The sequence below is a fragment of the Sebastes fasciatus genome, chromosome 11 (assembly GCF_043250625.1).
Source record: "Sebastes fasciatus isolate fSebFas1 chromosome 11, fSebFas1.pri, whole genome shotgun sequence".
Taxonomy (NCBI): domain Eukaryota; kingdom Metazoa; phylum Chordata; class Actinopteri; order Perciformes; family Sebastidae; genus Sebastes; species Sebastes fasciatus.
In genome coordinates, this window is record NC_133805.1 from 28,438,598 (window position 1) to 28,563,866 (window position 125,269).

Sequence of the window (125,269 nt, forward strand, 5' to 3'; positions counted from 1 at the left end):
CTGATTCAGTTATGCTGGCTCCGCTATCGAGATTCAGCTTTGTGAGATTTACTCAGAATGTAAAGTAGAAGACGGACAGACTTTTTATAGGAGAGAAAGGGGAAAAACTGGTGATCATGCTCATCAAGTCAAATCTGATGTGAGGAATCCTGTCTTCATACTTTTTTTTATCTTTAAGTTCCCTGTGAATATAGCAGGAGAACTTTGTGTCATTGTGTGTAAAAACTTGTCCGGTTTGTGCAAAGTTTAGAGCGTATTCTTCAATGACACTTATGAGAAACATAGCAAATTAAATTAAAATGCAATAAAGTTATACGTTGAAATGTTTTCAACTTCCTAAGGGGAGTATGACAGTAAAAGGTTGGGGACTGCTCGGATAATTCATGCTGAAGTCGAGCTTTCAGCAACTAGTAACACTCGACGTATATTTGGGCATGTTAATGTTAATGTGGCTATATTGCATGCACTGAGGTAGAAAACGTCAGAGCCTATTCTGTAGTCGTGAGTGATAACAGGTAATAGTGTTAACTGTTCCAGGTTCACTGCAGTTCACTGCTTCTTGCTGAAAAGACAATTTATCAAAGGTTTTGGGTTTTAGCTTTACAGGAAAGAATAAAGACACTGTGTGTAGACATGTTACGGGATTATGACCTCTTCCTAATTGGTGTGAATCCTGGAAGTAACTTTTCAACTCTTTTGATTTGTACTCAATTCAAAAGAAAAATTATTAAATAGTTCACATATTTCATACATTATTGGCATTATTCAACTTTTAAATCCAGCTATGCAGTGTAGCTTGTAATTAAACCCATTCCCTTTTTTCTAACATTTCCTTCTACTTCATCTCCTTCTTACACATTTAAAGGACCAGTGTGTAACAATTAGGGGGATCTATTGGCAGAAATGGAATATGATATTAATAAGTATGTTTTCTTTAGTGTATAATCACCTGATAATAAGAGTCGTCGTGTTTTCGTTACCTTAGAATGAGCCGTTTATATCTTCATAGGGAGCGGGTCCTCTCTCTACGGAGTCCGCCATGTTGCACCGCCATATTTCTACAGTAGCCCAGAACGGACGAACCAAACTCTGTTCATTTTTCCTTCTTGGGCCGGAGTCGATAACGTTACTCGCTCCCATCGCTGCAGCTCTCTCTCTCTCTCTTGCTTCACCACTCACTTCCCACGTACACACACAGTCTACACACTGGCTGTGCTCCAAATGGCTCTAGAGAGGGCCGTTCACGTTTTTGCGCCGGTAACTGTAGCTCTCCAACATGCTTTGGCACACAGGAGAGGCTTCAGTTGGTTGCAATCTCCTCACCTCACAGCTAGATATCGCCAGATCCTACACACTGGACCTTTAAGCCAGCAATTCAGCTTTTCAGCATCCAGCATTCACACCGCAGTGTCTTCAGAAGGTGCATTCTCTAGATAAAGTTCTGATCTTGTGACGTTTTTGTTTGTTGAAAACAGACAAAAGTTGGAAGGGGGCGATAAGCTGCATTTATCGACTTGTGTAAAAGTCTTTTTGGATACTACCACTAGGAGACAAATCAAACCTTATTTTTTTTACTATTGAAAGCTTTTTGCGACAGCATCTGTAAGAGAAATCTGTAAATCAGATTTCTACAATATCTGACCTGGATGCAAAATTGTGTCAAATACATTGCTAGTGCTTTGACTCCTTTTATTGATGATGTGATAAACATATAAAATATATAAATGTATTTAAAACCTAAACATGTATTTCTACATGGTCTTTGTTATTTTTTGGTGTTTCAGGGTACTCTTTTTTTCCCCCCAGTAAAACTGTTAATGTCCAAATTGTGCCTTTTTTATGTTTGTATTTCACACAAAAAAAAACAATATGAGTGAAGAGAAGAAAAACAGGATTTTTTTCATGCAGTTATATTTTAGGTAGTTCAAAAACTTGCCCTGGGAAATGTATATGGATGATAGATAATTACGGTTTGTGTAATTAAATCCTATATTTTTTTTGTTTTTCTTAAAATCACCTGTTACAGACAATTTTCACTCAATGCACTTTAACCAGGCGTTGCCTTCTTCGTGTCAAGTTTAATGTATTTTATTATTATTTCTTAATGTTTCTGGAATATTGTGTGATGGTTCACTTTGTCTATATTTATCACTGGTGTCTTCTGTTGTCTTATATTTTATATGTTCACTGTATGTATTTTTATATGGGTAACTATTTTATATGGTGCTGGTTTCTTATTGAACAAATAAATTATTAGTTAATGGAATGTGATGCTTTTTTGATTTTGAACAACACTTTATTTTCTACTCTCTTCTGCTCTTCACTCGATCGTACAAAGAAGTTATTTGCCTCTGAAAAAAATATATAAACTCTTGATATTATACATACAAACATAACAAATAACTAAAATAAAACAAAAAAGAAAGGGCTAATTTTCGGAATTTCAAAATACTGTAGCTTTTAAACGCTCCACATGTAATTAAATAATTGCTCTCGTACTTATTAGAAAAGAAAAATGGGGCAACACCTCTGTTTATAGAGAATAGAGGAAACTATTTTTTATTGATCATTGACCAGTCTCAAATCTGAAGAGTAAAAACTGAATTCATTGATCTAAGCTTCCACTCTGCAATACACACACAGACCACGACGTAGTGATGAAGTGAAACATTTATTTACCATAAATCGTGATAATCTAATAAATTAAGTGATGAATATACAATTATTAACACTGGTAATTAATGAATGAATGAAAGGAAAATTCAATGACACAAGCAACTGATTGGAACGTTTAGTGTCGAGGGAATGTCTGATCTCTATTCTCTCTAGAAGCTATAAAAATTGCAATTATTAATTTGAAGATTAAGAGATTTAGAAAATACGTCTGACAAACAACTCTTGATCAAAAGCCATCAGGATACTCTTACTTTGCCGTCGGTTCGAATGGTTCCCTCAAACGTTGTCTGGTAGACATGCACCTTTGGATGGATTTTGAGGAGGTATTTTTGATTCAGCTGGCCCGGGATACCAACGTTGGATTTGGAGTCGATTGGCTGATAGTTCGTCGAAAAATACAGAAGCTTGATGTCTTCTGAAAGTTTTGAGAATGTATCTATTTCACGGATAGAACTTGAAATGCCGGCCTGACATTTATCATTTAAAGGGACTATTTGTGACTTTCAGAAATGCTTATTAACAGCGACACCTGTGGCTGTTAAGTCAACGAAAGTCAGCGTCGGGCTCGCGCTTGCTCGCTCTAAATAGACATGAACGAGCATCGCTCAAAACAGTGAGGCGACACACGTCAACTAAAACCACAATATTTCTCTATATTTCAGCTGCTTGGCAGTAATGTTAGCTGACCAGACGAAGGTCTCTCCATGAATCACTGCTGATCTTAGTGTTGGCTTTTCCTGCCTCAGCTGAAGCAGGAAGAGAAACGTTATCGCCTCCCGACTGCGCCCGGAGGGAGACACCGGAGTTTTGGTCGGAGCTCTAGCAGCGGGGCTCCGCAGCAAGTAATGTTATCGCCTCCCGACCGCAGCCGGAGGGAGCAGGGAAGACACCGGCTCCCGGTCGGAGACAGTAACGTTTCTCGCTGCGGAGCCCCGTCACTTCACAAGACACGGGAAACCTCTGTTGGTCTGGAGGAGCTGCAGCAGTTATTTCTGCACAAAGATCCACTGTACATTCACTAGATATTCTCAGAGCTAAACTAACTATTCTGCAGTGTGTAGTGAGCGCGCGTTCACGTCTAGAGGTGGAGCGAGACAGCGATAACGCGTGCGGTGTATGAGTGAAGGCAAGCAGGCAGAGGAGCAGAGACTTCAGCCACACGCCAGCGCGCATACGCCAGCGCGCATACGCCAGCGCGCATACGCCAGCGCGCATACGCCAGCGCGCATACGCCAGCGCGCATACGCCAGCGCGCATGTGTCCCGACCATGTACATTTATATGCTTAAAGAGTTAAAAACAGTCCCTTTAAATCACGCGAGGTAAACAAAAGATCTTTAAAAATGCGAGGAGAGGATCTCAGAGGATCTCAGAGGATCCCCTACTCCTTTTGGAGCAAACTTTCCAAGCGAACTGCTGAAGCAATCTGTGTGACTCTGTGTCATCTTTTCTTTAACCCTCCTCACGGAGGAAGAGGAGGGAGGGGGTAAAAGCCCTCTCATTCAGCAACTCAATTTCTATTACTGAATAAATCTTACACACGCAAAATCAAAGTTCCCTCCTCACTAATTTTAGAGTTCCTTACTTTGCATGAAACAGACACATATCAAAAAGCTATATAACCACTAATATTCTGATCAAACATTAGTATCAAAATTGTCAAAATGTAATTCTAAGTCAAGTTATTACTCATTCTCAACAACTTTAAACTTAAGAAATCTGTTGATCATCACTGACAAAAACATTAAAAATGTATTACAATACCATTAATGATTATACAACAAAGAAGTCAATACTTAGTCTAACACATGATGACTTTTAAACAAATTAATTATTGGTCAACATACTATGTGCACATTATCACAGATGAAAACTAGGTGTCTATGTTGCTCCTTCGCAGATTCATAGTTGAGAAGGGGGTTCATTTTGTAAATGGGAAAGGGTTACTAATGTTCCTTTGAAGTCAGAAAAGGTTAACAGTTCTTGTTGATTTAAACGGGGAGAGAATTCTCCCAGAGTCATAACATTTTATTATCTTCCCTGGATAATGTCAAAATCGACACTCGATGGTCGATAGCAGAGTTTACGTTGCTTTAAGAAAACAACTTGTTCCTTCTTTCGAACTAAAACATCTGTCAGTGACCAAATCTTCCTGGACACAAAAATGTGTTTTTCTCTTCCCGGTAGATGCAAGACGAAATAAGATGCTTCCCAGAGTAGCACGCACCAATCTCGCTACAATACATATGAGATTCGTTAAAGATTTTCTGTGGTGCTCTGGGTTATAATATCTGATCACCACTGGGGAGCAGCAGAGAGCTGAAGAATGAGTTACAGTCTTGCATCATCATCATCTAGTTACTAGATGTTGTACTAGATTCTAGTACAATGAATCCCAACCAAGGGTACTTGAACACAACAGTTCCTCTGCTGTTGCCAGGGGGTAAATGGAAAGACTTTTGAGTAGCTGATGTAACACCTGAATACTACAAATTGCAATTGAGAGTTTGTGGAAACAATTGAGCAATAAAGCAGAGAAGTCTTAAAGCCGCTGAACAACCACACAGGTGTTTTCATTTAATCTGACTTCTTTTCAGGAATGTCTGGGCGTTAATAGACGTGAGTGTCATCTTCCTGAGTTTCCTGTTTGCGTTGTTTGACCTGTTAGACCGGGACAAGTTACACCTTAATGACGCACTTAATGATAGATTAAGATTTGTTACCTAATAAACTCCCATTAAAGGGACTGTTTGTAACTTCTTACACATATAAATCACCCGGGTTGGTGTCCCATGCGCGCTCGTGTGTGGCCACGCTGTTCAGACAAGACTCCAACACAAACTACACGGAAGCACCAAAACCGCAAAGTTCTATCTAGTGAAGCTCGTCTTTCAAAACAGTGTTGGCCGCGGTCGGGGGACGCGGGGGAGACCGTAGCTTTGGTCTCCAGGGCCGGAGTCTCTGCTGTACTCTGCTCCTCTGCTCCTCTGCGCCTCTGCCTGCCTGCCTTCACTCAGCTTGCTCCACTCTCACATACATGCGTGCACACTACACACTGCAGGAGACTTAGTTTATCTCTGAGAATATCTAGTGAATCTAGTGGACGTTTGTGCAGAAATAACTGCTGCAGCTCCTCCAGAACAACAGAGGTTTTCCGTGTCTTGTGAAGTGACGAACCTCCGCAGTGAGAAACGTTGCTGTCTCTGACCGGGTGCCGGTGTCTCCCTCCGACCGCGGTCGGGAGGCTGAAGCAGGAAAAGCCAACACAAGTATCAGCATCGATTCATGGAGAGACCTCCGTCTGGTCAGCTAACATTAATGCCAAGCAGGTGAAATATAGACTGATATTGTAGTTTTAGCTGACGTGTGTCCGCCTCACTGTGTTGAGCGATGCTCGTTCATGAGTATTTAGAGCGAACACAAGCGTGAGCGCGAGCACGACGCTGACTTTCGTTGACTTAATGGCCACATGTGTCGCTGTGCACAAGCATTTCTAATTCTTACAAACAGTCCCTTTAAAGCTTCAACCTGAGTAGAGGTCTAATCAGCCAGAATAGCTGCAAACACCTGTGTGGGTGTGTAGAGGCTTTAAAGGATGAGTCTATTGGCGGAAATTGATTATATTATTAATAAGTATGTTTTCTTTAGTGTATAATCACCTGATAAGAATCGTTGTGTTTTCGTTACCTTAGAATGAGCCGTTTATATCTACATAGGGAGCGGGTCCTCTTCATGGAGTCCACCATGTTGCTCCGCCATGTTTCTACAGTAGCCCAGAAATGACAAACCAAACACTGTTAACTTTTCCTGCTTGGGCCGGAGTCGATAACGTTACTCGCTCCCATCGATGCAGCTCTCCTCTCTCTCTCTTGCTTCACCACTCACTTCCCACATACACACAAACTCTACCCACACTGGCTCTTCTCCGAATGACCTACGCTACTCTTACAGCAACTGGCTCTAGAGAGGGACATTCGCATTTTCGCGTCGGCCACCGTAGCTCTCCAACACGCTTGACACACGGGAGAGGCTTCAGTTGGTGGCAATCTCCTCACCTCACCACTAGATACCGCCAGATCCTGCACACAGGACACCTTTAACAGTTTAAACTTGATCAAACTGACATAAACATTCGCGACAAAATCATTGTCAATATCCACTTCTATATAATTAATAGTGTTGATTAACCCAGTATAACCCAGTATCACGCCAAAGTGTGTAATAGACCCGCCTGTCCACAGGAGGATAGTGTGTCAGTGTCAAGTTTTGCCACAACGAGGCGTGAATATTACACGTGTGTATGAAGGTGCAGTACCAGCTCGGGGCAACAAAACCACTCGCTTAGGTTTAGGCAACAAAACCACTTAGTTAGGTTTATGAAAAACGTCATGGTTGGTTAAAAAACACGTCAGAAACGTTACTCACGAAACTAAACACCAGTCTCCTGGTTGAAAGTCGTCCTGTGTTTGTTGGACCCATCCACCTCCCTTCCCACCTGCCATAAGCGGTCTTTCTCACTTTTTATTCTATGTCACTAACTCAGAGCGAAGAATATTCCACGGATGGAATTACATTACAGTCAGTAGAGACTACATGGCATACAAAATGACAAGAACGGTGTTCTTATTGCACGCATAACCGTGTCATTCATGCGTCTTTGGAACATGACAGCTGGTCTAGTTTATTGCGTTTGTAACATAACTTAAAGTAATTTTAATATTTTATATAATGATTCATTTTAAGCTCTTTGTTGTTCATCTTTTGTAAATACCAGTGGTGGTATGTAACTAAAGGTCATTTACTCAAGTACTGTACTTAAGCACAATTTTCAGTGCTTTACTTGAGTATTGTATATTTCCTTGCCATACTTTATATACTTTATACATTTATTTCACAGCTTTTTGTATGTTAAGACCTACAAGTATTGACTCAATATCAACTTCAATATGATGCATTGTTATAGATTAAACTATCAAACAGTAAAATAGTTAACAAACTACAATAGCAAATTGCTTCCTACAAATTAATGCATCAGTAATAATAATCCAACATATTAATATACAGTATAATAATATAACCCCTACAGGGGCCATTGAGTGTTTTCGCCTTTGCTACTTTAACATTTTGCTGATAAAACTTCTGTACTTTAAGTATGTTTTTGAATGCAGGACTTTAACTTGTAAAAAGATTATTTTTACATTGAGATATTGCTGTTTACGACAGTAAAGTGAGAATGGTTAAGTACTTTGCAAATATTTTGAAAAGACCTATTTAAATAAAGATTGGTAGAGGGAATTTAAAAAAACATATAGGATGAAATACAAATGAATGAATCCCAAATCATAAGGCTTTAAAAAATAAAATAATGAAGAACTTAAAACTAACAACTGAATAAAAGTAAAGAACAGACATAATCTTGTGTTCATCTGTCTAAATAAGGATTTTCACTTCCTGTACACTCACCCTGCTGTTTCTAGTTATTCTATTTGATTTGTTTGAAGTGCTCAAGGAGAGCCGCTGGGATTTATTGACGTCACCAAAAGAAAACAGGTATAAGCAATCAATCAAACAAAACTCAATCAACAACACCTGTGTTGTCTTACTATGGGTGTGTATGACTTTTACCGTAACGGAAATAACAATATGATTATGCAGTTTGAGAGGCGTGTGCAAGAATTCACATCGAGTTACATAACGTATTCCTCCCCTCCCCCCCAAAAAAAATCCCTGATTCTCGACACTAATCTTCCCAAAACAAGTAAACTTTGAAAACCAAACTAGTCCTGGAGGTCAGAGAAGTCAAGTTGTTGAACAGAAGAATAAAAGAGAACATTTAGTCTATTTAACAAAGGTGTTGGTAATATAATCTTATCTATCTTTTCTTATCTCGAGGTATTTTATTACACAATAGTACGACATACAATGTGACGGACTACACTGAAACAACAGGGAATTATACTCCGCTCACTCTCGGGCTACAGGGTTTTATGACGCACAGAATAATAATAATATACATATATAACAGTGTACTTAAATCACATAGCCTTTTTATGCTTTTTATTGTTTAATTGGGTCACAGTGAAGTGAAGCTCTTACAGTGTTTTTTAAGAGAAAAAATGCCTTAAAAAAAAACATTTCTAACTTTATTTAAAGAGCAAAGTCAAAAATTATTTGACCAACAAAACAGTCAAATTCAAATCAGATAGATTAGGTGATGAGGTTAAATTAGTAGGTCAGATTATGTGAAGAAGGAAATGGGCAACCACCTGGTTACCATCATACAGGATCATAGCTCACATATCCTCAAGTCTCGGGTGACGATAAATGAGGTCACAGAATGAGGAAGAGTCGTTCACACCATTGTGAGACAAACGGAAAGAAATGCTTCTATGACAATGTAGAACAGTCTCTATTGTTTGTCTGTCTGTGCATGTTTGTGTGATTACTGTGTAGCACCTCACGTTGCTCACATGATCTGAAGCTGTTTGTGCTGCGTATAACGTTCATATATTCAAATGACTATTTTCAATGAAGAATGGTATTCATTTGCATAGTTCCTGAGAAATCCATGAACAAAATATTTATAAACACTCTTATTTGCATGTCATCTCACACGTTACAGGTGTCGTGCATTTTTTTTTTTATAGATTTGATGATAAGTGTTGATTAATGCTGACTGTTATACTACTTGAAATGTTGAGTTCTTGCACTTAACTTTACTTTTTTTGCTACTTAATACTTCTACTCCACTACATTTTGGAAGCCAATATTATACTTTTTACTCCACTACATTTATTTGACAACATTAGTTTCTCAGTAGATTCAGATTATTAATACAAAATATAAATCAACTAATAAATTATAATGTATTATTATGGATTAAGCCAGTGGTTCCCAACCTTTCTCCTTAAGAGACCCCTTTTCTATCATTGAATAAACTGACGACCCCTGATTAAGTGACATTTTACGGATATTTCATATTACATTCAATGCATAACAATAACAGTACAGAAAAACTGACAAACTGTATAATTAACCCAAATAGTGCACACAATAACTGCAGGAAGTTTGTGTTATTTTTAGGAACGTTTAATACAAATATGTGTCTGTATTATGTATTTTTTTTATTTTTAACAACTACATACAAATTCAGTGTTTTCTTCTCCCTGACGCTTGGCCATGGTTCTATTAGCTCTTTTGGTGTTTTAAGTGCGTACTTTTCAAAATTGTAAGATTATATCTTAAAGGACCAGTGTGTAACAATTAGGAGGATCTATTGGCAGAAATGGAATATAATATTAATAAGTATGTTTTCTTTAGTGTATAATCACCTGACAATAAGAACGCAGCTGTCAATCACTGCTCACGAAACTACTAACTACTATCAAACAGTCAAACTAGGCAGCGCTGATCAAATATGAATCAATATTCTGTTACTGTAATGCCTATTTCTCACCTCAAATGTTTTCAGAATCATCTTGTAGTGTACAGGAGGACACAGAGGAACATGATTGTTTTCACAGATTATCTGTCTCATCCTGTAAAATAAAAATAACAATAATAATAAATGTAATTTTAATTTCATTAATTTAATAATAAATAAATAAATAAGAAAAGTTACCGACTGCAGCTTTAAGTAAGTAAAGGTCAATAAAAGATCTGAATAATTCTTCCATCACTGATTATCATCATCTTAGTTTAGCGTGTTAGCATGCCAACATTTGCTAATGCGTTGATGGGATTGTCATTAGTGTTAATCATTCTGTGGAGGCCCATTGATTCCCATTATATTTTGTAGCACAGCACATGTATACAGTACAAACTCCATTCAAATTTCAGAATTACACACTGATCAACTGTGAATGAGCTCTTAATGATGACCCAGTTCACTCCCATCACATCTTTAACTCTGCTTCACTGTGTTCGGAACTCACATGCATTTTCTTCAGGAAAATTCTCTTGTTGTATTATTGTTACTTACTGTACTCTGTCTCTCTTTCTTGGTATTTGTTCTGTCTCTCTTTACTTAGCACACGCAGGGCTTACTTCAGGTGTGCATTTTGATTAAACAGTCCAGACCTGCAGAACAAACAGATTGCAGGGTTGTGAAGGTTTGATATCTCCACATCGATCAGCTCTCAGTAATTCTGTTTGATGAACCATCACTGTCCTTGTCCTTTACGTATTTTAGATTCTCCCTAAGGAATAATCTGTCAGTGATGTGGCCACCAGTATTTGGTGGAAGTTTTTCATAAATATTACATCATTATGTTATATATAATATTACAGAGTGTGTTAGGGTTTTATACTGAAACTTAAGCTGAACAGCTGAACTTAAGGGCAGTCGAGGTGAAAGTTAAGGTGAGGTTTAAGGTGAAATCGTAATAAGGGCTAAGTAGGGTGGAGGGTGGAGGCAGGGTGAGGCTCCGATCAAGCAAACATGCATCTGAACATATCTCCTTTTAAGCCATAATGTTTTGGGATAAAATCACAATTCAGGCATACATTAGAAGAAAAGTTTTCATAGAGCTGCTGTCTGGTGGTCATTTGAGGACTCTGAGGTCAAGTCCTCTGTACTTGTTAGAGGATTGAAGGACTTGTGGGGGCCGATTCCAGTATTTTAAGACTCTGGTTCCCTGTTTCTCACCGGATCAATTACAAAATCCTGACCATCAACCAAAAAAAAAGGCCCCAACTGGCACCCCCCTACCTCTCTGTTCTCCTCTCCCCTTACCAACCCTCACGGTCCCTCAGATCCACCTCAGCTGGTCTCCTCTCTACCCCCAAGTCCAACCTTCGCAGCTTTGGGGACAGAGCATTCTCCAGGTAGCTCCCAGGCTTTGGAACTCCCTCTCACAACACATCAGAGACTCTGAATCCCTCTCACTATTTCAGTCCCACCTCAACACCCATCTCTTTTCCTCTGCCTAATCCTAGCTTTTATGCAACCTTCTTGTACTTAATACCGATAACAAAGCGCAATGTGAGCAGCTTTTTCATGTGTAAGAATGTTCTTATCTAAGTACAGAGATTTCTATTTCGATAAACTATTGTACTACTGTAAACAGTTAATCTATTATGGCCTGTTATGTTCTTGCTTTCGAAGTTTTGAAAAACGCATTTCATGGGCTTCTTCAAGGACTATGAAGTCCCAAAAGCTAGTAACTAGACAGTTGAGATCAGATTCTATTGTTGCATGTCATCCCCATTGATCAAATATAAAAGTCTAGTCAGTAAAATCTAACCATAAAGCATGGAATCTCTGTCTGTCTGTCTTTCTGTATGTCCTTCACATACAGTATCTTGAGAACCGCATATCCGATCAACTTCGTGCTTGGCGGGTGTATTGCTCACGAACCAAGGTAGTGCAGTGTTAAATGTGGTGCTCTTTGTCCAGATGGTGGCGCTATAGCAATGAACTTTACGTTTTGGCCTGTAACTTTTTTATCATAAGTCTCAGAACCTGGATTTTGAGGGTCCAGACAAATCTATCCATATAAGCCACGCCCATGTGCATTAAGATTGATTTTCCAACATTTTGAATTGTGTCCAAATCCGATTTTTGTTAATTTTTTCGTATTTTTGATGTTCCATACAGTTTTGCTACAGCAGCCCTCAAAGTTAGCTCAAATGCTATGGGCAGGGCTTATATTGCAAGAAATGTCATATCTCCTGAACGCTTTGTGCTATTGGGACCATATTTGGTGGACATGTGTAGATATGATGTTTGAGTGACCATGGCCAATTTGGTGCCATTAGGCCAATAGGTGGCGCTGTAGCAGCATCATCTAACTATAAAGGAAGGAATCTCTCTGTGTATGACTGCCCTTCGCATATCTCGAGAATTGTTCATCCAATCAACTTCACACTTGGCGGTTGCGACTACGCTGGAAGCAGCACTTCACGGGGGCCAAGCAATCGGCCCTTTTTGGAAGGGCACTGCACTAGTATAAACAAATGTTGTTACCGTCTTTTATTTCAAATAGCTGTTATTCATAATAGTCGTAAAGAGGTTAATTTTGTCATTTACTTGAGTCATTTTTAACACGAGCAGGTAGAAATCTGAACTTCTAGTTGAGACAGACACTTTATAGTACTTCATGTACTCCTCCATACTGCTACACTTTTTTCATGTATACTAGCAGTGATACCAAGTACTTTGTACTGTATTGTAAAGGCGCATATTATACCCTTGCTTGCACTGGTACACTGAACAATACTAGAGAAGCTGTGGACAAGTTGAGTTTCCTCTTTGAGATTTAGTTTCAACATAGGCGAAAACTGGTTCCTTCTCTCCATATTACGTTTATTGTTAAGGGTGCCTATAGAGTAAGTAGACCTATCGGTGCTGGTAAATCAAATGTTGACCTTTTTTAACAATAGCCACAATTATGATAATGGAGGTTTTCCCCCACAGAAAACAGTGTCCCTCTTGTTTGTAAAGGAATATCTTTTGGGGAATAAATTCTTCATTTTCCAGAGTTTTGTCCCATTGTTGAGCAGGGGGTACGCCCTGCTTTAAAGAACGGGTAACGACAAAAGAAATTTGATCAGTCTGGGACACTTAAGAATCCCACAATAGGTTAAATATAGTCTCAGAGGCTTCTCAACTGTGACAGGAGTATAATACAAGGCTAGATACCACATGCTTGTCAGTTTACAGTCTAATCTATTGAATGTTGGCACAATGTACTTCAAAATGAACCTTATCTAACTTTAATCATTAATTAAAGTAACATTGCTTTTATTATTTCATCCCCCTTTCCCACTCAATTGACGGGCATCAACGTTTGTAGATGTGCTGTAGGAGTGATCTCAGACACTGCCCCTTGTTACTGTTGTAGTTGTGGTGTTCTCTTTTATTACTTTGATACAAAGTAATGTATTTGTAATCATATCCAACAACCACAGGAAATGAATCAAAAGTTCCATTACTGGAAACACCACATGTATGTTACTAATCTGACAGGAATGTTGGATCACTATGTTCCTTTCATCAGAATGTCATTTGGCATAATGATACCAAACAGTCGGGTTTCTGTCGTCAGTGATCACAAGAACTGTGACATGTACTCTTTAGTCTGTTGGGCAATGATAGATCACGTTGCAGTAAACAAATTCATGATGATAATAATGTACTATCAGAGAGTTACTCTCTTTCATCATTTTCCACCGGCCTCACTAAAAACCTACTTCATCTTAGTTGAAGGAGAGATATTGTAAAATACTGCACACTATAATTCTCCATTCTCTACTTGACTTTGTATTCAGCATTTTCTGTATATCATTTTTAATTCTGTTGTCACTACTGCATTTTCTGTTTCTTTTTTTGGATTTTGGGGCAACTTATTAGCGGACTATATTTTTGGTCTATTTGTATTCTATTATCTAATTTTCTTTTTCTAATGCATTTATTTGCCTAAATTACAAATACACTTGCCTAACTTTTATGTATACCTAAAAAAGAAAAGCAAAAAGAAAACTAGCTCCTAAAATCACTGATATTGAACATGTGCAGATAATCAAGTGAATTGTTATAAGAAAACAGCTAATGACTTCAGTTATAACCAATAGTGACATATATTGATTTAAAGATATATTTAAACTGTGATTTTAATAACTTTGAAATAGAATCTCTTTATGAGTCTTTATTTGGCAGATTAATAATTTTGGTGCCCCATAAGATGACAGACTACATTATAAGAGGATAATTAATTATGTTAATGTGTAAAGTGGATGAACAATTGAATAGGCTCACAATCTATTAACCAATCTTTGATCTACAATACACTTTTGAATCAATTCTTAACGGAGGTGCTTTGTGGGGTCAAATCTTGCTCAGCAGAACCAGAAATGTATTTCCCCTCAACGATGACTAAGCTTGTTTGCATCCTGGATTACACACCTGTCGGGCAGGTCTAGTAAATGAGGGGAAGGCCACACCCTCTTCAGGATGCTGCAGAAAGTCCCTTCCCCTTCCTGCATCACCACCGTTAAGAGTCAGCGCTGACGTTCACTGATTTAGATCATCATCAGGGATCATACGCACACAGAAGAGCAGAAACTACTGAACAAAGAAAATTCTTGCAACTCAGCATTTGACTTTTACAGCTCAGGTAAGTCTCTCAGGAAAACTTGTGATTGTGAATAGTGATTGCTATTAATATAAATTAAATTAATTAATTAAATTAATATTTTTTTATTATTACTATTATCAGTAGCTACTTTTTACAGTTTAATAACGTTAACTGCAATAATTGTAAGTAATAGCAATGATTTTAAAGAAATAAATCTATTTTGCTGTGTGATTGAAGAGACTGTTGGATTATTCCAAATATGATGATTTAAGAGTCAATTTTCCCTGAAATAGCTCAACAAATAGTTTGAAATAAACTGGCGTTCAAATTACAGATTATAAAAAATTGGAATGGTTGTCTCAAACGAAGGCAAAATGGACTATTAATACTACGTATTATAGTACATACTGTATAGTATAGTAGTAATTTTGGTCAATGATTTTTGATCTGGTCTGACGATCTGATTGTGAAAGTTGTTTGAGTTGGTTTTCTTAATGTTTTTTTTATGATTTTGTAGGTTTTGTTTATAGTTTATATGAAATTGTGGTGAACAGAGCTGTATTCATATTGTAAATTCTAATCTATGAATACTGTTTTTGTATAATTCAGCATCTTTTCACTGAACCAAATGGGATTTCTCAGAATTACAATTGTATACTTTACTATAATTGTGCTTAAATGAATGAATCATACAAATTTTGACTTCAGAAATGTTAATAATGCCATCAGGTATGAATATGATAAGAACTGTTTGAGTTATTAAGATTTCATCAGACATTTTAATATTAACTCTGTGCTTTTTGTTTGTCTACTGCGTTTCCTTGTTAGAAATGGAACGAGGAATGATCCTGTTGATTGCTGCACTGGTGGTTTACGTGGCACCGGATGTCCAAGGAACCGCTCATTTGTCATTTGCCAATAATACTACACAGGTTGGATTTCCTTCACTTTAATCCTCTCGGTGTAAATCACCACAATGCCCGCTTGACCATTGTACTTTAAACCGATAACTATCATAATTGTTGGATTACTTTCAAAATTTGAGTTTTAGAATTGAAAATAAAATGATATGTTGCTTAAAAAGCTGGTATTTAGAGTAAAAAAAAATCCTCACAAGCTATTTTTTATTCTTTATATTTCAAAGGTTTATAGAAATGTCCAAATACATTTTTAAATGTAACAAACCAACACAAGGGTTTATGTCGGGGTCTTTAAAGCTGTTAATGCTGATGATCATTTTTAGATAATATTGCGTTTTCTGTATAGTGATGTATCAAAGATCTGGCACATTTCCTGTGTTTGGACTGGGTCAAGATATTCCGACTTTTAGTCCGTAGTATGGGTCAAGATCCCAAAAATGCTGGATCCTATACGATTCCCATAATGCAACTCAATAGCATCTTATTTAGTTGACATCTCAGATTTTAGAAAGCTTCTCCAGAGCCACAGAAGACATTTTACAACAGGCTGAATAGTACTCCTCATCACATGTAGACTGAAATTCATGTGTAAAATTGGTGGCATACCCCTTTAACTCAGCAAAGTTGTCAAGATACCTGACAATTTACACAATGTCTGCATTTTTACACATCAAAACAAATAAAATGCAGAATCAGCTAGAACTAGTGACTCACTGCTAATGACGTCTCACTGCTCTAGAGGGCAAAAAAGCAGCAGAAAATAACAGTTTTCAGCTTTATTAGCTCTAGTTTTACTGCAACATATTCTCATAACCCGGCTGGAGAACAAGAATTCAATCCAGTCGCAGTGAGGGGAGATGCAGATGATTTAAGCCCTTATTTGTGTTTATGTGTGTGTCTTCCAGGTGAACATCACTCGAGATGGTTGCGGAACCACTAAACTGTGTGTGGAGACCCCAGGAGACTGCGATCCTGCTGCCACAACTGGAGGCTGTCTGTTTGCGTCTGTGGCCGCCGGCACCTCAATGGCTCCCAACGGCACTAAACTGTCCATCGAACTCAGGGGATACTCCATGGGATTCGTCGCATTTGGTCTCACTACGAATGCCACAATGGTAAGGCACAAACAAAGCAATGTAGTGGTGGCCACTTTCAAACATCTTTTTGCTAAATTGGACACATATTTGTGTCTCATGTCCCTTTTAAGCAGGAAGGTTTTCAAAATAATGTGACTTTATACAAACAGTACAGGTATGTGTTTGGAAACGGGAACTTGTTTCCAGAGTCCAAAACATACAGTGTATTATCTCCTCCTCTTCCCCAAACGAGTTTCACAGAGACCAAATGTTATGATGGGTTAGGCAGTCAAAACTTTCCACCAGGAAGTTGTCCTCTAACAGCCAAATACCAGTGGTGACCTGAAACAAGTTTCCTGATACCTGAGTTTACATGTTAATGATAGACATCAGGCAAATGTCATGACACAGAATCCATTTTTATGGAACGCCCTGTTGTTATGTCCTGGCTCCGTGCGAAAGCAAATTGACTTGCTTCTTAATTTATACTTTTATTGATCTAGTTCACCAGTGACTCATGACCACCTGAATCCAAATACCTGTTAAATATGACCATGTGGCATTTATTGACTTGATGCAATATGTATTTAGTTGATAAGGACTGCCTGAATAGTCCATTAAACAACTGGACAGTGTTTCTATTATAAAATACTGAAGGCTGTAAAGAATACATCATTGTGTCTTTCATAATTTGGGCAAAAGAAGGCTTAATTTCTCTCTCTGCCTAAATATGGAGGAAACGTTAAGTCCATTATGATGTATTCTGTATAAGCAAATGGACCCCTGAATTGGGACATAGTATGAAATAATATTTGTCCACCACGTTTGAGGAAGGCAACAGGTGCTATATGGCTGCTATCTCTTCACAGAAAAAGTAATAAACTTGGTCTTATTACCAATGAAATTATATCGGAACATAACATCATCCTTCCATGTTTCACCTGCTGTAGCTCAACATTACCGAGATACCAACTGTAACTTGTCGTACATTAAAACTTAAAAGAAACTTTCCAGAACTATGTGAGACCTTGACATGAACGCACAAAGACACGAGATACATGCAACAGGGAAGCAGACGTAAAAAAAATATTGCACAATGATAATACCCAGTAAGCCTTAGTCATCCCAGGTGAACACAAAGACAAAACTAAACTCTGGATTGTTTCATCACTTTATTGGCTTATTTCCAGCCTTAACAAAGACACTGTTTGACTGTTGGAATTTGTCATTGTCCGCACTTCAAGGAAATCATCTCATCCTTTCACCACAATTTCTTTCCTCAGGGCACCAGCATGCTTTTCATCTGCTCTCAAAACATGTCCAACAATGGGTCGTTCTTCTTCCGGACACGGCAGAGATTCAACGCCAATAACACGCTGATGCCAACTGAGAGGGTGAGGCCACAAATCTACTGTCATAGAGAGAGATGTTTGCATAAGGAAATGCATTTGTAGACAGACGGGTAGGGCATTCAATAATTGTATTCAGGCTGAATGAGCTAATTGGACAGGTTTATTACAGTCCTGCAACAGCCACAGATACCGTCTTTTCTTTTTTTGTTATTTTTTTATTGATTGTCAGGATGTAATGGGAATTTCAACAAATATCACAAAAGAATGTTTTTGAAGATTACCAACTCTAGCTTTAAGTCACGATTATTTATATTGCTTATGATAAGATAATAATAAGCATAAATGCAGTTTAATTAATGCACTTATTGATCAGATACTTAACAAACCTACAGTTTCAGACAAGGATTCAAGAATTCAAGTTAAAATAAACTTGCAGAGATGTGAAATTCTGAGAGTCTGTGGGAAATCGTGCTAAAAACATGTAAACCTACAAAAAAAAAGCTACAAAATGATCCTTTACATCCACAGAGACAGAGCAGTCATAATATTGGACCATAATTCACCAACATTACAAATTTCTCTAATTCAATTGAGGCAAAAAGTGTTATTTAAAATGATTTCTGTGTGTAAATATATTTTATGTTGTATCTTTTAAAATAGTTTTTCCCAATTTGATTTGCTTTTGCTAAAACGTTGCTGTATATTCTTCTTATTTTACCTTATCACATTTACTTTATGTCACATTATCTTTCTAGAGAACGAAAGAAATCGTTGGTTTGGTGAACGGAAATATAATTTCCTGTGAGTTCGATATCCCAAACGCGAACTCCTCCACCACCAGGACCATGATGGATACCAACTACCAGATAATCCTCCTGAATGGGACTTATAATTCAAGTGAGTGGACACATAAATTCACAATGTAATAATGTATGTTGTTCAGTGGTGGAATTAAGTACATTTACTCAAGTACTGTAATTATATACAATTTTGAGGTACTTGTAAGGTACTACTAGTCTTTTCTTTCATGCCACTTTATATTTCTACTCCACTACATTTCAAAGGGAAATATTCCACTTTTACTTCTTACTCCATTATTTTTATTTGACACTTATAGTTAATAGTTACTTACATAAAAAACATATGAAGAGCTTTAAAAAGATGTTTTGTTTTATAATCGGCATTTTTCATGCAAAAACATTTCATGGTTTCAGCTCCGCAAATGTGATGTTTTACTACCTTTATTTTTTAATAATTTTGATATTTGTTAATAATTTCAAGGTTTATACCATTGGTTGTGAAGCATTTCTCACCATTTTCAAAATTTTTACAAACTAAACAATCGATCGATTAATGAAGAAAATGATCAGCAGATTAATCCATCATGAAAATAATAATTATTTAATAGTTCAAAATGAGCTCCACCTCAACCAACTTGTAAAATCCTGCTTTTATATTAATGCCTGAGTAATAATAATAATATGATACAATATATAATAGTATAACAGTCACAGTGGACATTTTTCTACATTGAGTACTTTTAATACTTTAAGTACATTTCCTGATTATACTAATACTTTTACTTAACATTTTCAATGCAGGACTTTAACTGGTAACAGAGTATTTTCACAGTGTGGTATTAGTACTTTTACTTAAGCTACGTATCTGAATACATCCTCTATCACTGATGTAAAGTGCCAATCATGCACATATTTATATTTTTTATATATATAAAATTGTTTATATTGGCATGACATATTACATAAGTTTTAGTTTGTACCACAGTTTCCGTATACTTTAAATAGTATGAATTTAATGTAGAAACAAAAACAGTGGTATGAGGGGACAAATTGACCTTAAATGGAAAATAATCTTTACTGTATGTTTTTTCATGTCAATACACACATATTTGACACCAGATTACTGGTATAAATGCCAAGACTATTAATGTGTGTCTAACCTTCCACTGCTCTGTCCCCCTCATGTAATTGTTCAGGTGGTTTTGGCCCCAGCGTCGTCCGACTGACCACACCTCTTCTGAACATCTCCAACCCGATGGCCAACATCCCCGCCACCACAGCAGCACCCGCCACAACAATGGCCAACAGCGGCGGAGCTGTCCACCCTCATGGTAAACAACACACTGCTGTTATATATTCATATATATACTTCAGATGCTCTGGTCCAGAAGGATTTTGTTTCCTAATAACACATTTGAGGGCAATCCACAACTGCAGTAACTAGATAACGAGGTTTATTTTATGGGTCCTATAGTATCCTAGAAAGAAACTGATATTTAATTGTAAATTCTTAGGAAAGTTCCTGGGAAATTTTTTTTAATTTGCTACTAATTATGGGGAAAAGCTCCAATAATACATGAGTAATGAATGAATATTTACTCTGGTGTAAATGGAGCAGTTCTTTCACACAATTCCTCAGGAAATAAAAAGCAGTTTATAAACTAAACTTAACGTAGTAATGTCAGATAACTCCGTTTTCTCTGTTATTACTAACAAATTACGCATCTTTTTCCAGGAAATTTCAAAAGAGGTTTTAAGAAAATTCGAGACCTGTAAAATAAGTGTTACAGAGAAGGAAAATAAATCTGTTTATTCCTGTTTATTCATTATAAAATGAAGGTGATTAATTAAATGCAATATAGACTGAATAAAAGTTAAATTCAGTTAGTTATAGAATAATCTCTATAAACAGATTCTGCTTTCATATCTGTCGTTCGACCGATAGCTGATTGGTTCCGAGATGTTTTGTTTGGCCAGTGTAGCCACTTCAATTTTAAAAACGCTTGGAATGCTGGTTTATTTATGGTTATGGTTTATATGACCACTGTGGCCTGTGGGCAAAAGCATGTAAATGTTAAAAAAATTACAAATATTCAGAGTACCTGGGTCGACGTTTACGGAAAGAGATGAAGCTGTTGAGCTTTATCAGTGTCATTTTTCAATGTTGTGAGCACCACAAACCAAACTCCATTCCTCCGTCGATGGATATTTCAAAACCTCGGCCAATAAAAACAAAACTATCTGGATGGCTGGATGCCAAAGACTCACCATGTCATTAAAGAATAAACAGAAGAAGAGGAAGAACATTTTGTGATAAACACCCTTTGTCTCTTTTTTTGCCAGCTATTCTGTCCCTGATGAGCGTCCTCACCCTGTTCGTCATGCTGAGAGCTTGAAAGTCCTGTCCGGTTGGATACAATGAAGGGAAAAACTGAGTGTCAAGCTATGGGAACAAATGTAACTGAAAACTCAACTTATTTGGACTTGTTTTAATTATCTTTTGCACTGTTTGTACTTTGAGCTGAAACTCCAGCTAAAAAAAAAAATTATATTCATGTGGCTTTTGCAAGGACTTCTTGTGGTAAATAATTATTTAATTTTCTGCATAGGACTTTATACTTTATATCTATATCTATATTACGGTTTTGCACTTGTGTGAACTTTTGCACCTAAACCCGTCCGTCCGGCGCCACAAGCAATTTCTGCCAATGCTAGTTGACGGACGAGTTTGAGTTGTTTATCGTAACATCTTGGCAGTTAACCTCAAATGACAAACAGCCAACATCCTCAATGAGAAACCCAACCCAAGAGTGTGTTTATTCTATTCTATTCTCTACATGTGAAATGTACTGTGACTGTAAAATAACTTTTAAGGGTACGGCGAAGGAGTTCTAAAATAACAATAAAGAAATTAATGAAATTCTGGTTTATTTGTTTGTTGCGTCACTTTATTCACTCACAAGGTTTTTCTCCACATAGTGAATTACACTTCCTGTCGTGGTAGACATTACATAACCAACCATGACTTTAGGGCTGTGACTAACAATTATCTCAGTTACTGAATAAAATGAAATGATTTTGTGGGAAATGCCCATCACAGTTTTTCTAAATGCTTAAAGCGATGTTACAAAGTGATCGTTTTGCCTGAGCAACCGGTCAACTAACCTAAACACATTCAGATTTCTCTTACATAACACTAAAAGCAGCAGCAAATCCTTACAATTTGCAAGCTGAAATAAGGGATGTTTGCTTTAAAAACAATCAACTAATCGATTCAGTTGTATATGACATCAACAACACATCTGTTTTTGCACTTTACTCCTACAAAATGAGAAATAAATGTTACTAAAAGCTGCTATAATTGTGATTTCACATTGCTGTTGTTCACGAGAGAAAACATGATGAAATCTTTTGGTCATCAATCCAAAACAATGATCTTAAAATCAAACCAAGACATGCTCATCATCGGCAGATGTAAAGGTTTGGGAAATCTGTCCAAATTTAGGAGCAAATTCTCAGTGTGACTGCTGTGACGACCCCCAACTACACACCGACCAATCAGAGTACAGCATAAAATGACAGAATACACCAGATGACGTAACACTGAGGACACATTTTAAATCAAGCTTGTTCTTTTTGTTTTGCTGTATTTTCAATACATGAAACTGGTGCAGATGGATGATGCAAGATGATGATGGTCTTTATTGACATTGTATTGCAATTAGAGCTGTCAATCGATTCAAATAGTTAATCGCAATTAATCGCAAATTAATCACTTTTTTTATCTGTTCAAAATGTCCCTTAAAGAGAGATTTGTCAAGTATTTAATACTCTTATCAACATGGGAGTGGGCAAATATGCTGCTTTATGCAAATGTATTTATATATTTATTATTGGAAAACAATTAACACAAAACAATGACAAATATTGTCCAGAAACCCTCACAGGTACTGCATTTAGCATAAAACAATATGCTCAAATCATAACATGGCAAACTGCAGCCCAACAGGCAACAACAGCTGTCAGTGTGTCAGTGTGCTGACTTGACTATGACTTGCCCCAAACTGCATGTGATTATCATAAAGTGTGCATGTCTGTGAAGGGGAGACTCGTGGGTACCCATAGAACCCATTTACATTCACATATCTGGAGGTCAGAGGTCAAGGGACCCCTCTGAAAATGGCCATGACAGTCTCACCAAAATTTAGCGCAACTTTGGAGTGTTATTTAAGCTACTGGCTATTTAAGATAGTTTAAACTAGTATAACATGGTTGGAACCAATGGATTCCTTAGGTTTTCTAGTTTCATATGAAACCAGTATCTTCATTCTAGCTTTAATACTGAGACCGCTACAACCGCCGAAAGATTGATTGTGTTAAAGAAATTAGTGGCACTGAAACATGTTATCGCGCTGACTGACAGCTCATTGAAGTGGGAAACCGTATGTACACACCTAATGTATAGCAAGTACTGTGGAAGAGTGTCCTCTCCAAATAAATCCAACTAGCCCGGGGGCCCTCGTTACAACATATTAAGGTCATCTGACCGCTTGAGCCCCCTTGATACTTTTTAGTAATATTAGCACATTAAAGGACTAGTGTGTAACAATTAGGAGGATCTATTGGCAGAAATGGAATATAATAAGTATGTTTTCTTTAGTGTATAATCACCTGAAAAGAATCGTGTTTTCGTTACCTTAGAATGAGATGTTTATATCTACGTAGGGAGAGGGGTACCGTCTTCATGAAGTCCGCCATGTTTCTACAGTAGCCCAGAACGGACAAACCAAACTCTTAACTTTTCCTGCTTGGGCCGTAGTCGATAACGTTACTCGCGCCCATCACCGCATTTGTGTTTTTGTGTCGGCCAGCGTAGCTCTACAACACGCTTGGCACACAGGAGAGGCTTCAGTTGGTTGCAATCTCCTCACCTCACTGTTAGATCCTACACACTGTTCCTTTAAGAGATCTTAATTACTTCGGGGATTATAAGGTTCTCATAACTTTTAGAACCGGTGGCCAAAGCTACACTGTTTTTAAAAAGTTGTAATAAACTTTGGTTTTACCTTTGCGTACAATTCCTGTAAGCTCTTTCGCAGAAGGAAGTGCTCTTTTTATTTTTGTTAACTGGAGGATAAATTAATAGTTGTGCATCATTTTAGTCGGTTTCATTGTTACTAGAAAATTCACTTTGTTTCCCCAGAAATCACCGCCGTGCTGTAGTTTGTGGGGAAAAAAGAAAAAACAGAGCACTTTTTCCATTTTAATATTTTATTGCAATTTATTTCTTTACATTTGAACTGAAACTGAATAGTATAAAAAACTGACATTAACATACAGACACACAAGGTCAAACAAACTCACCGATGAAGAAAAAACACACTGAACCTAAAAACCGTTCTATCGTAGCTGAATTTCCGTCCTCTCGTTAAGACATGTCCGTCGAGCTGTCGTCTCTGAGAACATTAACAGTCTTGTGTTAATCCGTCTTCTCCTGAAGGCAAGTAACGACGCCGTAAAAACACAAACCGAAACCTACAGCTAGTTATTCCCGTCACAGCAACAATGGACAACTGGCCAAAATAACAACAAAAAACCAAACAGAAAAAACTATCGGCTTTAGGGACAATGGGACAACAGATAGTGTGAACCATGCTTGTGTGTGTTTGCTCTACAACATGTGTTAAAACAGGAGTCCGAGTTCCTACGGGAAGCTGAGTGTACGCTGCATGCGTCGGTGCGGTCCGTGCCTACGAGTCCTCTTCGCCGTTGACGCTTTCGTCGTCACCTTCCACGTGCTCTCCTTCCTCCTCCTCATCATCCTCTTCCCCTTGGCTCTTCACCTGCAGGTTGAATGAGTGACAGGTGATTTAGTGATGAAATGTAATAAAACTTTAATGCCGTGTAAGAACAGCGGTGGGGCGTAATGTGAACACTTTAAACATGTAAAGGTTTACAACACGTGAGTTTTAAAAAGGGTTTAAAGAAATTACTTTTAGGATTACACAAATATACTGGTGTGCTACTATTGGTGTCAAAGTATCTAGAGCTGCAACTAGTCAATTGACTTAATATAGCCTGACTCATACAAGATATGAGAATATAAAAGTAATCTAAAAAACGAAAACAAACAATCTTGATACCCTTAAATTTTTTTTTTTTTTAAATAATTGTGACCAAGACACATACTGCGTGGGATATTTTACTGCGTGGGATATTTTACAGAGTAAAAATCAACTTGTCGGCTCTCTCTGCTGGACAAACGATGTAATGTGACACCGTTTCTAAACGACGCCACACTTGATCTTCTGTACTGAAATGTCTTGTTACGTTTAGGCCGTCTTACACACAGATACATATACAATATATCTGCAATGAGCCAATAGTGGCCGATATATCAGCCTGGATCATTTTACTGGAGCTCTTGTTATTAATTTTTTGGGGTAAATTGGTTAATCATCTAGCCTATCGCATATAAAAAAATACCCATCATAATTGCCAGAGCCCGAGGTGACATCATTAAAACTACAAATTATATAAAAACAAAGAAAAGCAGCAAATTCTAATATTTCAAAAGCTGGAAATAGCAAATGTTCTGCTTGATATTTGACTTATATGATTAATCAAGCATCAAAAATTGTTAGAAATATATGTCCTGTTGATCCACTCATCATTTCAACACTGATGTCATTGAACTTGTTATCTCTATGTGGGCTGGACCCTGTAATCCACCTCAAGGCCATAGGTCAAACTAAACAGTTTTAAAATAAGATTATTTTAAGGGTTAAGGGCTTTCAGTTAGAATTTTGGTGTATGCACTGAAAACCTGTCTTGGTGCTGGCATGAAAATAGTCATGAAATGTGTCAGTCGCTCTTAATGCTAAGCTAAATAAAAACAGTGGCATTGGCACCTCTTCCTCCTCCAGCAGGTCGCCCTCGTCGTCGTCCTCCTCCTCGTCGGAGTCGTTCATCTCCTGGCACTCCCTCTCTCTCTTTAACCCCTCGTCCTTCTTGCTTGGGTGCAGAGGTGAAGTCACCTCGCCTGGCTCCGTTTTCATACCCTTGCCTCCTGCCGGAAATTCAGAAATCAGAGTCAGAGAAGTTGTGGCTCTGTGCAACCCATCTGGTCAAATACTAGTGCATCCGTTTGTGTATTTTACCAAGAGAAAAATGACTACAGAAGTAAGAGTCAGACACTCTCCACTCCCCTTTAAAAAAATCATACTGCGTCCCTCCCTACCAGATTTCTTGCTGTGGTCCTTCTCCATGCGCTCCAGGCTATCCAGCAGGTCATCCACTTTGCTTTTGATCTGAGTCAACTCCCGCTTGATGGTCTGAAGCTCATCCACTTTCACTGCAGAGTGAGCAACTTGAGTCATATATGATGGAGACAAAAGGCTTGTAAATAGTGATAAGAAATCTTTTCCATCCACAGACAAACATACAACTGTCCAATAAAGATTAACATAAACTGGGCCTGGTTAAAATAGTTCATTTGTGCCAAGGGCTGTGACTTATTACCTATAGTTATTGATACAGAAAATGCTGAAAAATGCAATTTCCCTAGTTTTCAAATTGCATGTTTTTGTCTGACCAATTTATCCGATTTCACACACAGTGCTTGAACCAGAGAATTTGGGCCATTTTGCCTACTGACTAAACAATTACTCAATTATCAAAATAGTTGCTGGTTAATTTTCTGTCGATCAACTAACTGTTTCAGCCCTAAATCTAACAATTACAGCTTACGTTGTCTAAATAATAATTAAAAAGAGCCAAAAGTGTTTGATTAGCAAAGACATGAAAGACACAGAAGCAGGAAATACTTACATTTTAGATACTGAAACATGCTAATGTCTAGTTTTTGTTTGATTAATGGCGATTGATTATCAAAACATTGCGTGTGTCCACCACACCTACTAATTAATTTAATATAAAGTTAGCGTGGTACTTGAAAATCCTGTGCAACCATATGCACATAATCATCTCAGGAAAACTTTAATTTCAGTGGCTTAGTTTATTTTTTGACTGTTGTACCACTTTAATACTCATAACAGCTTAGATGGTGCCACCATTCATTTTTCCTCCCAAGTAAAAAATAATTGAATGTAATAATGATAATCTCACTTGTTCTGGAAGAGGAAGTCTTCTGACCGCTCTTGGAGGAAGAGGAGAAGCCGCTCTTGGTTCGCCGGCTGCTTCCTCCGCTCACGCCGACCCGCGGGCGCTTGGACGGGACCACGGCCCGCGACAAGGGCGGAGGGGGAGCGGGAACACGGGACGGGTACGAGTACATTCTTGGATCAAACACAGGACAATGTTAAAGACAAATTAACAGACTCTAGTCTAGTCTTGAGTGCTCTGTGGTGGAAATTTACAGTTTTATTCAATGAGGTAAAGACTTTATTTGATAAATGTGTCACCTACTCTCACAGACTAAAAGTAAACATTATGCATTACTTTCAGCGTCAACAAAACACTATTGTTACGCATGATTTACAGCATTGTGCAGACACAAGCAGAGTGACGGGAAGAATTCAGGAAATACAGAACGGGTGACAGACAAAAATGTGTCACCGTTTCTGTCAAGTGGAGCGACAAAGGGAGACTCACCTGTCGTAATAATCTCTCTGAAAGTCATAGTCGAGTTCAAATGAGGAACTGCTGTTCAGGAAGAAAAGACAAAAAGAGTCAGTGTGAGGAAATATGCAGACGGTGACACCATCAATTCTTCTCAAGTCAGCTGAGCTTTTATGATACTTTTGCTTTTTTTTTTCGCCACGCTCACTTGAGGTATTCTTCTTGAGAAGTGTGTACAGCTGTGGCGTTGTTAGTATCAGAATCAGTGTCAGAGACTGACCTGTACATGTCTCCGGCCGAGCGTTTGGTGGTTTTTGACCTGTGTGGTTTGGGTTCTCCAGCCAGGTTAATGTCTGAGAAAAAAAACAAAAAACAGATCACAGATCAATGAGTGGTGAGAGGACTTCAGATAAAGTTCCTCTAACTACTAAACTGTTTTGAAAATTGAGCATTATTTTACCTTTAGAATAGATTTTGAAAATTACCATCGAAATAAACTTACTATGAACTGAAGCCAACATGTTGGAAAGATTAACAATGCATTTGGAGTTTTACCAACACTTGAACGTCTTGTTCTCAGCGTCTCATTGTACTCAGAGCTGGACGTTTGTCCAACACAAACTTACTTATTCGAGTTTTATTTATATAGCACATTTCATACAACAGTTGTAGACTCAATGTGCACTTAGAATTGTCACTCAAATTCCCCCTTCACTTAAAAATGTTATGTTGCTTATTATTATTTCTCTTGTGCAGAATGATGTATGTGCAGAGTTTTACACTAAGTGTTTTCACATTCATCTGCTGAAGGAGGAAAGTTTATCTGAGCTCACCTTAAATCTGAATTTAAGATGTGAACGGCACACAAGTATAATAGTTTGGAATACCAATCATAATCCAGTATGCAATTTACGCATGTGTGATGTGGAAACCCTGAAACCTCCATCCCACTAAATGGATGTTTCAGTGAAGTAGGAAACTTCTTGTGTCCAGAAGTGCTTGTGAAAATATTTGCATATGGAGTAGTTTGTGGGAAAATCTTATCGCACATGATTCAACGCAGACTTTTCTTGTCTTAAATATGTTTGGATCTTTAACCTCGCAGGAGGTCACAACAGAAAGCTAAATCTTTTGAGTTAAAAGTGCAGCAGAACTTCACATTTTAAAGCTGCAGCCTTGAGAGATTAACTTGTAGTGTTTCGATTTTTTGTCCATAGCTTTGGCACCATCGTCTCCTACTGCAGAGGTTCCCAACCGAGAGACCAGAAACGCACCACGGATTCACAAGGTAAATCTGCCAGTAGGTTTTTTTCTCTCTCTTCAGATTTCTCTCTTCTCTTTGCTTTTTTTCTTGTGAGGTATTTGTTAATTTTACCTCCTAATGCCTTAATATTATTCAACTCATTCAGATAAAATAACCTTTAATATTACTGTTTACATTATGCAACCTGTGGCGAAGGACCTTAAAGGAACAGTGTGTAACATTTCGAGGGATCTATAGGCAGAAATGGAATACGATATGAATAAGTATGTTTTCTTTAGTGTATAAATCACCTGATAAAAAGAGTGGTGTTTTCGTTACCTGAGAATGAGCCGTTTATATCTACATAGGGAGCGGGTCCTCTTCACACAGCCGGCCGCCATGTTTTCTACAGTAGCTCAGAACGGACAAACCAAACAATGGCTCTAAAGTTTCACGTGGTTGCAATCTGCAACCTCGCCTCCAGATGCTGCCAAAGCCTACGCACCGGACCTTAAAATAGTGTTTTGTTTTATGGGGTCGCAAGCTCTAAAGGTTAGGAACTGCTGTCCTACCGGCTTAAAATACGAGAACAGATTTAGCTTAAAAGTATAGTCATTAAAAAAAAAACTTAAACATTGAATCCTTACCAAGCACTTGCCCGACAATCATTCTCCCGTCCTCGGAGTCCACGGCAGATCGGGCGTTCCTCTCGTTGGCGAACTGAACAAAGGCGAAGCCCTTGTGGACAGAGCAGCCTACGATCTTGCCATATTTGGAGAAGATGGCCTCGACATCCCCCTTGGTGACCAGCAGGGTGTTGAGGTTGCCGATGAAGACCCGGGAGTTGAGGGAGCGTGGGTCGGTCTTGTTGGTGATGTTGCTGGCCATCAGGCTGGCGGCGGTGGGTGAACGACTAAGCAGGAAGACAGACACACACAAGCCCCAGGTTTAGTGGCAGAATGAGTCACGTTCACCCCTCTGAGCTTCTCCTGTGGTGACCGTGAATCAGGACAACAGCGCACATGATCAGCGGGCTGTCCTGGGAAATTAAAACGTTTAAAATCAAAAAAGTGCTGACGACAAAAAGGAGAAAGCCGCAGGAAGTTGGAGGTTGATGAGGCGATTTACCCGTTTTGTTTCAACAGGAGACACATCCAAACCTGTTTTAACTTTGAAATTACTCCTTGCATAAAGTGTAGCTGCATAATATTCTTCCCTTCTATTCAATGACCACTAACTCCCTCGCAGTCTAAAAATAATCCAGTGATGGAAAATGTATCTCTCATTTGTCACCACATGCTCGCAACAAACCAACCAAATGAAGAATAATAACCATCCACATTTGAGGCCTGTAACAAACTCAAAAACATCCACTTACATTTACTAAGAACTAACACTAGAATACAAACCTTTAAATCAGACAGTTGTATTTCCAGGATATGAAGTGTGGTGTTATCAAGTGGCTACAATAGAGTATTCTTTCATACCACATAGTATTATATTGCTACATTCAAAATATAGTAACATTTTGAGATACTTATTCAGCTGTACAGGAGGTTAAACATTAGCCTGATTTATAAATAACTGGTTCCAGTATGCTACTGCACATTATATTCAAGGACTTTTAAGTGAGCTTTAATGCCTTGTATGGTTCAATATGTGCAACACGTAACCGCAGTTAGTCATGTGTTGTGAAGTGATCCTTTATATTATCAACATAAATAACCATCGCCAGTGTTTTCCACATGTTTACCTTCACCTGAGTGACAGAAACAGGTACCTGGTTTTGACATATTAGAGCTTATAACATCATTTGGGGCTCGTCAAATATATTTTCAATGTCACGTAGCGGCAGGTCTAATTTTCCAAAGATGTGAAGAAGGCTTAATCTTTAGAGTTGACGATTTCAGGGTTTAGAGGTGGCTGATTCTCGCAGTATTATTTTTTTTAATTATTCATTAACTGAATTTGTTGGTAGGTCTGTTGGTGCTTTTGTACAGTATTAAATTAGGAATGGGTGATTTTGTTTTTTGGGGATTAATCAGGTGAATATGATGGCAAAGCGGGCACAAACAGTTACTGTTCATTTCACCCAGCAGGAGCAGATACACATGTTCAGAAAACTGTATAATTTAGCTGTGATGCACCACTTGTTTATATCCACTGGAGTTATCCAGGCTTAAAAATGTGTTCTCTTCAGGTACTGCACATCGGACTCTCATTATTCAATAAACAGGGTGTGATACTATTATTCTAATACACACAAGGGAGGATGCGGGTACTCAGTGTAGCCCAGAGACTTGTGTGAATTTGGAGGCGGGAAGTGAGCCCTGATAACATGAAAACAGTAGTAGCGGCATCAACAGTAACCCCCTCCCCCCTGGCTGACAGGGGGTCGAACATTCATCACTCACTCCATAGCGTCTGTGTGCAGGGCTGCTGTCGTCTGTCTGATGTTTGACACTGTGGGCTGGGGGGGATCAGTTTGGGCTGGTGTCGACCTTCGCCCCTCACGATTTATACTGAGGTGACAGAAAACACACCTCAGTCAAGTTGAGCAGGGTTATTTGTACCAAGTCTTACCTGGTTGGAGTGTGTACAGGAGCTTAGTGGTGATGCAAACACTAACACAGCACGTGTCTCTCCATGTAAATCCCTTTACAGCTAGCCACTTTGGGACTACAACCCGACCCTAATGCACGTTTTAGTGCAACATCTAAGCTGCTAGAACTGAGACAATACAGTACACATCCATGTTTAAGAGAAACAAATCAAAACCATTACACTCATATCACTAACTGGACAGAAACGTGTATTGGGTAGGCCCTAGTTGATCTCTTTATGCTTGTTTGTGTAGTAGCCCTTATGAAACATGGTTGTAGTTTGTTCTGTATAAGCAGTGTTGGTGAAGCCCTTTTAGAGAGTTATGTCAGCAGAGGATCTACTTGCGTGAACCGACCTTAAAAACCTTAATGTGACCTCTATATCATATCTGTAACTGAAGTCATGTGAACTTAAAGGCATTTTTATGTTTAGACAAAACATTACTGAGGCGTCATATTTAATAAGCAACTGTGGTGGCTTGAGGTAGGACAATAAGCTACCCAATTAAATGTAATGGGAGTTATGTCAATTCATGATTTATGGTCTAGACATGGGTTGGCCTATTTCCGTCATACTCCTTAATCATGCAGGCATATCAGTTTAATTTTAATAAACCAATTATGTATTACTGACTTATAAATAAAAACTAGGAGGATATGACAAGGTAAACATAAGCACTATTATTATTATCATTAACCCAATTAACGTACTAGAGTTGAGTTTCACCATTTAAATTTAAGAAAAAGGACAGGTAAAGTAGAAGATATTTAGACAGACTTTCAGGGAAAATAAAGATTTCGCTGTTAGCACTCAGTAGTGTGATAAATGCTTAATATTACAGAGGCGTAAAATTTAATAATCAACTGTGGTGACTTAAAGTAGAACAATAGGCGACCTAATTAAATGTAATGGGAGTAATGCAAATTCATGATTTATGGTCTAAACTTGGGTTGGCCCATCTCTGTCATACTCCTTAATCAATTAATTACATTAAACCGAGTAGGTATCACTGACTTATAATAAATCAAAACTAGGAGGATATGACAAGGTAAAAATAAGTATCATTAACCCAGGAAAACATACTAGAGGTGAGTTCCACCATTTCAATTTAAGAAAGAGGGACAGGGGAAGTAGAAGATATTTAAACAGACTTTCAGGGATAATAGAGATTTCACTTTTAGCACTCAGTGATGTGACCAATGCTGGGATGCAGAATAACATTAAGCATGATCTTAAGGGACTACAAACAATTTTGAGAATGTGCATATTTTCCTCTCCTTGATCTTCTGGGACCACCATGTGTTTTGAATGTATTTTCCACTTCATATAGACTAAACACAATGTTATTCCTTGGCTTGTGGGTGTATCTGAGGCCTACTAAGGGGTGAATGTGAAGGCGTGCATTGATTTTAGATACACATAAACAGCCATAATACTCATTCAGATCAATAAACGTTTAATTAATAAAATGTGTATTTGTAACGTTTATGTAACAGCAGAACTGAAGCCATTGGCAGTCCAAAACTTGCAAAATCAGAAGAAAAAAAAAAATCACTCTTCCATCAAGTGAAGGAAAAAAACAGGTGAAAAATCTACTCCACAAAAAACAAACTGACTGAGCCAGAAAAACCAAAATCTGGGGGATCAAAAATCACCTAAAAACCATCCACACAACACACCAGTGTGGACCAGCACAGGACAGCGCCACCACCGGGCTCTTTAGTGTGTAACACCGGCCCTGTTCCCGGCTCTGAGCCCCTAGAAACCACCAATCCAAAAGCATAAAAAAATATACACAGCAATCAGACCAGTTTCCTCTGCTTGCAAAAAACAAAACCTGCTGCAAAATGCTGATAAATGCGTGGTGGGTAATCTGCAAACAATGATGGATCAGGGTGAAGCTGCGACTATGAACCACCAGCAGCCTCTGACGCTGTTAGCCAGCTTAGCTTAGCTTAGCTTAGCCTGAGAAGAGAAGCGTGCCAAAAACAAACCAGTCCCGTCAAGGAAAAATCTTCACAATAAACGCTACAAAAACAAAGCTACACAAACTTGCAGAAAAATGTAGGGAACTGCAGCTAAGATGCATCCAAAGCGTCGCGTTTCTAAAAACTGTTTCTGAGGAGGATGAGCGTGTCCGAGCTAGCTTAGTGAAGCTAACGCAGCTAGCCAGCACACTACGTTCTGTCCAAAATAGGAAAAACATCGTTGAAAAAACATCCAAAAACAAAAGAAAAAGGAAGGAAAAATGAAAAATGTCTGGGGACAAAATACTCACCACGACCTGTACGAGTAAAATGTCTTGCTTTCGGGTAAAATCGGTCAAATGAGTTAGTTTAGGTCGTCCTTTAAGCGAGCGATTCAGAGAGAGCAGAGAGCTAGCCTTCTTCTAACCACACAGCTACTTGCGTCACTGGCGATGGCGCAGTACTCGACAGGGTGTACTGCTTTTGTGTCACAGAGCAGTCCGGAGGGGGCGGTGTGGGTAGTTGAGCCGTCACATTAAGAACACCGGGGTGATTTGGTGTTTAAAACGAGCTCACCTTGTTATCTTTGAAAATCAGTCCCCTCCCAACCAAAAGTCTCCCAAAGATGAATTGGCCTGGATTTGTCTTTAAATTAGCTTTAACTTTGTTTTAATCGACTATATGAGTAACAATTGTAATTTATTTTCAAATTAATAATGCAATAGTGCAATAATCTGACAAAGCTGTAATCTGGCAAAACTGTCATTTAAGGTGAAATAAACATCAGAGATGCTTCGCTACAAGCAGAAACTGCAGGAGCAACTTAGGACATGGTGTTGCACTTCCTCCTCTAAATAACATTCATTGGTGGCAAGGTGGTCAGAGCATTCACATTGATGGGAACCCTTCTGCATCTTCAGCAGGTATCTCAGGGTCATAAGCTACCTGCTGAAGATGCAGAAAATAATTTTATTTATTTATATTATATATATATATATATATATATATATATATATATATATATATATATATATATATATATATAGCTTTTTTTGCCTGCCGAGCGAAGTAAAGCCATGAACAATAAGATTCAAGCCCTTTATTGTCATTGTGTAGTACAACGAAATTAGATTGTGACAATCCCATAGGTGCTAAAAAAGATAATACAATAAAGAAAGAGAGAATGCAATATATATATATATATATATATATTGCATTCTCTCTTTCTTGAATCTTATTGTTTCATGGCTTTACTTCGCTCGGCAGGCAAAAAAAGCAATAATAAGCTATAGCGAATGATAACGAATATTATGACACCTGTATTTCTCGTATACACATTTAGGACCTTTAAATAATTTGTGCTACATAAAATATACTATCACAACCCAACCATTTTTCCCCCCTTTTTTTTAATTGGAAGAACATTGCAAGGCATATAAATCACAGAGCAAATGAGTAGTCTTCTATTTTTTTCATCTATTTTTCCCTCTCAACCCCATCAGTAAGAAAAATAAAAGAAATAACCAATATCACACTAATGGCAACAGTTACAACAAGACTGAAATCAGCAGTGTCACCAAATTTAGTGAAACACTACGCACATGAAATAATAAAACACATACAATATACACATGTACACACAAAATTAAATAAACAAATAAAATAAATAAAAAAAATTACCCAACCATCCTTTTCTTTTTTTGCAGTTTTTGTGATTATGAAAATGCATGCATAAAAGTGATCAGACCTTTTTAAGTTAGCTGACATACCGTGCAACTAATTACCAATCAGCCTAATATGAGACACATATGCAGCTGTGATTCATCATTAACCCCCACCCCACCCTTTTTGTGAGGTGTTTTCACTACACTAATTTCTCCACCACCTAAACAACCTGTATCTTTGCTGAAAGTCTCTTTATTTTAACATAAGTTTAACTCTAGAATATAAAAGATCATAAACTGTGAATTACAAAAATGAAGAAGAAAAAAAACTTCTTACACGTGGGTCAAATCAGTGGGGTAACAGTGATTAATTGGTAAGTTTTTGTCCCATTCATTTTTAAAAACATTTGATCTTTTTATACAATAAATACATTTGCAAGATTTAAACATTGTACTTTAGGAAAGAAGGAACATAACGCAACAGATCACTGGTGTATTACCACAGACAATCAGGAGATGGAGCTGCTGTTATGAAAATAAATGAATGGCGTCACAGGAGATATTTTGATAAACTCCACATTTACCAAACAAGAACTGAACAGTCATATTTCATAAACTGATTAGTGGCCTCCAAGTCAGAATAAAGGATGATGCCCTACTTAGATTATACTCATACTGATTATTCTTGTATGTCCTCAATGCAGTGGGATTTTGGTTTGACTACAGCATGTGGGACAGCAGATGAAACTGAATGTCCTGTCTCAGGTTCCTCATCTAAAGATAGATAGAAGTTTCATAAGAATGAAGTTATCAAGACGTTTAAAAGCCTCCACTCGCTCATGGTACACCCACAGTCGTGTTTTACGGTGGGACAACTACTTACACCTTTATCATTATGGGCCTATTGAGTTTAATGATCTCACATAATCCTAGCAGAGCTGTGTCTCATGTGCAGGAGTGTGCAGGACCTTTGAATATAATGCCAATAATGAGTTGTCATCTTATCTCACACAAACCTGTCTTTGTTTTGACTTGTCAAAATAAACCAATCTTAAAACACACATTCAAAATCGCATACTTTTTCTTTTTACTTTTAGTACGTACTGCAGCTGCCCTTACAAAGTACGTACCGTTGCATGCAGTATGCATACAATTGGGACATAATACTTCATCATAACATTACGCCTTGGCCTTTGACCCTCTTGCTCATATATCCGCCAAACAAAGGATTGTGGGTCAGAATAGCTAGAAAAGCATGCTGGCTTGCATACTGCAAAATGTGACCGGATGCAGTAGGACATCCTGGTATTTTTGGCATACTGCATTTGACATAGTATGTATTGGGACACACTAAATCTTTTTCTGGCATACTAAATAGTATGGTAGTATGGGTATTGGAACGCATAGTAAGTGTCCCAATAAGCCAGCATGCATAACACGAACCAGGGCCCTGGAACCTCATGGCACACCTTACTGTAATACAGTCATTATTTATATATTTATGTTATTAATTACACCTGTGCTGTTCCTGTTAATGTAGTCTCCAACCTTTTTTTTTGGCTTGTGACCCTTTAAGATGAAGCTGCTTATGATCCCTCGTCACAGGTTGCACATCTTTGAGTTGGGAGCATTTCATCAAATAGTGAAAGTTACCTTCTCAGATTATTCTATTTGAATGGCTTTTAAAGGTTTTAGAGGCCTGAAGAATTGTTTTTTTTCTTATTTCACAGCTTGTTAGTTAGGGGTGTACTGATGTATCAAGTATCGCAATATTGACAGTTTGCGATATATGACAGTTTTCCTAACATTAGATTTAAAAAAAACGCAATATATTGTCTTGTTTACAGTTATCACCAGATTCTTACCAATACACAGCCCTATTGATAATCACATTGTGACCCCTCATATTTACACATAGGCTGGGAACCACAGTGAAGTCAAAAGGTCTGCAAATTCATATTAGACAAAACCTTTTTTTTTTTTTTTTTAATTAAAATTAAAAACACTGGATGAAGCCCATGTAAAATGTGGGTCTCAAAATCGTCTCATTTGCATCATCAGCATGTCATTTCTAGTTAAATGTTTAGCGTTAATTTGATGAAATTAGATTTTAACTTTAAAAGTGCTACTGATAACATTCAGCCACTAGATGTTCCATTGCATTTACTTCACAACAAGTCGTTGCCAGGCACTTACCGTCAATCTCAGCCATTTATCTGTTTAGTCTTGTTAGCACTGGGAACCAAACGTCAGATATCTTCCACAGAGTTAAACAAAACATTCATTTTGGATCCAGCAAATTTTTAAAATGATTAATTCACAATCATAACAATTTTTTTCACAGGAAAAGCCATAATTTTTTCACCACCTTTCTAAAGGCTCTGCAGATGTATTATTATTATTTTTTTTTAAATATTCGTCTACATAAAAATGTTATCAATAAAACCTTTAATTAACTTCTGTACTTAATAATGACCCGGGGATGATATTCTCACTGTACCAAAGGCCCTTTTTATAGACATTTTGACAAGTCACAGTAGGAAAAGCTGCAGGTGTAAATAATAAAATGAATGATGGCTGAATTCCATTAACTGCTCCAGTTTCAGGGTCACAGTATTGTATATGCTGGCTCACTGTCACACTGTCGTGGCTTACAGGGACACCTGTATAGAATGGAACCATTGTTAATGTTATTAGCAACACCTGCACTTTTCCTGCTACGAAAAGCACCTGAGGAGGAAGAGAGACAGAAAGAGAAAGGATGTCAAGCAAAATAGACCAAAACCAGCTGTTTTCTGTATCTAGTTAGGAGATGAAACCCCTACAATGCCCCAATTTTTCATGGAGAATATGTTCTTTTGTGAATTGTTTTCGCCCATCTGGTTCTGTTTTGAGTGCCGTCCCAGAGGACTTGTTTACAGCTCTGTGCATCATCACAGGAATCAGAAATACAACTCTGACTTACAGTTTCACTGCGTAATCAGATACACAGATAAAAGCTTTCTGTGTATTTATGTCAGTCTTAACAGTGCGAGGAAGGTCCAGATGTTTGACAGGCTGTCATAAAGTATGTCCAAGTTTTGATGTGATTGGTACACATGTGGGAGGGACGGGGAGTTTACTTCACCTTATGAATGTGATGAGGGTAATATTTAGCATAATATTTTACCACAGTGTACATTAGCTGACAAAGATACCATAGGAAATTCTGCAAGCCAAAAACCAGAATATAAAGCACCACAAACACACTGTGTACAAAATTATAGGGATACCACTGGAAATAATAATTACAATATATTGGTTTGGCAGATGGGTTTGTCTAAAGCGACTTACAATCCCTTTGCATACATTTGGAGAAATTTTAGGTTTAATATCAGCTATCAAAAACATCCAGACGACACCCAAATTTGCTTTGCTCTGTCACCAAGCGACTACAGTCCAATAGGTTCTCTCTGCAAGACAACCGAACAAAAACGGACTAAAAGTAACTGGACTTTCTCCAGCTAAATGTAGACAAAACTAAGACAATAATTGTCTTTGGCACAAAAGAAGGAAGGCTGAAAGTTAGCGCTCTGAAAATCAAAAACCAAGTCAGAAATCTTTAACTGCCACGTCAAATCAATTACAAAGTCTGCATTCTACCATCTTAGAGACATATCAAGAATCAGAGGATTCGTATCCAGGCAGGACTTTGAGAAACTAATCCATGCTTTCATTTCCAGCAGGTTAGATTACTGTAACGGCCTTTTCTCAGGTCTTCGAACAAAGACCAGTTCTCAGGTCTCTTCCAGCGTGTCAGAGAATAGAGCTTAACGTGCTGCTTGTCTATAAATCTCTTTCTGCTTTTGACTAAAATACATCTCTGACTGTCTTTTACCATATGAACCCTCTCGGCCTCTCAGGTCTTCAGGTGAAGGGCTGCTAACTGTGCCCAACCAGACATGGAGAAGCAACAAACTTCCAGAGATTAGACTTTCATAAACTTTAGGGCTGCAACTAACGCTTATTTTCATTGTTGATTAATCTGTTGATTGTTTTCTCGATCAGTCGTTTAGTTGTTTGATCTATAAAATGTCAGAAAACGGTGAAAAATGTTGATCAGTGTTTCCCAAAGCCCAAATGACGTCCTCAAATGTCTTGTTTTGTCCACAACTCAAAGATATTCAGTTTACTGTCATAGAGGAGAAAAGAAACCAGAAAATATTCACATTTAATAAGCTGGAATCAGACAATTTAGACTTTTCTTTTCTTAAAAAAAATTCTCAAACCGATTAATCGATTATCAAAATAGATGGCGAATAATTTTATAGTTGACAACTAATCGATTAATCGTTGCAGCTCTAATAAACTTTGAAGAGCGTTAAATCCAGGTTAAAAACGTTTGTGTTATGCGCTTTTTTTTTAACTTGTCCATTTTCTAATAAGGCATCAAATTTGCAGTTATGAAGTTAGTAAGTTATTAGTAAAAGGTAATAAACCATTAAATGTTCGATTATAAATGTAATTTAGGGTAAAGAGGGCAAAATGCAAATAAGCCAACAGTAAAAAATAGCAAGTCTTCTATGATATTGAATATTGATTCATTAATAAAAGGTTCAATAATCATAATCTGTGGTTGTTAATATGTTAATAATGAGATTTTGATCCAGATGCCCTGCAGTTTCTTTCCAGAAGGTCAGAGGTCAAACGGTCAATTGGAGGAGTACATGAGGAACTAACGGAGGATGAACACCAGCCACAATCTGGCAACCCAGGACATAAAGTAAGAACCTCAAAACTTAAGTATGGTATTCAAGTAAAGTACAAGCACCTCAAAACTTAAGTAGCTATTGTACTTAAGTTTTGAGGTACTTGTAGTACTTTACTTGAGTATTTGTATTTTCTGCTACTTTATGCTTCTTCTCCACTGCATTTATTTGATTACTTTAGTTACCTTGCAGGATCAGATTAATAATACAAAATAGAATAAACAAATAAATTATGATGTAATATTATAGATTAAGATAAAACTTTAGATGGATGGAAGTAATTGTTGGGAAGTAATTGTGTTACAGCCGCAGGTTATCCAGGCAATGCACCGGAACAGTAAATGAAAAGTACATATCAACACTAGATAAATATCTATAGTATACACAATATAAAGAATATTGGAATACACTATAAATATACCAAACTACTACAACGAGCATAAAAATAATCTAAATTACAAACATAGAAAGCCTATTATATACATTAGCAAAGTGGGCAATAACATATGATATTTATTTATTTATTTATTTATTGATCCCCAGGGGGGAATTAACATAGTAGATAAGGTATAAGTACTTGAATTTACCAGCTGCAATATCAAAGTAATGTATAATTTATACATTACTGCATTAATGCATCAATAATTATAATCTGATAATAAAATATATATTATTCTGCATAATGAGTATAGCCTACTTTATGTACATTTTGATAGCAATAGTGTACTTTGGCTTAAGTGAGTGTTTGTATTCAGTATTTTTACTTGTAACAGAGTATTTCTTAAGTTAAAGATCTGAGTACTTCTTACACCTCTTATAACTGATATATACAGCATTAGTATATTATTAAGTGTTATAGTAAAAGGTTGACAAATCATTAAAATGGATAAAAGCTTATATGGCTGAATGTGGTTATAACTTTAAAAACCCTTTATAAAAGGTGACTTATTGGAAAGTGGTATTTTAAAAATCTTATTGGAATATTATTAGAAAATATCACAGCAAAGTAGGAATTATTGAACCATGACGTCATTATTACTTTCAGTAAGTGGATGTAATTAGCTGCATCTCATCCTCTAAAAAAATTGTTCCCTGTGCGTGCGTATGCGCGCGCGCAGCAAAGCAGATGCAGCCCGTGAGCTCGCGGTACAGAGAGCGCGCTGCTGTGACAGTGGGAAGCACAATCCGCGTGCAGCCAGCGCGAGGCAAAGACCTACTAACAAGCTGTGAACTATGACTGGACGCAACACGGTAAGAACAGCCGTCACAATGTCACCTATATATGCTCTATAACACTGTGTTTAAATGTGTATATAATGTTGTAGAAACTGTGTTGTCATGGAGACTTAAAGTGATGATTCATGTTTTAGATATATAGCAGTGAGGAATGCAGATTCAGCTTTTTAACTGTTCAGATAGATTAACTCAAAATCAGCTTTTTCTCTTTTGACAATGAGCATGATGGATAAAAATAAGAAAAGTATACATCACTATAAATGTTGGCAGCTGTCTGTCTGTAAACATGCAAAGTCACTCCAGCTGGCACATAAAACCATTGTTTGGTGGATTTGCAACAGATTTACAACCACTAACATGTCAAGAGTTTATGATAAATGATGAGACTTCCCTAAATAGAGGAAAATAGTTCCACGCTGTTGGTAAGAAATGTTATTATCTGGTCTAATTGCACCTTTGTGGATTACACAACAACTTGTTTTGATTGTGCAACAACCATTTGAGAAAGGCAATTAATAGATACGCTGCTCTATACTGTAGTGAACTATTACCCAAATGTGGTATTTTTTCCCTCTCATTACTTATGGGACTCTTCCTTTCCACTCCTCTGCAGTGCACTGATTTATGTAATGTTGCTGGAATGAAAAGTGCTGCGCAGGGGGTGGAAATCTGGCTTTCTGGAAGCCAAACAGATGAGGAGGCTTGTTTTAATCATTAGTCTCATGGTATCACTGACATGGAGCTTGTGCTGGGGAATCATGGTTTATACTCCCAGGCCTCTGCCAGCGCTCCCATTGCACAGAGGTGTGTGCAGTGAGTGCTGAGTCACAGTTAATGTCATCATTTACCTCATTTAATCTTATATATGTGGCAATTAAAAGGGTAATAAACAAGATTTGTACTGTTCCGTAAATTGCCTTAATGTGCCTTTGGGGGGGCTGGTCATCGTTGATCAATACTCTAATTATTTCACCAGATGCTCAGATTGTTTGTTCAAGTGCTCAGATGGAGCATGGGTGCTATGAGCGAGCCAAGATTTGTTTCGCCCCCAAAAATATTTGTTTGCCCTGGCAGTGTATGTTCGGCTCGATTTCACACCAGGGGAAGAAAATAACAAAAGCATTTCAATTTTAGTGGATGCTAACTTTTCATAATGTAAACGGTTTCAAGATATTTCATCAGATGAAGTAAAGTATATGAACCCCTAAAACAAAATCCATTGATTCCACAAGAGAAGTTACTTGTCATTCATTTAGTCATCCATTTGCCGCTACACCTATATATGTGGCAAAAAAACAAAATAAAAGGTGAGATGAGGACACATTGCCAAGTAAAGCACAGTTTTTTAAGGTACACACATTTTCATGCAACACTTTCGTCGAGTTCATTGTTGACCTTGGAAACTGTGTGATACAGTCAAATGCTCCCAAACAAGCGAGTATAAGTGGACCTTGAGTTAAAACTGATGCATGATATTTCATGAATGTTACTGACCTCGGAAATAGGAAAAAATAATCTTAACTCAAGGTCCGCTTACAAGCTTTTTCTTGAGCTTTCAACCCCACAATCTTCATCAGCAAATGAATTGAGACAACTAACAAAAACTGTAAGTGCACCTTTTGCCAAGCGACCAGTACTGTATTTAGAATCCTGATTTATTGCCTCTCCCCTCAGTGTCTGTGTTGGACCTGTAATTGGATCATGGTTTTCATCACCTGCTTTTATGCACATTTTGAATTTGCACCTTAGAAATCTTTGCTGTAACACAAGAAATTCACCTAATTATTAGAACAAAAGTGTTTTCATACTAGTCTGAGGTGAAAAAGTTGGCATATCAACAACAAAAATGCAAAAGCTTGATGGAAATACCGCTCTCATGTCTATTCCAGTAAATATGAAGCTATAGCCAGCGGACTGTTAGCTTAGCTTAGCATAAAGACTGGAAACAGAGGGAAACAGCTAGCCTGGCTCCGTCTGAAGCACCTCTAAAGCTCTCTAATCAACCCATATCTTGTTTGTTTAATCTGCACACAAGTACACATACGTAACTCCCTGTAAACATACAAATTGTAGTTTTTATTCTATTTCCAGTGATGGAAGGTAACTAAGTACTCAAGTACAGTTTTGAGGTACTTTACTTGAGTATTTCTATTTTATGTTACTTTATACTTCTACTACATTTCAGAAGGAAATACTGTACTTTTTACTCCACTACATTTATGACTTTTTTTTTTTTTTTTTTTACATAAAAAACACGTAATGCTGTTATGATATGATGCAGTACTATACTACTAATCTACCCAGTAGTATACAAAGTATGAAAATACTCTTACATGGATTTGTTAGTGATGAAAACAGAATAATGTCATATTTTGAAAGGTGCCATTCTGCATAATAAGTACTTTTACTTTTGATACTTTAAGTACATTTAGCTGATAATACTTTTGTACTTTACTTAAGTAATATTTTGAATTCAGGACTTTTACTTGTAATGGAGTATATCTGAATACTTCTTCCACCACAGTCTATTTAACAAAGAAGATACAAATGTTAATAAATAAGCTTTAAAGGTTATGGTAGGCATATTTTTTAAACTATGGACATAGCCACGCTTGCTAACAGTTTCCCTTTGTTTCCAGTCTTTATGCTAAGCTAAGCTAATCATTTTGTGACTCTAGCTCATGCATATGAGAGTGGTGTCGATCTTCTCATCTAACTCATTGCAAGAAAGTTAACTATTCCCAAAAAAGTCTCATTATTCCTTTAATCAGCAAACCGCCAAACTAAAAAACACAAATGGCAGTAAATTAAAAACATCACATGTAGAAGAAACAAATTAAGTTCTTAGGAAAAAGTTGGAGTTACTGGACCTCTTTTGATTATGTAATCTTGTTACACCCTCTTCTTACTTCTTGCATAAAACCAGCAGATGGAAACACCTGTTGAGACAAATCTTTTGTTGACCTTTAGTAAATTTGATTAAAATTTAAGCAACATTTGGATGGACACAACTCATTATTGCAATTCCCTCTGGTGACCAATAGAGGTCATTTAAAGTCACAGCGTACTTACTAATACCCCTTTAATGCTCATGTTTACCAAGATGACCTAATGTATTTAATTTACGGGTTCAAAGTCACTGAGAGTCTCCGATCATATGGGACTTATTAGTGTTAGGCAAGAAACAAATTTGCTCTCTCTTACATAAATATTTGTTACTATGAAAAAGCCTGGAGTCTGTATTTGTCACATCCGATCTCATGCTAGTTTGAACTGCTGTTTTATGACAGCGGTGCCTGTGTTCATAGCATGCTGATGAAATGGTTCGTCACTTGTTTTTCTCCGCTGCCCGGTCCCTGCATACCTTTCACGGACATTAACAGTGATTGCCCTACAAGCAGAACTCATTTCGGTTTGGTTCAGAAATATTATTCCTGGCTTAGAGGTGCGTGCTCTTTTGCAACACCCAAGGGTGACACAGCTGGGTAATATGACCCGCTGCGAGTATCAGAGGTAACTGTTTCAACATTGTTTCTGGTGTGTATTAACTGCAGGCCAATGTCTTTCAAAGTCGTGTTTAATTTGGTAAATTATTTCAAGTCCCCGAACTTTTTCTTCTTAGCACAGTCCAGTGAATTAGTGGGATTATAAAGTTTCCAGTTAATACATGGATGTAGTTTATCTCTACATGATGATGATAAACTCCAGATTCTCGCTTGGGGGTTATTCTCACAATACTTGAATAGAAAACAAATGTATTAAAGAGATGTGCATGTGTGTATCCAGCCTCTTTGGTTTAGACTTGATTCCATATTTAGTTGCAGGCAAACCCTTCTTCTTCCTGGCTGGATGATTTGTTGGACAGTGGTGTATTCAGATCCTTTAATTAAAGCAGCAATACCACAATGTAAAATGATTACATTACAAGTTAAAACCCTGCATTTAAAAGTTCAAGTATTAGCAGCAAATTGTTAGTATGAAATGTAAGCGTACCCATACGTTCAGCAAAAGTTACATAGTGTCACTTTAATCACAAATTAACCCATAAAACAGCCGTCACTTAAATGTTATTTAGAAAGAAAATGACAATATTTGAATGTGTTTGTATACCGTATATAGGCCTACATATAGCCTAAATTGAGATGCTACTGGAAATTCGGGGCAAGTGGGGAAAAGCACTATCTGCTGACAGCAGAAAGAAGTGTGATTTTAGTAGTACTGAGCTCAAAGAGCTATAGAAACAAAGGGGCGAAACTCTGGTGCTTTTTTGACAACGGCCACTAGTTGGTGCTGTGGGAGCGCTGCTGCCATTTTGGACTGAAAACGCCAATAAGTCCATTGCAATGAATGTATAAAGAGACGTTTGTAAATCAGAGGATCATTTTTTTTCGAGGTAAATCAATTTCCCAGTACAAACACTTAAATAGCCCTCATTTAAATCATGATGTCCTAAAAGTTGTAAAATTCACTAACAGCTGAATCCAGAGTTATTTTCCTCGGCATAATGAAAGTGCATCAGACCCACAGGACTGGACCGCCCTGCACGCTTATATGACATATTTGATTCTGCCAGCTTCCTGCTAGCTGTATGCGGCTGTAATAATGGATATATTGGCTGTAATTCATCACTTTTATGATATTATAATGGACTGTGTGCTGTAAGCCTGTACCGTGGTGGTTGTATTAACTTCTCTGATCCCAAACAACCGGCCAGTAGCTAGTAGTGCTAGTAGCATGACATAAACACAATTTAATGTTGTGGGGCTATTTACTAACATGCAGGGCAAAAGCACAGGACACAACCTCTGATACTATCTCTGGTGTTGCAATAGAACGTATAATTGACTTTCACCTCTTAGCAATAGACATTCTTTGCTGAGCTATTTAGAAATTAACATAATTCTGGATTAATGCATAACATAAAAAAATCATTGGCTACTGCTCTTATTCATCTATTCATCTATTCTACAATTTCAGTGGCTGATATAATAGTTTTAAATGGTCTTTTAAAGTGCTTGGCTGGAGTGAGAGCTAGTTGCTAATGGCCACACAACATCAAGTGCAGTGAATGTGGGGGAAAACAACAATGCCCATGCCCAAAGCTGATTGGCTGTTGCCCCGCTGCGATTTGATTGGCTGTTTCCCAAGTAGGTGTCCTGTTGTCGTCATTAGCTCGTAGTTAGCAGCCGCAGATGTTAGCATAAGACAATAGCGGCGCGGTCGCTGTGAACGACGTGAATTATCGTCTACAGCACAAGTTTCAAAGTCTGCCTTTTGAAGAAAAACTAGAGGTTAAACACCTCGGTGCCCACCAGCCGCGGGGTATTGTTATGACCAAACCTCTGGTGAAAATGATCACAGGTCTCCAGGACAACAGGGCTAACTGCTAGCTGGTCAGAGAAGATGTTTTTTTTTGCTTACCTGTGTGTATTTATTATTCAGAGGGGACAATACCTGGTCAAGAACAGGCTTTCAGGGCCTCAAGCATCTTTCTGAGAGGATTACCAAACATGACACGGTAAAATTGGACAAACATAGCTACCCAAACTGACGGCAGTTTAACAGCACGTCGAGGAGAACACGTATGTGCTCAGTCGGAATATCAGTTCTGGGAAATGTGAAATATAGCACAATGTGCCAAATTGTACAATTGCGTAATTTTCTTGTTTTGCATCTGTGCAAAGTAGTTGTTTTCGTTTTTAGGTCATAGGTAATTCATTCAAATATAACTTTACTGACTTTCACTTTGTGATTCAAAGAGCTGTGTAATGTACTGTGAATCCTACTGCTGCAAAAGCAGTGTAGCTACAGTCTGAGATTTTTACTTAAATTTAAAGCATCTTTGGGCTGCTTGTGGACAGCGGAACAAGCAGAAAACGCAATACCTGACATAGTATCACCTTATTAATTAGTTGATATGGTGAATTTGGTTGCAAGCATTTGTATATTTACACATCCAGCAGATATGGAGTTACATAGTGGTGTTTCTGGCTACCAGATGAATGTCCAATACTCACTCTCCTTTTAGCTCTACTTTTGTTTCACCAACTCCTGAGGGAAATACAGTATCTGGCTCTTTAGCTGCTAAGTGCTCCTCTGTTCACCAGCTAGTCTCTACCTGTGTCTGTCTGGTGCTGAACAGGTAGTGTACACTGGGTTTATCAGAACTTTTTTTTTTTTTGTGCTGAGAACAGCTGCTGAAAACTGGGTTGATGAGAGTAGTGAGAGTGAACCAAAATAGTTAAGTTGTGGGCCACACAACCACAACAATTCACCTTGTCATTTACATTTGAATATAACAAACAGCTTTAAGAAAGAGATGCACCTCTGCAGGCTGAGACAGTTTGACAACCTCTTCATCCTTCTTTATGAAGAAGTGTTGTTTTTGGTTCTCGAAAAAGTTTACAGTTTGGAGATGAAGACACAGTGTTTATAAAGGATAACACAATAAAGCTAATGAGTTTATATCCCATGAGGTCTTCAGTGGGAGGTCAGGGTTGCAGCAGCACAGAGCCGAGATTTTGATTAAATCAGTGCAGCAGCAAACTAGATTACAGCATACATATTGGTAAATAAACTCAGTAACAAAGAGGAATAGTATTAGAAAATGAGAACATTATGTCAAATGATATGTCTTACAGAGCATGTAGTCACAGCCAGTAGCAGCGTAATATACTGTTTTTGCATGAGTTAGTGTTGGGACGTGTACTCTAAAAAGAGGACCATAGAGGGATTTGTTGCAATAAAGTTTAAATATTATTACAGGGTGCCACCTAAAACTAACACACAAGCATAACAAATAGAGCAGTTAAATTAAAGAGATCTGTCAAGATTAATGACGCCTCGCAGAATCTGCGAAGCAGACGCACACATTGCTTTCCTCGTTTCATCTGCTCCCAGAGGAAATATGAATTTACATTTCAAAGGTTTTGTACAAAAAAAATCAAAGAGGAATGTTTGAAAGGATTCATAGGCCCTGCTGGAAACACGGAGAAATGTTTAACTAAAATGTGAGTTTTCTGTGATGCTCAGGGAGAAAATTGTTGTTTTGGCAGCAATACATGTTGTAAAGTTTACAATCTTAACCTGGAACAAGTGTATGTTTACAGTATTAATTCATTTTTTTAGTAATTTGATTGGCTTTTTTCCTACTTACCGCGTCTCTCAGCTTCATTCCCTCCACTCTAATCCCAAATGTATTTGCAACATGACTCCACAACTTTCCCTGTCCTTTTTTAGAAGGCTATTGTTATCTGCTAGCAGTGGTCTAGCACAAAAATCAGGGCCTCATACATATATATATATATATGTTCAGCCTCAGTGGGCCCTGTTTCACTTTTAATACATCCATTGTTTCGCCTGTACAAATAACTAAATCGGCAAGGAAACACATGCATTTGTAGGATTTATTAGGTTAATCAGTAGTGTTTGTAACGCAATGTAAGAACGTTTTCTTCTCAACATACTGTACTAATGTTTTCAGTCACAGTCTTTTAGGTATCCATTATACCTTGACCATAAGACGCTGCCAGTATGCTTCTTGAGAACGGCTCATCGGGTGGTCGAATAGCTTCGGAAATCTCCTTACAGTGTAAACGGCTCGAAATGACTTTTAGTAGCCACTTAATGAGCTCACCTTGTCTGACATCCTCCGTAACGTGAACAGATGGTGATAATAGATCTGCAGCTGATTCATTCTCTGTGGCTTTTCCAAAGTGAAGGCAATGCTGCGTCATTTATCAGCAAGCTAACAGTGATAATAGTTGCAACAGCTGCTTTTCCTCTGATTATTTTCAGTCTTACTCCTCTTTTTTCTTGTCTCTTTTGATAGCTTGATTTTAACTTAATTTTCTACTACTTTTTTTTAGTGACACGATTGCTTTAAAGGTCACCTGAAGTCTCACCTTTCAGAGGAGGGAGGGCCCTGAGAGGTTCTAATAGTATTTTTAGATACATGAAATAGTCTGTCAAACTATATTTATTCATCCAACAGCAAAAGTTTCCTTATCACGCTAATAATGTAAATTTCAAAATTACGGATGACAACAAACATTGATTCCAGTCTTTTAAGGCTGGCCCATACTAAAAGATTTTTCAAATCTTATAAGATCTTGAAAATGTGAGAGACCCCACACATAACAACACGTTATGTTAAATTTAACAGTTTTGTTCCTATAGTGTGTGGTGAGCAACGATTTGGCCAAAACAGCAAACCACACACAAACAGATTCCATTCATGAACAACAAGAGTATCAACGATGAAGTCACGGAGACATGTCAACAAATCAACAAGTTGGTCCTCCATTTCTGAGGGCCATTTTACTACTTCTTTATGCTTTGCATTTAGCATTAGCTCATGCATTATAGGTGCGGCCGCCATGACCGCGGTTGTTGTCCTTTCTTCCTCAGTCAGCTTGGTTCTCAATTGGCTATCGTCCTGTCCTGTGACTGCATCATCGGCTGTCCTCGAGGTTCCCCACACACACACACAACAGGATATCCGATCATGAATATTGAACATGTTTAATAATATTTGCGATTTAAAATGTCCAGGATGGACTTCCGAGTAGATTGGGGGATGTAAAAACACTGTTAACATACTTCACACCACAGGAATATCTGGAAAGATAATAGCTTATAGCTATTACTATTCCCCTCGATACTGCACTCCTGTCTGCTAGTTGTGTAAAATGAATTCTCCCATGACATCATATGGAGGAGTGCTGCATGAAGCGCTGGAAAGTATTGCCTGATATAGTCCTGCCTGATCTATTGGCAGAAATACTGATATTTCACAAAACGTAGAAAAACCGCTAGATGCAAAACATAATCTATTTTCACAAGGTCTCACAGACCAAATACCACCCAAACATTTGTTTTGAAAGACACAGAGTCAGTCAGTACCCACTCAGTCCATCGCAGAAGAGTTTTAACAGACGTCTTGTGAAGCTGCTCCTATTTCAAGACGCTGGCAGGCCGGGGAGTCCAAGTGGAGTCCATAGGCTCTCCTGCCGCTGCCGGTCCCGCTGTATCTGGTTCAAGGGCTCTGCTCACACTGTCTTGTGGTTTGGACCGAGCCACTGTCATTTCGCTGGAATTTCCTGCCATCTGCGCTCAGTCAGAGTTTCTCACAGATCCACACCTGCTTGTAAATGTTTAGGTCTGCCAAGGAGGAGAGCACGGAGGGATAGGTGAGCGCTGATGGAGGGAGGGGGAGCGATCCACACTCGCTTTTTGGCTCCAGTTTCGAAATAATGAAACTAAAACTCACTTGTTTGTAAAGGAAATGTGATTTTAGTTGAGGATGGCACTTTTGCTGATGCTGAGGCAGAACGATGAGAGAGCTTATGTTAACACCAACCTAAGAAAATAACTGAAACATATTCACATTTCCAGCACTCATAAGTTATTTCCTGCACTTTGACTCTCATGGTTATATTTACAACGTGCTAGTGGTGTGTGGTATGTCTTACTTCAAAGAAAAATTCAACATTTTGGAAACATTTATTCGTTTTCTTGAAGAGAAGTAGATGATAGGATTGATACCACGCTCATGTCGACATTGTGAATATGAAACTACAGCCGGAAACGGTAACAAAATCCACTTACCGGCATGATATAGTATTATGTTGTTGCCTATAATGTACATACAGTAACTGGCTGCTGCAGAGGCTGATTCTGACAGACTGTAGCTGTGATTATAACTACAGCCATAGGATGAAATAGCTTTGGCTGTCGATGTGATTGTGGCTGTAGTCGTGCTTTGGTCGTTATGATTTATGACTGTGACACAATATTTTATGATGGGCGTAACACTAACTACATGCATGGCTTGTGTGTCTGCAGTGAACTGACATGGTTGTGCCGGCTGTACTGAAGCTGCTGTATTCCTGAGCTCCTGCGGTGTATGTGTGCCACATCTGTCATATCTGATAAAAACGCCACATGTTCAAATCCTGCGTGGCTTTCTTGGCTGATGTTGGCAGTAAAGAGTAGTCACAATACAGCTACTGTAGCCATATCCATACCACCATAGATACAACCACAACTGCAGCCACAGTCCGTGCAATAACTGCATCCCTACAGCTTCGACCAGCACAGCCAGGCAGAGCAGCTGCAGCTGTGCTCACAGCCAGTGGACTTAGCCTATATTGATGGAGCTCGGCCTTTTGAAAGCAGTAATGAGCGATAAATGTATAATTATTATACATAATAATAAATATCTCTCCTTTCATTAGTATCTGCGGGGCATTTCCTATGAGCTGGCAGTGTATTAACTGGACTGGACCAACACACTAACTGTTCCTGGATCAGCAAAATGTATAGCGAGGGAACGCAAAATTTCCATCGTGACTCCGTAGTACTTAAAATATTAAAAGTAAAAGTAAACATTTTAAAATAAAAGCACTCATTACAAAGAAAATGTCTCCTATAACTATACATTTTGTAAAAAAAAAATTATATTGTTGTAAAAAAAATAGCCTATTATTGGATTATTATTTCTGATGCATTAATGTGTACGCAGCATTTTACTGTTGTTGTCATTTATAGCAATGCATCATATTTTATAAGATCATCGCATGTTTTTATTAGGGCTGTCAAAGTTAATGTGATAATAAGGTGTTAACGCAAATTTTAACGCCACTAATTTCTTTAATGCAAAAAAACTTAGATTTTTAGGTTGTAGCAGGCTTTCAGACTGGCATCATATGAAACTAGAAAACTTAAGGAATCCATTGTAGTACCTTGTTGAGAAGGAGGCTAAATAACGCTCCAAACTTACGCTACATTTTGGCAAGAAAAAACTGACATGGCTATTTTCAAAGGGGTCCCTTGACCTCTGACCTCCAGATATGTGAATGAAAATGGGTTCTATGGGTACCCACAAGTCTCCCCTTTACAGACATGCCCACTTTATAATAATCTCATGCAATCTGGGGGCAAGTCATAGTCAAGTCAGCACACTGACACACTGACAGCTGTTGTTGCCTGTTGGGCTGCAGTTTGTCATGTTATGATTTGAGCATATTTTGTTATGCTAAATGCAGTACCTGTGAGGGTTTCTGGACAATATTTGTCATTCTTTTGTGTTGTTAATTTATTTCCAATAATAAATATATACATACATTTACATGAAGCAAACATATTTGCCCACTCCCATGTTGATAAGAGTATTAAATACTTGACAAATCTCCCTTTTAAGGTAAATTTTTGAACAGATAAAAAATGTGTGATTAATTGCAATTAACTATGGACAATCATGCGATTAATTGCAATTAAATATTTTAATCGATTGTCAGCCCTAGTTTTTATGTTAAGTGTTAATTAGGAACATATCTAGTAACTATAGCTGTCAAATAAATGAAATGCACAATATTTCCCTCTGAAATGCACAGTAGTGTAATAGAAGTATAAAGTAGCATAAAAATGGAAATACTCAAGTAAAGTACCTCAAAATTGTACTCAAGTACAGTGTCTGAGTAAATGTACCTTCTCTCTCTCCGTTTGTGTGTGTTTACATGCCCGCCACACTTAAACAGTGAAAATACAGATATGTGAAAAATTGAAGAAAGAACATCCAGTAAAAATAAACAAAGAGAAAAATCTCTGCTGTTAGCTCAGAGAGATTTTGTATTTTCTAAAAGCACCATAGAAGAAGAGCCCCGGGAGAGTCACTGTGTTTAAAGTTAACAGCAATTCAAGCCTCTTGCTAAGATGACATGCATGAATTGTGATCCAATAACACATTCTTATTTTGTGCAACATGAGAATGTTTTATTCACCTGCTCCCACTGAGTTTACTTTGACCCAAACTGCCTCTCAAAATCTGGGAAGTGCCAAAGAACTTTTTTCTGGCTAAAATCGAACAAAACAAAGTAGCCTGCAGTATTATGGAACTAGGAGTGTTCACACATCAATGATACCAATGATGACATTTATCAAAATAACCGAGGAGATTTTTTACCAGGGCAGACACTGTGCGAGTTTTACAAAGTCTTCGGCACAGTGTGGCCACACTGACTACGTTTACATGCACACTAATATTCCACTATTATTACGTATATGACTATACTCCATCGTATTCTGTTTGGATATTCTAAATTAGGCAACGCCTTGCGCATTATCGTGGCATTTATACGCCTTTTCGTGCAAACGAGCTGTTTCGGTTTGTGACACACGGCCTCTTGCCTGTTTGCGGCCAGCTCTGTGCATTGTACACAAACCAACTAGCCGACAGTTTGCAGAGATGCATGCAAGCCTAAAGAAAATCCCACATTTCTGGTCAGAAGGAGAAACACACCTACTTCTAAACATTATGAAAGACGTGGATATCAACAGGTTTTTGAATATGCGCAAATAGCACAACGCCGACCTTTTCAAGAAGGTGGTTGAAGGAATAAAAGAGGGAGGCTGTGTCCGCCACGGTTACGTTACGTTACGTTCGGAGTATGCACGGCTGCATGTAAATGGAAATATTAATTTTCATTAGCCATGTAAACAGCTTAGTAGGAATATTGTCTTTTTCAAAATAAGGGCAAAAGCCGGAATATTTTGTGCATGTAAACGTAGTAATTGATTACGTACATGACTTGATGTCAAATAGGTCAAAACACTAATAGGAAGTGTGCATGCTCCCAGGACATTATTAATGCATTGGGGTGGGTGATACCATAAAATATACCAAATAATGCAAGACGCAAAATCAAAGATACCGATATACCAATACTTTATTTTTTAAAAAGTGGCTTATGTACTATCATGTAGGTTGGCGAAACCTTTGGTGAACTCTAAGATAATCCAGGATAACTATTGTTTCCAGAGGGCCAAGATTTGTGGATGTGAAACTTGTGACACACTCTTCTATTTAGGTTTAATTTGAATAATTGTTGTATTTTCTCAATATGAACTTGTCTCCTTGTTCTCCTGGTAAACGTAAAGTTTTGTTTTTGCCATGTCCCTCCGTTGGATTTTGATATGTGGCTTATTGTTCAGAGGGAATTAAAATACCTTTTGCCTTTCCCTCCGGCATCATGTCTGGCTCATCCAGCTGGAGTATCGATATGTAACCAGGGATGGAAGAGTAATCACCTCCTCTGTTGGGGTCTTGTGGTGGTTTTACATTCCTCACTTCATTTGCACGCTGTGTTTCCACAGTCCTCAGTGGTTTTGTCACCTGAGCAAAGCCTCAACATTTAGACATGACTTAGCCGCATTGGCATCAGTAGTGAATTTTGTCACGGTGTTGCCGCAGCTTCTGATCACTCACTTGGATGATGCAGGGATTTCTTGTAATTTCTGGAAAATTTGTCATCAGCACCTTTTTTCTGTAGACTTGGCTGAAGGAATCAGACTGGCACACCGAGCCGTCGTGTTCAGAAAAGGCAACCTGCAGCCATGTGTCGACGTTAATGTCTTTAGACTCCTGGTACACCTGGACATTGGCATGACCTTACTATCCCAAGGTGTTTGACTTCCTGTTTACACTCGAAGCTTTCTTGTTCGCAGTAGACCTTTTTTGTGAAAGTGTTCATGCTAAATGTTTCCAGTTGTGGTCAGATTTGTACGGGGCGCAGCTGAAATGTGTGAGTGGTGCCTCAGTTACATGACAGCAAGTCCTCCGAATTAAATGACAATTGTTTCTAACTGCCCTTCAGAGCGACACATAGAAGCGTTTTTTGATGTGACGCCTCTATCGGCGGGATCATTTCATTTGTCTGTGCCTTCCAAAACTATTACAAATCACTGTTGAAAACAAAATCTTTTTTATGATGTGACAACGCTGTGGTTAATGTTTGGGAACGTCCGTGGTCGCGGACAGTTGACTCCCGTGTCAAGTTCTCCAATTTTAGGTGCTATCTGTGTTTTAGTTTCAAATACATGACTGTTCTTTTAAAGACGTGCTTTGAGGTATTAAAATCTTCCTAAGAGTGGACAAATGTCGGTACAATCAACTTATGATAAAAATTTAGAATTTGTAACATACTGTTTAGCCTCTTGTGCACCCTAGACACTGAGTGTTTTATTATACATGTTATTATTAGGGCTGTCATTGATTCAAATATTCAATTGTGATTAATCGCACATTTTTTATCTGTTCAAAATGTACTTAAAGGGAGATTTTTCAAGTATTTAATACTCTTTATCAGCATGGGAATGGATAAATATGCTTGCTTTATGCTAATGTATGTAAATATTTATTATTAGAAATCAATAAACAACACAAGACAATGACAAATATTGTCCAGAAACCCTCACAGGTACTGCATTTAGCATAAAAAATCTGCTCAAATCATAACATGGCAAACTGCAGCCCAACAGGCAACATCAGCTGTCAGTGTGTCAGTACGCTGACTTGACTATCACTTGCCCCAACCTGCACTGATTATCATAAAGTGGGCATGTCTGTAAAGGGGAGACTCGTGGGTACCCATAGAACCCATTTTCATTCACATATCTGGAGGTCAGAGGTCAAGGGACCCCTCTGAAAATGGCAATTGCAGTTTTTCCTCGCCAAAATTTAGCGTTAGTATGGAGGGATATTTAGCGTTATTATGTTATGTTATTTAGTTATTTTCTCGACAAGCTTGTATGACATGGTCGGTACCAATAGATTCCTTAGGTTTTTTAGTTTCATATGATGCCAGTATTTTCACTCTTGCTTTAAAACTGATTCTGCTACAACCTAAAAATTGCAAGTTGCGTTAATGAGTTAAAGAAATGAATGGCGTTAAAATGAATTTGCGTTAACGTGTTGTTATCGCGTTAACTTTGACAGCCCTAGATATTATTACAGTAGTGTGATTGATACACACATCATATTAATGTGTCATTTCTTGGTATACTATTGACAACAGCTTGAAAGACTAAATTCATTTCTCAGCATTATTCACATGAATTATTACAGGTTTTTTTGAGGGGGAAAAGGTGTCGTTCACCTTTAATCAACAGTCTGCGTCTTTGTGCAGCTCTGCAGCTTTCAGTGTCCGGTCAGCGGCCTCAGGTTGGGCCTCAGTATAAATAAATGTTTCAGGAGGCTCCACCTCATGATCTTCTTGTTTAGGTTTCTCAGCTGAAGCTGTTTGACAGCTCGTATTGCTGTGACATTTTTATAGTGGTGAAAGACAAAACAAAAACAGAAAATTTTGCTCAGGTGTAATACATATTACATAGAAAGTACAGCCAGCTTTTGAAAGGACAAACTCCTCTGCGTATCCTATAATAGTTGGACCTAAATTGATCTCCAAGTTTGAACAGAAAATCCAGCTGTTCATCCAACAGCAGGTAGGATTTTTCTCCCAACTCAGCAATGTGTTTGATCTGAAGAGATGACATCTATCTTTGTTTCTGCATTACTTCCTTGACCGTGAAACTTTTCCTTTTGAGTCAGGAGATAAGTTGAACTAAACTGGTCGGTGATCGAAATGTGCAGTGATTTCCTGTTGCTATAAAAAAAGCTGCTCCTGTAGTGGTGGATGAGTAAAAACTATTAAAGCCATTTGATGTGGGTTACTGTCTCATGAGGAGATGGAGAAAATCATCGCCTTTTAGGGCCTAAAATGAATTAGGTGTTGAATACTGTCTGGGACACAGCTACAGGTACAATAAAGTCACTGTCACTATGAGTGATGGGTGTAGATGATCGTATTTTGGCATTACAATACATTTTTTGTTTTGTTCAGAGCAACAATAAGTGCAGCCTATGTGAAAACAAGACGCTAGATGTCATGAAAAAATATAAGTAAGATAGGGAAGGGAGGCTTGAGCCTTTGAAAAACATCACCACAGACTTGTGAGGCCAAATCCCAGAGTTAAAAAAAGAGGTCGTGGGCGCCCCGGTAGCTCACCTGGTAGAGCTGGTGTCCAACTAAGGCTGAGTCTTTACCGCAGCGGCCCGGGTTTGAATCCGACCTGTGGCTCTTTGCTGCATGTCACCCCCTCTCTCTCTCCCCCTTTCATGTCTATACTATCACTATCAAATAAAGGCAAAAGGCAAAAAATGTCATCTTTGAAATAAAAACTGATCGTAATATATTAGCCGGTGATAAATCTGGTTATTTAAAATGGTGATCAAGACAATTTAAAAAAATAAACTTGTCAGTGCTCTTAGGTGTACAAACTAAGTCCAGGTAACAACATTTTTCTTACTATTTTTGGCATTTCTTGTTACTAAATGGCCAACATGTCCTTACCCTGCAATCACAATAACACCAATCACATATCACAAAAATCCATCTTGTCAGGCTTCAAGTAATGTGTTTGTGTCCGGCAAGCCAGATCACGGACCAATCGGCATCCTGTGAGAAGTTACTCTAGCTACGGTTGTAGCTTAGGTGTGCGTGAGGCGACACAGAGAGGCGACTGTTCATTCTAAAACAACTATGGCTGCTCCTACAGAGGTTAGTGTAGATGCTGCAATAGAATCAGTTATATCAGAACTGGAGAGAATTTCTTCATTTAAAGAAGAGGAAAGAACGGCACTGAAGGCTTTTCTTGATGGAAAATATGTTTTCGCTCTTCTCCCGACTGGCTTCAGCAAGAATTTGATTGACAGATGGTACATCCAATCACCTGCCAAGTATTTTGTGAAAGTGCCTGCCCTTTTCCAAACAGTTTCCAATTACGGCTTCTCAGATGGCTCTGTGTAACAAACCATCTGGTGGGTCAGATTAAACATAGTATAGCTGTAATAAAATTAAATTGGCAGATTATATTTGCCAGAATGAAAGTTTATTTCTGGATTAAAATTAGTTATTCTCAGGGAATTAGTATAGCAAGTGAAGTGCTGCTGCCTGATGTTTGAGGATATTGAGAGCTTTTCTAAAGAGTTTGGAGGTTACAGGGGAAACAGCGATTGCTTAAAAGTTGTATGTATCTACAAGGTTAATTTTTTATTTTTCTGAAAGGTTTGAAAAATGTGTTTACAGGTAGCAAACTGTAGCCTTTCTGTAGGTTTCCAAGGTGTGAATGTGTTTAAGTGTAAGAATGTAAAGCACGCGGCTGTGCTCACTCAATTTCCTCTGGATAAATAAAGGTTAATGACCAGAAAGTGGAGTAAATTATGATTTATTAGCACACTCATAGCCCACAAAATTGGTTTCACGGGATTAACCTAGTTTGAAAATGGACGCCCCGAGGCTCAATTTATTTAGAGAAGTGTAAACTCTCACCCTCTGTCCAACTTTCTCTGTTACTGGGATACCAGTCTCTCATGTCGTTTATAAAAACACAAGCGACAGTTGTGAAACTAGTTACGTAATTTACATGTTTTCTTTAATGGTCAGCCAGCCACATTTATGAGAGTTTGTTCTCTTGCAAACATATTGTCCTAACCTGAAATATACAGCACCTGTGGGTATTTCTACCCACAAAATTTGTCGCCATGTATTTTTTTAAATCCAGGAACTCAGATTTACAACACTTTTTTACCCTTCTCAAACACATAAAATCTGATATGATTTATATAGAAATATCATAAAAAGCGATGTCAGGATTGTAAATCAGTATCTGGAAACACATGATGCTCATTCCATATGTCTCAGTGATCCTGTTATTGGTAGTGATATGATAGCAACTCCCTGCTCATAAGAAATGACCGAACAAACTGTATATGCACTCATGCATGAATACAAAGACATATCTGATTACATACTGTACATATAGTAAAGGCCGAGGGACGAATTCACAAAGAATAGATTGCGGCCTTTGTGTCAAGAACACAGTAGGCAGAAAGAAAATAGTACATTTTCAGACCGCGAGCTGCAGGTCCTGACCGACGAGGCACAGAGGCATTCCTCAAAACTTCAGGCAAGGGGTTTAAATGTGACAGAGAGAAACTGTATTTGGCATTTAATATGCCATGATCACTGGAAAGTCTGGGCGTGACACCCCTTAAAAATGTGCTTCACTTACCACCAACTCTCTGAAAACGCTAATAATTTCACTGTAACTGTGTGTGGCTATCAGTGCTGATCCTTGTGAGGCACAGAAAGGAGACAATTTTGTGTCAAATGTGTGCATATCATCTAATTTAAATACGTGCAAATAGCATGGGAGCCCCGAGACACTATTTGCTTGGCAGAGCAGTTAGGGTTGCATTTCACCTTTTTTTGCGGGTGCTTTGAGAATTACACGGTTCCTATTTGTCTTATTTGTGCAGGTTTAGCAGCTGCAAAAGCCGCGCAATCCTTTTGTGAATTCGCCCCAGAGTGTATACCACCAACAACCTGGCATACAGCATTTATATAGCCTCAGCTAATTTCTCAATCCCCCTCGCTAGATTTGAAATACAAAATACATAAAACTCAACTGTTTGCATGCTAAATGTTCCTGAACTCCTTGAAAAATTCTTCATTAAAAAATTTGAAAAATGTTTTTTACTCGTGCCAACTCCAAAGGTACCTAGCATTAAAGCTACATTAGATTGTTGTTGTTGTTGTTGTTTTTTTGGCCACTTGGGGGCAGCGGAACAAGCTGTAAACACACAACACGGATGTATTATCACCTATTATAGTACATTTTATCCATTGTTATTGTTATTGTTAAAATATTGATTAGTGGAGCTTCAAAACCAGGAGGTAGCAGGAGTGACCGGCTGTTCTGTCATCAAACTGACAATCAATATTATTGCGTTAACTTTGACAGTTATAATATAAATACATAGTAATATCCGCCAGTATTGATGGAAGTTCAGCTACAGGACTCAGTGTTAACTCATGAGTCTGTAACTGTGTGTCCACTCTGAGGCCTCTGTAACACCATCAAGGATTATTTAGGAAGACTAGAATCAGGAAACTGGATTTAGTTTACTCTGTGTGTTCACATCTCTCACTTCAATAAGGATCTTTTTCCCATGTTTCACTTGAACCAAAAAGCACCAAAAAAAGTTTGTAATTCAAGAACCAAAGTGCTTATTGTTGAGACAAGTACACATTTGCTTGTCCTAAAATGCCACAGCTGTGTTTAGCTAACCTCAGCAAGTGAGTCTTTAAAAGACACCACATGAGATGTGCCTGCTATTTTATAAAGTTTGCTGGCTCAGTTGAGGCTTTGTGGGACACTTTTCTTAGTTTTACTGTTCGACTCTTCTTTCTGGATTAGCAACAACGTGGTTTGTGAATAGACACTGCTAAAATAAAATCCCCTTTTTGCTATATTTGCTGCTGGATTTCACTCTGTTGGATTTATGGCGGAGTGAATGTTTACATGTGTCCTGATTTGATTGTGAAAAAAAGCACCAGTTAGAGATTATTTATCAGATGTATTGTCTGATTGTTGTGAATCTAATGTTTTGTTTGTATCTGAAATCCCACAGTTTGCCCTCAAAACTCTCTATATTGGTTTTAGCTCTCAAAGCCAACAGGTATTAGATTGCAATTATCCTGTTCCAAACATACCAAACCACTTCTGCTACGCAAGAATCATTAATCCTGTTCGACTTGTTGACACACAGACACATCGCAACCTCTCTAATTAACATCCAACCACAGTTCCCATGACTGCTCTGCTACATGACTCTGGCGGGGGGGGGGGAACTCCAGCGATTTACGGGAAGAGTCATAAAACTGTAAACCAGACTATACCAGGAAACTTTGGGCATGAACCTACACTTAGTGACTCCTTCGTCAGCTAATATAACTACAGAAGTGAACTTACTCATCATCTTAGCTGTGTCGGTTTTTGGCTCGTAAAATAACCTTCCCATTGATTCTTTCCGATGACTAATTACACGTGGCAGAGATCCTGTTGTAAATTAGATCATCGATATCTGGCAGATGGCAGAAATCAAGTCTTTTCTAATAAGCACTCAAGGACGATTGCACAGTAGAGCTACTGTATGTGTGACAGGGGTGGGGGAACTTCTGTTTGACCCACTATTTTCCAGCCTCCCTGTCCTGCAGGACTAGCTAGCAGAGAGATGTGGTCCATTACTCGTCCTCTGTTAACAAGCATCTGGACCAGGTTCCAGGCAATCGGCTGCCACACAACGACTGGCTGTTTGCTACAAGGGTGGCCTTAATGCCTGCAGTAATGAATCAGCCCCGACTGTTACAGCAGCTCAAAGGAAACCAAATATACACTCGCTGCAGCGTCGCACTCAGAGCTGTTTGACTGAAGCCTGATGACAAGACGGTCGGACACGCTGTTTGTTTTGGTTTTACTTCATCTGTGACCTTCTCTGCTGGTCACCTCGGTCCATTTGTTGTTCATGATTGAATGCAGAGTTGCCAATGGCTGGAAATGAGGGAATAACTTTCAGAGTGTGACACATTTTGGGTTTTATGTTTCAACTCTTCAAATGGCATGGCAAATTGTCACAGCAGCAGCTGAGTCATAGCTTTACAACATCGCAATAAAAAGGAATCCCGAGTGACAGTGGTGGAATGTATTATGTACATTTGCTCAAGCTCTGCACTCAAAGGGGAATTTTACTCATCAAACTGTTTACAGCTGTTGGGGAGCTACTACTGGATATGTGAAAAACAAGTTGTAAAGCCTTTTGTGGCTCCAGAGGCAAGGCTGGAAGAAGTATTCAGATCCTTTACTTAAAGGTCCCATATCATGCTCATTTTCAGGTCCATTCTTGTATTTTGTGTTTCTACTATAACATGTTTACATGCTTTAATGTTAAAAAAAACATGAATTTATCTGAATATACCTACGTTTACCCTCTATCTGAAATGCTTTGTTTTGGCTCATTTCAACGGAATTACGTTGCTAGGCAACAGCTTGGGTCCATGTTTACTTCCTGTCAGCTGATGTCATTCACATACACTGCAACTGGAAATAAACTGGGACATGTTTACAATGTTAAAACTGTGTAATGGTCTAAATATTGTATATTTGTGACATCACAAAATTACAGAAATCCTAACAGCTCGTTTAAAGGCACTATTTCTGAATACAGGCTGTGTGTATTTTTCCATGGACTGAGCGTTTTGATACTTTCACAGTATTTATACAGCCTTTAAACCTGCTTTATAAAAAAAAGACAAAAAAATCTCACTTTTTGCAATATAGGACCTTTAAGTAAAAATAGGAATACTAGACTGTGAAAATACTCCATTAAAGGTTCTGCAATGAAAATATTTCTTAGGTACATGTACGCAAGTATTATCAGCAAAATGTACTTAAAGTATCAAAAGTAAAAGTACTCATTATGTAGAAAAATTATCCCAGTGAGTGTTTTGTATGTATGTAATGTATTATTGTATTATTATTACTGAGGAAGTTATTTTAAGTATTTTATATACCTTTGGGTAGTTTAACATATTTTACTAACAAAACATATGATGAACTTTTAAAACATGATGCATTATTATCATGTTTTGTAACTTCATATGTTTTCTTGCCTGGTTTAATTTAAATCACTGTTCGTATTATATTCCCCCCAAAAAGCAAAGATAAGAGAAAAGTCCTGAAAATTAATACAGATTTGTGTTAATCATCACAAAACCCCTCAGGTTGGGAGCCACTGGACTGAACTACCAAACTGTATAAACTAGTTAAAATTAGCTCCACCATGACCAGCTACAGCCACAGGAGCCTTTTTTTACTCCTACTTTTGATAATTTAAGTACACTTTTCTAATAATATTTAGGGGCTTTCACTGAAGTAAGATTTACTAGTTTTATTTTTTGTATTGGTACATTTACTCACTAAAAGATCTAGTTACTTCTTCACCCGCTGGTTCTCAAAGCTGTTAATGTGTTGTGTTTCAGAAAGTGTGCTGTATTATTCGTATTGTTTGTCTTTTTAATATGACTCATCTGGGTTTGGTTTCTGTCTCCCACAGTGCAGCACGAGAGATGACGACTGACCACGCAGCAGTTTGGAACAAATGACAGAAGATTACGCATGCTGAATGAGAAGATGCCAACCGCTGAAAATGGCGCTAATTTGATTACAATTGAGAACTGAAAGATGCTGTAGATGGTTTTATCTAATCGATCAGAATCAACGTTTTTACTGAAAGGATCTCTTGGTGGAAGTCAGCCAGCGGGGGGCCAGGATGTGGCCCCCTGACCTCGGGCCTCCAGACGTCCAGCTGACTCTTCCTGGTTTTGGAAGTGTGTTTGAGGATGCCGAGGACCCCCAGGCGCCGCTGTCTTCTGGTGGCTTCTGTCAGTCCTCGATACATTCAGGTGGTCTGGGTGTGTGCTGTCTTCCAAGGACTTCCCTGTCCCTGTCCTCATTGGGCCGGGATCTCACCTCCCTGCTCAGCTGTAAGACAGCTGGATCCCACATAGAAAAGACTATGGAGGACTTTGCCACCACAGCGCACACAGATCCTAAAAACAACACCCAGAGGTTCAGTTGTTACCCCCAGCCCTCCCTCCCGTTATCCTATATGCTCACCAGCTGTACCACATCGCCTCCTTTTGGCTCTCCACCTTCCTCTCTTTCCTCCTCCTCCTCCTCCTCATCTCTATTTTTTGCATCTTCCTTGCCTCTTTCTGATTCACCTGGTGGCAACAAGACTCCTCAGCTACAAAGAAAGATACAGGAAGAGTATCACTCAATAAAACAAGAGCCTGTAGATGATTTCTCGCCATGTAAGAGGGAACCGTTTCAAGTTAACAACCAGCAGGGGGAGCTGTTCCATGTGGGCCAGCCGCTTCAAGGTCAGGAGGTCAGCAACCCACTTCATTTCCAGAGGCTTAATGGACCTGTTGGCCAGGACCCCACAGCGGACCAACAGGACCTGTCGTGCCACTGGATCGACTGCAGTGCCACTTACAACAGCCAGGAGGAGCTGGTGAGGCACATCGAGAAGGTGCACATCGACCAGCGCAAAGGGGAAGAGTTTTCCTGTTTCTGGGCCGGCTGCGTGCGACGCCACAAACCCTTCAACGCTCGCTACAAGCTGCTCATCCACATGAGGGTCCACTCTGGAGAAAAACCCAATAAATGCATGGTGAGTCAGTAGGTTTTGCTTTGGTTTGGTTAATCACAATAAGTTTGGGGAAATAAATAAGGGGTGAAATGCAAAGGGCATCGTGCATGAATATATAAATAAATAGATACAAATAAATAATAAATAAAGTTGAAAATTAATAGAAATAAATATATAAATAAATAAAAGGGAAAATTAAACAGAAGAGTAAATAAATAAGGGAATTAATACAAAGATACATAAATAAAGAAGAACATTTAAACAGAAATATTAATTTATGTCACATTTGATCAATTAATTAATGGCTACATTTATTTGTAATATTATTTTTGCTACATTTCATAATATGTTCATTTATTTATTGACTAATTTGTTTATTTATTAATTTATTTGAAATTTTGTCAGGTTCCGTCCTCCATTAAAGCGGGTTTTGAGTACTTTGCCAGGTGTTTATACTGTATGTCTGGAGACAGATTTTGTAACAACAACAGCAAGATGCAGTCACGAAACTTTACTGATGTGTAGGTGAGATCAAAATGAAGTATGAAGATGGGTTTTGTCCGAGCAAGGGCGCCGGAAAGGGGGGAAGGAGCCGTTGCCCCCCCCCCCCCAACCCACCCACCCACCCACTTTGCGCCCCTGGCCTGATTTGGCGTAGCGGCTGGTGTGATCCCATCTCAACATGGTCTCTAGTTTATCTTGTCATTTGTTATTAAGTTATCTTTTCATGTTTAAGTCTTTTATAAATTCCTCTTTTCATTGTCCAGTTAATTATGCTGGAAAGCATTAAGGTTGTCAGCTAGTAAGATTTTCCTTTAATTTAAGAGCGACTCATCGGTAATGAAGGCAAGGCTTTTCATTGACTCAATCCATGGCTTAGGCAAACAAAATGCAGGAATCAAACTGGCAACCTCTGCAGCTTAGCTCCACCGATGCTGTTGCAACCATTTTCAGTCAGTCAAAACAAATCTCATCCTTTCCAACTTCAAATGGGCCGTTTAGAGGTTTAACCTGCTCACAGACGGTCTCGACTTCTCTCAGACTGTGCAGCCGATGATCAAGAGTCTTGTTGAGAAACGATCAAACGGTTTCCTCCCCTTACGACAGGTTTCCCTTACTCATGCATGCCAGAGAGGAAGAAACGTGGCAGTGTTGAATGAATGGAGGATGTGTCTGTAGCACTGAGCATCCAAAAACCTGCTGATCGCCCTGTGGTTATTCTGACAAATGCAATTAAGTAGTGATGTAATAAACTGATAAATCATTAATTCCTGTAGAAACTATGTTCCCGCAGAGAAAAGTCTTTCCTGCCTTTTTGAAGTTAATCCTCTTCTGAAACATGCACATAAAGTTTTTATCGTTATGTCTCGGTCAATTTGATTTAACCTGCGGTTACCGTGGTAACAGCAAGTGAGGATTAAGACTACAAGTGCCAGAATTCGTGGGGCAGCAAACACTTGTTGAGCAGCTACTTTGTCAGAAATATTTTTCCATAATATCGATATCAACTATTAGTCAATTAATAAATTAGTTGATCGACAGAAAGTTAATCGAGAACTATTTTGATAGTCACGTTTCGATGTTTCATTAATTTTTCAATCAAAAAAGACAAATATTTTCTAGTTGCAGCTTCTCAAATGTGAGTTTGCGGCATTTCTTTGTCACATGTGACCGTGCCGACCATGAATAGTATCAAAGATGGGTTTTGATTACATAGAAATCTTAAGGATCATCATTTTAAGTAGCATAGGATGTTATATTTTGTGATGTTTGCTCCTACAGAGAAACTTCTGAGCATTTTCTGCCTTTTCATGTTTCTGAGCAGCTTGTCTTGTGAAACGTGCAGGCTGTTTAAAAGTGTGATGGACTATAAACCTTAGAATGACAAAAATACGACAAAAGAAGCACATGCATTTTGAAAAGTTCAAGACGCACATCCAAGAACGACAAAACCAGACCAGTTAGGTCCAAGAGGAGACGGAGACTGTGAGGTTTCTGCATTGACCGTCACAACAGTGGCCTTTGAGCCCCAGCACAGCGTCACCCTGCATCACTTCTATCATGAGTCATTTTTTGAAACTCAACTTTTGCTGCTTGAACACGTCCGTCCCATGATGACCTTCAGTTCGGCTCCAAATCCCCGTCCCTGAGAGTGACTAACTCTACCCGTAACTCCCAAGCGACTCCTTCGCTGTCATCAACCTGAGATAAATAATTCATTCACAAATCTTCACTCCGGGACACACTTCCTTCTTAAGTGAATTAGTTCATTAAAAAATGACCTAATGTGCTGCCAGCTTGTGAATTTATTACCGTGGCGAGTCGCCTGCAAACAGATTAATGAAATTAAATCAACATCAACAAAGAAAAGTCAGTCACACTTGAACTACGTGAATAACGTCATTTTATTTTCATAAAGCGCTCAGGCCAAAACATGTAAATTAAGTCATTCCTAGTGCAGCGGTGGAAAAATGAATCTCTCACATGAATGTAGTCAGTGTGCGTTAATGAATTCAGCCTCATTTAGCAGCTCGTTATATGTCAAGTCTCAGATCAGACAGCTGTTACTACAAGTGTTTTTAATCCACCTGGTCGAGTCATCAGTCATAATTTATGATGCTGAAATGACATTCATGTGTGAATGCATTTAATGGACCTTTAAAGTCCTGTGATATTTCATATTTCATATTTTCCTTACTGTCAACAAATCCCATGAAAAGACCAAAACCAACAATGATCCTATAACTAGTGATGTCTGTGTAGCCAAACCTGATTATATCTATATCTATATCTATCTACTGTATATACTAGGGCTGTCAAAGTTAACGCAATAACACGTTAACGCAAATTTGTTTTAACAGCACTAATTTCTTTAACGCAACTTGTAATTTTGAGGTTGTACCGGGCTCAGTTTTAAAGCTAGAGTGAAGATACTGGTATCATATGAAACTATAAAAACCTAAGGAATCAACATACCAACTATGACCAACCATGTCATACTAGCTTTTCGGGAAGGAGGCTAAATAACGCTCCAAACTTTGGCGAGGAAAAACTGTCATGGCCATTTTCCAAAGGGGTCCCTTGACCTCTGACCTCAAGATATGTGAATGAAAATGGGTTCTATGGATACCCACGAGTCTCCCCTTTACAGACATGCCCACTTTATGATAATCACATGCAGTTTGGGGCAAGTCATAGTCAAGTCAGCACACTGACACACTGACAGCTGTTGTCGCCTGTTGGGCTGCAGTTTGCCATGTTATGATTTGAGCATATTTTTATGCTAAATACAGTACCTGTGAGGGTTTCTGGACAATATTTGTCATTGTTTTGTGTTGTTAATGGATTACCAATGATAAATATATACATACATTTGAATAAAGCAGTATATTTGCCCACTCCAATGTTGATAAGCGTATTAAAAACTTGACTTAAGGTACATTTTGAACAGATACAAATATGGGATTAATCGTGATTGACTATTTTAAGTTTTGAGTAAACGTTCAGAGAAATTGCGCTGGGAGTGTGATGACGTAGATTTTGTCCAGGAGACCGCTGTTCATGTCCTTTGTGTTAAGTTTCACTTTAACGTTGCAATCAGCTGTTCATTCCTGTCTCGTGTTTACAACGTTCAGTGTCATTTTCACTTTACAAACGTAGTAGTTTTAAGCCCAACCATGTTGTTCTTTCCAAAACAACTGAGTGGTTTTGTTGTCAAAACTTAAAGTGACGCCAAAGAGCGTGACAAAGTGGCCGTATGTGACGAGATGTGATGAGAACCCATCTCCAAACCTTTTTTTAAAAAAAGGAAACTATAAGTTTGTGAGTCACTTTTTAAAAAAAATGCATGTCTTCATTAGGAACCGATGGGCTTGGAGCTCAGAGCCACAGACAGGAAGGCAGAAAGTATTGACAGATTAATTAACACATTGGTGGCTTGGTATTTTCATTCTGTTAAATATTGCCAGCCTGCAATCCTTTAAGTACAAACATTCGATAATCAAATGATTTAAATGGGAAACATGACAAATGACCTGAACCTCTTTAAATGTCAGTGAGTTTCCAGTTTCCTTGAATGTTTTAGATTTGTTTTGATCCCCCCATTTTTATGTACAAATAAAGGAAACATCATTATTTTGGTAACAGAGACTTTAAGGAAACACACAGGAAATAACAAACTGTAACAGAGCTTTAATAAAGCCGTGCTTGTATTTATACTCCGTCAAAGATTTAAGAGATCTGTTTCTATTTAGGAGCTATATAAATTATATTTGTATGGGTGGGGTTACATTTTGTTTTTTAAATAATGTTTTCACTACAGTAGCCATGGGGTAAATTGACTTTCCTCCTTTCAAACAACTCAAACTAATGCGTTTAAGTGTGTCAGCTCAGTTCACATAAATCTGCAGCATGTTTAACATGTTACGTCCTCAGTTTCCCATCCCATGAAGAGTCTTAATCTATAATCTGTGTGTATTCATATACCTGTAGATGTGTATTCTTATGTGTTTTTGAGCATTTGAATATATTCAGTCACTGGTCTGTTTTTTTTTTTATGGGTTGCTTTTAATATCTGTTTTTGTTTTTTGTTGTTTGTCAAGACGATTTCAAGCCTTGGATTAATTTCAACATGATGTAGTGTTTTTTATGCAGAGACTTATTAAACTAAACGAGGTGACTGACATTTACTGACTCATTAGCAAGACCTAATAAAACCCCTGGAATGAGTATTGGGTAGAAAAAACGTTTCCATATTTTCCTCTGGATTAGTTTAAAAAGGATAAAATGCTTTATTCTTTTATTTTACTTTAAGAATTGGACCAGGATCTCATTTGAAGAGTCGTTTGCAAAACAATATTAATCCTCATTTAAATATCTCTAAAATATATGGTTTCATTTAAATATCATGTTAACCTTCAACAAACACAATGATTTGCCTTCATTTTATGTCTTTATCCTTCTCTTTGTTAGATGACAATTATTTGTATCTAATGATGAATGAAACTCATTAAAAACGTTCAAAATGTGTTGGATTTACCTCATAAAGTGAATCGAGAATGGTTTGAATCCTGGAAAATGTTTTAAAATCCTCTCCTGTGACCGTCTAAATGTTCTCTCTAACTCCCTGTTGAAGCTCCAGGAGGTTTAAATCAAACCATGAGAAATATTTCCATTTAAACTTTGACTTACATGCCAGAAATGAAAACACTGGTCATTTTAAGTCTGTGAGATTGAATGTGACACCGTTTCTGTAAAGATATAAAGCTTCACTTTACGGCCTGCAGTGTGCAGCCTGCTGATATTTGCTTCTTGTCTGGCTTGAGTCCAACAGAAACGCTTTTACCAGAACCTACCACAGTCTGGTGTGTGTGTGTGTGTGTGTGTGTGTGTGCTATGTGGGAAAAGGTCATTGCCTAACGTTTATGATTCAATAACCTAAAATGTATGAAGTTATAGTGTGATATATTACCACTTTGCTAGTTATTTTTGTTGGATCAGACTTCAACATCACTCATCTGTAATGTGAAAGTGTGATTTTTATTATGTGTTAGTTGCAGGCCAACATACTTTTAAAAGGTGCAGACGGGATCTGTATGTGATTTGTATAAGAAGATAAAAGTTCTGACGTTTTAATTTCTTTTGGTTACCAGAATTGAGATCAAAATGAGGATTTATACATGTTTACATGAATATAAAATACTTTTAAGGACCAGTGTGTAACATTAAAGGGGATCTATTGGCAGAAATTGAATATAATATTAATAAGTATGTTTTCTTGAGTGTATAATCACCTGAAAATAAGAATTGTGTTTCGTTAGCCCTTCATACCTATATAGGGAGTAGGTCCTCTTCACGGAGTCCGCCATGTTGCTCCGCCATGTTTCAACAGCAGCCCAGAACGGACAAACCAAACACTATTAACTTTTCCTGCTTGGGCCGGAGTCGATAATGTTACTCGCTCCCGTCGTCGCCGCTCTCTCTCTCTTGCTTCACCACTCACTTCTCTCATACACACTACACACTGGCTCCCCTCCAAATGCCCTACAGTACAACTGGCTCTCGATAGGGCCATTTGTGTTTTTGCGTCGGCTACTGTAGTTCTTCTACATGCTTGGCACACTGGAGAGGTTTCAGTTGGTTGACTGGACAGACTGCTAGATCCTACACACTGGACCTTTTAAAAGCGCCAATGAAATTCAAACTGCCTTGCATTTTGCATTATCACATTTTGTCCCTGTTTGAATGGTTCTTCCGTCTATCATTATGCAAAATATGCATCAAAGATAGTTATCAACACACAGTATCAATCGGCATCTTGTGAGGAGCTACAGCAGCTACGGGCGTGGCTTATGTGTGTGAGACCAGTGGAGACCATTCAGAGAGACGATACAGAGAGGTGCCTGTTGGTTCTAAACAACAATGGTGGCTCCTGAAGAGGTTAGCGTAGATGCTGCAATAGCATCAGTTTTTTCTGAACTAGAGTATTTCTTCAATGAAAAAAGAGCAAAGAACGGCACTGAAGGCGATGTTTCAGATAGTTTTGCTTTCATTAGTTTGATTGACAGATGGTTCATCCAATCACCTGCCAAGTATTTTTTGAAAGTGCCTGCCCTTTTCCAAGCAGTCTCCAATGACGGCTTCTCAGATTCATGTTCTGTGTAACAAACCATCTGACAGGGTCAGGTTAATGAAAGCCCAGTCTTTATGTTAAATGATATTTTGACCTATCACTAGGCCCTGCAGTGGGACTATCAGACTATGCGGCCATAAATCTACTGGGCCCTATGACACCACTCTGTAGTTTGACCTGACCTAACTTACCTTTAAGCTGCCTTTAACTCCTACTCTAACCAAAGAAACCTTTTCTTTTTAGATATTGTATGTCACTCTCTTTAAATGGTGGATGTGTCAGGTTGTAGTAAGACTGTTTGTTTATATTTTCCTTGTCAGTTTGAGGGCTGCTCCAAGGCGTTCTCACGTCTGGAGAACCTGAAGATACACCTGAGGAGCCACACAGGAGAGAAACCGTACATCTGTCAGCATCCTGGCTGCCTCAAGGCCTTCAGCAACTCCAGCGACCGGGCCAAACACCAGCGCACACATCTGGACACGGTCAGTCACGCACAGCCACCCACACTAACACGTCTTTAAGAATACACTTTACATTAAAAAGCACCTTATTCTAGCATGAAAGTGTATCTATAATATGAACCCAGTGAACGGCATTTTAGTATTGAACACAACAAGACACGAAGAGCTTTACATGGTTTCACATGAGAGTCTCAACTCAACATCTTGTCATTCTCTGCTTTTGCTCTGTTCAACTTTATAAAACCAGGCAGCAGAATTCACCATCTAATAATAACCATATATGATGAAACTGATGGGAGAATTTATCAGGGGATTCAGAGAAGTGGAGGAGACGGTAATGAATTAAGGCTTCTGCGGCAAAAAAAGTTATGAAATCTACCTCTAATGCAACCTGAGAGAAAACAGAAAACACTCTTCTTCCAGTGGTGGAAAGTAACCAAGTACATTTATTTTTTTATTTATTTAGGCCATCATATCTACAAAGGAGTGGGTCCTCTTCCCAGAGTCCGCCCTGTTTCTACAGTAGCCCAGAACGGACAAACCAAACACTGGCTCTAGAGAGAGCCTTTTTATGTTTTTATGTTGCCTGAAGGCCACCGTAGTTCTTCAACACGCTTGTGAAACTGCGGTAACGTGAGCTGTAGATAAAAGGAAGGAATGAGCGGAGGGGTATTCAGTTGGTTGCAATCTGCAACCACACCACTAGATGCCGCCAAAACCTACACACTGTACCTTTAAGTACAATTTGTAGGTATTTTATGATACTTCTACTTAACTAGATTTCAGAGGCAAATATTGTACTTTTTATTCCACTACATTTATTTGACAGCTCACTTTGAAGATTTTATGTCAGCGGTCGAGTTGCATTGTGGGTAATGTATAAGCCAGGTTTTGACAAGGAATGTATGGAACAAAAAAGGCGATATCTCTGGTTCTGTTGCATCAATTTTGATACTTAGGAGTGCAATGCTTAATCGTTGAAGTACTCTTTTAAGTACAGGATCTTCCATCACATTTCACGTCTGCATAAAATCATTAGGAACATTTATATAAAAGCCATCCATGTCTTAATGACAAAAAGCCATCACTTTAAAACATATAAAACCTCAATCTCCTGTAGGCTTTACATACACAGACTTCTTTATGATACAATATTTGTTGGTAATAAGGGGTTCACTTGAAAGTGCTGCTCCCCTCTTTCCTCTTCTGTCTGCACACAGTACAGAACATTCTTTTGGATTGTGAAACTACATACCTGCTGTGGATTTATTCTATAAACCACAGTTATTTTTACTCCTGCTGACAAGCAATGAGGATTTAGCAGTAATCCAGCAAATCAGATCTCTTATTACACGGGTGAGATGGAGCTGTGCGTTGCACTGCAGTGTTATTACAACAAGAGGAGAAAGTTATTTTCTCCTTTTTGTGGTTTCACGCTGGCTAATAGCGGCTTCGCAGTTGCGTCACAAATCAAGGATCAGACACATCTGGCGCCATCACAGAGCCCCAGAGAATGTAAATAATTGCTGAATATAGAATAACAACCAACCAAGAAAAGACTGGTGTCAATGCAAGTTATTGAAGTTTGACTAAATATCTTGTATTGTGTTACTAATGTTATAAATAAGAGCGTTATGAAAGATATGTTTCCAAAATGAGGTCAGTCTCTTGCAGACGTGTCTCAACTAAAATAACCTGAACATTTAGCTCGTTTTTGGATTTTTTTATCCGTATAAACGGGCATCTCGCCGCAATTCCTGCATGATTTGTTACCTAATGCGTTTTTAAGACTGTATTGATTTTTTAGATAAAGATAAAACAGCAAATGTTGAAATCAACAAGACCAATCAATGGGGAAATGATGATAAGTGAACAATCAAAACAGCAAATGAAACACTGGATTTTGTTGTTCTCTGTTGGCTTTGACTGCTTCGTTACTTTGTTTAGTAAAAGCATTTCAGTCATAAACATCTTGAATTGCAACATTACAAAGGAAAGCTTTGTTTAAGCTGTCCTGTCGATTTATGTATTTCAATATTTGTATAGTTTTGACACACATAATTGCACTCTGACATGTATATTCATCAATTTATGTCCTAATTTTTAGCAGCTGACACAACCACTATGCATGCAATCACTAAGCATACAAGGACAGTAGAGTTTAACACTTCATCATTCTTTTCACCTCCCAGGGAACATTGTTCAGAAATGGTTTCATGAGAGCAAGATATTGCCCAATTTTTGCCAGCGGGTAGGCACTGTAGAGGCAGGGGCGTGTCCAGACATTTTTGATAGGGGTGGCACCAGTGGGGCACTGACTTATGCAGGGGTGGCATGAAGTGTGAGCAGGAGCGCCTGCGCAGACATATACACTCACGTATGCACGCACACACGCACACACACACACACACAAGAAAATACACACCCACACCCAGGTGTCGGCATAGCATTAATTTACCATTTTTGTCTCCACAACCCATATCTACTTCACTTACTAACACTGCAAGCAAGAACAGACCTACTAGTCACAACATTCAGGAAAAGGCAACATACAAATGTGATTGAAAACTACCATACTTTATTCTAACCTCAAAACAACCTTCCAAGGTATGATATACAGTACATACAAAAAAGACAATGCACTTTCTGTATAAAGTGCCAACAAAATTACAATAAATAAGCCTGTTTGGGCAAAACATTTACTTGACAAAACTTGTCACATGTGCCACAGTGTAGTAAGTTACTGTAGTATTCTCAGCAACAGAGAAACCTGAACTCCCAGGTATAAACAAAAGTCACATCCCTCCTCACATACCAGCAAACCTTGTTTTAACATTGTAAAGTGAACTGTTAAATAATGCCAAAATAATTTGTAAATTCCCAAAGTAGGTTACATACAAAAGAAAATCCTTATTCTAAAACAGTCACTTTATAAAGTGCCAACAAAATTAAAATAAATAAGACTCTTTGGGCAAAATATTTACTTGACAAAACTGTGCAAAACTTTACATGTGCAACAATGTAAATGGTTGGAGGTACAGACCGAGTAGAATATTTTATCAACAGAGATAGCTGATCTTACCAGAGCTTATGTGTGCATAAAAAAGCTTACATCACTTGTAACAAATCTTGTTTCAACACTGATTTGTTACAGTAATAATGCTACAAAATAACCTGTGACTCCAAAAGCCAACATAAGAAAACAATGCACATTAAAAAACACAGTCACTCTCCGCCTATAAAGTGCAAACATATTTAGAAAACATACGCCTCTTTGAACAAATTATTTAACCAAACAAATTATAAACTTTACATGTGCTACAGTGTTGGTTACTCTAGTATTACCTAGTATTACCATTCAAGAGACCCAATCTGTTTTGACAGTTCCTTCCTTCCTTGCTTCCTTCCTCCCTCCCTTCTTCCTGTCCTTCTCTCTTTCTTTCCTCCCTCTGTCCTTCCTCTGTTCTTCATTCCGTCCTTCCTCCCTCCCTTCTTCCTTCCTTGACCTGAGGAAAACAGGAGGGTTAAAACAGTGCAATTCGCCTGTTCTTGTGTTTGCTTGCAAACACTTTGATAAAATCATCCATGTTGAGTGCCCTCGCTCTTCTTGACTCAATACTTAGCAAACCTAAATGGCTTAGTCTGTTGTCTAGCATGGTTGTCCTCAAATGAGTTTTAATGAGCTTTAGAGCTGAAAAACTCCGCTCACATGCAGCACTGCTGACTGGGAGGGCTAGATGGCTAAATAGTAGCTTTAGCATCGTTGACAGTCAAAACAGTGTTTGCTAATGAGATGAGATGATGACAGCCTTGTGCCAATTACAATAAAAAGAAATAAAACAAGACAGGGTAAATGTTTAGCTTATTACCGTTACAGCGTTTAACTACAGGCACAGTAAGTGTAGTAAAATGTAGGCTACTCACATCTTTCACGACGACGCTCCAGAGACGTGTTGCTTCGATAGACTGAGTTTGTTTCACCTGTAGGTTCACCTGCTCAAACTTCTTCTTCTTCGCGCCTTTATTTTTGCAGGCTACATACTACTTTAGCGCATCTCTGCCTCTCAGGTTTGAGAAGGAACTGCAACTCTAAACAAGAGTGCAGTTTACATTCAGTGCCGTGGCCCGCCTCTGACTGGGCATATAGCCAATCATATTTTAAGATATTGGGGTGGCACTTGGGGTGGCCAATCAGATTTCAGGGGTGGCCCGTGCCACCCTAGGCCACTCCCTGAACACGCCAGTGTGTAGAGGTTTACTTGCTCCGATGCCAGATATGTGTTAGAGTAATTGCACATTTGAAATTTGAAATTTCTCTCTTTCTGTCTTTAAGTGTGCTAAATATTTTCAGTTCCTCACTACAAATTAACCCCTTTAACAGAAATCTAGGGATTTTTTTTAACATTAGTCCTGGCCCTTTTGTTTCCTGAACATGCATATTTCTCAGAAATCATACTGACTTTCTTTTATTTTAAACAACTTTTGAATACTACTTTGGTAGTTTCTGTCGTTTTGACCTAATACATGACTTGTGCCGTTTTAGAAACCTATCAAATCTCTGAATTTCAGAGCCTTTAATTTAATAAACAGTGGGTTAGTTGGTTCTGGGTAGAGCTGCAACGATTAATCGATTAAGTCAACTATTAAATTAATCCCCAACTATTTTGATAATCGGTTTGAGTAATTTTTTAAGAAGAAAAAGTCAAAATTCTCTGATTCCAGCTTCTTGAATGTGAATATTTTCTAGTTTCTTTACTCCTCTATGACAGTAAACTGAATATCTCTGAGTTGTGGACAAAAAAAAGACATTTGAGCACGTTATTTTGGGCTTTGGGGAACTCTTATCAACATTTCTCACCATTTTCTGACATTTTATAGGCACACAACTATAATAAAATAATCAACAGATTAATCGATAATGAAAATAATCTTTAGTTGCAGCCCTAGTTCTTGGTACAACTACGCAGTTCATTATTTTTGACTTGTGATGTTCAGATTCTGGCACATAAACCTGGAAGATTCAACTAAATAATGTTCATGTGTTTTCATGAAAACTTAATTCACTCCACTTGGTGAAATACTCAGTAATGAACAAAGGGGAAGAACTGTAATGAATTAGATTCATGGAAATGGACTCATTTACTCGTCCAAACTTACAACTTTGATTAGATTGTGAAATACAGATGACACAAGAGCAGAAACTTACTGCTTTCAAGTTAAATGGTACAAAAACATCTACTGTATATGTAAGAACTTTCTCCAATAATAGTTCCGTTTATAATATAAACAAATTTCCAAGCATTGTTCTTGATGTTTATTATAATGTCTTTTATTTTGAAATTACTTTTGAACCTTTGCTATGGAAGGTATACTCCATCTAGAAATTACCTACTGAAATACATGGTCTTTCATTTATACGCTGATTGCAGATAGATGATGATCTACTGAATAAGTTGATTTATGGCTGATCATGAGGATGTATATCTGAGCTATTCCTCTTAACTCTTCTCTCTCTTCCTCTCCTTAAGCCTGCAGACGAAAGGTAAATAAACTCCATTTTCAGTTGAGGAGTGCGTTATGTACAATGTTGACATAATCTTCATGTCCTTCCTCTCTCTGTTAGTACAGATGTCACGCTAAGTAACCACATTTATCCTAAATGTTTGTGTGTATAATACACAGGACTGCTGTACACAGTATCACACATGTAAACCATCTGGATGTGACTCATTTTAAATTGTACTTTTATTTATAAACACAATTATATTTTGTGTTTGACATCATTTCCTTAAACGACATCATGTGGTGAATGTTGGGACCTGATTTACAAAGTCCTAAATTTGTGTGAGTCTCGATATAAAGTAAAGTATAGAGTATATAATAGAGGGTTCAGTCTGTACCATTTTGTCCAGTGGTGGAAAGTAACCAAATACATTTACTCAAGTGCAATTTTGAGGTACTTGTATTTCCATTTCATGCAACTTTATACTTTTTACTCCACTAAATTTATTTGACAGATATAGTTACTACAGTAGTTACAAAAAACAAACATATGATCAGTTAGTAGAACACAATTTGTTAAAGATTAAATCAGTTTAATTTGAATAACTGAAAGAAAAGAGCTCTTTGAATCACAAAGAGATGAAAGATTATCCAATATTTCACTAAAAATCAAAGATTAGGGAAAAGTCCAAAAATGTTTCTGGACATTCGTGTAGCAGAACTTTGTTTTTATTGTGTTTTTTACCCCATTAATTAATCCTCTCACGAACCCTCAGATTTATTTTGTGACCCTTTGGAGCAATATTTTATATCATCTTATTTTTGTTGTATACATTTTGTTTGTTGAATATATTGTATTTTGATATTTATTACGTCTAGCACAGTACTGAAGGGGTGAACAGAGCATTTCACTGCACAATGTAGAGATATGTTGAGTATGTGACAAATAAAAACTTGAAATTTGAAAACCAACCTCTAGGTTGGGAACCACAGGACTATACTACCACACTTCACAATAGTATGTAATGTAATATATGTGTAATAATAATAATAATAATAATAATATAATGGCACTTTTACTTTTCATACTTTAGGTACAATTTGATTATGATACTTCTGTACTTTTACTCAAGTACGATTTTAAATGAATTACTTTTTCTTGTAATGGAGTAAATACATCATGGTATTGGTACTTTTACTTAAGTAAAAGATGTGAGTACATCTTCCAGCACTGATTTTGTCAACCATGAACCTAAAGTACCATAAACAAATGAACACTCATAAAATGAATATAAATAAAATAAACATTAGGGATGTGTTGTGTGTTTCTGGTTCTGTTTTGTTTTTAAGTATCCACAGATAGTGTCATGTTTTGTGTTAATGTGTTATATGTCAGATTATGTTTTTGGAACATGAAAACACACATCGGTATTGCCTCATAGTTCCTCCTCACTTCTCATCATCTCTTCATGTTGTGGTTTGTTCACAGAAGCCGTACGCTTGTCAGATCCCGGGATGCACCAAGCGTTACACCGATCCCAGCTCGTTAAGAAAGCACGTCAAAGCTCATTCAGCCAAAGGCCTTCAGGAGAGGGAGGTCAAGGTAACAACAGCAATCATGTTTTGGACATGTTGGACATTTAGCTGAATGTGATTACCTCTCTGAACACTAACATCCTTAATAAAACCTTCCTGTGTTTCTAAAGATAGATTAGGTTACATTTTAATAGATGAGATTAGATGTGGTGGAAAGGCAGGGCTATAAATATAAGGTTTTCTTTTTTCAAGGTAGTTATTAAAAGTAGGCATTTTTAAGCTTTTATTGGACAGGAGACAGTAGAGAATGATAAACAACAAAGGTACACCGCTGGACTCGAAACAGTGGAGTTGCGGTTACACGGTCAGGATCTTAAACCGCTAGGCCACCACTAAGCCCCCATGAACTATTTCTTTATTATTATATTAATTCTGATTGAAATTTGATTTTGTATGAAAATAAGATTCATATCCATCTAGTGGTTAACCCTAATCTTTACTACTCTTGGTCTCTGGGCAGTTTTAGGATGCAAATAGCTATTTCTGAATCGTTCCTGCCATGACAAGAATAATATTCAACATAAAAACCACAATTCATGAATTTTTATGAAAATGGTCAAATACAAATATTATATTCATTTTCCAGTAAGTGAACTTTGTGCTAAAATGTCGGTATAAAGTATAGTCCACTTCAGTGTCAATTTCCCAAACTCTGATGTTATAGATGGAGAAGCATTGTTATACCCTTTTTTCCCCATAATTAGCGCGTACAGGCAGGTCTTTTAAACACAGGAAAACCAACTAAAATTAAACCAGCAGTAAACGAGTATGCCATTCTCTTTCTTTCTATTGTGTCACATTCAACGTCATGAACGCGCCGGAAAACGGGGAAACGTACTTTTTTAAAGCCCCCCTCCAGCCAGTTTTACTTCCTGTTTTTTGGTTAACGTTCTTTCCCAAACAGAGAACGGGGTTGTGGTTAATAGTCAGACGTAATTTAACAATATTACATCGTTTTCAACCCAGTTTCGATGAAACCAGTTTAGATGAATTTACTGTTTATCAGACCACAAATGAGACAAGAATTAGAGCAACACACCAACTCTCTCACTCGCTCTCTTTTACCGTCTCGTCCTGGCGAGGCGGCCATCTGGCTGCTGCTGCACCGAGGAGCCGCACTGCCGCACGCCGGCCACACCGCAACGGGCTTTTGTGATTGATTGTGATTCATTTATTTCTCTGACGGGGCTTTTCTCTTGTTTTCTCTTGGGCTGAAAGTGTGAGCTCCCTGTCGTCTGGACCCGTTAGAGGCCGGCAAACCTCCAAAACTGCATCGGCTGCTTTCCATTAATTTATCTCCAGGAGGAGACCGTAAAACCAGAGAGAGAGTGAGAGAGACAGTCAGCGTGTTATTTTGTGTAATCCACTGCGTTGATTGCACCGTTCTCGGCACAAACAAATGCTGTTGTGAAAATAAACAACACACTAAGCTACAGTGGAGGAAACTAAATAATAAAATGAAAACCCTCAGTTAGCTAATTCAACAAGTTGGACTAGTTAACTACACCTAACTAGCTAACTAGAACGCAAGCAGGCGTGTCCTGTAGTACTGTAGACCTGCGGATAGACCTACATGATTTATTAACAGTATTTACTTCTTTTTTCAACCTGGACCCTGTTTTCCAGTGTTTTGGTATCTAAATTGTCCATGTATTGGTCCAGTATTGAAGGATAAATCTGTAACCGGCAGCCGTGAAACGAGCTGCGAGGGCAAGTGAGCAGCGTCAATTTAACGTTACGTCGACTAAAAGTGTTTGTTTTTGCCACCGACAGGCTCAGATTGTTATTAGAAGTGTCTGACAACATTATGGAAAAAAGACCCTACAGAGAAATAAAACACTTTTCTTATTTTTCGGTGTCCGGTCTGTTTGTTATTTTGTCAAAGTCCCGCTCAAGGAGAAGTCTCGTTATGAAATCTGAATATCCGTGTACTCTGGCTCAAATAAATATGGGCAGCCTTCGAATTCAAAGACCTCATCGACATGGTGCAAATCAAATAAATATTCAGCCGTGACTTTGAAAATCTTTTAGATAACACTAAACTAGGCTCACATTCTCGTTTCCACCATGGATGTATTCCACTATTCCACCGTTGTCTTCCAGCAACACGTCACCTCGCCAGATTTCACAACGAAACTTCTCCTCGAGCGAGAGTCTTTCCATAATGTTGTCAGACACTTATAATAAAAATCAGAGCCTGTCATGGCAAAAACAAGCACTTTTAGTGGACGTTAATGACAGTGTCAGCTTGCCCCAATAGCACCATATTGCAGCCTATGAGCAACTGTCGTCTACAGCGCTCTCCCTCAATACTGGACCAATTTCAGAGATCGTTGTCGCTATTCGTCAGTCAGACACAAAAACATGGAAAAATCGATCCAGGTTGAAAAATACCGAAGTTACCTTTAAGACAGTATAGAATTTTTTAGAATTAAGTTTAATGATAAAGATGGAGTGAATTTCAAAAGAACCTCTTCAACAGAGAAGGGTTCCTCCGTGGTTCTAGGTAGCATCTCTGAATGAAGAACCCTTGTTTCAGAGAGCAACAGGAGGAGTGAGTAAGCATGTTTATGATTCAGTAGGATGAAATACAACAAAACAAAGTATTACACACACTCCCTGGAAGTCAGAATAGGGAGCCTATTGTTCAGCGTTATCTGGGCCTTGTTTGTTTTCTATGGACCGTCAGTGACACTGGGGCTTTGTGTGTATTCCCATGCCTTGTTTGGTTTAAACAGAAACACGTGTGCTTGTAAGTTGTGACATGGCTAACACGCCCTGCGCTGCAGTAAACCCTGGTGGGGCTAAGGAGGACTTTGAAATATTAAACATGCACTTCATAAACTCCTCACGGTTATACATTTCTTCGAGCTGATGCGTCACAGCTCTTGAAGTTTGTATCTTCATAAACACTGGTTTGGGCGCACATTTTTCGCTGATTATTCATACGTCTTTTGTGGTTCCTGGGTGTCCTTCGCGAGCTTCGCCGCGAGTCCCGGAGCTGTCTATAAATTGTTTTGGAAAGTCCTGGGGGATCCTCTGTTAGCGCTGGATAATAAAATAAATTGTCTTGCCTTAACTTTGTTAGAACATCTTGGAATAAGATTGCCTAACAAGATTCTGGATTTCGAGAAGCTGGATCGCAAGACGAAAACGAGAACCAGGCATCTGGTTCAAGCATCATTTCTTTGAAAAATGAACAGTAGAAAACTGCCTGCAGGGATCTCGCTGTGTTTCCAATTGATCTACTGTATGTAATCAAAAGAGAAGTGGATCATTTCAATGTTCAGCTCCATGGGAGCTGCGTTGCCCAACAGCAAAACACAATTGGAAGACAACTAAGCTGCAGCTTTAACATAATTACTCTCATCCCTACATGCAGGCAGGCATCTGCACATGCTCGCCAACGTGAAACCAGGATACTAAATGTACCACGATATACTTAATCATCTGTATGAACATCTGTATTCTGTCTGTTTGACAGGTTCAGGTGCACACAATGCTGGAATCGGACATTTTGAGCGATTGTCTGGCGAGGCAGCATCTCCACCAAGGAAACGGCTCACCTTTACCCAGCTTAGATGACTTCACAGGTATGCACAGATGAACCGGTAGTAGAAGCAAATGGATATCGGCGTTTAGCCTCAAACGCCTCTCTGGAAATGCGTGAAAACAAAGAAAAGGGGTAATTGCCCAAACACCTGGGCTGTTAAGCTGTCTCTTTCATTTTCTCCCATGGCCTCATTTGCTCCTTTTCCTCTCCCTCCTCTCCCATTCCTTCGATGATAGCTCATCATGCCAGTGTTTACCTTGTCCAATTACCGGGCACTGACTGCGGGCAAGTTGGCCCTCTCCCCGCCCGTCCCTCAGCTTCTCCAAACCGGTTTTCCAGCCAAGCTTTTTCTTTCCCTTTCAATGGCTGAACCGGGATCAAGAAGCTGTCAGGTACACTGAGGCTCAGTTGGCAAGAGAGAGGGGAGAGTGTCCAGGAGAGCTGTCCATGTCTATTACTTCAGACTACTTGCAGCTTTACCCAGAAGACTTTGAGGGAAAAGCCTCAAACGGCACACTACCAGCTATGTTTATTCAGGGTGAAACAAGCATGTCAGTGTTTAATTCTGAAAATGTCCCAAGAGGACTTTCTCCTTATCAGAAACCTTACTTTCTGACTGTTATCTATATATACCTGCGTATGCACATTACTGTGTTTATGCTGGATTTTATGGTGACATATGCTATCATCATCAGCTGCCCTTAAACTCAAAGCCAAGTGTTGAAAGCCCTGCTGGTATCTCTGCTACAGCTTTAAATGAACGCCACCAAAAAAACTATGTTTTAGTGTCAAACACTGGCCTCCCGTAGGTTTGAATCTCTGAAAGGTTTGTAGCTTGATTCTTTGCAGGGAACTTCAGCGGGGATTTGAACTGTTACAACAGACTTGACTTTTACTGTGAAAAGAATATTAAAATGTCCAAAGAAACTACTCTTACAGCATTATTCACGTCTCCCCTGCCCATGTGTGTGCGCTCAGTGTGTTTAAAATACTTAAATAACAAACTAACAAACTAAAATCTGTTTAAATATAGCTGCTGTTTCTTACTGGCACAGTGAGCCGCTTTAGTTTTGTCGAAAGCTTCTATATTAGCTTTAGTGCTGAATTGTATTAATTCCTTTATTAAAAACAAGTTCCAGCTCTTTGGAGTTGAGGATTTGCGTCTTTTCGTATCGTTGTGAAATATTTTGAGGTTTTGGACAGTTGGTCAGATAAAACAAGCTATTCCCCCGGAGTCCAGGAACATTTGTAACTATCTTCTGACATTTTATAGACAAATTGATAAGTTAATTACTTAAAAAAATAAATATAAATGGAGAATGAAATAATCATTACCATACGTTTTTCTGAAACTGGGCTGCTGTTGGAATCATTATAACTTGTGAATCTAATCTAACTGTAGCTGCACAAACCTCCACATAGGAGCAACCTAGAACTTTTCTACCTTTCAAGCCTGCATGTGGTGGTTGATACTCAAAACATCGATTTTCATTGAAGTAATCCTTTAATAAATCTATGTCTCTCTCTTTCAGGTGTGTACTCAAACAGCAGCTCCGTCCACAACCGGGCAAATTCAGAGTTTCTCCCCCCATCAGCGGACACCTGCTCCAGGTATCGAGGCTTGGAGGGAAACTTTGACGCCAACAGCCCGATAGCTTCACTAACCAGCGCAGGGAGCATGAGAGAGGGGTGAGTGCAAGATCAATGCAAGTCGGGCTGCCCCCTCATAATCGATTAGTCGACTAATCAGTCGCTTTGGTCTTTGTCGACTAAGGCCGCATTCACACCAGATCGGGCGGTGTGGCGAAAACACCGTCCTCCCATTCATTTTGAATGGGTGTAGTGCGTTTGGGTTGCGGCGGCCGCAGGCGGTGCTGAAAAAAATGGCCTGTGGTGGAAAAGTAGATACAGAATCAACTTTTGGAGAAGCGCAACCCGACGTCACGCTGTGGTGGCCAATGACTTAAACAGCAATTGAGAGCTGAACAACCCAGCCACGAGGGAACAACCGCACACCGCTGCACAATCCTACGGCGAATCACCGCAACGCCTGATCTGGTGTGAATGCAGACTAAGATTTTTTCAGTCTATTAGTAATTTTTTATGCTTTTTTTCATGCTGAATGACTTATTTCTAAGAAACTTATGAGCACATCTCTGGTAAACACAAGATTTAAAGTGGTGCTTTTGTGTGATTCTTTGTGGAGAAACTCAGTTTTACAGATTTGTCAATTAAATCAACTAAATGCAAGTAGATCAATAAGGTTAAATGTGTCGCAGCCCAAAAGTCAATTATGTTTTTATTAAATATACAGTAAACACATGGGCTTCTTCAACAATGCTGCAGTTATATAAACATTTGAAACTTTTTACAACTGGCTATTAGATGTTACGTGCCTTGCTCGTGGGCAGCTCAACAGTAGTTGTTACAGGAGAGAGATTGTGTTGTTTATTTTTCCCATTTTTAATTCCTGTTTTATTGCACTTGTTTTATTGCTTCGCAGAATGAAGTCACCATTAAGAAAAATGACCTTCAATATCATGAGATGCAGCTGTTAAACAATAATAATAATGTTCTCACTGTCATGCATTTTAAAATTGAATTGGTTTTATGTCTTTGAAACGGGGTACTTTGCTACTACTGTACTAATGATGTACCCTGAGGGGAACTTAAATGTTCAGTTCATCCAAGTCACTCAAAAGAAAAACATACTTTCCCTCTTCCCCCTTGCTGGTGTCTGGCAAGGATTTGAGTTATCTGCTACAGGGACTTCTGCTGCCAACCCGATACAATGGAGCTGAGAGGGATTTTGTTTGCATCTGGCAGTTTTCATCCAAAGCTATTTCCTACGAAAGATAAAAATAGTAAAAACTGACCACAGTCTTCTGCTCCTCTGTGCATTTTCGGGTGTTCGCCCCAAAATCTTTATTTGTTTGACAAATCTGATACTAAAGCCTTTTTAAACTGCCCAACCCTTCGAAGCAAATCCTCCCTGTGTTATGTCAAACCTTGAATACATGGACGCCTTCAAAACCCCGTTGTGATGTGACTTTTCCTCGCCTCTCTTGTGTGGAAAGCAGCACAAGCCCAGAAACAGGGAGAGTGATGTGCATTCTTGAATAAACCAGAGACATTATCACCAGAGATGGAGTTATGGCTTTGTGGTTGCACTGATTGGGTAGTTGGAGGCCGCAGAACTTATGTGTACTGTAAACTGAGACAAATTTTGTCTAGCCCAGTGTAAAAGTAGACGTGAGACTAAAAAGATATAGCTGATGGTCTCCAGGGCAGCAGTTTCTGCACAATATAGCCTCAAATCACTGGTCATTGAAGAATCGCCCGTAAACTAACTTTTATTGGCGCTACAGTAACAACAAAAGCAGTCCATCCAATAAAATAGAGTTGATAAGGGCCAAAATAACATTTTTGTGGTTTAATAAGTGATATCAAATCTTCACATATAATGCACACATGAATTTCACATGGAATTGTCCATGTATTTCCACGAAACGTTGTTTTCAAATGGGCTTTAGGTCTTGGCAGAGGAGTTAAAAGGAGAGTTAAGATAAATTGTTCTCTCTGAATACTAATTCAAACCTATAAGCCTGAGCTTCAAGGTTTATTATTGACCGTGGAAACAACAGTTTGACAAAAGATTCTTATTGCAAAGCCCACTAACTGGAAAACCTGATTATTTTTTAAAGCTTTTCATCCAATTTTATTAACTTTCAGCAGCATCTCGTGGCTTTCATGGTACACAATGTTTTCCAGTGAGTGAACCTTTTGCTAAAATGTTTTATCAAATTAAAAAATGATGTTATAATGTTAGTATTAGTAGTATTAGGGGTTGTTCACATGTAGCGTCTAAAACGCCAGCCGTGCTGGAAACTAGAGAATCTAAGGAATCAATTGGTACTAGCTTGTTGTGAAGGAGGTTAAATAACGCTCCAAACTCGTTCAAGAATTTTAGCGAGGAAAAACTGGCATAGCCATTTTCAAAGGGGTCCCTTGACCTCTGACCTCAAGATATGTGAATGGTTCTATGGGTACCCACGAGTCTCCCCTTTACAAACATGCCCAATCTATGATAATCACATGCAGTTGGGGGCAAGTCATAGTCAAGTCAGCACACTGACACACTGACAGCTGTTGTGGCCTGTTGGGCTGCAGTTTGCCATGTTATGATTTGAGCATATTTCTTATGCTAAATGCAGTACCTGTGAGGGTTTCTGGACAATATTTGTCATTGTTTTGTGTTGTTAATTGATTTCCAATAATAAATATATAAATACATTTGCATAAAGCAGCATATTTGCCCACTACCTTGTTGATAAGAATATTAAATACTTGAAAAATCTTCCTTTTAGGGGTACATTTTGAACAGATAAAAAATGTGATTAATTTGCAATTAATCTCGATTAGATTTGTTAGCGATTGACAGCCCTAGTTATTTTCTTTAGGTTTTAGCAGAGGTGTTGTTATAGTGTTAGAACTAAAACTACATTACATTGTTTAATGTGTGTGTGCCGACCACAAGCAGGCCTTGAAAAAGTTATGGTGATGGATATCCTTGAAGGTACTTCACACAAGTATTTTAATTTGATGTCAGTGTGTCTGTGTGTTTAGGACATATAACTGTACTCGCCTTAATGCAGCATCTCTCAGCCTCCATCTCCTCTAAGTTTGCAGCCAGAGCTTCCATGACGCTCTGCACAATCTGTCCATTGACGTCTCTTTATAGACACTGAGGATGTCATAGAATCCCAGTGGTGCCCGCAGTACACGACGGCCTGCCAAAGCCAATACCAGACAAGCACTTGTTTTTCCCCCAAATGACTTAGCGAGACGTTAAACACGTGAAAGTAAATTATCTGTGCTTCACGGCATCGGGCTCTGACCTCATAGCCAGGCGCGTGTTTACTCTGGCTGAGACGAGCCATTTCGACTTCTTTTAATTATTTAATACTCGAGGGATCCAGAGGCCCGCGTTAAAGCTTGTCCATCAGCGAGTATTTGTGACGTGCAGTGTTTGTGTGTTTTGCGGTCGGGGAGAGCTGGATTGGCTTTTTGGAGCGGCGTCTCCATCAGATACAGGCACACTAACCGGGATGGCTCTCGCACAGAAACACTATTATACAATTTGAAGGAAAGAGAAGTAATGAAGTTTACTTTGCAGAAGCTCCGTCTGACATCGGATCCAAATAGCCGGTTTAACTGAAATGTTTTGACATTTCCACTCATTTCTGTATTTACTGTATCTCTAACATGCAATGAGTGTACTCTGGTTTCTCTAAGTACTTGATTGGTAGCGCTCAGATCACATTAAATCTCCATCTGTGTTACATACATTCAACATGATCCTCTGTGATCCAGTAAATCTATGTCACAGCATCTTTCCTCTGCCAAAACGGATCAGTTTAGCGTGCACGAGCTGGCACCTTTTGGTAAACCGACTCATCCCCTCCTCCGATCCAGTCCAAGTGTGCTGCTATTAAGAAAGCAGCCAAGAGTTGCATACAGTATATAAACATAAGAGCTTCAATTCGGCAGGATTCTTCTCATTCCAGATATAAGGACGGCAGCTGGCTGCATTTAGTTGGAAAGAAAAGAAAAATGATGAAGGAGTTTAGCCGGTAAAATATGATCAGAGAAACAGTTTCCTGAGGTCGTGATGACAGCCGCTCCATCAGGCGTGGGCGCTCTGTTAAGCTCGTGCATCTGAGACGTTTTGGGCCACAAAACGACAGATCGACCCAGCAGGGCCACGCACGGCACGGCTCAGACATCCCAGCTATGTTGTTGCAGCGTGGCAAGAATGTGAGCCGTGGAACAGCCGCGGTTGTTTATAGTTAAGGTCAGCTCTGATGGTTCTGGGGCCACCGAGGGGGAATCCAGAGAAGTGTTGAATTCTCAGGGCTCGCAGTCATCGCGGCACATTCATTTCAACAGTCGTACTATATCAAAGCCCACTTTGTTTACATAATCCTATACAAAGCCTGGTCTTTATTACCTTGGGAAGCCACAGCCATCTGTAACTTATATCAGTTTGGGTTTCAAAAAGTCCTTCTGATTAATTTTGGCTTTTATTGTGTTTCTCCGCTGAACGTAGAGACTGTTAAATTAAATGTAATAGCATTTGACATGGGAAATGGGTAATAAAGAGACCTGGGGATGATAAATGATAGATATGTAAAGAAATCTCTAAACATTTCCTTTTTTTATAGCTGGTCAGATGCGAATATAGAAGGCGCTTTGGGCAAGCAGCCATCTGTATCTCTGACAAGGCCTGGCTTGTTTATGAAGCCCACTAAAACCCTTCCAGCAGAAACCAAGGCCATTTGGCTCTCTGGGGACCAATACGCTACAGTACATCATCCAGGAGAGTTCTCAGGCCACATGAAATGCTGAGAGCGAGCTCTTTGAAGGAGTAGGGGGGGGGGGGGTCAAATACCATATTGGGAGGATTTCAGCTGCATATCTCCTTGGAGAGATATTCTGCTGCCTTTTCTTTTCTTCTCGTCGACTTGGCTCCACTGACTCATTCGTTTCCATGTCGAGTCAGACTGTGTGCAGTCAGCACATTCTTGCAGCGTAGCGATGGATACAGCTCCGCGCAAAGCCCGCCTACATTACCCCCCCTCGAGGTGGAAACGCTTCCTCGTAGAAACTGCGCTGTTTATACAAGAATTCTAAGTATTTACATGTTTGTGTCTGATAACACAGCTGCTGCCACACTGTCACATAACGGCATGAATACTTCGTCTGGGTTTAGTTTGATGAGAGATGTGTGTGTTAAACTTTAATGAAACCTAGTTTTAACTAACTATACCCTACAGTAGATTAAAAATGACAAACCTCTTGCTTAGTTTAAATTGAGCCCTATCCTGAGATTTCCCCCTACCATTCATTATCTAATTAATACAAATGAATGAAAACAATTTTATAGAAATTGCGCTAAAAGAAAGAAGTGACTGAAAAATATAGTAAAAATATATATATAGAAAAAGTGAGTCCAAAGCCTCTTTTCAACCACAGGAACTTTCCCCAGAACTAGGAACCTTTAGAGGAACTCATTGCATTTCAACTGCAGGGACCAGGGTCTAAATTAAGTTCCAGGGACATTTTACCCCCAAAAAAGGCTCTGGTCGGGGGGGGGGTAGTACTTTCAGAAAGTACAGGAACTTTCGGGGTGGAGTTTGCAGGGATGACCGGCGCTGATTGGTAAAACACACACACATCGGTGCTGCTTCAACGGCTTCAACTCATGTACCGCTTCATTCATAAACAAGGAAGTACTCTAGTGTCGATTTAGGACCATTTCAAGATGAGGGGAAAGCACTTCTTTTTGTTTTGATAACATTAAAAGTAAAGTTAGGCTCTGCTGTTGGCTTCATCATTCACTCATTCAAGTGAAAAACAGAGAGAGATCGCGTAAGCGAGCTGAGAGGGCGAGCGGTGGAAGAGGGAGACAGTGCGGCGGTGCTGTGAATGAGAGGGAAAATAGTTATCTTTGGATTGTTTCACGACGGTTACGATATAAAGCACAAATAAATAACTATCAATCACTCAACAGATGATCTACTGTGGAGACAGATGCTCTTAGTTTCATTTTCCTCTGCTGCGTTTCATTCATTACATCCAACATGCAGCAGTAAATGTTGTCATAGTGAGACAGAACCTAATGGGGGTTTTTTCATAGTGTTTTTTAGCTGAAACAGGCGGACACACTGAACTGCATCGTCTCACGCATGTGGCTTTTCCATACGTCAGCAGACTAATTTGCCTAATCTTCGAAGGTCTTTAGACGACAGTGGAAACACAGACAACAGTGGTCTGAAGGAACCTTTACTTGAAAAGTAGTCCCAGGACTTAAATTACCAGGAACTTCTTGGTGGAAACCCGCCTCAAGGCTGCGATAATGTTCATCATGGTTGTGTATATAGAATTTTTCACACTCCCATAAATCTTAATGTTCATACTGAGTAATTCAGCTACCTGGTGTTGTGTTGCCAACAGGAACAGACCAACATCGTTGTTCATGTCCGCTGACGTCAGCCCAGTGAGCTCCTCGTCAGACAGAGCGGACGTCCAGCTGCAGGGTTACCACAAAACCTACAACCACCAGCAAGTATTCTCACAGCAGCAAGGTACTGACAAGAGTCCACCGAACACCTGTCAACATCAGCAGCCTCAACACATCTGTATGACGTTTGTTTTTTGCTGTTCTTTACGTTTTCCTCTGTGGTTTTTCCAAGGATGTCTGTACGGAGAAGGAAAGGTGGTTCAACCAGTCAGCGATGGAGGCTTCGAACCCGCCAGTTACTTCACAACCTCCTCCTCCTCCTCCTCTCACTCTACAGGTAAGACAGCACAGTGCTTCTTCGCTGTGATTGGCCAGATGTGTGGAGTTGAGAGAGTAAGCTGGGTTTCGACTTCTGACTCTTAAATGCGTTTCCATCCACCTGTTTTTATGCACACTTTCAATTTGTGCATGAAAAAACCTTCAATGGAATCGCTGAAAATTCTGAAAAAAACCCTCTAAATATTGCAATCAAGTTTTTACACTTGGCTGAGGTTGAAAAGTTGGTGTATCGTTCCTCAAATTAATACAGAAAACAAACATAAATGCAATATTTCCAACACATTTTCAAAAAAATTTCCCACCATTGATGCTCATTTAATTACATCATCCTGTTGCGCCCTCTTATTCTGTAGTGGTTTAATGACACCTGACTGGAGAATTAGCGCCACCTACTGCTTATCTCGATGAACCAACTCCTCATACACTGTTTGTAGCTTTACCTACGAAAAGTATTGCAATGTAATTCATATATATCCCACGAAATCAGCTGGTATTTAATCGTGAACCACGTCTAAAAACCTTGAACTTTCCCCCCGGAGACCGGTGTTCGTGTCCCGTGTGAAACCAGAAGTCAACGTTGATTTATTTGTTGCGTAACTTCCGTACTTAAGTAAGTAGTTATTTTAACCAAATCCACAATCTTTTCCTAAGGAAGTTGTTTTTGAAAAGACTGTATGTATGTAGAGCGGAAATTGACACGTGTTGCTGGACCTTCGTAGGAAAATGCACAAAAAATGAAGAATAGTTTTTTTGTAAGATATCATGCGAAATGTTGTATGAGGTAACGTTGTAACAGTAGTGGATGGAAAACTGCATAAATTAACATCCCTTTGCAGATTTTCTGAAAATTCGGTTAAAATTTGCGCTATATTTGGAGGAAAACCTCCTGACTTCTGGCTCCTCTCTTTTTTTCATTCTTGACTCAGCTATTTCTGTCTCTTAAACCTGCAGTAGGCAGTATATTGTTGGCATCATTGGGCAAAAATGCCATAATAACCTTTCAGCATATTGTAATCAAGTGTTCTAAGAGAAAACTAGACTTCTGCTCCTCCTCATGGCTCTGTTTTCAGGCTTTAAGAAATCTAGCCTGTGACGGAAGACTTTGGCAAATCACAGGTCATATCATAGAGAGAGAGCGTTTCTACCTCCTAGCTCCATTTCTACCCACTGCAGCTTTAAAGTGAAGAACAGACTGCAACACTATGAACGCCATCCAGGAGAAACTGTCTGAAAATATGTTCTGATATCACCTTATTTAACGATTACTGAGTCTCCCCCTTCTCTGTGACGACACACGGACAACACATCGTACAAACTAATTATTTTCTAGCTGGACGGAATTTGTTGTTGTGGTAATTAAATGGACTGGCTTCATGCTTTGCATGCCATAGAATCAGTATGTAGGTTTGGTCTGCTGGGTAATTCCTCTTATCTGTTTACTTTGCTTTAAAGGACCAGTGTATAACATTTAGGACGATCTATTATCAGAAAATGGAATATAATGTTAATAAGTATTTTTTCACTAGTGTATAATCACATGAAAATAACAATCGTTGTGTTTTCGTTACCTTAGAATGAGCCGTTTATATCTACATAGGGAGCAGGTCCTCTCCACGGAGCTGGCCGCCATGTTTCTACAGTAGCCCAGAACGGACAAACCAAACACTGGCTCTAGATAGCCATTCGCGTTTTCACGTTTTCGCGTCAGCCACCGTAGTTTCTCCTACACGCTCAGCACATGGGAAAAGTTTCAATTGGTTGCAATCTGCAACCTCACCACTAGATGCGGCCAAATCCTTCACACTGCTCCTTTAAGAGGATTTGGTGTTAATGGCAACACAAGGCAAGATAGCTAACTGTCAGTGAATTCTTTGTATAATGATTAAAGGTTAATTCTTAAAATAACTGCAGGCCCACTCTCCTCCACATGAAAAGAAAGGAGCTGCTGTGAAAAAAAGCATATATTAATTTAGTGTTTTCCTCCCCTCAGGGTTCGACTTGTTGCAGGACCTGCAGAGTCAGGCGGGCGGCGGTTACTCCATGTCTCCCTGCTCTGATGACAGCTTCCTCTACCAGGCAGGAGGCGTCGACCGCTGCCTCAACCAGATCTACTCCATCTACCTGGACTCATGATGGGCCTCCCAGAACCAAAAAGATTGAATCCGTAATCACTTTGTTTTTCTGAGGACAAAAAGCAGCAGGCGGCAGACAATCACAATATACTGTTTATTCAAGGCTGAAGTTGGCAGAATTGTTCTTCTTCTTGACAGAAGATGTGTCAGTGGGAGTTTTAACGATACAAACAACGTACAAAATTGACTATAGAGCTGCTGCAAAGAGGAAATCTGGTCAACGTATAAATGTGAATAGCGTTGAGTTTTTTTATTCAGAGATGACCACGGCATTTGTGATCTGGATAGAATGAGCTATGAGCTTTTATTTGCTAGTTTGATCTGTTAGAAAGTCACGTAGCTCTCTGGCTCCAGTGAGGTTAATTCTGCCTCCAGGAAATGTTAAAACAACAACATTTGTCAGGACGGGATCTTACAGTTCCCAACCTAGGGTCGGTAAATAAATCTGTTGTCGTTGAAACATGATTAAGAAAATACCAAAGAACGAAACAACACAGTTCTGCTTCAGAAATCGCACTCATTTTTGTTTGACTTCGGATATTTTTTTTTCTTCTTTTTTGTTTCAAATGAAACAATCTGAGAAGGTTAGAAGAGAGTAACACTTTTTGGTTCAACATACAACTCACAGACATATGATATGTGTGGGAAGGGGTTGTAAGTAGTTTGATTTGAGGTGTCACAAGCCAAGAAAGGTTGGAAACCATCATGTTATAATAGCTGAGTTGCATTTAAGCTGTCCGACCAATACAGCTAAGAATAGTTCATCATACTGGGAGATATGTGGTTCATTGGTTATTTGTTTTCTTGCCGAGAGTTAGAGCACGGTAAAAACAGAGGACTTTCACCCAGGAGACCGCTGTTCATGTCCCGTGCGAAACCAGATGTCAAAGTTGATTTATTTGTCTCATAACTTCCATACATAAGTTACGGCACTTCCGGTGTTATTTTAACCCAAACTGCAATCTTTTCCGAAACCTAACTAAGTAGTTTTGTTGCCTAAACCTAACCAAGTTGATCTATTCCTAAACCTAACTGAGTACCTTTATTTTGAAAAGACTGGAGCGGAAATTGACACAAGCATCACGTCTTGCTGGACATTCCTAGGAAAAAGCACAAAAAGTACGATGTTGAAAGTCGTGCTGAGCATCACGGGAAAAAAAGGGAAATTTGTGTTTATGTACACAAATTAAATAAATTAAATTTCGTGACTATTTCACGAACTGCCGTGAGACTGTGTTGTCCTAGCCGAGGTAAACCTGGATCCTGCAGCAGCTAAAAGACCTAAACCAGCAGATCTGAGAGGCCTTTTGGAACAATAATGGTATCGCTCTTCTCATCTAACTCTCAGCCAGAGAGATAATAAGTGCAATTTCCCCAAATGTCAAATTTTTCCTCAAAGGTTGTAGCGTTTAACCAAAGTGTTATTGAGAACCTCCAACTGCTTGTTCATTTACATTTTGCTGCACAGGAGGGAACTGCAGGAGAGTGGAGCGTACAGTAAACTGTAGCAGTGCTGCCACCAAGTGTCTGAAAGACTGTATATAAATATACTACACCTACAGTCTGTGGTACAGATCAGTGCGGACGACTCCTGGGACTTAAAACTGACACACGAAACCAACAAAAACTGCACTAAAATGTATCGTCTGTGATTTGTCTGTCACGGACTGAGAGGTGCCGGCAAATACGTCTCAATAAGTGTAATCTTACAACGATCAAGACATAATCTCCTTTTTTTTATATTGTCTCTTCTGTTCCTTTACATGGTTGTTGTATATCAGTGTTATATTCAGTGAAAGGGAGGTGTGCATTGTTTACAACAAGTTCTCTGCACTCTTTTCTGTCTCATCGCTGAGACTTTAAGGAAATGACCAACCAGAAAAAAAACTGTTTACACTGATTTTGTAGCAATTCAGAGATTTTCTTATTATTGTCATTGAACAGTGTATATAGACTGTAAAAAAATGCACCTGTCTTTTATATCTAAATAAATAAAATCAGTTTGTATAGTTTGTGTTTGTTAGTTTTAGGGCTTCAATTAATGCTTATTATCAATCAATAATATCCCATTAATTTTCTTGATTAACAGTGAAAAATGGGCATTATAATTCCCCAGAGCCTGAGGGGACATCTTCAAATTTCTTGTTTTGACAGAATATCAAAGATATTTTGTTTACTATGATTTATGACAAAGAAAAGTAGCAAATCCTCACATTTGAGAAGCTTGCATCAGTGAATGTTTTGGGATTTTTTTTGTGAAATGTAACCGAAACAATCCTCAAAATAATTTTTTGTCAATTAACTTGTCGAGTATTCATCTTAACGTTTTAGATTGTGTTGTTGCAACACATGTAAATCTGTGTTTACAGTATATTTTGAGCTTGTTTAGTGCTGGTTAAATACTGCCATCTATTGGTCATATATTAAAAAAAACAAAAGAAAATTGTATAGTAGAGGTACAGCTGACGTCAAAATATGCAAATGGTAAATATAGTGTAAGTAAAGAAAGGAAAAAGTTTACTCAGCAATTCCATTAGACAGCTGATGACACATTGTGTGATTTCTTAACTTAAAATAATATGAACGACTCATTTTATAATTAAAACAATCTACTCGTGTAATATATAACCAATGAAATGGTTAAATTAACTTTAAAAGGAAGTGTGGGAATGAGTTCATTAAATTAAGTGAATTAAATAACTTATTAATTAGCAATTGATCAATTCAATTAAACTTGTAACCAATTAAATCAAACTAACTGAAACAACTTAATAAGCGATGGAAAGAGTTGATATAGCAGTTAAGAATGTTAAAATGTTTGTAAATGTCAACACAGAGATCAGAGAAGAAGTCTGATGAGCTCCTCTCAATCAGCTCAATTGATGCTTTATGATTTTTGACTTGTAACAGAGTTTGGTGCTACAGTCAGTGGAGCCAGCAGGGGGCCCTCTGCGTTCACAGTGCTTCAGCAGCTCAACTCAACTTTGTACTGAACTCAGTGAAGACCAAATCAGTTAGCTTCAGTCGCATATAACCACACAGCAACTGAACAGTGTATGTGAATGAACATGATTAACACCCTCACACACAAACACACACAAACACACACCCACACATACTTTACACACACACACCAACTGACTGGAAGCTGTATTTCCACATTCCGCTCGGAGGGAGACACACCCTCAGACCAGGAGAGGTTCAGCCTGGACAGTTGATGGGATGCAGGGAGGAGAAAGACGCTGCTGCCGTCGCTACGGGTGACGTTTGGATCCTCACTCAAACCTCTACTGACAGAGAGCAACAGGGCTGCAGCAGACATGCCAGTCACAGGTAAGAAAACACCTTTTTAAACCTTTTATAGCTCAAACAGGTGTGCATTCATGTTGTGGTGTTGCTTATTTGTAAGTGCAGTTGCAGTTATGGAGGGTTCTAACTTGAAATTATTGATGTGGTATGTTTTGTGCAGAGCTGCAGTCAGATAATTAGCAATACTGAGGTCATAGGTCATCCAAGTCCTCCCCAATGCAACTCAACCCTCTTCAGAAAATTTTACCCAGACACCAAAAAAGTACATGAAATTGTCTCATTAATTGTGGTTTTCCACATTTGATTGATTCAGTCAGCTGGTAGATTATGTTCTGTAAAGTTTATTCCCCTACATGCTGTTTGAAAGACCTCCAAACACTGTCAATCTACTGAATTATGTATTATTATATTAGTAGTATATAGTAACATATTTTATATATTATTAGTATATTATTTTTTATTTTCTTTAGCTTAAATTAGTACATTTTAATGATATTAACCATGTAAAATAAGAGAATCAGCCTTTAAAACACCACAACTCTCAATTGTTGGACACTAAATTTGTACATTTGAATGATATTAAGTGTAAGAAATAAGAGAATCAGCCTTTAAAAACACCACAACTCTCAATAGTTGGACACTTAAATCTCCAAATATCCCTACAGTCTTCAGCAGCTGCAGCCCTGGTTTTTACGTATGAATATGTTATGATGAAAAGCTGTATGAAAGGAGAATGGAGACCGTTATTTCAGAGGAAGCTCTGCTGCCAGAGAGGATGTAGCAGCTCACATTGTTAGTGAGTGAGATCACCCATGTTCTCCAGATTTAAACCTCGCTCCTCTCACACCCTGAGAGGAGATGGAAATCCCTCTGTTTGGATGAAGAGGCTTCATACTGGCAGTCCTGAGGCTCTGAAGCTCAGTGAAGGTCAACAAGTGTCTCCTGTGTTGTGTGTAACTTCAAAATCCAAAGATCAATGAGTACAATGAGTAAGAAGTCAATATTTAGAGTGAGTGCTGGCTGGACACAAATGTGCAGAAGCCTCAAAAAATGTAGATCTGCCAGAGCTGTGGTCAGTCGACTCTAACCTTTAGACTGTTTCTGTTATCAGGATGAGATTTTTATTTTTTTTACCTTTATTTAACCAGGTAAAATCAATTGAGAACCAATTCTCATTTACAATGATGACCTGGCCAAGAGGCAGTAGCACAGTCCACACAAGTGACACAAACAGCACAGATACAATACAGTATGACAAACACATGAGAAAATGGCTAAAAACAGCATAGGTAAATTAATAAACACTATGTACGATTACTGGATGTTCTTTGTAAAAATGGAAGAGAGAGAGAGAAGTGAGGGCTGGTCAGGAAGTACAGCAGTCAACTATGACTTGTTGCAGCTTTTGTTTGAACATGTTGAGAGAGGTGAGAGCTGTTAGTTTGAGCGTGATGGGAGACAAGTTATCTTCACTGGTGAATGCGTGGAATTAGTATTACACACATACTAAAGTCTTACTTCATCCTAACATTGTTCATACAAAAAGTGGACCAAAGCATCCAAATTTAAGCAAATTATTACCTACGTACAACCACGCAAACCTGTCCTTTTCCTCTTCCGTGATTGAGCTTTGAATATATCTTCTGTTGATCCGTCAGGACAAAAGCTTTTCACAGAGCCGAGCAAGATGCAAATACTGACACAGTTAGACTATATGAAATGTGTACCAACAGGAGGTTCAGTTCACATGATTAAAATGTAAGATTATGGATTGAAAGCAAACAAAAGCTTATCTGAAAAATACGCAACTGGTTTAATCACACATTTAACTGTATTAAGCTCTGCATTAAGTGATTGTTAAGGAGCTTTATACTGTAAATACATTTCACCAAACATGACCGACCTGAAGAACAAAAACAACCTTTCTTTCTCTATATTCTGGAGGATTTATGAATAAATTGCTGTCCAAACAGCATCAAATAAACTAATTAAGTCACATGTATGTGACATTTAAAGCTGCTATAATGAATATTTTTATATTAAAGAGGACCTTTTAGGGTTATTTTCAGGTGCAATTGTATTTTCAGTTTCTACTAGAACATGTTTTGCATGCTTTAATGGTCAACCAACGCTTTATTTTGTCATAACGGCTGTGCTGCAACACCTCTTTTCACCCTCTGTCTGAAACACTCTGTTTGAGCTCCTGACCCCGCCCCCCTCCGGAAAAGCCCAGTCTGCTCTGATTGGTCAGCTGGCCTACTGTTGTGATTGGTCAACCAAACCAAAGTCTTCAGACTCCGCTCTGCTCCGCTCGAACTGGCTTTGTTTGAGGGCGTGCCAAACTAGCTGTTATACAAACGTGTTACCTGGTGACATCACCACATTACAGAAGAAAAGGCGGGACTTCAAGCAAGGCGTTTCAGGTGGTTCAGGAGCCGTGTTTCTGTGGGGGAGAGTAACATCTTTTGGTGTGGACTTTGGGCTTTGTAACTTTGCAGAATGGATGGATAACAATGGATCACATGGCTAATTGCATGTGAAAGAGGTGGTTGCTCATGGTGAATTATCTCCTGACTCTGCAGTTCCTCTACTGAGCTTTTTAGCGCGTTGCTTAGCTCATTTATTTTTGTTTTACAGCCCACAACAATACCATTTTGGTTTACTTTCACCGCTCTCATCATTTCCAGCCACAGGCAGCTGTTTTCAATGAAAAAGCTGTACGTTAACATAGTGGAGCAGCTAAAGAGACAGATAAACAGAGCTGAAAGAAGAGACTATATTGGACTTACATATAACAGATGAACACAAACATGACTCCAACTGAATGCCAATATCTGCTGGATAGTGTTTGCTATCATGCTTACCATATCAACCAATACATGCATGATATCCAGCCCATTCTAATTCCCAGGGCGTTATATACCGAGGCTTTGTCCTGACTATCATTGTTCGGTACCACTGCACACGGCACCCTTTAGCACTGGTGAGAAACGTACCAGTCGTTTCATTAACTAGCTATAATGTAAACCCATCCGTGGCACCAGTAAACACGTGCGGTGGGAGTGTGGTGACGTAGTTTAAAGAGCGAAAGTCACTAAAGCTAAAGTAGTGTTATCATGGTAAGGATGGCCTCTGAGCAAGGTGAACGGCATCACCACGGTTTTGCACTCGGCGGCTCACGATACCGCAGTCTTGGAAAGGGAGGAGTGAGCGGAGGGGTACTCAGTTGGTTGCAATCTGCAACCACACCACTAGATGCCGCAAAATCCCACGCACTGTACCTTTAAGGGACACGCTTTATCCAAGGAAACCAAATATTAGCACGAAAGCATTTAGTCATGATAATACTATAATGCTCAGTGTAGAACTGTCTCTGCTGGTGTCACATAATCTCTAAAGGTGGATTTTCCTCTTTGATTCACCCACTAATGGAGATTTAACTGAAGCCAATAAGGTGCAGGAAGCTTAAACAGGCCCACAGCATTCAGCAGGAAGTTTTTATATGAACTTCTGACCAGAGATGGGAGTTTTTTTTAAATGACAGGGTGATTTGTTGTGTCTGTACTGACTAACTCACATTCATAGCTTTGTGTTGTAGTGCTAATCTACAAGATCCTCGCTATTGTCAGTGTCTGACTTTAGATTTCCTCTTGCTGGAGCTTCTTCTGCTCTTTGTTCAGCTGTGGAGGCTGTTGTTGTTCACTCTAATCACCAGCTCTTCTTCTATTTATCTTCCAAACAAACTTCTGTTCGTCCGTCTGCTGCCGGAAATGTAAACTGTATCACCTTTTGTGGTCCAGAGAGGAACAAACTACCATGTTAAATATGACTTACTTAGTACGGGCAGTGGTGGAAGAAGTACTCAGAACTCACTCTAGAATACTCTGCTACAAGTAAAAGTCATGCAATCAATTCTTTACTGAATTAAAAGTACAAAAAGCATCAGAATCAAAATATACTTTAAGTACTCATTATCAAGAATGGCCCATTTTAAAATAATGTATGTTACATTATTGGATTATGCTTATTGATATATTGTACATCATATTAACGTTGCAGCAGGTGGAGCTCATTTTAACAAATGTATATACTGCCAGGTATCTTAATCTAGAGTAATACATCATAACTAATTTGTTTTGTATTAATAATCTGAATCTGCAAAGTAAATACAGCTGTCAGACAACTATACTGGAGTAAAACGTACAGTAGCAATACATGTACAATACATGTGTAAATGTATTTAGTTACAATACATGTGTAAATGTATTTAGTTACTTCCACCACTGGGTGTTGGCTGAATCACTCCATGTTAGATTATTATTTAGTACATTGTCACAAAGCAGTCTAAATAAATGTGGGTAACATAAACGGCCTTCTTCATACCTTCAATATCTCATCTGTGTCAAACACTCAGCGCTCTTGGATGCATTACATCATCTCTACGAGCAACAAAGAGTCAGAGTTTCTTTCCTTTGACGCACGCTTCCTGCGTTTGTTAGAGAGCCGTTTGCTGCTCTGCTGAAGTCAAGGCTGAAAATCCTCAAGTACTCCCCTTATTCCTATGTTTATTTATCATGTTTCTTATCGAGGAACTTTCATTGATTTTCTTACATAAAGGTTAATTTTTGTGTTTGGAGCTTGACGCCATAGACGTATCATAAGAACTGGATACTGGACTGCAAGATGGCGTCCATTCATTTGAATGAAAATTGCTCGCTTAGTGCATAAGACAAAAAAGATTTCTGCTCAGCCATAGACTTTATAATAGGATGACACCACACACTTTGGTCCAGACTGAAATGTCTTGGCAACTATTGGATGGATTGTTATGAGGTTTTGTGCAGACATTCATGTTCCCCTCAGGATGAATTGAAATAACTCCGCCTGTTCTCATTCCCAGGGCATGAAGTACTGACGCCTTATCACAACCGTCAGCATTAGAAACTGACACTTATGGCACCCTTTAGCATCTGTATGAGATGCACGGGGCTTTCCATTAACTACAATGTAAACACATCCGCGTAAATATTAAACACTCAGGGAAAGTGCGCTGGGAGTGTGGTGACGTAGCTTCAAGAGCGAAAAGAGACACACCGGTGTGGGTGGGAGGGGAGGTGGATAGTTTCAACAAACACAAGACTTTCACCCAGGAGACCACTGTTCTTTTCACAACGTTCAGGGTCATTTTCACTGTACAAACGTCGTAGTTTTAAACCCAACCATGTTGTTTTTTTTTCCTAAACCTAACTATAGTGGTTTTATTCCTGACCCTAAGCAAGTGTTATTGTTTACTTCACAACAGTAAGCACGTGTTTACTGCAACCGAAAAGCGTGACAAAGCGTCAGTATATGACGGGAACACGTTGAATAACTTTGGTGATCCTTTAACATTTCATCTAGTGCCGCCATCTGGTCAAAATTGTTATTTGTCCAAAACGAATGACATTCCCAGCTGCACTTTGCGGAGCAAAATGTTAGCATGCTAAACCACTAAACTAAGATGGTTAAACGTGGTGATGGTTAACATAATACATGCTAAAATCCAGCATGTTAGCATTATCATTGTGAGCTTGTTAGCATGCTGATGTTAGCATTAACTGTGCCAAAGTACGGCCTCACGGAGCAGCTGGTATGGCTGTATAGACTCTTAGTGTTGTTCTAACATTTTAGATTAAGCTGCACGAACATGAGATACAAAACACGAACAGAAGGCCCAGGATGAAGTTAAAAGTATCTTTTATTACAATGGGATTCAGATACAGTCACTTCTTACTATTGAAACAATAAGGACAGAAAAGGAAAAAAGAGAGCATTAAACTTGTCTGTTTCCTGAGAGTAAAAGTCTCTTTTAATTTCCTCTGGTATTTTAGACCCTTGTCTTTTTGTTGTTGAAGGGTATAGGTCTTTTTTCCCCCCCATGGAGCAGAGATAGTTAATGAAAAGGTCCAAAGTGCATCCATAAAGATCTTTTAAATAGATAGCCTATCACTTTGACATAATCCTTCAGCTGCATCTCCAAAATAGAGAGAAACAGAACAACAATACTCAAATATCTTTGGCACCATATGTCCCATTTTCTCCCAGAAGGGGTTAATATGTATATGAACAGAACTAACTACCCTTTATGGGTTTTTTTTATGGCTGCAAATAATGATTACTTTCTCCATTCATTGATTAATCGTTTGGTCTAGCTGACATATTTAAATGTCTTATTTTGTTAAAAACCCCAAAATATTCACTTTTCTGTAATGAATGACTTAGAAAACCAGCAAATATTTACATTTGAGAAGCTGGAACGGGTGGTTTTTTGGCATTTTTGTTTGAAAAATGAGTTAATTGATTATCAAAATAGTTGCCAATGAATTTTCTTTCGACTAATTGTTTCAGATGTTTCTGTTTGGTTGTTAGTTGTGATGAGATTTGCTGGAATAGAAGTAACTGAATATAATTTCTTGCAGCCGATCTCTGACTGAAGTGAGTTTATCTGCACTCCTGTTGACGTCACAAAGAGCTGATATTCATCAGTAGGTGGAGTGACGTTTCTTTGTGGTTAAGAGGTCTAGATGATCACAGCTGACAACGGCGGTCCTGCTTAAACCCTCCACTGGTCATGAATTGGCCCTGTTGTTTGGGCAGATAGCACATTCCTGCCTCCTAACTGTGGAGCAGCTTTCAGCTCTATGGTGGCGTGTGAGGAAGACTGATGTCACGACCAAATACACTGGCTCTCCTCCTGCCTGCTTCACATGTAAAGTCAGAAAACACAGGCCTTGTTTATGTCGACCACATGTGCTTTTATGTTCAGGCAGCGTCACCGAGTACATAGGAGTTTTAGGAAGTGACCAGCAATTAGTTTTTTTATGTCTCCAATAGCAGGGTTAGCAAAGGTTGTCATGTCACGGTCTCTCAACTAGACACACGGGAGGACTGAAACCTGAGATTATAACAGTCCTACGGGGGTAATTTCTACTATTGTACAGGAAATTACAGTGAAATTAAGCAGTTTCACATTATTTTAGAGACCTTTTCAAACCTTGTTAAGGTCATTTATGCTGTTTTCTACTGTAGCCTACAAATGTGTTTTGATGTCTTGCATGTTTGTTCCTTTTAATTTTACCATTAACCCACTGCACTGTACTTTGTTGGACAAGCCCAACCCATACAAGGTTAGAATCTATATATATAAATACATATTTTGTTTTTACCATAGTAAACAACATGTATGAGTGGAGAGGCAAAAAACGTTTTTCTGTTTCCCAACTGCTCATAATTCAAAATTTAGGCCCGTTGTCTGGCAACCAAAATATTTAAGGGTTCTCTATATGATATCCAGAGCATGAATATAGCAGCAAACAACTATTGTCTATGTAAAGATAGAGGAGTAATGTCTACTTGATCAGAGAATGAAGTCGCTCTCCCTCTGTGTGTGTTGTAATCACAGCTTCTCTGTGCTTTGTTGACATCGCCGGGCCGTCCGCGGGTGCCTTTTAGTGCATGTTCATGCATGTGAGCGTGCCCAACTGGCTAGCTCACGGCCGCTGCTCTGCATTGCTCTCATATGGGGGTTACAGCTGATAACACCTTCCCAACCGACGGCGTCATCATGGAAGCTTAGCACCCACCCTCCGGTTCCCCGTCAGGCTAACACTATTAGCTCTGTCAGCACTTTTGCCGTTTTTTGTACTGTTAGAGCTGTTAGCACCGTTAGCTGCGAACCGCCGGCTCAACAAAGGTTTATATTGCCTAGTGAAAGTCAATTGTTCGTTCCATTGCAACATCAGTGCCCAGCAGCAGACCTACGTCTCCGCCATTTTGGACTGAAACCGGACGCCAGTAAAACGTCCGCCTAAAAAGGGCCGTACACCAGTAAAACAAAATTATTTCTATTCTATTGTCATATTCTACCGAAATGTCCTGTGTTGCACAATAAAATTTTATAAATATAATAAGTGTTTTCAGTCCAAAATGGCGGCAGTGGCTGTCAAAAAAACACCAGAGTTTCGCCTTTTTGCTTCTGTACTCTTTGGCTCAACCATTGCCATTTTGAGAGCCATTGAGAGGCAATAGAAATGCTACCAATCCTAGCACCTTTAAAGTATTTTATAACAAGTGCAATCAGCATTTTAAACTGAAAAAAAAGTTTCTCCATTGGGTTTTATTTATTTTTTCTTTGTTTAAATTTTGTATGCTTTGTTTTAAGTATTTTAATTGTATTTTTTTAACAACTGTTATTGTGTTTTTTACTTTGATGGTTTCTTGTCATTACATATTTGTTTGTTTTGGTGAACTACAGACTCAAAAACAATAAAATTGTACTTTATTCTCTTATAATACCTGTAATTAAAGACCTGTCAGTACATTTGAAAAGTGAGCAGGTTGTTTTGAATCGTTGTTAGTGGTTTTTGGATCTCAGATTCTGGCTTTAGCTCAAACAAGTTCAGGTTTTTGTCGAGCACAATCTCATACTGAAGCAGTTCAAAGTGCTTTACTGAGTGATAAAACAATAATAAAATAGATATAGTCAGACAACAGACATAAATACATAAATGGTAAAGAAAAAAAGTAAAAGCTAAACCAAAAAAAAGATGTCTTTAGTTTATTCTTAAAAGGAGATAGTGTGCTGTAGGAACATAAACACTGATTGAATGAATGGAGTCTGGGAATTTTAAGTAAAATATTAATTTTTTTGAAGTAAACCCCTGGACCTTTGAAGGGGATTACAGTCTAAGTAAGCTAGATAACCTGCTTGTTGAAATTTCATTTTAGGCTCCAGCTTTACCTTCAGGTAATGTTTGTACAACTTCCATCTGCCAATTAACGGCACAGCCTTCACGTGAAAGTCATCGTAGCATCTGTTTCCTCTCCAACAGCCAAACACTGGACTCCTGATCCCTAGTGACCCGTGTCACCATGCCAACTCCCACGATCCTCACAGCAACCAGGAGTCCTCAGAGAAGTTGTTAGGTTGGTTTACAACATAAAGTGGATCCCCTCCAGTGCTGAGAGAGAGAGAGAGAGACCGGGAGGCAGGTAGGGTTGGGACACTATAGCAGCAATATGGCACGATGAAGTTGTGTTTTACTGTATTTTCTGTTTCAGAGATGGTTTGCCTGTGTGGTGTCCTGCTGATTGTTACGCTGCTGGTGAAGATGGGACTTGTGGGTGGCTGTGTGTGTCCAGCAGCCACCATTTTGTCCCAGTTTCCCTCTGAAGTTCCTGCTGACGTCTGTTGCTTGAACTACTCTGGCTCTGCTTTCAGCCATGTGCACTGGTCTGTGTTTACCAATGAGACAAACATAGAGACGCTGGATCTCTCCTCCTGTAATATCACTTCTGTTCATATGAGTGGCAAATACGTCTCGACGTTGCAGAAGGTTTACTTAGGTCGTAACAGACTAACGGCGTTGCCAAAGGAGTTTCTGGCCAACCAGCCCCGCCTGATGGAGGTGGATCTGAGAGAGAACCTGATTCAGGAGCTTCCTGAGGGTTTTCTTCAGGACTCAAACAGCCTCCAGAAGCTTTATCTGCAGGGAAACCAGCTCCGCCTCCTCCCAGGCTCTGTGCTGCAGAAGCCCAGTCTGCGAACCCTGGAGCTGGATGGGAACCCCTGGGACTGCTCCTGTTTGTTACTGGAAGGCCTGGAGGAAGGCAAGAAGATTAACAGGACCACTAAGCTGCAGGATCTGGTGGGGAACTTGACCTGCGTGTCTCCCCGGCACCTGGCCAGCAGGAATGTGTTGTCGGTGAGGCTTAGCGACGTGTGCCGCCCAGCTGGCCTCACCGCACTCTTCATCGTGCTCCCTCTTCTCATCCTCTCCGCCTTGGTGCTCTGCTGGTGCTGTGGGAGGAAGAAGAAGGAAGCTCCTGTGAGCACCTCAAAGAAGAGAGCTTCAAGCGCCAACGGCCAGAAGCATCGCACCAAGCAGAAACCTGCAGCCACTGAGCCGAAGAAAGCTGGAAACTGCGAGGGGATCCTGAAGAACCAGCTGCTGCTACGTCCGGCATCCACCCTGCTGGGCAGCACCAGGGACATCTATGAAGAGGTGGAGATTAAGCTGGGCTCAGTGGAGTCTCTCCCCCAAGCCTCCTCACACTGTTCCAGCTCCACAGAGGCGAGGCAGGGCCCCCAGGGGCCCCAAGGGGTCAGCAAGACAGACCTTGACTCAGTCAGCGTGACCGAGGTGATGAAAGACTCATCTGACAGGGAGAAGGCCTACATGACACAGTCCACTGAATACTACAGCCTGGTGCCGGGTATCGAACTGGAGGACTCGGACCACGGCGAGTATGAGAACGTCAGCCTCTCGTGACACCAAGTTTTATGAATAGTTCAACATTTTGGTAAATACGCTTTTTGTTTTCTTGACGAGAATTTGATGAGAAGATCTGAACCGCTCACATGTTTGTGTGTTAAATGCCCTTTAAAGTTATTTTTCAATCAGCTTCTCAGTGTGAGTGATGAGGTCTTACATGAACACAAAATGTTCTGCCGTTTCGGTTAATTCACACGAGAGATTTCTGTATTTGTGTGTTTATCTGTGCTCTTCTCACTGGTTTGATCAACTTTGACTGTTAAACTACAAAATATAAGAATGCTCTTTTACTTAAACTTTTATTTTTGCTTATGTAGTCATAGATATCACATGGTATAGAGATACTTAAGTTTTGAAACCAAGTTTTCAGGGGCTTTAAGGGGCAGTGAATTAGTTTAGCATAAAGACTGGAAGCAGGGGGAAACAGCTGCCTGACTCTGTCCAAAGTTTAAAAAAATACCTACTAACACCTCTAAATGTCTTTTCAGACCAAACACTTTTATTAAAGGCCACGTATCACATAATAATAAACACACAAGCTAAATATGATCCTGTCCAGTCATAAATGATGAAAATCAGTGCAGTAAGCTCAGCATTTACACTCGTTACAATAACATGCGTCATAGGAAATGCAACCACATTGTAACTTCTCTACACAGACCTGCACACTTGGAATAATAACAAGTCCGTCTCCAGTGCGTAGAGTTGAGTGTGGGTTTATTATAATAAAAACAACTCATGCATCGATGATCGTGTGACGGTGCGAAACTTTCATTTTTGATGGAATGCACGGAATGCAAATATTTGCGTCGGCCTTGGTGTGAAAGGTTTTGAATGCAACAAATCACGTTGTTTTAACATAACTGTTAGAATGACAGTTTATGGTTTTCGGTGGATTTATGTGGGGGGGGGGGGGGGGGGGGGGGGGAGGGATTTAAATGAAATGCTGTTTGTCAAGAAGTAATCACACATTACTTCCACAGTTTGTGTATGGATTAAACTAATTAGATACAACCTGAGCTTTAAAGTTTGTAAAGTAAAGTTTATCCGCCGCTCTTTTGCGAGATAGGCAGTGCAAGACGCTCGGTTACGTAGTGAATACTTGCAGGGCTAGCGGTAGCTGGTGAGCTAAGTGCTAACATAAAAACACCAGCGCTAGTCAGTCGGTGCCATGCCATTGTTTCCGACGACCCATTATTCCGAAACCCCAATAGTCTGAAAAATGTCCCATTGGACTGAAAGCCCATTTGTCCGACAACCCGTTATCCCAAAAACAGATTCCCATTGTTCCGAAGACCCATTACTCCGAAAATACACCCTCTCCCTGCAACCAACATGGAGGACATGGAAGCACATGGCTAATTTATTATGCAGAATGACAGAATGTCTGATCAAGCAAAATAGTTTTCTCTTTTTAGACACTGATATCTCAGAGGCTGAACGGATTTTTACCATTCAAACTGTATTTGAAACGTCCATCTCCCTTCATTTGTTTGAACTGCAAAGGTAGCCCTAACCAATCTCTTACAATGTTTATATCAAGAACATAGGACCCTCGGATGATAGGGATGAACGGGGTAGCTGTTTCTTCCTGCTTCCAGTATTCATGCTAAACTAATCCTGGCTCCAGCTCCGTACTTAACTCACAAACAAGCTGTACATCTTCTCATCTAACTCTCGGCAAGAAAGTGTATTTCACCAAAATGTCAAATGATTCCTTTAAATGCACTAAAGAGAGACACTGTGTGTGTGTATGTGTTACAGAAAAGGCCAGTTAGGCCTATCTATTGACACAGAGAGAGTGGTCCGACCACTGTGGTATCACAATGTAAGAGGAAGTGATTTAATCCGTAGCTTTTCCTGTGGGACCTGAGGAACGCAGTGACGGTTTGAAAGGGAGGCCCACTTTTATCACTCTGGAAAAGACATTTATTCTATATAATGTTGCACTCCATGCATATGTTCACTTCATGTGGATTTCACATCTTTAAACAAAGAACAGGACCTTTTTTATTAATGCTTACTTTTTCTAAGCCAAGTAAGCTTTTGCAGACTTTCCTTTACCGCCCCCATGAGTGATTGTTATATGCATTCCAGTTTGACTTGTTACATATTATACTACATACAGGATGTTCTGGATCTTTCACATTCACAAATGTACGCGCTGAACAATGACTAATCCCATTGTGACGCTCACAGTTAATTCATTGTGAAGTGTGGAATGTACAGCTTAGGTGAGAAGTCTAAATTTATATATGTCATTGTTAAGCACGGATAAAAGTCTGGCTCATGTTTTACGTCACATGCTAAAATGTGCATATATGTTGGAAAATGTCAGGGCGGTCAGATCTAAACGGAGGTGAGTGCTGGTCTGAGATAAAAATCTCTGTAGTGCCGGTTCAGTAAACTGAGATACAGAGCATCTCTGTGCAGTAGTGCTACAGCATAATGACACTGGAGACACAAAAGACGAACATCCGGGTCATCGTGCAGGATGTTATCTAAGATGTGGAAAACAGACGTCTCTCTCTTACATGAATGCTAATTGGTTGGTGAGACAGAGAGAGTGGGTGCAGCTATAAGGGCGTGGAGCTTCCTGGAATTTAGAACAACGGAGGTGTATTTTCCAGAAGGGTTTTCACGTATTTTCCATCAAGGCTATATTTATCGACGTAATAAGGTTTACTGCCAGAGGTCCTTAGGTCAAAAGACAGACAGACAAATGAGTGGATGTTGCGTTTTGTAATTTTATACATAGAGATATCACATCAATTTAATTGTAAACTGGATCGTAGCTACTAGTCAGGTCACGTCATGAACTCTATTAATTTGTTCTATCTCTAATTATTGTTGATACGCCGGGCAGACTGCACATAAGCATTTAACAGTGATAACAGTGGCAGATTTAGGGATATATGGTTGTTAAGCTGTGACTGTATGGAGGACCACAAGAGTCACAGAAATAGTAATAAAGCATTTCATTAATTAATGACTGTACAATAAAAAGAGGCATTAATCAATTTGTTTACAAATTAAGTTGTTAAGCTATGATTAAATGGACTAAATTAAAAAAGTAATTGATTTTTTGACATTTTAATGGGCAATAAAAAGAGGAATTATACAAATGAAATATTAATCCATCAATAAATAGTTCAATCTACAAAGGGTTTTACAAAAACACCATAAACAAGTCAATAACTGCATGATTTAAAAGTACAGTAGTCAATTCATAAATAAAATTAAAATACAGTTTAAAAAGAGAAATAAATAACAGGATTCACAAACTCAGGTATTTGAAAGGACAACTTCTTTTTCCCAATTCCATTTGCATTTCCCTGTTGCTTCATCTAAACGTATTAGCTATTGGGTAAGCTTCTCCATTTAGCCTTTCTGTGACATTTTGGGCCTTGAGCTGGTAAAACGAGGTAAAACAATGCAAATTAGTCACATGGGATGTAACAGGCTCTCTGATTGGCTGTCACCCGGCATAAGTGGGCTGTTGGAATGATGTGTTTAGCGAACAATCAATTAAAACTTGTCTTTTCAGACTCAAGATATTTCAATTTGACCACTTTTAGGCCAGAAAAATTTGATGGTTAACTGAATACATAAAATGGGAAAAATCCAAATTTAGAGATGTTGTTTGTGATTTCTGGTCAAAACTTGCTGAGAGTGATGAGGCCCATGACCTTCTAAAATCCTGACTACAGTCGTGATTGTGACTAAGTTTGAAGGGAAATTGGGCCTTATTGAGTGTTTGATGATAAAACTGATGCAGTAACAGCTAATAAATAACATAGTGGCAGGAATAATCCTTCTCTGTTAAAACAACATGGGTATGTATGATAAAAGCACTGACATGATTATGTTTATACTTGCAGATGCACTATCTTCATTGTTTTTGTATGCAAAATTAATGTTGTTTAAAGAAAAATAAATGTTTTTTTCAAGATTTCTGCCTCAGGATTGTGTATGATGATGATGATGATGATGATGATGATGATGATAAACAAACAAGAGAGGAAAGAAAAACCAAACTGTGTCATTAGTTCGCTGCATATTTTTGAGAGTATGCGCCAGATCTTTTCATTGAAGCTTTTTTCGGTGGCCCTGCAGCTCTTTCTGCCCCGACAATGACCCAGGCCGGCCCCAGCTACCTGAAATCCCACCGTTCAATGAGCTCTAATTTCACTCACCGTGGGAAGTTGTAATTAAGGCTTTGGGTTACCCAATACGATCAGTCTGTCCTGTTCTCAGAGGTCTCAGCCCACGACCAGTAGATCCAGTATAGCCCAGGCCAGGAAATGACTGGGCAGTTGTTGGAGTGTCCATGGATCTGGGAGTTTATTTCATCTAGATCAAGGTCACAGAGCAACCATTGAGTCTATATTTACACCGGATGGACACACAAACATAGAAATGGAAAGTTCTTGTGAAATAGTTTAAAATATATATATATTGTTGTGCCATATTTACAGTGGTGGAAGAAGTACTTAGACCTTTTAATTTAGTAAAAGTAGCAAAACCACATGTAGAAAAACTCTGTTACAAGTAAAAGTCCTGCATTCAAATCTTACTTACTAGTAAAAGTACAAAGTAGTAACATCAAAATATACTTAAAATACCAAAAATAAAAGTACTCATTTTGCAAAATAATGCAGATAATAGTACTGGATTATAATTAGTGATGCATTTCTGTGTACATCACTTTAATGTTACAGCTGGTAAAGACTTTACAGTATATACTGTTGGGTGGCTTAATCTATAATAATACATCATAAGCTATTAGTTGATTCATATTTTGTATTAATAATCTGATTCTGCAAAGTAACTAATGTTGTCAAATAAATGTAATGAGGTAAAAAGTACAATATCGGCCTGTAAAATATAGTGGAGTAGCGTGAAATGGAAATACTTAAGTAAAGTACAAATACCTCAAAATTGTACTTAAAGGGGCTCTATGTAGGAATCAGACATTGCTTGTTAACAGTGACACCTGTGGCTGTTAAGTCAACGACAGTCAGTGTCCTTTTTGATCGCGCTTACATTCGTGCTCGCACTACGTAGGTCCGAGCGAGCATTGGTCAAAACAGCAGGGCGACACACACAAGACTGAACGTGGTCGACAGCACGCATGATGTCACATCCGTTGGATTTTCCTGGAAAAAAAACCTCCCTCACTCTTCACATTAAAAGCAGTCTACAGGCTGAAAGAGGAAACCTAAAAAGTCGTGAAAGGTCTTATTTTTTAGGGTTAGGTTACAACCTGTTCACACATTGGCAATACAAAAACTATTAAAACAACTTTTATACGTATAAAAACGCACATACAGTCCCTTTAAGTCCAGTACTTGAATGAATTTACTTAGTTACTTTCCAGCGCTGCATATTTAAGTATAAAAAAGCATGAATATTACAGGAAATTGTGCTTCACAGGCAACTACATTAAAACGTACGTGACAGAGAGAGAAATCTCAGAAACAGTGTGCAGTACAAACAGCTTTAAAGGAGCATTTTAAATGAACATACTGACATTGCATTTAATATGTCAGATGTTCTTTAGTGTTTTCTGTCAATAAAAGAGCCTTTAGGAGTGTTTGTTTATGAGATAAATAGAGACAGTGAGGCCTCAGGGCTGAGACTGAGAGCCCTGCTGCTCATCACAACAGCACCATCTAGTGACAGGAATGGAAACTACCATTTATCAGCCACACGATGAGACACAATGAGAGTACTTTTACTGTGATGAACGCATTAACAGGGGTGGAATGTAATGGTGTACTGTACTTAAGTACAATTTGAGGCGCTTGTACTTTACTTGAGTATTTCCATTTTTTTGCTACTTTATACTTCTACTCCACCACATTTTGGAAACCAATATTGTACTTTTTACGCCACTACATTTATTTGACAACATTAGTTTCTATTTACTTTACAGCTTTAGATTATTAATATATAATCAACTATAATTATGATGTATATGTTAAGCTACCCAGCAGTATATAAAGTAGTTGAAATTAGCTCCACCTTTACCTGCTGCAAAATATGACAAATAAAGAACCTTGATGAGCAAATTAATGCATATAATTGATGTGATTCTGAAATGTGACATTCTGCATAATGAGTACTTTTACTTTTGGTACTTTAAGTATATTTTGATGCTAAAACTTTTGTACTATATTGATTGCAGGACTTTTACTTGTAGGAAAGTATTTTGACACTGTGGTATTACTTTTACTGAAGTAAAAGATCATAGTACTTCTACCACCACTGTGCCTGAATCTATTGGTAATAAATGCAGTAAGTTAAAGACACAGACGCTGTGAGGCTCATGAGTCTACTGCAGCAGAAGAAGAGGGAAGTCCTCAGTGATCACTGGTCCAGGCTCTGATGGAGGATAGACGGCCTCATAAATATCCTGTCAGGGGAGAGCAAACAGAGTCAGAGAATAAAACACACTCTGATTTACAACACAGTGCTGTAACCATGTGAAAAACAAACAGAGCGAGCGGAGCACAGCAGACAATGACTAAAGGCTGAGAGATGTGTGAGATGGACCCAGCTGACACCACCACTGTTAGCCTTCGCTGTAAATTTTACAGTTAAATACCACAAAATGCCCAGTAAACCTACCACAAACCACCTTTACAGTTAGATACTGTGATTTACATTATGCATTATGGGTATAGTGCAGATGTTATTGTCAATTGCAGTAACTTACTGTATTGTACTCAATGTGGTGCCCATGAGGATTTGATTTGATTTGAATAGTTTCTTGTATGTATTATTTTTTTCTCCAATTCAGTTGTAGCAATAATTCTTTATATTTTAATATCTATTAAAGACAAATAAGAATGTATGTCAAAATAACAAATGATGATAAAGAGTCATGAAACATTCAGTCATCATTAGGTGCAAAATCTCATTTTCATTATCAAATATATGGCAAATAAGATGAAGACAACTATTTAGTCCTTCAATGCACTTTGTTCCCAATATTTTCATCAGTGGTTGTTAAAAGGATCAACATCAAAGGCAAGGCAGGTTTAATTATACAGCACCTTTCAGACACAAGACAATTCAAAGTGCTTTACAGCAGAAGTTCTCAAACTTTTTGGAGCCAGGGACCCTTTACTGGGGAGAACATTTTCCAAGGACCCCCTCATAATCGTAACTACTAACGGTAATCGACAATCATAATTAAGCATATGCTGACTACCATTTGTACTCTTAGCCATTGGAATTATTTATATTGTAAAACTTTTTAACATAAACACCTCAGACCTGTTTCATAGTGATAAACAGAAACACAATTAAATTTGAATCATGTTAATACCACTTCTATACTTTTAAACTGAGGGTTTTTCTATTCAAATTGCATTTGGGATCAGCTTGACAGCAAAGTCCTAATAAATCCAGATATTTAAATTTACCAGTTTAAAGCTGACTTCCAGTAAGTGCTTCAACTTAAAAATAATGAACCTATTCAAATTATTGGCAGAAAGCTCTGAACAAATCATAATGGAACACATCATAGTAATTAAGCCTATTACTTCCGAACATTCTGATTGCATTATTTACATTACAGTGAGTGAAGTGACTGATTCATGACAAATTGACGTAATGAATCACAATCTTATCAGAGTTTCTATTGGCCTAATGCTATGAATAATGGACACAATATGCTTGTTTTATTGGTGCAACTGGTCCCCATCTGTAGATATGCACTTTTTAATAATACAGTGCAATTTTTATAATTTATAGCGGACCCCCTGGCAGAGTGCCAAGGACTCCTGGGGGTCCCCGGACCCCACTTTGAGAATCACTGCTTTACAGGGGCATAGAAATACACTAAACATAAAACATTAAAAATAAAGCGAGAAAAAGTAAATAAATTGTTAAAATTTTGAAAGAATTTGCATTTAAAAGACAATAAATTACATAATACAAGCACATAAAAGATTAAAAAGAAGTTATCTAATTGATTGGAAATGTGCAGTAAACAATCATGTTTTAAAGCCTCATTTAAAAGAGCTGACAGTTTCAGATAGATAGATAGATAGATAGATAGATAGATAGATTATAACTTTATTGATCCCGAGGGAAATTCAAGTTTCCAGCATCACAGTTCCATAGTGCAAAACATGTTAGTAAAAAGGCAATAAAAAAATTAGTAGTGCAAAGTACAAAGTACAAAAGAATATACCAGATATAAAAATACAAGGAGATGAAGAAAACTGTTAAAACTGAATATAGCAGATCTCAGATATCTCAGGAAGCTTGTTCCACAGGTGGGATCAAACTTTAGTCCACATTTATAGTTATATAGGCCTATTTATTAGTCATGTGTTGCCTATTGTTGTTTTCCTGTGGGTTTTTCACCACTGCCACCAGAGGGCGCCAGAGATCCAGGCCTATAGCCATGACGTCATAGTTTCCGCGACATTTTGACAACAGAAACGTCACTGTTCGGAGACGGTGGGTGTTTGGAGAGAAGGTAACATCATGGCGTCGGGAACAGGAGAGCCGTCCAGCGGACACGATGCAGAACTGGACGAATTACTGGACAGTAAGTGTTGACATTAAGTCTTTACAGTGATCCTGTCTTTACTCACATGAGGACGGTCTGTTGTGGCGTTAAAACCGGCTGTGAGACCCTCATCTGTCCCCACCTATCACCACCTCTCAGCCTCTCTCTGCCTCTCTGGTTAGCTGGGATCCAGATCCACCGACACTAGCTGGCTCACTCCTGTTAGGCAGCACCATTTCTGTCCCCATGAAGTGCTTACTCCTCATATTTAAAAAAGTGTTTAAATGTATAACAAATGTCTTAAATGATCGCTTAAGGTCGTCTCTATGATATAAACACAGAATCCTGCACATTACTAATACTTCCATGTCTCCTTCAGTCACTGGTTTAATGTTATTACAGATCATGGGGTTTGCTCGTAAACATGCAAAGTCAGGTCTTTGCGTGTAATGTAACGGTATGTACTAAAGTGTGTATGTTTTGAGATGTAGGTAATGCCTTCTTCTGTAGCTCTGAACATAGTGAGTGGCTGGTTGTTGTTTTGATCTCAGGCTGATGTTTGCACATGTGTTCTTATTTAAAGGTCCCATATCGTGCTCATTTTCAGGTTCATACTTGTATTTTGTGTTTCAACTAGAACATGTTTACATGCTGTAATGTTAAAAAAACCCACTTTATTTTCCTCATACTGTCAGCCTGAATGTGCCTGTATTTACCCTCTGTCTGAAACGCTCCGTTTTAGTGTATTTTGACGGAATTGCAACAGAATTGCGTTGCTAGGCAACAGCTTGTCAGCTGATGACATTCACATACACTGCAACCAGGAATAAACTGGGACACATTTATAATGTTTACTTTTAAGATTGTGTCAAGGGTCTAAATATTGTATATTTGTGACATCACAAATGGGTCAGAAATCCTGACAGCTCGTTTCAAATGCAGAGTTTCTGAATACGGGCTGTGTGTATTTCCCTGTGGATTGAGTGTTTCGATACTTTCACACTATTTATATAGGACTTGAGCCTGCTTTATAATAAAAAAACATGAAAATCTCCCTTTTTTATAATATGGGACCTTTTAAAGGGGAACTACACCCATTTTCAAAATTCATACCTGTTATTCCTACGTCACCCATATTAACACTACAATAGAATAAAGCTCATTTGGATATAAAAAATAAAACAAACATTATGTGGGTCTTCAAAACCAGTCTCCCATTCATTGTCTATGGAGTAATTAAACATGTCACTATATAATGCAAAAAAAACATTTCTTGCTCTTATTGTATAACAGGAAGAAGCCAGCCATGTCTTTGCCCTTGAAATTTCTTTTATCAAAGACAAGTGGTCTTAGACATAATAAAAAAAAACTGAAGATTCAACATGGCGGCTGAACTGTCAGTGATAGTAGTGTATCTGCCGCCGGCCTCTCTTTACTCGCCTTTGTTTACTCGTGCATGTGTGTTCAAAATACAAAGTACAACATTCAATATTGTTATTTCTTTAAGTCACTGTCTTAAATTAGTTTTGTGACATTGTTAATACTTTAATGGATTTCATTTGCACTAATTTGTTGACAATAAAAATACGTGTTCACTGTACTGTACTCAGACTAATACATATTTTATGAAATGTAATTGTTTATTGTAAAACATTCTTATATTAAATACAGTAAACCTGTGTTTACATTTGCAGTAATAATTATTAGTGAATAGTGTATAGTAGTAGGCTATGTAGTATATAGTCATTTACAGTATCATACTATAAAACACAGTTACAGTATCATCCTCCAAAATATATTTACAGTGTCATAATATACAGTTACAGTATCGTACTGTAAACCGCAATTACAGTAGAGCAGTGACTTTGTGTACTCGTGCATGTGTTGAATCCCTTTTTGGTTCAGTTAATGGTGTTTACTTACTGTAAACATGTTACTTTACTAGACAGTTTATTAGGTTCATCTAGCCAAAATGAATGCAGTCTAATACAACAGCCCTGCATTAAACCCCACCGTTTATAAAAGTTGTAATGTTCAGTTTTTGTTGAAATTGTGTGGAAAGTTGATTCAACTTTATTTTATTTTAGAAACTGTAGTTTATGGTGCTGTTGAATTGTATTGCATTATAACAAGAGGTCTAAACCATTTATACAATGAGGATCAACTAAATATAAGTATAACGCTGCACAGTTCCAACAGCACCACAGACAAGGGTATGAGTTATTGCAGGACTGTTATTAGTTTTCGCTAGGTGTACCTAAAAAAACTTGCAACCGAGTGTACATTTCATGCCATTCCTTTTGCTTTATGAAAAGTTTTAATATCAATATGTACCCATTTCATTATCAGTTAAAAGTATTGAATTAAACTCAAAGTTGTAGTTTGATCTTAATTCATAATATTAGAGATAAGAGTTGTGTTTTCATCGCTGTAAAAGAGCTTAAAAAGAGTCCATTGGATTGATCCAAAGAAGACACATTACGCAGCATTACCAGTGAGGAAAATACAAAATATAAAGCTTTCAGTAGAATCGTTTGGAATTTGGACACATTTGATGTACGTTTTATGCCTTTTCTGCAGCTGGGGCTTAAACTGTTATAGGAATAAGTTGATAATGGCTGAATTCTAACATTTGTGTTTAAAACTCTTTAAAAGTCCACTGGCATGGTCCTGATCTAATGTTCTTTTCTTTCAGGTGCGTTGGATGACTTTGACAAGACACCCCCCCCTCCAGCCCCCGAACCTGCTGCTGCTTCCTCCTCAGCCAACAGTGGTGCAGAGAAGGTCTGTTTGTTGTTGCTTATGTAGTGATGGTGCTGTTTCAGGATTCACATCTTGTTTTGTTACACATGCACAGACTAGAGCTGGGCGATATGGAGAGAATCAAATATCACAGTATATTTGACCAAATACCTCGATATCGATATTGCAACGGTATTGTGGGATTGGCTATTGGCGCATTCACAACATATTTACACTGTGATATTTTTGATAAATAATCAACAGTAATGTGGATATAATGACTAAGTGGGTAAAGGCGAATAGTAGAACAGCAATAAACCAGGAAAAGACAACATTTATGCCATATTAAGATATGATATCCAAAATCTAAGACGATATCTAGTCTCATGTCAAGATATCGATATAATATTAATATATTGCCCAGCCCTAGGACAGACTAGCATTTCTCTTTAACTGTATATTTTCTCCTAACTAAATAGTACTTGTCATCTGGTTGCTGCTTGTGAATTAATTTATGAATTTGGAAATTTTCAACCTAAAGCTCAAGGAATTTGAGAAACTAACAATTATAGGGGAACTGTAAACTTTGTTTTTTCATGTTCACTTTCCTACCAAGAACTGTAACGTTTGGGTATTGTGGTCTCAAGTTTTTTTGTTTTTTTGTGTGTCTACTGGTGCTGATATAATCAAGGTATATGCCTAGTTTGGTTAAAGTCTCTTAATACATTTCTTCAGATTAATTTAAGTCACTGTCTCCAACTCTGAAAGATACAAAGTCTTTATCTGTTGCTATTAGTTCTTGACTTGGATCAGTTACTTTTTTTTGTTCTTAGTTTTATCACTTGTTTACCTTTAGTGCTGCCAAGTGATTCAATCAGCTGGTTGTCGGTTGTGCAACTTGCAAAGTTTTCAAAGTTCAGCCCCAACCCCAAAAGTTCACTGCCCACAAAAGGTACTTCCTCAGTTGCAACAACTGTTTTTGAGGCAATAACTGTGGCCAAGGAACCAAAATTGGAACAAGAAGTGTTGAGCAGATACTGATCATTATAGTCAAAGAGGTTATTTGGTACGAAAAGGGAAAAAAATACATTTTAAAAGCAGGCTTGATACAATTTAGTGCTCATAGTCTTCCTCAAAAGTGTCTAGAAGGCGCTTTACATGTTTTCTATTTACCTGTTTAGCCACCCCTGCTTGAAGACTGCAAACTCTTTGAGACTCTCTTTGAGGGGGACATGGCGACCCAAGCCAAGGAGGAGTGGGAGAAGGCCATGACTGAGCTGGCCCAGGAGGAGCCCGAATTACTGCAGCACTTCCATAAACTGTCAGAGGCAGCAGGCAAAGTTGGTAAGGTCTACAATTTGTGGTTCTGATATGTTCCTCTGCTTACTGTTTTGTTCCTGTAACCTAAATGTTATCTGTGTATTCTGTATAGGCACTGACACCGCCTCCCAACAAGAATTCACTTCCTGTCTTAAGCAAACCCTTCATGGCCTGGCCAAAAATGCAGACAACCTGCAGGTGGGTAAATCAGAATCCATCAGTTGTTATGAAACTGTTCAGAGTGATGCCAACTATCGGTATTGTTGTCTTACAGTCCTCAGGACTCGCTGGAGACGACCTCGTCAAGGCTCTAGAAGGCCTGGGATTGGAAGAGGGTGGCGAAGGAGGCGGTGATGACGGAAACATCCTGCCCATCATGCAGTCCATCATGCAGAATCTCCTCTCTAAGGAAGTGCTTTATCCATCTCTCAAAGAGATCACTGCTAAGGTGTGCATCTGTTTCACTAGCAATCACTATATAGTCTCCGGCTCCACTGCCAAGTGTCACTCATAAATGTCACTCACCCTCACAGTACCCAGAATGGTTGGATGCCAACAAGCCCAGCCTGAGCCCAGAGGACTACCAGCGCTATGAGCAGCAGGCCAAAATCATGGGAGAGATCTGTAAGCAGTTTGAGAGGGAGGAGCAGGGGGCAGATAAAGACGGCACCTTCGAGGGCATCATGGACCTGATGCAAAAGGTAGACACGCTTACACTCTGAGAAAAAGAAAACAGAATCAATCTGTTTTGTAGGTTTGTTACGGGTGTCTTTTGGCTCGTGCTTCTTGAGTATTTAGATTGTGAATCAGCATTCAACCATTACTGCGACTGATTAATACGGCTACACTATTAATCCAAATTTTATCGAAATCGCAATTTGGCCTACGGGAATCTTCAAGAGGCGAGATGTGGGTAAAAATACCATTTTAAATTAAATATTGTGGTGCTGCAGAGATGTCCTGGCCTACACATCATATTCTACAAACTAAAGAAAACATCTTTGCTGTGCAAAAATCACACAGTAAAAATGTTAATATGTTTTTCAATGAAAATGAGAATAATTATGTAAAAATGGTCTCTCTTTTTTAATGTCGCACATCATATCACAATTGCAGTATTAGTCAAAATAATTGCAATTAGATATTTTTTCGAAAGTAAACTTGTTGTTGACTTTATTGTGAATAGACTTTAGTTTGTTAAGAATGAAACTCATCACAGATTATTATGCTTTTACTTACAGCTGCAAGACCTGGGCCAACCACCCAAAGAGTTAGCAGGTGATGCGGTAAGTTTTCCACTGAACTCAGTCAACAGAAAACAAACAGCGTATGTATATATACTGGACTTTAATGTCTTCAGTGAAAGGCAATATTTTGACATCAGAAGGGTTTAGAGTTTGAGTTTTCAACTTTAAAATTCATCAAGAATCAAGTTTGTCATGGAACAGCTCATACACACACGCACACAGACGCACACACACACACACACGCACACACACATCCTCTTGAGGAAATGTTTCTCACACCTTTGTAATAGTATGGAGTTGGAAGCTTCTGTTTAAGGGAGACATGGTACCTTAGATGGCTTAGACTAGGAATGTGGAGAATGGGGAAAATATATTGTCATAGTATGTGTAATTATACATCACATTATTGATATTTATTTGAATATAGTACATTTTCTGGAGAAAATAATTAATAAACTGCTTATAGATTTAAAAACCAGGAGTGAATTTCTATTTGGAGTGTGTATTTGCATCTGGGTGAGAATAGTCACTCGGCAGCTATTCGGCTATTAGTGGGATTTGCATTTGTGCACTACTTTGAGAGGGAACATGCACTAAGGAAGGTGCATTTCTTTGCAAATGAAATAAAGTATTGACTGAGTTAATCTTTCCTCTAAACTATTAATTAAAAATCGATAGTGTTTTTGAGAATCAATAGCATCAGTAACAGCATCACAAACAGTATCACAAAATATATCGCAATATCCAATTTTTTCCGATATTTTCTGACACCCCCTCAATAGTAGTAGTAATATAAAGAGCGACAGAGTACATGTAAGGAGTATGTTGTGGTGGATGAACGGGTCAAACTATCACCCCGGAGACTGGTTTTTTAGTCCAGTGAGAAGCTTATTTTTCAATCGTTGACTTATTATTTTCTGTTTTTTAAATTATTGTTTTCAGTTTTTAGTCGCAGTTTGGTTAGGTTTAGGAAAATATACATACAGTACATATACACATACAGTATCTAATGTGTACCTGGGTCAGGTGCAAATAAAATTGTTGGCTACGGACACCTGGCTCCTAATAGCATCTGCCATTTCTATTTACAGCTAATCAAACAAATTACTTTACAGGCAAAGGTACTTAATCATATTGGTACAAAAATCCTGTAAAACTCCTGTCAAGTATATATTACAGGGATAGGTAGCACTGCAAAACAAACTGAAAAAAACCCTGAATAGTTTCTTTTATTTATATATATATATATATATATATATACATATATATATTGTCATTTCACCCGACCCCAGCTTAGACGTGACAGCATTCTTCCTCTTTGTTCTTCCCCTCCAGCCTCCAGGCTTTAACTTTGACATGGAGTCCCTCAATCTCCCAGGAGGCCCCGGGGCGGGGGCGGCAGAGCAGTGCTCCATCATGTGATGAGGTAGCGGTGCGGTCCATCAGAAGCACCACTGGAGCCAGAGGGTCACTCTGTGTGCGTCAGCGACAGGCAGGGAGTGAAGGAGTGTGAAGCAAAGGTCAGGCAGGAGAGTGACCAGACCGTCGACACCGTTCTCTCCTTCAAGTAGAAGGTGTGTGTGTGGACGCAGAAACAACAGGAAGGAGGCACGAAAACCAACAGGAGCCACACACACAAACACACACACACACCAAAACACACTCTCTTCTGTCTAAAATCACTGAACGCACAACTGAGAACATTTTAACATCTCTGCATTAGTTTGACAGCGGTTGCCTGCAGCTCCTTCACGGTTTAGTTTTAACAGCATTCCTTTAAAAAGAAAAACACCACTGCCGCTTATCATGTTGTTTTTACAATACTGTTTAGCCTCATGGTCAAATCTATCAAACCACTTCACGGGTATAAACGGTGCCTTTTGCAAAATGACTTTAAATTATTGTTTTAGGTCTTTGGATTTTGCTATCATTCAGCTAAGCACTTAAGATTATAGTTTTAGAATGGTGTGAATTTTGCAATATAATCTCATTTTTACACCAAGTCGGTGGTAATTCTTTGGTACTTCATCAAACACACACCTCTGTTTCTGTACAGACTGTAGAGGATGTAACTTAACGAGTTAATTACTTATTAACATGTAAGGAAAACTGGACAAAGTAGTGTACATTTGTTAATTATTTAAATAATTAAAAAGAATAGAGAGGATTGAAGATGAGAAGTTCCCAGAGCCTACTGTAATTCAGCCAACTAATTTAATTAAATAAGATTATTCCCCCCCAAATATTATCCCCTATTCCCTGGTATTGATTTGAAGTGATTGAGATGATGATTCCCGTATGCCTTTGCTGTGGTTACAGTGATCGTTATAGTGTAGAGTTACTGTGCAAAGAGTTCCCCTTGTGATTCACAGTGTCTATAATGTGTAGAGTGATGTTTTCTTTGGTATGGGGTATGTGCCAGAAAAGAAAAACGCTCGAGGGGTATTTAGGAGTTTTGACCACCTGATGGCATATAATGTGTAACCTTCCATTAAAAGTACATCATGCTCTTTCCAGAGAAGGTGACGAGCAGAGTGCTAAACATCATGTTGTGTCACGCGAGGAGAGAAACATGTCTATAATTCAGATGCACTGTTGGGTAAAACATCAACAGCCTGATGACATGTTGGCTGTGCTCCGTGGGTTTGTTTACTCCAGCGGCCAACTTTCACCAGCTTCTATTGCCAGTCGACAAATTCGACCACAGAGAGAGGTCTAGAAGTCACACGACCATCAGCTCATCAATAACGGTATAATAAAAGGGGTGCTGTGAAAGGATTCAGTCAGCCATGCACTGAAAAGAGACCAGATACGCGGCTGAAGGGAGTGCTGCTGTGAAGGTCCATAAAGGGGGGGTGCAATCTATTCAACTCTCAGGGCCGATGCAACCACGCCCAGAGCACCGTTAAAAAAGCATCCTGTTATTTGACACTATCTTGTTTTGTAAATATATGAAATAAAATAACGGTATCATGCAAATTATTTTTGTTGTTGTGGTGGATTATTAGTAATCATTGCTTTTACATTAGTAAGTAAGTAAAACTTTATTTATAGCACTTTTTAAAAGTCAACGTGTCAAAGTGCTTCACACACAAATAAAACACTGAACAATGAGAGACAAATAAAAACATACAGGGATGAGCAACTGATAGAATGTCAAAACATTTATTCAGGTACTGTGCCGTTTTGAGATACTTGTACCTGAGTATTTCCATTTTATGTATTTATTAGACAACTATTGCGGCTAGTTTCATTGCAGATATCAAAAATATAAAATGTAATGCATTGCTATTAGGGCTGTCAAAGTTAACGCGATAATAATGCATTAATGCAAATTTGTTTTAACGCCACTAATTTCTTTGACGCATTAACCCATCTTTACATTTTTAGGATGTAGCGGGCTTTAAAGCTAGAGTTAAGATACTGGCATCATATGAAACTAACCTAAGGAATCCATTGGTACCAACCATGTCATACTAGCTTGTCAGGAAGGAGGCTAAATAACACTCCAAAGGGGTCCCTTGACCTCTGACCTCAAGATATGTGAATGGGTTCTATGGGTACCCACGAGTCTCCCCTTTACAGTCATGCCCACTTTATGATAATCACATGCAGTTTGGGGCAAGTCATAGTCAAGTCAGCACACTGACACACTGACAGCTGTTGTTGCCTGTTGGGCTGCAGTTTGCCATGTTATGATTTGAGCATATTTTTTTATGCTAAATGCAGTACCTGTGAGGGTTTCTGGACAATATCTGTCATTGTTTTGTGTTGTTAATTGATTTCCAATAATACATTTGTAAATACATTTGCATAAAACAGCATATTTGTCCACTCCCATTTTGATAAGAATATTAAATACTTGACAAATCTCCCTTTAAGGTATATTTTGAACAGATGAAAAAATATGTGACTAATCGTGACTAACTATTTTAATTGATTGACAGCCCTAATTGCTATAGATTAGATTATCTAATTGTTATAAAGTTTCAAGCTTATTTGTCTTTTCAACTGTCAGAAATACAGTTAAAATTAAATAAAGTTTCTGTAAGACCAGAACACCGTAGAAGCAGAGTGTAAGACCAAAACATAAAAGCATTTGAAGTGTGTACATCAAACCTGAGTGCAATGAACAAATGTATGTTCAAAATAACTGCAAATACCTTAAACAAGATATATCTACATATAAATATACAGTATTCATACACAATACGCAATACAAATTATGTAAGGTGACATGGTTTATATGTGTGTATTTATTTTTACTACGTGTAGTTCTAATTGACTTGATGATTTGTGATGAGATTAAAAAACATTAATAAAATGTGTTGTTCTTGCATGCCTCTACAGTGAACGGATAATCCAAAAACTTGATGAATTGAAGTAAATTCATATCAAAACATACTTTTACGAACTCTCACACACTTTAATAGGCTATACTCTATCAAAAAGTAAGCACAACTACAAGCCAAGTATTATTTTATGTAGGCCTATAAGGCAAGAATACTTAATTATACTTTTCTTAAGTATATCTTGATCAAAAGATTACGTAAGTAGGTCTATAAGCCAAATATACTTGGACTTTTCTGTTTACTTGTCAATGTCAGTATAAGCCAAGTATACTTAGACTTTTAAGTATACTTGTCAGTATGAGCTTAAGTATACTTTTGTTAAGTATATCTGATACAGTACATAAAAAGTAAACTGAAAATATACTCTCTTATTTTAAGGTCAAAAGACGTATACTAATAGCACACTTGAATAAACTTAATTTTGGTAAGGGTACTTATTCCACCTCTGGTAGTATTAATAATATAGGAATAGCTGAGAGATTCGCAGCTCATTCTTGACCTGGGAGACAGCAGTTGTGAAAACAATCTCCCCACAAGGTTGTAGGTTGTGAAGCTTTTGATCATATTGCATGATCTTCATCAGCAGATGGAGTCTACTCAGTCAGTTGTCATGGAATTGTAGATGTTAAAGTTTCCTTTTTTTGTGAGCACCTATAGATCACTTGAAAAGCATGTGATATGATTGAAAGCTCTATAAAAAGACTACTAAATGGAGCTTTTAGGCCAACATGGATGGAAAGTCCTAAAAGTGCTCAGAAAAAAATGGAAAGTTTATCTGCTGATGAAGATCGTATTATATGACAGTTCAAGCTACAGAACAGATACTAAATTAACCTTGTTGTATTTCTCAATAGTACAGACATAGCTTTAAAGGTCCCATATTATAAAAAAGTGAGATTTTCATGTTTTTGTTTTTTTATTATAAAGCAGGCTTAAGTCCTATATAAATAGTGTGAAAGTATCGAAACACTCAATCCACAGGGAAATACACACAGCCCGTATTCAGAAACTCTGCATTTGAAACAAGCTGTCAGGATTTCTGCCCATTCATGATGTCACGAATATACAATATTTAGACCCTTGACACAATTTTAAAAGTAAACATTCTAAATCTGTCCCAGTTTATTCCTGGTTGCAGTGAATGTGATGATGTCATCAGCTGACAGGAAGTACACATGGACCCAAGCTGTTGCCTAGCAACGCAATTCTGTTGCAATTCCCTCAAAATGCCTAAAACGGAGCGTTTCAGACAGAGGGTAAATACAGGCACATTCAGGCTGACAGTATGAGGAAAATAAAGTTGTTTTTTTAAACATTACAGCATGTAAACATGTTCTAGTAGAAACACAAAATACAGGTATGAACCTGAAAATGAGCATGATA

At 38.6% G+C, this 125,269-nt stretch overlaps 6 protein-coding genes across 27 annotated transcripts in view; 5 read left to right on the forward strand and 1 right to left on the reverse strand.

Moving 5' to 3' along the window:
* LOC141777624 (uncharacterized) overlaps positions 1–13 on the forward strand; it is a 39,089-nt gene extending 39,076 nt beyond the window's left edge. For all 6 annotated transcript variants that reach the window (XM_074652053.1, XM_074652052.1, XM_074652057.1 and 3 more), the window contains one exon: positions 1–13. This exon is cut by the window's left edge and continues 1,873 nt beyond it. The gene's annotated coding sequence lies outside the window, so the exon portion shown is untranslated.
* A 14,648-nt stretch (positions 14–14,661) lies between these two features.
* On the forward strand, positions 14,662–21,825 carry LOC141777628 (putative ferric-chelate reductase 1). The gene is made up of 7 exons (XM_074652061.1): positions 14,662–14,791; positions 15,581–15,684; positions 16,578–16,787; positions 18,032–18,142; positions 18,856–18,997; positions 20,097–20,231; positions 21,244–21,825. Exons 2-7 carry the CDS (start codon positions 15,583–15,585, stop codon positions 21,294–21,296), a joined length of 753 nt encoding a protein of 250 aa, XP_074508162.1. The 5' UTR covers positions 14,662–14,791; positions 15,581–15,582; the 3' UTR covers positions 21,297–21,825.
* Positions 21,826–24,153: 2,328 nt separating this feature from the next.
* Positions 24,154–35,085, reverse strand: LOC141777631 (heterogeneous nuclear ribonucleoprotein C). 17 transcript variants are annotated; one of them, XM_074652067.1, is made up of 9 exons: positions 34,975–35,085; positions 31,138–31,245; positions 29,371–29,636; positions 27,689–27,833; positions 27,514–27,564; positions 27,028–27,197; positions 26,141–26,269; positions 25,812–25,966; positions 24,154–24,743 (listed from the first exon to the last, which is right to left on the reverse strand). In XM_074652067.1, exons 1-9 carry the CDS (start codon positions 34,980–34,982, stop codon positions 24,651–24,653), a joined length of 1,125 nt encoding a protein of 374 aa, XP_074508168.1. In that variant the 5' UTR covers positions 34,983–35,085; the 3' UTR covers positions 24,154–24,650. The 17 variants fall into 17 exon arrangements, with proteins under 17 accessions (XP_074508168.1, XP_074508170.1, XP_074508167.1 ...); XM_074652069.1 differs by having other exon boundaries at positions 26,141–26,254; positions 34,975–35,084; XM_074652066.1 differs by having other exon boundaries at positions 25,812–25,969; positions 27,514–27,561; positions 34,975–35,081.
* Positions 35,086–40,822: 5,737 nt separating this feature from the next.
* On the forward strand, positions 40,823–94,078 carry LOC141777629 (uncharacterized). Its single transcript, XM_074652062.1, has 9 exons — positions 40,823–40,957; positions 62,736–63,857; positions 70,788–70,949; positions 77,920–78,033; positions 81,511–81,619; positions 83,112–83,268; positions 89,596–89,726; positions 89,835–89,939; positions 91,932–94,078. Exons 2-9 carry the CDS (start codon positions 62,952–62,954, stop codon positions 92,072–92,074), a joined length of 1,827 nt encoding a protein of 608 aa, XP_074508163.1. The 5' UTR covers positions 40,823–40,957; positions 62,736–62,951; the 3' UTR covers positions 92,075–94,078.
* Positions 94,079–95,268: 1,190 nt separating this feature from the next.
* On the forward strand, positions 95,269–106,376 carry LOC141777630 (uncharacterized). The gene is made up of 3 exons (XM_074652064.1): positions 95,269–95,406; positions 104,253–104,412; positions 104,482–106,376. Exon 3 carries the CDS (start codon positions 104,484–104,486, stop codon positions 105,690–105,692), a length of 1,209 nt encoding a protein of 402 aa, XP_074508165.1. The 5' UTR covers positions 95,269–95,406; positions 104,253–104,412; positions 104,482–104,483; the 3' UTR covers positions 105,693–106,376.
* A 7,729-nt stretch (positions 106,377–114,105) lies between these two features.
* On the forward strand, positions 114,106–122,516 carry pex19 (peroxisomal biogenesis factor 19). The gene is made up of 8 exons (XM_074652083.1): positions 114,106–114,264; positions 116,921–117,009; positions 118,149–118,311; positions 118,400–118,485; positions 118,562–118,735; positions 118,821–118,988; positions 119,529–119,573; positions 120,870–122,516. Exons 1-8 carry the CDS (start codon positions 114,201–114,203, stop codon positions 120,954–120,956), a joined length of 876 nt encoding a protein of 291 aa, XP_074508184.1. The 5' UTR covers positions 114,106–114,200; the 3' UTR covers positions 120,957–122,516.
* The last annotated feature ends 2,753 nt before the right edge of the window (positions 122,517–125,269 follow it).

Coding starts and splice junctions, on each gene's coding strand:
- pex19 (XM_074652083.1), top strand. CDS start 114,201: ATGGCGTCGGGAACAGGAGAGCCGTCCAGCGGACACGATGCAGAACTG. Junction 118,736..118,820: donor TCAAAGAGATCACTGCTAAG/GTGTGCATCTGT, acceptor TCACCCTCACAG/TACCCAGAATGGTTGGATGC. Junction 118,989..119,528: donor TCATGGACCTGATGCAAAAG/GTAGACACGCTT, acceptor TTTTACTTACAG/CTGCAAGACCTGGGCCAACC.
- LOC141777629 (XM_074652062.1), top strand. CDS start 62,952: ATGTGGCCCCCTGACCTCGGGCCTCCAGACGTCCAGCTGACTCTTCCT. Junction 63,858..70,787: donor AAAAACCCAATAAATGCATG/GTGAGTCAGTAG, acceptor TTTCCTTGTCAG/TTTGAGGGCTGCTCCAAGGC. Junction 83,269..89,595: donor GCAGGGAGCATGAGAGAGGG/GTGAGTGCAAGA, acceptor TGTTGCCAACAG/GAACAGACCAACATCGTTGT.
- LOC141777631 (XM_074652065.1), bottom strand. Junction 27,565..27,688: donor TCTCAAGAAGAATACCTCAA/GTGAGCGTGGCG, acceptor CTTCCTGAACAG/CAGTTCCTCATTTGAACTCG. Junction 24,744..25,811: donor ACCTGCTGGAGGAGGAAGAG/GTGCCAATGCCA, acceptor TTCAACCTGCAG/GTGAAGAGCCAAGGGGAAGA.
- LOC141777628 (XM_074652061.1), top strand. CDS start 15,583: ATGGAACGAGGAATGATCCTGTTGATTGCTGCACTGGTGGTTTACGTG. Junction 18,143..18,855: donor CGCTGATGCCAACTGAGAGG/GTGAGGCCACAA, acceptor TTATCTTTCTAG/AGAACGAAAGAAATCGTTGG. Junction 18,998..20,096: donor GAATGGGACTTATAATTCAA/GTGAGTGGACAC, acceptor GTAATTGTTCAG/GTGGTTTTGGCCCCAGCGTC.
- LOC141777630 (XM_074652064.1), top strand. CDS start 104,484: ATGGTTTGCCTGTGTGGTGTCCTGCTGATTGTTACGCTGCTGGTGAAG.